General features: G+C 40.9%; 3 protein-coding genes across 10 annotated transcripts; 1 reads left to right on the top strand and 2 right to left on the bottom strand.

The window, feature by feature from the left end:
• Window positions 1-1179: 1179 nt before the first annotated feature.
• TLR6 (toll like receptor 6) lies at window positions 1180-46211 on the bottom strand. 4 transcript variants are annotated; one of them, XR_008717103.1, is made up of 5 exons: window positions 42047-42667; window positions 40429-40517; window positions 16708-16839; window positions 14033-14130; window positions 1180-7026 (listed from the first exon to the last, which is right to left on the bottom strand). XR_008717103.1 is itself a non-coding variant. In XM_055588268.1 (3 exons), the coding sequence occupies exon 3, from the start codon at window positions 28321-28323 to the stop codon at window positions 25933-25935; it is 2391 nt and encodes a 796-aa protein (XP_055444243.1). In that variant the 5' UTR covers window positions 28324-28391; window positions 40429-40517; window positions 42047-42667; the 3' UTR covers window positions 21886-25932. The 4 variants fall into 4 exon arrangements, 3 of the variants coding, with proteins under 3 accessions (XP_055444243.1, XP_055444245.1, XP_055444244.1); XM_055588268.1 differs by lacking the exons at window positions 1180-7026; window positions 14033-14130; window positions 16708-16839 and adding an exon at window positions 21886-28391; XM_055588270.1 differs by lacking the exons at window positions 1180-7026; window positions 14033-14130; window positions 16708-16839; window positions 40429-40517; window positions 42047-42667 and adding exons at window positions 21886-28391; window positions 46038-46211.
• Window positions 8898-11464, bottom strand: TLR1 (toll like receptor 1). Its single transcript, XM_055588271.1, has one exon. The coding sequence runs from the start codon at window positions 11357-11359 to the stop codon at window positions 8981-8983; it is 2379 nt and encodes a 792-aa protein (XP_055444246.1). The 5' UTR covers window positions 11360-11464; the 3' UTR covers window positions 8898-8980.
• A 3298-nt stretch (window positions 46212-49509) lies between the features above and the next one.
• On the top strand, window positions 49510-115780 carry FAM114A1 (family with sequence similarity 114 member A1). 5 transcript variants are annotated; one of them, XM_055588273.1, is made up of 15 exons: window positions 49581-49613; window positions 55067-55142; window positions 57821-58176; window positions 70177-70264; window positions 82243-82356; window positions 82478-82584; window positions 84953-85087; window positions 89754-89906; window positions 96430-96553; window positions 102121-102212; window positions 103939-104100; window positions 105467-105606; window positions 108277-108349; window positions 112027-112080; window positions 114221-115780. In XM_055588273.1, the coding sequence occupies exons 3-15, from the start codon at window positions 57829-57831 to the stop codon at window positions 114320-114322; spliced, it is 1692 nt and encodes a 563-aa protein (XP_055444248.1). In that variant the 5' UTR covers window positions 49581-49613; window positions 55067-55142; window positions 57821-57828; the 3' UTR covers window positions 114323-115780. The 5 variants fall into 5 exon arrangements, with proteins under 5 accessions (XP_055444247.1, XP_055444250.1, XP_055444248.1 ...); XM_055588272.1 differs by lacking the exon at window positions 55067-55142 and having other exon boundaries at window positions 49510-49613; XM_055588275.1 differs by lacking the exon at window positions 55067-55142 and having other exon boundaries at window positions 49510-49613; window positions 82481-82584.
• The last annotated feature ends 22470 nt before the right edge of the window (window positions 115781-138250 follow it).

Here is a 138250-nt window from a genome sequence, read left to right on the forward strand (position 1 = left end):
TAGAAAATTATTAGTATAAGTATAATGGGCTGATTAGAAATTGTATTGGTGAAGGGTTTTTTCATTTGTTGAGCCAATGTTTGTTGCTAAGTCTCCATATCCCCTGCCCTTACACACATTAATGAATATATAAAAGAAATAAGTATTAACCTTTGATATCAATCACGTTAGACCTTAGGCTAAGTAAATTCTTTCCTTAACTAAAACCCACTACACCCTCACCCTATAGGAATGTAACTTTATTTGGGTGGCGTCTGTTTTAAGAATAATCACCCCTGGAGAAATAAGTGTCCTGGTTGACTGACCGCTGTCACGAGGAGAGGGTCGTAAATTGTCAGCAGGCCCCCTGGCCAGAAGATGATGTAACACCCCTAAGACCTCTGTATACATTTGTATGAAGCACCTGACTTTGATAAAAGTCAGGACTGCTGACCCCGCGTGACTTTTGCATAACATCTCAGTGTATAAAAGTAGCCCATGGAAAATAAAGAATGGGGATCAGTCCCTCGAAAGACTGGTCTCCCCATGTCTCTCTCTCTCTCACTCTGGTTGAGTCTCCATCTGGAGCGCGGAACCCACCATGCTTACTAATTATGCCTGGGCTTCTAAGATCCGAACGGGGAGGCCTCAGTGTCTCCTCTCCTTCGGGAGAACGGAAGGACGCCTGTGGCCTACGTAAGTGGTGCAAGCTTCTTGTCTTGAAGTTTTATTGGTCCCCCGCGTAAACCAAGCTACTCAGCCTCTTTTCTCCACTGAATTTTCCTACTGAGCTATCCTCATTCTATTACTCTTTATATCCTTAATTAACATTTAATTAAGCAGTTGTTCCCTGACCCTCGCCTACGCCGTCTCTCCTTCGAATACCCTGGATCAGCTGGGGCTGGACCCCGGCAGGAGTGGATAGCCTTTCCCTTCTCCAGGGGCTCTTCCCAACCCAGGGGGCGAACCCAGGTCTCCTGTATTGCAGGCAGACTCTTTACCAGCTGAGCCACAAGAGAAGCCCAAGAATACTGGAGTGGGTAGCCTATCCCTTCTCCAGTGGATCTTCTCAACCCAGGAATTGAACTGGGGTCTCCTGCATTGCAGGTGTATTCTTTACCAACTGAGCTATCAGGGAAGCCAGAGCCACCAGGGAAGCCCCAAACAAATAAGTAGTGGAAGCCTAATAATTTTGCAGAGATTTGGTTCTTTATTACTAAGGACTAGAGAAGCATTGTCCAATAGAATACAGAAAGAAGGCAAGTCATATAAGTAACTTTATCTAGTAAACAAGTTTAAAAAGACAAAAAGAAATAGGTGAAATTAATTTTGATTATATATTTTGTTTACTCCACGACATCAAAATGTTCACATGTAATATAAAAAACTACTAACGTGACATTTTACATTCTTTGTTTCATAGAATAATGTGTATTTTACACTTAACATTTCAATTCAGATTCACCACATTTTAATAACTCAGTAGTGACACATGGTTAGTGGCTGCCATAGTGAACAAATAGGGTTAAAGTTTTAAGTTAATAAATGGCCATGCTACAATTAAACAACAAACTGGAACTCTAATTCACCACAAAATATTTCCCGATAACGCCAAATACTGCTGTTTCTCGTTTCCTCACCTCCCTGCTTCCAGCTTTGGCTCCCTTTCTCAGCTAACCCTGTTCACTCTACAAATGATCCTGTTGTAGAAACATCTATCAGAACCTGTGTCCTCAGAAATTTATCCTTAAGGCTTTAGGGGCAAGAAAGGGAAAAAAATCTCTACCTCTATCTATCTACATGTAGATAGAAATATGTGTCTATATATATAGACTATATATAGACAGCCCAGGACAATCTAGATGAACATGATGAGCAGCTCATCTCCAGTCCACATGTGGTGACATAAAATAATGAAGAGAACAATAACTGCAATAATAATGACATCCTCATAAGAGCTAACATTTATTGGCCTTTTGCTTTGGGCCAAGCACTGTTCTCTGACATTACACATATTAACTCATTTAATGCTCCTAACAACAGGATGAGACTATTTTACATCCAGGGCAACAAAGCAGAGAGGCATTACATAACCACTCAGGGTGGCTAGAAGGCGGTGGAAGAGGCAGAACCCAGGCTGCGGTAGCCTATCCCGGGAGTGTCCTCCTGCCCACTGTGCACCTCCAGCCCTAGAGTGAATAGCCAGACCCTGGCTTTCCACACATTATACCTCTGGTTTCTTAACAATCTTATAAGCGAGGTATGGTTTTTATGCCATTTTCCAGATGACGAAAAGGCAGCTGGAAGAGGTTGAAGAATTCATCCAAGAACACAGTTTATAGAGAAATTGAGCCAGGCTTTAATTCCAGGATGCATATGCACAGAACCCAGCTTCATAACACTTATTCTCTACTGCTTCCACCTCTAACAGAGACCTAGTTTTGTTCTCCTAAACCCCATTTCTTTTTTGTTGTTGTTGGTTGTAAAATTTTTAAGTACAGAAAAATGTAAAACCAGAAGCAAGCATCAACCACAGGCAAGTGCTGATAATGTTTTTGTATATTTTCATCGAGACTTTTTTTCTCTGCATGTTTTAAACATACTGAAACCATCCTGTACATACTACTTGGCATCCTATGTTTTTCATTTATGTTGTAATATAAGCATTCCCTTATGTTAATGAACAAACGTCCTCTACATATTTTTTTTAGGTTGTGATAAAAAAACACCTAACACAAAAGTTACCATCTTAACTGTATACAGTACTTTTAATAATTGCAAAATATGTCACTAAATGAACCCAGCACATCCTTCCACTGTTGGAAATTTGAAGTGTTTCAAATTTTTCACTGTTAACAATAACTCTGCAATTAACATGAAAGTGAAAGTCGCTCAGTCGTGTCCGACTCTTTGCGACCCCATGGACTACACAGTCCATGGAATTCTCCAGGCCAGAATACTGGAGTGGGTAGCCTTTCTCTTCTCCAGGGGATCTTCCCAACCCAGGGATCGAACCCAGGTCTCCTGTATTGCAGGCAGATTCTTTACAAGCTGAGCCACAAGGGAAGCCCAAGAATACTGGAGTGGGTAGCCTATCCCTTCTCCAGCAGATCTTCCCAATCCAGGAATCGAACTGGGGTCTCCAGCATTGCAGGCAGATCCTTTACCAACTGAGCTATGAGGGAAGTCTTGTGAAGAAATATTTGTTCACATTTCAACTATTTCCTCAGGATAGATTTCCAGAAGTGGAATTACAGGTCAAAGGCCGTGATTTTATACACACACAGACACATATATATAAAATCCAAATTACTTGGCCCTCCTATTATCATGGGCTGTAATCTATCAGGCTTTTCTGTCCATGGGATTCTCCAGGCAAAAATACTGGAGTGGGTCGCCATGCCCTCCTTCAGGGGATCTTCCTGGCCCAGGGATCAAACCTGCATCTTTTATGTCTCCTGCATTAGCAGATAGGTTCTTTACCACTACTGCCACCTAGGAAGCCCCACATTATCACTATAAAAACATGTCAAATTCCCTGCAGTCTTATTAATATAAGAAACTGATAAAAATGGAACTATTTTAATCTCCATTTGGTTGAGAACCCTGGAGTGAAGCGTGAGACTAGATAACTACAACCCTTCGCTGACTTCTAGTTAATAGAAGAGATTGGAGAATCTGAAAGAGTTAAGGATTGGAAGAGGGTTTTGGAGAGCACTTTTAGTATATTATGAATTCCCTCTTACCTCAATCCTAGGAAAAGGGGCTTCAACAGAACCACTTGGAAAGGTGGCCATGTGAACTCTGCTCTTAGGGGGACATATTGTAACTAATCTTTAATTCATAACTGGAAATCTAAAGGTCTTGGCTAGCCACTCTAAGGGTTGTTGTTGTTGTTCAGTCGCCCAGTCGTGTCTAAGTCTTTGCGACCCCATGGACTGCAGCATGTCAGGTCTCCCTGTCCCTCACCATCTCCCGGAGTTTGCCCAAGTTCATGTTCATTACATCGGTGATGCCATCCAGCCATGTCATCCTCTAACATGCTCTTCTCCTTCTGCCCTCAATCTTTTCCAGAATAGGGGACTTTTCCAATGAGTCATCTGTATGCATCAGATGACCAAAATACTTGAGCTCCAGCTTCAGCATCAGTCCTTCCAGTGAATATTCAGGGTTGATCTCCTTTAAGATTGACTGGTTTGATCTCCTTGCTGTCTAAGGGACTTTCAGGAGTCTTCTCCAGTACCGTAATTCAAAGGCATCCATTCTTTGGCGTTCTGCCTTCTCACAACCGTACATGACCATTGGGAAGACCATAGCCTTGACAGTACAGATTTTTCAAATAAAGAATTTAGGCTTGGAAAGATCAAGTAAATTATCCGGCGCCATTCACATATAAGTAATAGAGTCAGCATGACAACCCAGACATCGAGAAGCAGAGCTTACATTCACCCAATCTGCAACGTTTCTTCTCCTTTACATGTGACATCTTTCTTATTTGCCTTACTATTCATACATATTTGTTCACATTTTGAACTGATTCTTCATCTCCCAACTTGGAATTCTTCAGCAGGAGTTTCTACAAATACAGCTTCAAGCTCCTAGTAAACTCCTTAAGACCACTGACAAGATCAGTTATTTACATAAAGGATTGATCTAACTTCTCCAAGTCTTGAGTTTGTTAAATAAACTTTAACTGACTTTATGACTCCCTTTAAGGATTTTTTTTAGACTCACAAGAAGTAACCAGTTGAATTGTGTTCTCCAAAATTCTTCTGTTGACGTCCTAAACCCCAGTACCTCATAATGTCACTTTATTTGGAAACGTAGTCAGATAGTATATTAGCTCAGACTGGGTTGTCAGGATGGGCCATAATCCAATGTGATTGGTGTCCTTATAAAAAAGGGAAATTTGGACACAAAGAGGCATAGAGGGAAGACCATGTGAAGAAACACAGAGAGAGACAGTCATCTATAAGCCAAGGGGAAGGGGCCTGGAGCAGATCCTTCCCTCCCACCGCTCGAGGGAACCAACCCTGCTGGAAACTTGATATTGGACTTCTAACTTCCAGGACTGAGAGACGATACATTTCTGTTGTTTAGGCTACCCAGGCTTGGAGCCCTACCAAACTATTGCATGACTAGTACTAAGCAACTGAAACTTGGTTGTGAAATCTTAAAGTTCTATACAGGAAGGGCAATCATCCTAGAGAAAACAGGAAAATCCAGCTCTAATGACTGTTGCAACATCCCTTACAGAATGAGCGTGTTCATACATTTTTAGCATATATTTCATGGTTTTAATTTGCTTTCTACTATTAATGCTCATAGAAATATAAATGATAACTTTCATATAGCCCTATATTCTAGTCAAGACTAGACTAGTCAATCCCTAGACTTCTAGTCAAGTCTCCATAGCTTGACTCTCAAACCCCTGACAATATGATCTGTTTTTAATAATTAAATTTATTTATTTTTATTTGAAGGATAATTGCTTTTCAATATTGTTGGTTTCTGCCAAACATCAGCATCAATATGAATCAGCTATAGGTATACCAATGACAACGTGATCTTAATCTAACTTTGCGTACTTATATTTCACTGTTGCTTTTCATAAACTTCATGGTCCAGTCAAATTAAATTAAGACAACAGTCCCAGAATAGGCCTGGGTATTCCTGTCTCTTCTCTATACATCATTCTATTTAGAATGGCCTTTCCATTCTTCATCTACACATTGAAAAATCCAAATTTTAAGTCTTCTTTCAAGGCCCAGAGGGAAAACCATCACTTGTAAGAAGCTTTTTTTCACTCAATCTAAATGATCTCTGAACTTCCATTTATATTTTTGTCTCATTGACTTTTAATTATCTGGATACTTGTAACGTCCTATGATTGATTGTACGTTTTTTAGGGCAAGAAACAGCTAGTATATGTTTAAGTGTTACTTGGGTTTTTCCTCCCAAAAGTGAAGACTCAAACAAGAGCTTTGTGTGTAGGTCATTCATTTTGAAGAAGTAATCTCGGGGCTCCAGAATTAGGGGCCTGAGAAGAATGAAACAGGAAGAATAGGAAACATCCAAGAGTGAATTATTGACCTGGTTACTCCTGCTGCTGCTGCTGCTAAGTCACTTCAGTCGTGTCCGACTCTGTGCGACCCCATAGACAGCAGCTCACCAGACTCCACCGTTCCTGGGATTCTCCAGGCAAGAATGCTGGAGTGGATTGCCATTTCCTTCTCCAATGCAGGAAAGTGAAAAGTGAAAGTGAAGTCGCTCTGTGGCGTCCCACTCTTACAGACCCCATGGACTGCAGCCTGCCAGGCTCCTCCATCCATGGGATTTTCCAGGCAAGAGTACTGGAGTGGGGTGCCAGTGCCTTCTCCATGGTTACTCCTAGGAGTAAGTAAATTTCAATTCCACTGGGGATTCTGAGGAATGGTCTAGACCATGCCTCATTTAATGGCTCCCATCCCTTTAGAGATCAAGGATCTCTTCAAAGGCTACACATCCAGTACGTATAGTTTTGTACATATACTAGAGGGGCTAAGCAGGTTTCTATAACCATCGTGTAACAGCTCTACTAGTGACATTATAGGGCGTAAACTGAGAGGCAGGGTGCAGCCATGACAAGGTGCAGCCGTGACAAGTCAGTCCACACCTGTCTAGAACTGGCTGTCATACAGTGCGACTGATGAAGATAGAAAATAGCTGATAAAATAAAGCTGAGCAAAACATCTGATAAAGTCCATTCCTTGCACTGCTCCAATCTGTTCTTACCCTATTTAAGTGGTTTTCCAAAAGACAGGGATGCTGTGTGTAGAAGCGGGACACATTGGCTCCATTTCTTCTTATGATCAAAAGGGCAAATGTGCTTCTGCATTCCAGTTCAGATAACTAGGATCTCAGCAAGATCTCCGGCCACAGGAAACCAAACTCAAGTTCCATTTGGCTTGAAATGTAACATCCATGGTTTGGGACCCTGAGACAAGTAGGCAACTACAAGTAGTTTATTTCAGAGGTGATCTCGGAAACACCCTTGGAGGAATGAGACTATGAAACAAAAAGAGAAAGAAAGCCAATAAAGTCATTTCTACCATAGAAAATCAGAACTTTTCCATTCTACTGGGAGATTCGGGGAGAAGGTAAAGTAGACCCCAGGTTTGTCCCCCCAAAATGGGAGAGAAAGCTGGGTTATTTATCTGTCAATTCACTTTCCAACATTGGCTGAGGGAAGCTTCCAAGGACAACCTCCAGCATATCTGAATTGCCCTTCATGTGGACCAAGTGGCTTCTCATGGCCAAGAAGAAATTCCTTCAAGTGAAGAATCTCTAGCATTAACAATAAACAGCCTTCAACATGCAGAGAAAAATGCTGAATGGAAATGAGGAGGACACAATCGCTTTAGAAATCTGCTATAGAAACCCAAGCACAAGCTGTAAACAAGATTGCCAGGAGAAATATCAATAACCTCAGATATGCAGATGACACCACCCTTACAGCAGAAAGTGAAGAGGAACTAAACAGCCTCTTGATGAAGGGGAAAGAAGAGAGTGAAAAAGCTAGTTTAAAACTCAACATTCAGAAAATGAAGACCATGGAATCTGGTCCCATCACTTCATGGCTAATAGATAGGGAAACAATGGAAACAGTGACAGACTTTATTTTCCTGTGCTCCAAAATCACTGCAGATTGTGACGGCAGCCATGAAATTAAAAAACAATTGCTCCTTGAAAGAAAATCTATGACAAACTCAGAGAGCACATTAAAAAGCAGAGACATACTTTGCTGACAAAGGTCTGTCTAGTCAAAGCTATGGTTTTTCCAGTAGTCATGTATGGATGTGAGAGATGGACCATAAAGAAAGCTGAGCGCTGAAGAATTGATGGTTTTGAACTGTGGTGTTGGAGAAGACTCTTGATAGTCTCTTGGACTGCAAGGAGATCCAACCAGTCGATCCTAAAGGAGATCAGTCCTGAATATTCATTGGAAGGACTGATGCTGAAGCTAAAACTCCAATACTTTAGCCACCTGACACTGGAAAAATACTTTGGCCAAGAACTGACAGTGGAAAAAACCCTGATGCTGGGAAAGATTGAAGGCAGGAGGAGAAGGGGATGACAGAGGATGAGATGGTTGGATGGCATTACTGACTTGACAGACATGAATTTGAGCAAGCTCTGGGAGTTGGTGATGGATAGGGAAGCCTGGCATGCTGTAGTCCATGGGGTCGCAAAGAGTTGGCCACGACTGAGTAACTGAACTGAACTGATAGAAACCCAGCTACAGGTGCAAAAGGCATGCAGTTTTCTAACACTGACCCTGATTGGCACACAGGAACATATATCACCTGAAGTTGTTTGAACAGGTGCTTCTCTCGATTACATGATAAACTCACTAAATTCAGTCCTAGCAGAGAAATAGATGACTCCCTTTTGTGTTAGAAATTAACTGTTTCAATTGAAATTATATCATGAGGAACTGGGGCCTGAAAAGACATACACACTTTTAAAATTAATTATATATAATTATATAATTATTTTATTTTTGGCTGTTCTGGGTCTTGGTTGCTGTGTGGACTTTTCTCTAGTTGTGGTGAGCAGGGGCTATTCTCTAGTTGCAGTACGAGGGCTTCTCGCTGCAATGGCTTCTCTTTTTGCAAAGCATGGGCTCTAGGGCTCACAGGCTTCAGCAGTTGTGGCACTTGGGTGCCGTAGTTGCAGCTCCCGGGCTCTAGAGTGCAGGCTCAGTAGTTGTGGGGCGCGGGTTTAGTTGTTCTGCAGCATGTGGGATCCTCCCAGACCAGGGATCAAACCTGTCTCTCCTGCACTGGCAGGCAGATTCTTTACTGCTGAACCATGAGGGAAACCCCATATTTTTATCTACATCCTAAATTCAAAACCATGTTTATATCCATGTCGATGCAAAATAAGGTCATTGGTTAGAGCTTCCAAAATCAGCAACATTTTCCCAAACGCAGCAGGTGATAAATTTTAAATCTCCGTGTTAATGTATTTCTGCTGCTTTTCCCATCAGTTTAATATTAATGGATGCTCTTAGATTAGCCCAAAAAAGTCCGTGTTTACTCTTCTCCTTGGGCCATTCCAAATAAGTTCTCTGTGCCATGAGAGCTCTTAGCTTGTGGTAGCTGCTAGGAATGGAATACTGTGGAATGGGATCCAGCAAGATCAGGATTAAGTTATCAGATCCTTCATGGAAGAGATTGTGGTGGGCAAAGTAGAGTTCATAATGGCACCATTCGCTCTGGACAAAGTTGGGAGACAAGACAAAAATGGACTTGTAACTTTTCTCAATGCAGTTGATGATATTTTCCACGATGCTCTTGCCGGCAACAAAGTTTCTCTCATGGAGACAAATTCTTATATCTTCTTTTTCTAGGTTCGGTATTAATTCATTCTTCACCCAGGCAGAATCGTGCCCACTATATGAAATAAAAGCATGGAACTGGAGAGTTCTTTGGAGTTCTTCCAAGGGTACATTCCTGGCCCTGTGCCGGGTCTGGGTCCACTGACACACCATCCTGAGGTACCAGGGCAGATCCAGGTAGATACAGAGGACAGTCACGGCAACAGCCAGCACCAGCCCAGGGACCACAATGGTGACGATCAGCAGAGCTGTGTTGCAGGATAGCTCAGAAACGTGGAAGTCCTTTAGAAGGGTTCCCTTGTAGCTTTCCGGATAGTCACACTTGTAAGACTCAGGCCAGCCCTCTACCACTTCACTTGATACTTGGCCTACACTTTGGATAAAGTCTCTTAGCTCACAAGAACATTGGAATGGATTGTTCCCCGCTTTGAGGGACCTAATCTTCTGGTAGCTCTGGAAGAAATCAGCTGATGGATTTGAAATTGAATTATAGTCAATGATCAGTATGGAAAGGCTGCTAAAGATACCACATCCAGGAAGGTGGGCTAAAGAATTGGAAGCAAGGTTGAGTTCTTGCAAATTTTCTAGACCAGTGACATCTTTAGGGATGCTCCTTATTCTGTTATTGTGAAGATCAAGGACCTTGATCCAAGGAGGTAAACATCTGAAAACAGAGTCAGTAAGTATATTTGAAGACATATTTAAACTTAATAAATTTCTGGCCCAAGGGCAATTTCCTTCACTTTCATCATACATCAGGGAATTCTGGCTAACATCCAGTTGTTGTAGAGACTTCATTTCCTGGGTCATATGAACTATGTTTACAAGTTCTTTTAACTGATTCTTTTGTAAGATAAGGGTCTTCAAATTAGCCAAATTTGTACAGTTTTTGAAAACCGTGTCTGTTAAGAGATTATTGGAAAAATTCAAATACAGAAATGGGCTAATTTGGGATGGGCAGACCATGTGGACCATGTGCGCAGCAGACACTGTGAGATGTTGGATGTTCATATTTGACAATAGTTTATAGACATAACCTTGTGGAAGACTGAACACATCATGGACAACTTTGTGTATAGACAAGGCCTTCAGTGAAGTGTCAGAATAATCAAAATCTCTAGAGTCGAGGTAACCTTGTAGTTTCACATTTGAAATGGAGAAGTACTCAATGTTTGTACGCCAAACCAACTGGAGGATCGTAATGAAGGAATTCCAAGTTATTTCAATGTTGTTTAAAGTAAGATTTGATAACCTTGAGTTCTTTTGAAGTTTTGACAGAACATTTTCAAAATAAGGACACCCATTATCATCAAGCACACATTTGATATTAGACAGTTCCAGACTCACTGTGGTGCTGACTGACACATCCAAAATAAAATGGAATTCCTTTCCTGCAGGGAAAACAATGTGCAGACTCTGTGTCTTAAGGTCTTGAAGGCTCTTGGCATCTTCTCTTTCCCCATAAGTATCTCCTAAGACCAATAAAACCTTGCTGATGTGCAAACGAGTGATTGACTGCACACTGGATTTTTGTAACTGTGTGGCACTCAACCCCAGAAATTCTAGTTGAGACATGTTGCCAAACTCTTGGCATATGGGCAGGGCATCAAATGGATTAAATGAGAGGTCTAAGTGCTTGAGGTTCAGAGTAGGGTGGCAAGAAATCTTCTCCAAATTGTTGTGGGACAAATCCAAGTATTCCAGTTCCTGGTTGAATTTAAAAACACTCAAGTCAAGATACTGGATTCTATTATGAGAAATTATCAAAATCTTCAGCTTTGATAGTGAGAGGATGTCAGGCATCTGAAGCTCAGAAATATAGTTGTATGATATATCTAAGATGGTTGTTTCCAGGGATAAGTTTTTGGGAACATAGGTGAGACCTCTTTTTGACCTGTCAATTAAAAATTCACTTTCATCAGATAATTGAGTTCTGATCTCAAGTATTAATATAAAGATGACGGCAAAATGGAAGATGCTAGAATTTTTTTTAGTCATTTTGTAACAGTAGACATTCCTAAGGGTAGTTGCTATTCTTCAGAGCATCTGGATACAGTACAGATCCTAGGGGTAAAAAAGTCAGCATTAAATGACTATATTAAATTAAGCATGACTGACATTAAACATTTTTTTACTAGAGACTCATTAAATGAAAGCTACATTCTTGGGAGTCACACAACCTGAAACCAGGAAAATACACATATTCATAAACAGTTATACTGCTGCTACTGCTACTGCTGCTGCTAAGTTGCTTCAGTCGTGTCCGACTTCGTGCGACCCCATGGACAGCAGCCCACCAGGCTGCTCTGTCCACAGGATTCTCCAGGCAAGAATACTGGAGTGGGTTGCCATTTCCTTCTCCAACAGTTATACTACCTCTAATCAAATAACTTTTAATATGGATATGTAATGGATTGAATGGTGACCCTCCTCCCAAAAAAGATATGTCCACCTCCTAACCATGTCCTAATCTCCTAATTGAATATTACCTAATTTAGAAAAAGGGTATTTGTAGAGATAATTACATTAAGAGTCTTGAGAAGATCATCTTGGATTATCTAGGACTCGGTGATCCCCACATTTTGGGCACCAAGGATTGGTTTTGTGGAAGATAATTTTTCCTCAGATGGAGGTGGGGGTGGTTTTGGTTTTAATCTCTGTTCACCTCCTGCTGTGCCTCCCACGTCATAAAAGGTCATGGACCAGCACCAGTCCATGGCCCTGGGGTTGGGGACACCTAATCTAGGTAGTCCCTAAATCCAATGACAATTATCCCTATAAGAGAAAGAGGGAGTGTTATTTACAACAGCCAAGATGTGGAAACAAAACTAGGTGTTCATCAATAGATGAATGATAAAGATGTTGTGTGTATGTGTGTGTGTGTGTGTGTGTGTGTGTATACATACATATATATAATGGAATAGTAGTCATTAAAAAAATGAATTCTTGCCATTTGCAACATGAGTAGGTCTAGAAAGTATCATGCCAAGGGAAATAAGTCAGACAAAGACAAAAACCACATCATCTCACTTATATGTGGAATCTAAAAAACAAAACAAACAAAATGAAAACAGATTTACAGATACAGAAAATAAGTGTGTGCCAGCAGAAAGAGGAATGGAAGGTGGGAGAGTGAGGGGATTAAGAAGTACAAACCACCAGTACATAATTAATAAGTTATGGGGTTGTAATACACAGCATAAGGAATATGGTCAAGAGCTTATTATCTAGAGGAAAGACAGAACATAAACATATAATAATTTCATGTAGTAATACCCACTGTACAGAAAAATAAAGCAGGATAAATGAATCAAGAATAGTGGTAGGTATATAACAGTGGTTGGTGGTGGCTTTTTCAGATTGAATAGTCAGAGAGGGCCTTTCTGAGAATATATGTTGGAGTAGAAATCAGAATGAAGTGAATGAATCATCTATCAGAAGATCTAGGGGGGAAGCATTTTCTTCTGGCAAAGGAAAAGGCTAGTGCAAAGGTCCTGAGGTAGGATTGAGGTTGGCTTGTCTGAGGCACAGTAAGGAGGCCAATGTTAGCACGGAGTGAGGTGGGTGAGGGAAGTTCAGGCCAAGAACACAGGGGACAGATCATTGTAAGGAGTTGGGATTCTATCCTGAGAGTGATGAGGGGGTCAGTGACCACTGAAAGGTTTTAGATGGGAGCAGTTTCCTTCTCTCTCTTATTCAGAAAACTTTTCTTCATTCATTTGTTAGGGGAAACACTTACTGAAACCACTTGCCTTAGCCAAGCACCATGGTAACCACCTACAGGAGTTATCTTAAACAGGAAGTCCTTGGTAAGGAATGCAGAACTAACAAGCTACCACCAACTGGAAGATTTCAGGAAAGGTCAAAAGGAGAGAGAAGACACCAGTCCATGAGTCCTACTAACCTCCCAGAATCCTTCTCATTGGAACCCATGTTGGCCAAGTGATGCTCACACCACCAGGAAGGACCCTGAGTCAGAATGATTGGCAAGAGACAACCCGGAAACTAATTCCATCACTAATCCCGTAAAACTAATCCCAGTAAACCTGAGATTTTGAGTCATGTGGCAGAGCAGTCCTCCTGGGTTTCCTTACCTTGATGCTCTCCACCCAGGTGCCCCTTCCCAATAAAGTCTCTTGCTTTGTCAGCACGGGTGTCTCCTTGGACAATTCATTCGTGAGTGTTAGACAAGAGCCCGCTCTTGGACCCTAGACAGGGGTCCTCCTTTCTGCAACACATTCATTCATCAAATATGTATGTATTCCCTACGATACAGTACGTATTGTCCTGGGTTATGTCATTATACCGGCCCACCATTATTCAGACACTATTTTGTTATCAGCATTCCCATAGCATATGAGACAAGAGGGTCATGTTGGTATGAACCCTAGACAGTGAACCCTCTCACCAACAGAGACCCCCTCAGTTGGGGGGCTACATGGCTATGCAGATATTTTAAGGAACTTATTCAAAACCTCCTAGAACCACATTATATAAGCAGGCCATTAGTATCAGCAAAGAGTTAAATTCCTCTTCACATTTCCCCTCAGATCTCTCAAGGAGAGCTGAGGGACCCAAATAATTCATGTCCCAGAAACAATCGTGGGTTGTAAAAGTTCCCCAAGTGAGTCATGCAAATTTATCCAGTTGGGGGAATTTCTTGGACTTAACCCTTTCACAGAGATGCCCAATGATGCCTTGGTGATCCTGACCTCTTCAAACATCAAAGAGGGCCATGTATGCCCCCTTCATCACTGTTCATGAAGACCCTGCAGAGGGGAGGGGACAGAGACATTATAATGTATGTGAAAAGTACAGGTGGTATTTCTATGTCATTGACTGTATTTGGCTGAAAGACCCAGAAATGTCCCAAGTCTCTCTTCAGCTCCCTGAAAGAGCTACCCACACAAGGAGACATTTTTCAATGAGAATAAAAATAATACTCAGTTACTGCCTGGGCCAGTGCCTAATATCTCAAAACAGAACTATCCTGTAGAAGTTAAGTTGAAGCAAGAGCAGCTTGGGCTTAAGGCTCAAATGGGATTCTTTACTTATTCCTAAACCTGAATCCAAATCCAGGGATCTTTTAACCATCCAGCCAAACACCAGAGTTCAAGGAAGCAGTGGTCAGCACCCTCGGGTGTGATGCACAAAGTGGCCAGAGAGACAAGAGGCAGAGACGGACTCCGTGCTCAGACACTAGTGCTTAGCACACAGCGAACCCACCACAAGCAAGGGGAGAGTGGTAAGGACAGCTTGTTTCCTAAACAACAGCAACAACCACAAAAAACTACATTATAAAACTGAAATAGGCTGGAACCAGGGACCTTTTGCTGCCGTGCTATAGTGCTTGCATCTCGGCAAACATCTCCTCAAGCAACAAAAAACAAAGAAAACTACAAGGGACTAAAAATAACTGCATGCATGGGCAGTTGAGACAAAATTCAGGACAAAAGACACTAAAAGACCAAAAAAGCCCATCTGCTACCTCCAAAGAGCTTAGAGCAAAGACAGGGGGTCTGGAGCAAAAGCAGACTGTGTATGCCCTTGCACACAACACCAAAGGGGTCGGCAAACCACCTCAGCCACCCCTCCAGCCCCACCCCTGGACACACCTCTAGCCTCACCCCCATAGAAGGAACCAGCTCACCTGCCCCTCAGGCCAGTGAACAAAGGAGCCTGTTACTTGTTCTCACTCCCTCTGCTGCAGCAGGGGCCCCAGTGAAGCCTTGCCTGAATTTCTTGTCTGGCCTCTAGACAGTTTCCAATGACTGGGGAAGGCTGAGAACCCTGGTGGGTATCAAACTCCCTGTCTTCAAGCATTGAATGAAAGCATGGCTTCAGTTTTCTGCCTAGCTGAATTGGTTGACTCACATATCTTCTATTTGCTCAACTTCCATTTTGCCCTTTCACTTGCAGTCACTATTTGAAGCCCTCAGTTTATTAAATCATTTATATTTCTATAATTAAGAAGTCAAAGTGTTGCATATATGTGTTTAGTCACTTCAGTCATGTCTGACTCCTTGCGATCCCATGGACTGTAGCCCACTAGTTTCCTCTGTCCATGGAAATCCTCCAGGCAAGAATACTGGAGTGGGTTGCCATGCCCTTCTCCAGGGGATCTTCCCAACCCAGGGATCAAACCCAGGTCTCCTGCGTTGCATACGGATTCTTTATCACCTAAGACACCAGGTTTAGGCACTTAAAGGAGATATAAATTTTATATATCAAATTTGCTATATCAGTGAAAATCAATAGTTTTGTCAAGGTCCTAATGAACAGCACAGAATCTCATCTATAGTAGCAGCTCAAAATTACTTTACTGCCTGACAAAATTATTATTTGCAAAGTAAACTAGTAATAGATTGCTGTAATTTGATAGTATAAAAATATCTCCAGATGTGTTTAGGTCTATTTTCATGATTATGATAGGTTTAGCCTCACCTTTTATGATTCAGTGTATCAATAAATGTGAATTGCGTTTGCCTGAAGACTTTGGAGGCATGGAGTCAAGACTTTGACTTGTCTTAATAGCTAATACTCATATAATCAATCTGGCCCATTAAGTTCAGTCCCACAAATATTTATTGAGAGTTTTCTTTGCATGAGGGCAACTAGCTATACATGTAAACCACAGGCTGAAAGGATCAAAACCAGTTCAAGAGCTTTTCTGCTTCGTTTTCTATGTGGTTTTGTGAACTTTTGCTTTCTGTTGTAAAGGAAAAACTCACAACTCTTTGGATCCAATTGGGTGTAGCCTGGGAAACATTTTCAAAACCTGTAATTCCACCTCAATAGCTGCACCCTAGGACAGTTTCCGTAGTCTGAGAAAACAGGAAAAAAATATAAATTGTGGAAATTGCCCAGAGACAAAACTCAAATGCACCTGCCCATAAAAACAGGAGTCACTGGGCTGCATTGCCTCTAGGAGTGGTTTACCTACCACTCATTGTCCTCAGCATTTTCATTACAAAGAGATAAATGGAGGGAATAGGATAAAAAGAGCAGTGCCATCTGAATCAACCACTAGCAGCTCTTATCAGAAACCCGTGAGATGTTTGTGACCCAAATATTCATCTACTAACTCAAATCTCTTGAAAACAAATCGTGCCTGAGATGAGGTTCATTTAAAAAAAAAATCCACACAAACACAAAAACCCTTTCTCTGACTCAGAACAAGCAACTGATAAATAAATGCTAGCTCAAGTCACAGCAAGTACGTATCAGAAATAACACACTTAGAAAAACACCCAGGACTTAATCATAGAGATGTCTGAGATTTTGGGGTCTAATAACTAGTTACACCATTTATTTTATTTTACAGAATTTAAAAAGATGTTGCTTACCAAGTTGGCCTGTTCCTCTGTCCTGTTGGCAGTCTGTAGAAAAATTAAATACTTCCTCAAACATTTTATTTCGCTGGTTTGGTGTTTGTGGGCGGACTGGGGAAGCTCTTCTACGCCACCTACTGAATCCCACTGAAATTACACGACACAGTCAGTGTAAACCTATTTTCTCCTATTCATGTGTAGAAATGGTCTGTGAATCCACAGACCAGCAATTAGATAGAATCACCTCTCTGTGGCCCCCCTTCCCTACAATCAGTTCACTAGTGTCTACACTAACAAAGTGAAGGAGGCAGTATTAATAATCCACAGATGCTTTATTCAGTTCAGTTCAGTTCAGTCGCTCGGTCATGTCCGACTCTGCGACCCCAAGGACTGCAGCACGCCAGGCCTCCCTGTTCATCACCAACTCTCCGAGTTTACTCAAACTCACGTCCATTGAGTCGGTGATGCCTTATTTGCTGAATTCAAAATGCTTGTCACCATGCTGATGGACGTGGGGGTAGAGGTGTTTCGGGTGTTTTACTTCTAACCCTTCAATCAGGCCACTATTAAAAGTGACTGAAGGTGGAAAGAAGCAGCGGTCAAGGTCAAAGCTTTGTTAAAATTCATAAGGGGAAAAAAATCTCTCATGGGCTTTTACAGAATGGATGCTAATCATGTCTTTTCTGACAGATTGGGTTGCAGAGAAAATCTGGTGCTCAAATTTTTCAAGCTTTCTTCAAAAATTGATTTTTAAAATCTCTATGTGGAAAATAGGCTAGCTAACAATCTCTTTTCTCCAATAAAGCTTTACGTGGTTCCTTATTGTTGGCATGCTCAAGGAATCCAACCTGATAGCTCCACTCTGGTCTTTTAAAACAACAACAGTAACAAAATAACAAGTGGGCAAATAGAGCTGGGACATGCTAGCTTTCTTCCTCTGAACTTGTGCTCAGCTTGGTGCTACCAGATGTCCTCAACATCTTGAGGTTGCAAGCTGGTTGCAGTTCTTGCTGGAATCAGCTTTTCTACCACAGGGAACAAGGCCAGCTTCCCTAAACTGAGAACCTTGAGGTGCTTTTTAACTTGTACTATTCTGTCTCTCTCTCGGTTTCCTCCTGTCCCCTCACAATTTGCTCAAGAAGGGAGGTGTACCTATTAATATATTTCTGTGACTGAAGGAATGAACCTCCTTCTCCCTCCACTCTTACCATTACTTCTCCCAGACCTATAACTGGAGATAGGCGTGCTCTTTGATTAACAATTCAGTTTCTGGCTCCCCAAGATCCAACCAGTTCATTCTGAAGGAGATCAGCCCTGGGATTTCTTTGGAAGGAATGATGCTGAAGCTGAAACTCCAGTACTTTGGCCACCTCATGTGAAGAGTTGACTCACTGGAAAAGACTCTGATGCTGGGAGGGATTGGGGGCAGGAGGAGAAGGGGATAACAGAGGATGAGACGGCTGGATGGCATCACTGACTCGATGGACGTGCGTCTGGGTGAACTCCGGGAGTTGGTGATGGACAGGGAGGCCTGGCGTGCTGCAATTCATGGGGTCGCAAAGAGTCGGACATGACTGAGAGACTGAACTGAACTGAACTGAAAGACATTTGACATTGTGAACTAGATCAAGAAAGTGATACCCAGGAGAGAGGTCAGCAGGGCACTTTAGCACTCAAAAAGTCCTGTGTTTCCCTTCAAGCTCATCCCCCCTCTGAGTTGCTCACTCGCCTCTTTTTATTCTCCCTATTATCCAGTAGGTTTGTACTCATGCTAGTGCTCAGTCGTGTTTGACTCTACAGCACGTGGACTGTAGCCAGCCAGGCTCCTCTGTCCATGGGATCTCCCAGGCAAGAATATTGGAGTGGGCTGCCATTCCCTTCTTCAGGGGATCTTCCCCATCCAGAGATTGAACCCAAGTCTCTTTCGTCTCCTGTACTGGTAGGTGGAGTCTTCACCACTGCACCAGTTAGCAGTGGACAAACACACTTGTAAGCGTGTACACCCAGGCAGTGAAATATCCACCTCTTCTAAGGAATAACTTTAATTCTCAAAGAATATACCTCTTTTAAATTTTAAAAATATTTTATTTAACCCAAAATATCAAAAATATCATTTAAAATGCCACAATATAAAACATTATTAATATATATATTTTTCATTCCAAGTTTTAAAAATCCAGTGTGTATGGGACTTCCCTGGTGGTCCAGTGGGTAAGACTCAATGCTTTTAATGCAGAGGGCCTGGGTTCGATCCCTGGTCGGAGAACTAGATCCCACACGCCGCAACTAAGACTTGATACAGCCAAACTAATTAATCAACTAATTTTAAAAAACTCAGTGTGTGTTCTAAATTTACAGCACATCTCATCTGGACTACCTACATTTCAGGTGTTCCATGGTCACGTGTGGCTAGTGGCTTCCATACTGGATGGCTTGCGTCTAGGTGGATTTATCATAACCGTGCAACTAAGTACGAGCCTAAGTCGAGTCATCAGCAACTCAAAGAGCTAACTCAACATAGAGGTTTTGTATCTGAGACTCTAGGCACCTCTTTGCTTCTCTCAACAGCAGTTTTTGCCCACTCTTAATTCCATACCCAGGTGTTTCTTTCTGGATCCATGGCAATGTAAACATTGCCAATTAGATGTGACCTGTACTGTTGTTGTTGTTTTTTTTAACAAAAACTTTATTAAAATATAATTCATATACCATAAAAATTTCACCCATTTGAAGTGAACAATTCAATGACCTAAGGTAAAGTCAGAATTGTGCGACCATTACCACAACCAAACTTTTTCAACACCCTGCAAAGAGCCACACCCCTTAGCTGTCACTTTCCAATGCCCCATTTGCCTCAGATCTAGACAACCACTATAGATTGTATTAATGATCTCTATAGATTTGCCTGAGTATTTCATATAAATGGAATCATGTAAAATGTGGTTATTTGTGCTTTTTTCCACGTAGCTTAATGTTTTCAAGATTTGTCCATGTTGCAGCATGTATCGAGTTTCATTTTTTTGTTGCTAAATAACTTTTCATTGTATGGGTATACCACATTTTATTTATCCATTCGTCAGCGAATGGATATTTGTGTTGTTTACACTTATGGCTGTTACGAATATATAAAAATTCATGTACAAGTTTTGGGGACACATTCTCTCTTGGGTATATATTTAGATATTTAAGCATGAAATTCTACCTCGTATATAAATATGATTAGCCTTTTGAGGAGTTCCAGGCTAGCTGCATCATTTATCATTCCACCAACAGTGTATAAGAGCTCCAATTTCTCCACATTCTTGCTAACACTTGTTATCATCTGACTTTTACTATAGTCTTCTTATGAATGAATTGGTATCTCATTATGGTTTTAATTTGCATTTCCTTGATAACTAATGATGTTGAACATCTTTTCATGTGTAAATTAGCTGTTTGTATATCTTCTTTGCAATCTTGCTGAACTTGTTTATTAGTTCTACTAGTTTTCCAGCGGATTCCTAAGTAGTATTTTCTATAAATAAGATGATGTCACTTGCAGAATGTCATCTTCTTCCTTTCCAAGATGGATACTTTTTATAACACGTTCTTGTCTAACAGGATTCCCTGGTGACTCAGATGGTAAAGAATCCACCTGCAATGTGGGAGACCTGGGTTTGATCCCTGGGTTAGGAAGATTCCCCTGGAGAAGGGCATGGCTACCCACTCCAGTATTGTTGCTTGGTGAATTCCATGGACTGAGGAGCCTGGTGGGCTACAGTCCATGGGGTCACAAAGAATCGGACACGACTGAGTGACTTTCACTTTGACTTTTGTCTAACTGCCTTGGCTAGCACTCCCAGTACAATGTGGAACAGAAGTGATAAGAGAGATCTGATGCCGAGGTTCTGAACCTATTGAGAGCAGGTTCCGAATAGTAGGGAAGAGTTTCGAGAACCATTAAGTATGAGGTTAGCGATGAGTTTTCCATCTATGCTTTTATTTTTTTAAACACCAAAACCATTTTGTATTAGGGTACAGCCCACAAACAGTGTGGTAATAGTTTCTGGTGACCAGTGAAGGGACTCAGCCATACACATACATGTATCCATTCTCCCCCAAACCCCCCTTGCATTCAGGCTGGCACATAACATTGAGCAGAGTTCCATGTGCTATACAATAGGTTTTTGTTGGTTATCCATTTTAAATATAGCAGTGTGTACATGACCTTCCCAAATTCCTTAAATATTCCTTCCCCCCGCCCTCCACCACCACCCCGCCCCTCAACCCAGCCCTGGCAACCATGAGTTAATTTTCTAAGTCTGTAAGTCTCTTTCTGTTTTGTAAGTTCATTTGTATCATTCCTTATCAGATTGTGGAATTTCCCATCCATTTCTAGTTTGTGAGTACTTTTTTCAGGAAGAGGTAGAAAGTATGGTTTCTTTTTCTGTATTATTTTTTTAATTTATTTTTATTTTTATTAATTTATTATTATCTTGGTCTTCATTGCTGCAAGTGGGCTTTCTTGCGTTGCAGCCAGCAGACGCTACTCTCTGCATGGTATGCTTTGCAGTGCTTTCTCGTGTGGAGCACGGGCTCTAGAACACAGGCTCAGTAGTTGTGATGGGCGAGTTAGTTGCTCCGTGGCATGTGGAATCTTCCCACACCAGGGATCAAATGCATGTCTCTTGCATTGGCAGGTGGATTCCCACCAGGGAAATCTCCAGAGTATGGTCTCTCACTCAGCAAGGAAGAAAACTAGTTTGAGGGATGCCTCTCCCAGCAGAGTCAATACAGTTGACCCTGAACAAAACAGGTTTTGGAGTGCCTAGTCTGATTATAACTTTACACTTAGCCCTTTGTAACTGCAGTTCCTCATCCTTGGATTCAACCAACTGCAAATAGTGTGCTGCTACAGTACATTTTTTTTTTTTTTTGAAAAAAATCTGTAAGTGGACCAGTGCAGTTCAAACTTATCTTGTTCAAGGGTCAGCTGTACTCACAGCTGTGTTCCATTCCTTCCATCCCTCCCTCCATATTTTCCCAACAGAAAGCAAAATTCCTCTCTCCCACCTGACCTTAGATTTCAAATTGTGCCCCATAAAGCTGGCTGGGCATGAAAAATGGCATCAATTAGACATCTGGCATTGAATTAATTCCCCCTTAACTGGTTAAAATTTTCCAGAAATTTTTTTTTTTTTAAGTTGCCACCTGAGTAAATCTTAGACCAAAGCCAATCTGTCTCCAGCTACCGACCTGAGTGTTTGGTTTCATGAAATGTTGATAAGCACCTTTGTACGCAGTCTTGGTCCAACTGTTTTATTGTCATCTTAGGATAAATTCCTGGAAAGAGTGAGTAAATGCCTTGGGTGGCTTTTTATGTTTACTGACAGTTTCTGTCACTGTTGTGAATTACTTGTTCGCATCACTGCATATATCTATATCAGGTTTATGTTTCTCTACTTAATTACACATTCTCGTTTGTTACTGACACTCACCCTCTGTCAAACTTTTTGTAAACATCTTCCCTCATTTTTTATCTTTTTATCTCATGATCTTTCAAACCAACAAATATGTACCTTTTTATATAAACAAGTAAGTTGACTTTCTCTTGGCTATTACTCTCAGTTAGTTGTGTGCTGGTGAATCAGGTTGACTTCCCAGGTGGCTCAGTGGTAAAGAATCCATCTGCCAAGCAGGAGACATGAATTCAATCCCTGGGTTGGGCAGATTCCCTGGAAAAGGAAACAGCAACCCACTCCGGTATTCTTGCCTGGGAAATCCCATGGAGAGAGGAGCCTGGTAGGCTACAGCCCACAGGCTGCAAGAGTCGGGTGTGACTTGGTAACTAAGCAACAACAACCTAGGGTAAACCAGGCTACAAAAACCAAAAAGCCTCATTATTTCTTAGCACTTGCCAATACCTATGGTTCAAGTATTTCCACTATACCTGATTTCTAGCTACCAACTGACCTGCTTGCAAAATTCCTTAATATTTAACCACTGGTTCTCACAAGTCTTTATAATCAGCTCCATCAGACTACTGCTACATTTTGCTTTTAGGTTAAAAGAGTTCTTCATAACAAGGTCAGATAAATATATGTGTATGTGTTCTTCTCAAGGGCTTCCCAGGTGGCTGAGTGGTAAAGAATCTGCCTGTCAATGCAGGAGACACGGATTTGATCCTTGGATCAGGAAGATCCCCTGAAGGAGAAAATGGCAACCCACTCCAGCATTCTTGCCTGGGAAATCCCATGGACAGAGAAGCATGGCCGGCTGCAGTCCATGGAGTTGCAAGAGTCGGACGCGACTGAGCAACTAAGCATGCACGTGCATTCTTCTCAAAGGTCATTTTTTTAGTTAATGTTCCATTATCCAAGAAATGTGTTTATTGAAGAAAACTCAGGAAATACAAATAAATAAAGATAAAAATTCAAATCAAGAATAATCTTACCATATAGAGATATAATACATCACTATCATTTTTGTGGCAAACATGCAGACTTTTTAATATTTATATAAACATGCTTTAAGCTCTTGATGCCAGTAACTAAATTGCTAGGCAGTAAATTTGTGCAGTTTACACACATACACACACACATTCCTCAGATGGCATTGGACCAAGTATTCTGTTTTATAATCTCTTAATGTGGGAGACCTGGGTTAGATCCCTCTGTTAGGAAGATCCCCTGGAGAAGGGAAAGGCTACCCACTCCAGTATTCTGGCCTGGGGAATTCCAGTACTCTGGCCTGGGTCGAAAAGAGTCAGACACAACTGAGTGACTTTCACTTTCCTTTTTCTTAATTAAACCAGCTGGTTCTACAGAGTATGATGTAGGGTATAGACTAGAACTTTTCCTATGACTTGGGTCCAAAACAAGGGACTGGGAAGTGTAATTTACCCCCTATTCTAAGGAGAGCTGCCAACAACTGGGGCATGCACTTCCTGAAGCAGTTGAATCAGATAGTGCAAACCCCACTTCCTCGCCATCCTCACATTTTCCCCAGGCACACATGCATACAGGGGAGGCAGTGAGAGGGTCAGCAGCACTGAGCTATCTGTGATGTGAAGCTGCACCCTATGATATGGGGAAAGGAGATGAGCTTAAATGGAATTGGAGATTGAAAATGCTAAGCTACATTGCATTGTTAATACCTCAAAAGGACTGAAGAGGTCAGAAATCTGCTCACAAAAACTGCTTCATACTTAGACTTGACTGTTGAGATGCCTTGTAAACTAACTATAACTAGAAATCCCCAGAAAGTCCCTGGGCTTTAGAAATCCCTTGAAGTCCCTTTCACTGCCTATAATTTATTCTCATTCTCTTCTAATCAAACCAATCTCCAGAAATCTAGAAGAAATGGACTTCCGCTTTTCCCAGTGTGTGGGTTTTTCTTTTTTATTTACTATGTTCTCATTTTCATTAGGGCTTCCCTGCTGGCTCAGATGGTAAACAATCTGTCTGCAATGTGGGAGACCTGGGTTAAATCCCAGGGTTGGGAAGATCCGCTGCAAGACGGCATGGCAACAGACTCCAGTATTCCTGCCTAGAGAATCCCCATGGACAGAGGAGCCTGGCAGGTTGCAGTTCATGGGGTTGCAAAGAGTCAGACATGACTGGGTGTCAAAGCATTCTCCTTCATTTATATTGCAGTCATCCTAGTCATGTCTCTTAACCATGCTCTCACACCCCTCCATCCCATTCTCTCTGCCAATCTCTCCCTTTCCTGGACTTCAGAACTGTGAGAAATACATTACTGTTGTCTAAGCCACCCAGACTGTGGTGTGTGGCAGGGCAGTCCTAGCAGACACATACACCATTCCTCTCAACAATGGTCACGAGTCAGGCAGACCCCTCCCCTCCTTCATCCCGTTCCTCATCCCCATCCTCACAGCAGGTCCTGACAAGGGGCTCAACTTTTATTATAACTGCAAGGGGAGGTCATTAGAACTTTTTAAGCAGGGGGGTGGCTTAAAATAATTTCTATTTTAAGAACAATTTCTCTGATTGCTGTTTGGAGAATGTATGAGGCAAGAGTAAAAAGCAGGGAACCCGGTTAGGTTACTGTAGTCATACAGGTAAGAGATACTGGTGGCTTAGTCAAGACAGATGTCAGGAAGTCAAGAAGAAATCCAAAGCCATCTCCCTACAGGTCTAGAACCTCTACTTAACAACTCTTTAATCACCTTTTTGAATCCAAGCCTCTGAAGATGGGGAACATGAGTTGATAGTTACTGGCCTCTTTCTGCCATTTTTTAGCAGAACCTGGCTCTGTCTAATATCTATTTAAAATGTGGTGATATTTACCACCTCTGTGCAGTTTTGAGGCATTCACCAAAATTCTAACACAACCAGAAACTCCTATTCAATAATCAGTTATAAATAATTTTGGCTCTGAATTTCCTTGGCAAGCAGGAATCATGTCTTTGGCCTCAACAGCCTATAACATATATATATTTATATATAGTTGTTGTTTATTCACTCAGTCACGTCCAACTCTGTGATCCCATGGACTGTAGCCCACCAGGCTCCTCTATCCAGGTTTTCCAGGTAAGAAGACTGGAGCGGGTTGCCATTTCCTTCTCCAGGGGATCTTCCTAACCCAGGGATTGAACTTGCATATCTTGTTTGGCAGGCGGAATGTTAACCACTGAGGCACCTGGGAAGCCCCATATATGTGTGTGTGTAAAATGCCATAAGTTGCCACTGATTAATTCTGTATTTGTATAGCAAGGTCAAACATTTTGTAAAGTATTACTCAGATGTGAAGAAAAAAGGGTCTTTAATTTCTGTATCTGGTCTATTTTCTCCTAAAGTAGAGCAGGATGACAGAGCCGATGACCCCAAGGCTGATGCAGATCCACAGTACTCTCCAAGCACCACTGCATACAGTTCTGAGGCTGACTTTTTCCTTGTGGCCAGCAAGTTTCATAGCCTCCTGCTCACACAACATCCACTTGGGAAAGGAGAGAGAGAGGAAAGGTCCTTGAATGACTGAGCATTCATTCGACAGAGACTGTTTCAATTTGAAACAGAATGGTTAAACCAGAGAGACTGAGTTACCTGTAATCAGCAAGTCTGAGCACTAGCTCGGTCCCCAGCCTGGTTTCCAGTTCAGCTGAAACATGGTTTTCAGTAAGTCTTCCCTGCATTCATGGAAATAATGGAGGCAGCATCCAGAAATAACTTGAAAGCAGTATCCATCAGAATCCAAGTGAATGATGGTTTCTTAAATTGGATTTCAGATGTTTTATTTTTTTTAACCTTTCACATCATCATTTTCAGTGACTAGTCTTAATTTAATATTAAAAGCAGCTCTAATATTAGCCCAAAAGAGTCCATGCTTGCTCTTCTCCTTGGGCCATTCCAAATAAGTTCTCTGTGCCATGAGAGCTCTTAGCTTGTGATATCTATCAGGAATGGTGTTCTGTGGAATGGGTTCCAGCAAGATCAGTATTAAGTTATCAGATCCTTCATGGAAGAGATTGTGGTGGGCAAAGTAGAGTTCATAATGGCACCATTCGCTCTGGACAAAGTTGGGAGACAAAACGAAGATGGATTTGTAACTTTTCTCAATGCAGTTGATGATATTTTCCACGATGCTCTTGCCAGCAACAAAATTTCTCTCATGGAGACAAATTCTTATATCTTCTTTTTCTAGGTTCGGTATTAATTCATTCTTCACCCAGGCAGAGTCATGTTCACTGTATGAAATAAAAGCATGGAACTGGAGAGTTCTTTGGAGTTCTTCCAAGGGTACATTCCTGGCCCTGCGCCGGGTCTGGGTCCACTGACACACCATCCTGAGGTACCAGGGCAGATCCAGGTAGATACAGAGGACAGTCACGGCAACAGCCAGCACCAGCCCAGGGACCACAATGGTGACGATCAGCAGAGCTGTGTTGCAGGATAGCTCAGATACCTGGAAGTCCTTTAGAAGGGTTTCCTTGTAGCTTTCCGGATAGTCACACTTATAAGACTCAGGCCAGCCCTCTACCACATCACTTGATAATTGGCCTACGCTTTGGATAAAGTCTCTTAGCTCACAGGAACATTGGAATGGATTGTTCCCCGCTTTGAGGGACCTAATCTTCCGGCAGCTCTGGAAGAAATCAGCTGATGGATTGGAAATTGAATTATAGTCAATGATCAGTATGGAAAGGCTGCTAAAGATACCACACCCAGGAAGGTGGGCTAAAGAATTGGAAGCAAGGTTGAGTTCTTGCAAAGTTTCTAGACCAGTGACATCTTTAGGGATGCTCCTTATTCTGTTATTGTGAAGATCAAGAACCTTGATCCGAGGAGGTAAACATCTGAAAACAGAGTCAGTGAGTGCATTTGAAGATAAATTTAATACCACTATACTCCCAACCCAAGAGCAATTTCCATTACGTCTGTCATATTCCAAAGAATTCCAGCTAACATCCAGTGTTTCCAAAGAAAGCATATCCTTAGTCATGAGACTTGTTTTGAAAAGGTCTTTTAATTCATTCTTTTGTAAGATAAGTGTCTCCAATCTAGCTAAAGTGTCACAATTTTGAAAGACACTATCTGTGAAACTATTCTGGGTAAAGTTCAAAAACTTAAATGTGCTTGGTTCCTGAGGACAAAGCATGTGTATAAAGCGTGTGTCTGATATGGTTAACATCAGAATGTTCATCTCAGAAAACACTGTGTATAATGCTGTCTGTGAAAAAAGAAAAACTTTGTTTGTAATATGTTCTATTTTCAGTGCCTTCAATGTTGTTTTATAATAAGTAAAAACTTCTTCATCAATGCGTTCAACTATTGTTAAATTGTAAATATTGAGATATTCTACAGGTTTGGGCCAAAGGAACTGAAAAACTTTAACCAAACATTTCCAAGTTGTTTCCATATGGTTGAGGGTAAAATTTAGTAAGGTTGGTCCTCCAGTGAGTCCTGATAAAAATTTAAGTAAAACTTGACAATTGTAATCATTCAATTTAATATTAGTCAGTTGTAAGCACCCTAAACTATTCGCTGATATGTTCACTTGGACAGAGAAAAAGCTATTTGGGTGAAAAACAAGGTGAAGTTTCTTTGTATTCAGAATTTGAAGACTTTCTTTCTTATTTTCTTTCTTATAGTCTTCCAAATCCAGAAGGATACAATTTAGGTGCAAGTGAGCAATGGGTAGTAAATCTAATTGTTGTAACTTTGTAGCACTTAATCCTAAGAAATTCAGTTGGGTCAAGTTGCCAAATTCCTTACAGATGGGCAGGGCATCGAAGTCATTGAATGAGAGGTCTAAATGCTTGAGAGTCGTGGTGATTGGATGGCAGGATATCTTCTGCAACTGATTGTGAGATAAATCCAAATATTCCAAATCATGGTTGAACTTGAAAATACTAATATCAAGGCCCTGGATTCTATTATGGGAAAGTCTCAGAATTCTCAGCCCTGAGAGAAAGCTGATATCAGACAGGTGAAGCTCAGATATGTTGTTTTGAGACAAGTCTAAGACTTTGGTTTTTGGTGGCAGGTCTTTGGGAACATGAATAAGGCTTGTTTTTGACATGTCTACCACAAATTCACTTTCATCAGAGAACTGGATTATGGTTCCAAATACTAAGGCCACAATGTAAACAAAATGACAGCTTCTGATGGGAGATTCTTTGTCTTTGATCATGGCATTGAAGTGACTATCTCCCGGAGGGTTGCTGCTGTTCTTCAGAACATCCTGATGTGCATCCAATTCTAGAAATATAATATATGTTAAGATGTATAAAGATTGGCTGATTACTCTCAGTCCTCAGCTTACTAAACATGAAATCTCAACGAGTTCTTCATTTACTATCAGGATCATTTCTGATCCCATAATTTAATGTGCCATTTTTTTCCAGTTATGCAAGTTGCTGGTGCCAGGAAAGGCAATGAAGACCTTGTTATCAAAGAACTGTGGTTGTATGTTCTACTCAGGAGCCTGTCTTTGTTTACTCCAACTCAGAACTTTCTCAGGGCTGAAGCAGCCTCCTGGACAGTGTTTGGAAACCCTTAAAGGCATGTACACTACCCATAGCCACCTGGAGCCAGGGATAAGGGATGGCGCAGGCAGCACATATACCAAAACCAGAAAGAAAGAAGCTAGGAAAGAAGACACAGGGGAGAAAAAAAGGCTTCGGACAGCTCCATGTGCCAAGCAATCGAGAAGGCCTCATACATGCCCAGGTCTGGATGCACACTCAGAGAAGACCTGAAAAAGTCCTAAACTTCCACCTCTGGTTGACTTTTAAGCTCTGTGCAAGGGAAAAGAAGTAAAGGCTAAGTCCGAGTCGCAAACAGCCTGACAAGCCCTGAAGAAGTGTTTCAACACAGAGCCAATATGCAAAGATTAGGTGTTTTTTGTTTTGTTCTCTTTCCCCAGATGTTTAAGAAAACCTCTGCCAAATCACTGCTGCTGCTGCTGCTAAGTCGCTTCAGTCGTGTCCGACTCTGTGCGACCCCAGAGACAGAAGCCCACCAGGCCCACCCCCGTCCCTGGGATTCTCCAGGCAAGAACACTGGAGTGGGTTGCCATTTCCTTCTCCAATGCATGAAAATGAAAAGTGAAAGGGAAGTCGCTCAGTCATGTCCAACTCTTCATGACCCCATGGACTGCAGCCCACCAGGCTCCTCCGTCCGTGGGATTTTCCAGGCAAGAGTACTGGAGTGGGGTGCCATTGCCTTCTCCCTGCCAAATCACTAGCTGACCACTAAGCCAATGGAACAGAGAATTCAATGGCCACACACAAGAAGGAAAACAGTCTTTACAAAAATAATTTAGAAACATCACTAAACATGCTTCTTCCCTGGTGGTCCAGTGGTTAAGAATCCACCTGCCAATGCAGGGGACAGGAGTTTGATCCTTGGTCTGGGAAGGTCCCACATGCCTCGAGGCAGCTAAGCCGGTGTGCCACAACTACCGAGCCCGAGTGCCACTAAGCCAGTGCACCCTAGAGCCTGTGCTCCTCAACAAGAGAAACGTCCACAATAAGATGCCACAACTAGAGAGCCCATGTGCAGCAATAAGATCCAGCAGAGCCAAAAATAAATAAATAAAAATGTAAAAAAACCTCCAAAAAAGAGGGGGCATATAAATACATACAGCTGATTCACTTTGCTGTACAGCAGAAACCAATACAACGCTGGAAAGCAACTATACTCCAAGGAAAAAAAATTATTAAACAAACAAATACACCCCGCAGCAAGCAGCAACAACAAACCCTGGGAAAGAGGAAAATCTGACTTATCATATTCTAGTATTTCCAGGGTTACCACATTATAATATTCAAACTGTCTGGTTGAAGAAAACAAGCTTGAGGCATGCAGACAAAAAAGAAAGCACTGTCCATTCACAGGGAAAAAAATTAAAAGAACAAACTTAGAGAACTGACACTACCCAACTTCAAGTCTTACATAAAACTATAGCTATCAAGACAGTGTGGTACTGATAAAAGTCTCTTTAACAAACAGTAATGGAACCACTAGACATTCTACACGCAAAAAAGAAAAAAAATGATGCTCTAGCTCAAGATAGATGATAGAGATAAGTGTAAAATACAAAACTATAAAATTTCTATCAGATAATATAGGGTAAAATCTAGGTGACCATGAATTTGGCAATGACTTTTAGACACAACATCAAAAGCACAATCCATGAAAGAAAAAAATGTTAAATTGGACTTCATTAAAATTAAATTTTTCTGCTTTGCAAAGGACACTATTAAGAACATGAAAAGACAAGCCATAGACCGGGAGAAAATATTTGTAAAACACACATCTGATAAAGAACTTGTATCCAAAATAAATGAAGAAAAACTCAACAAAATATAAACAATGCAATTTAAAAATGGGCAAAAGATATTTCACCTAGGAAGATATACAAATGGCAAATAAGGACATGAAAAGATACTCAATACCATATATCATCAGGGAACTGAAAATTAAAACAGCAATAAGGAACTGCTGCTGCTGCTGCTGCTAAGTCGCTTCAGTAGTGTCCGACTCTGTGCGACCCCAGAGACGGCAGCCCACCAGGCTCCCCCGTCCCTGAGATTCTCCAAGCAAGAACACTGGAGTGGGTTGCCATTTCCTTCTCCAATGCATGAAAGTGAAAAGTGAAAGGAAGTCGCTCAGTCGTGTCCGACTCTTATTGACCCCATGGACTGCAGCCTACCAGGCTCCTCCGCCCATGGGATTTTCCAGGCAAGAGTACTGGAGTGGGTGCCATTGCCTTCTCCAATGAGGAACTACTACATACCTATTAGAATGGCCAAACAATCCTGAAACAGCACTAAATGTTGGTGCGGATATGGAGCAACAGGGACTTTCATTAACTGTTGAAATTTTAAAAGGCACAGATACTTTAGGAGACAGTCTGACAGTTTTTTTACTTAAAGCTAAACAGGGCCTCACCATATGATCCAGCAATCACACTCCTTGGTATTAACCCAAATGAACTGAAAAATCTATGTCCACACAAGATCCTGCAGATGGATGTTTACAGCTTAATTCATAACTGCCCCCAAACTGAAAGCAACAAGATGTCCTTCAACAAGTAAAAACAGTTAACAAGCTGTGGTACATCCATCCAATGGATTGTTATTCAGCAACAAAAAGAAATAACCTGTTGAGCCATGGAGGAACCAAAATTCAGATTGCTAAGTGAAGAAGTCAATCAGAAAAGGCTACCAACTGTATCATTCCAACTCTCTGATGTTCTGGAAAAGGCAAAACTAAAGAGGCATTAAGGATCAGTGGTTGACAAGAGTTAGAGGGAGGGATGAATAGGCAGAGCACATAGGATTTTTAGGGCACTGAAACCACGTCCATGTGATATTATAATGGTGGATATATGATCTTATGCATTTGTCAAAACCCATAGGACAATGCAACACAAAGAATGAATCCTAATGTAAAGTATCAGTTCAGTTCAGTCGCTCAGTCGTGTCCGACTCTTTGCAACCCCATGAATTGCAGCACGCCAGGCCTCCCTGTCCATCACCAACTCCCGGAGTTCACCCAAACTCACATGCGTTGAGTTGGTGATGCCATCCGGCCATCTCATCCACTGTTGTCCCCTTCTTCTCCTGTCCCCAATCCCCTCCAAGCATCAGGTTCTTTTCCAATGAGTCAACTCTTCACATGAGGTGGCCAAAGTACTGGAGTTTCAGCTTCAGCATCAGTCCTTCCAGTGAACACCCAGAACTGATCTCCTTTGGGATGGACTGGTTGGATCCCCTTGCAGTCCAAGGGACTCTCAAGAGTCTTCTCCAACACCACAGTTCAAAAGCATCAATTCTTAAGTGCTCAGCTTTCTTCACAGTCCAACTCTCACATCCATACATGACCACTGGAAAAACCATAGCCTTGACTAGACAGACCTTTGTTGGCAAAGTAATGTCTCTGCTTTTGAATATGCTATCTAGGTTGGTCATAACTTTCCTTCCAAGGAGTAAGTGTCTTTTAATTTCATGGCTGCAATCACCATCTGCAGTGATTTTGGAGCCCAAAAAATAAAGTCTGACACTGTTTCCACTGTTTCCCCATCTACTTCTCATGAAGTAATGGGACTGGATGCCATGATCTTAGTTTTCTGAATGTTCAGCTTTAAGCCAACTTTTTCACTCTCCTCTTTCACTTTCATCAAGAGGCTTTTTAGTTCCTCTTCACTTTCTGCCATAAGGGTGATGTCATCTGCATATTTGAGGTTATTGATATTTCTCCTGGAAATCTTGATTCCAGCTTGTGCTTCTTCCAGCCCAGCGTTGGGAAAACCACTAGACCATTCAGGTATGACCTAAATCAAATCCCTTATGATTATACAGTGGAAGTGAGAAATAGATTTAAGGGACTAGATCTGATAGACAGAGTGCCTGATGAACTATGGATGGAGGTTTGTGACATTGTACAGGAGACAGGGATCAAGACAATCCCCATGGAAAAGAAATGCAAAAAAGCAAAATGGCTGTCTGAGGAGGCCTTACAAATAGCTGTGAAAAGAAGAGAAGCGAAAAGCAAAGGAGAAGAGGAAAAATATTCCCATTTGAATGCAGAGTTCCAAAGGATAGCAAGGAGAGAGATAAGAAAGCCTTCCTCAGGGATCAATGCAAAGAAATAGAGGAAAACAACATAATGGGAAGGACTAGAGATCTCTTCAGGAAAATTAGAGATACCAAGGGAACATTTCACACAAAGATGGGCTCGATAAAGGACAGAAATGGTATGGACCTAACAGAAGCAGAAGATATTAAGAAGAGGTGGCAAGAATACACAGAAGAACTGTACAAAAAGATCTTCATGACCAAGATAATCACGATGGTGTGATCATTCACCTAGAGCCAGACATCCTGGAATGTGAAGTCAAGTGGGCCTTAAAAAGCATCACTACGGACAAAGTGGAGGTGATGGAATTCCAGTTGAGCTCTTTCAAATCCTGAAAGATGATGCTGTGAAAGTGCTGCACTCAATATGCCAGCAAATTTGGAAAACTCAGCAGTGGCCACAGGACTGGAAAAGGTCAGTTTTCATTCCAATCCCAAAGAAAGGCAATGCCAAAGAATGCTCAAACTACCACACAATTGCACTCATCTCACATGTTAGTAAAGTAATGCTCAAATATAAAGTATCAGTTCAGTTCAGTCGCTCAATCATGTCCGACTCTTTGCATCCCCATGAATCACAGCACACCAGGCCTCCCTGTCCATCACCAACTCCCGGAGTTCACTCAGACTCGCGTCCATGGAGTCAGTCATGCCATCCAGCCATCTCATCCTCTGTCGTCCCCTTCTCCTCCTGCCCCCAATCCCTCCCAGCATCAGAGTCTTTTCCAATGAGTCAACTCTTCACATGAGGTGGCCAGAGTATTGGAGTTTCAGCTTTAGCATTAGTCCTTCCAATGAACACCCAGGACTGATCTCCTTTGGGATGGACTGGTTGGATCTCCTTGCAGTCCAAGGGACTCTCAAGAGTCTTCTTCAACACCACAGTTCAAAAGCATCGATTCTTCAGCACTCAGCTTTCTTCACAGTCCAACTCTCACATCCAAACATGACCACCGGAAAAACCATAGCCTTGACTAGACGGACCTTTGTTGACAAAGTAATGTCTCTGCTTTTTAATATGCTATCTAGGTTATAGATGTTAATAATATATCAATATCAGTTCATCAATTATAATAAATAGACCACTAATGAAAAATGTTATAATAGGGAAAATTGTGTCGAGTGAAAAAAGGGACATTTGGGAGTTGTCTAACCTATTTACTCAAATTTTCTATAAACCAAAAACTGCTCTAAAAAATAAAGTCCATTAATTTAAAAAAAAAAAAAAAGAGAGAGAAGAAAAGAAGTCAATAGAAACTGTCCCCGAAGAAGCATATGCACTGATTTGCTTGACAAAGACTTTAAATCAATTGTCTTAAAAGTTAACTGCATGACCATGGTCTCTTTTCACTGGACTCAGAATACTTTTTTTCTCTTTCAAAGGACAGGCCTCTTCTCCCCTCAAAATGTTTTACTGGTCAGTTTAATCATCTAAAATTATTCAAAAGGGTAAACAAGGAGCTACTGCCAGAAACTACAGACGTTCTTGAGTCTACATCAGTATTCAATTTGGTACCGCTTCAGCCATCTGCTGCAACCAGAGATACCACCCCACCATGGGTGAGGGGTTAACAAATCCATTTCTCTCCTTATTCATGGACTAATCTGATCTCTTTTCTGAAAACCTGAAACATGGGGAATGTCAGCTGGGTTCTCAGAAAAAAAGCACTTCTGGTAAAGATGACTATTTAAGGGACTCCCCTGGTGGTCCAGGGTATAAAACCCTATACTCCCAATGCAGGGGGCACAGGTTCAATCCCTGGTCATGGAACTAAGATCCCACAAAGCACAACTGATGTGCCACAACAAAGACCCAGCAAGGCCAATGCAAGTAATTTAAAAAATATGACCACTGAATAGTAAGTAGCACCCAGGCTGAAAGAACTGTGTTGGAAACCTGAGCTCTATTTCCTCTCCTGTATCTTTCTTAGTAAAGTGGGACCAACTGTGGCCTGGGCTTCCCAGGAGGCACTACTGGTTAAGAACCCACCTGCCAATGCAGGAGATGTAAGAGATACAGGTTGCATCCCTGGGTGTGGTAGATGCCCTGGAGAAGGAAATGGCAACCCATTCCAGTATTCTTGCCTAGAAAATCCCATGGACAGAGAAGCCTGAAGGGTTACAGTCCATAAGGTCACAAAGAGTTGGACATGACTGAATCGATGGAGCACGCACGCAAGTGTGACCTATTGGAGTCTGTGCATCTGAATTTTGAGATGAGCCTGAGAGGTCCTCCAGGTGAGTGTTGCAGATCCATGCCAACAGTGGGCTAGATCTTCAGATGCTCAACTCAGTTTACCTAAAGCAATATGAAGTGAAAAGGATGGGGAGGAAGGTGGTTGACAAGTCCCTGAGGCCTGATTGGAAGGCCCATCCACCAGCAGCTTGACCCCTAAATGTCTATGGCATATGACCGGGGGTGAATCCTTTTATGAGGGTAGATGAAAATGTGAGAAATCAGAGTTGGACCATAAAGAAGACTGAGCGCTGAAGAATTGATGCTTTCTAATTGTGGTGGTGGAGAAGACTCTTGAAAGTCCCTTGGACTTTAAGGAGATCAAACCAGTCAATCATAAAGGAAATCAACCCTGAATAGTCATTGGAACAATTTATGCTGAAGCTGAAGCTCCAATACTTTGACCACCTGATGCAAAGAGCTGACTCACTGGAAAAGACCCTAATGCTGGGAAAGATTGAAGGCAAGAAGAGAAGGAGGTGACAAAGGATGAGATGGTTAGATAGCATCACCAACTCATGGGATGTGAATTTGAACAAATTCCAAGAGATAGTGGAGGACAGAAGAGCCTGGTGTACTGAAGTCTATGACGTCCCCAAGAGTCAGACATGACTTAGTGACTGAACAACAACAGATGAAGATAAGAATGAGGCCACATTTATGTTACCAGAAAGAACTACTTACACTAACTCCGTAAACTGGACTTCACCAAAACCAGCTGTAGCTGGCCTGGCAGAGATAATGCTATGCTGTGTGGAGCCATTTGAGAAGATACAGTTAATACAGGCCAACCTGGCATTGATGACTAGCTGAGGGGTGGAGGCAGACACACCAGCCCACAGACCCCCTGACTGTGACTGAGACAGAGGGGTAACTAAAGTTAGGCCAAAGGTCAAGCAAGAAGCCAATCCTAGCAATTCAGACACACTCATGAGTCTGTGCCACTCCAGCTCTGATCTGCACAGAAAAACACCTATGGGCACCCACAGGGAACAAGAGTTGGCCAGGACAGACCAGGCCCCACAGCCACCTACCTCCCACAGCAGCGTCCTGAGAGCAGCGGTGGCAGTTGTGATGGCCACAGAGCAGCCTCCTCCAGCTACACCAGAATGCCCACACCACAGCTGCCTGGAACCACCTACAGGCAGAGGTTAGCGGTGCCTTCCCAGACCCACAAGGGGCAGCTGACACAACACACACACTCTGCTCTTCCCATTCACAGGAACATGTTTTTAGTTATAGGATCTTATTTTCAGACATAATTCCCATACAAATGGGTATGGGTTTTTCCAACTCACATTAGACCAGAAGCACCAAATGCAGAGAGGCAGGATTTGGCACTTGATAATCTGGGATCATCAAATTCCTACAGTTGACATGCTGATAAAACAGGAGATGATAGAGAAATATTAAAAAGTATATTGAAGGAATCAGAAGGCACGTCAGAATAAAGTGGGTGCATATAAAAGAGAACAGTCTTCCCAGAGCCCAGAAAGTCTCACCCTTCTACAGTGGATGACAGACATTGCCTCTCATGACAACGATGCAGAGTGAATGAGAAAAGATGACCTGGTTGAGAAGAGGCAGGTGTATGACCCCATGGACTCAATATTTGCTACCAGGACAAAGGGCTAGAACTGCAAAGCTTCCTCAATCCCATTTAGGGTCTGATCTCCACACAAAAAGCATCTAGGGGGCCCCAGGGGACCAGAGCAGACAACCACATTTCTTAAATAGGATCCTGTGTAGCTAGTATAACTGAGAACAGATTTTGACCACTTGTCATTCAGTTTTATTAACAGAAAGACCTACTGTTCATTACTGGAGGGTATACTGGACATTGCAAAATGGTTAAGAGATGAGTAGTTTCAATAAATCATACTTTGGAAGAGTAAAAACTCTTCCTGGTTGGGGAAATTTCATTACAAACTGGCACATAGCAGTGAAAAGTCCCTCCCTGCTGCTTCAACACAGCATTTCCCAACTGCCCATAGTACAGTCATATTTCTGTCTACAAAATAAATTTTTAAAGTCACTTTTAAAAATGTTCTAAATAATCTCTGGATCAAGAAAACCACATTTTCAACTATAAACATTAAAAATGGTGAGAGTCAACAGGGTGATGGGCACTTGCTCTAGCCACCATCTCTTGCCCTAAATCCCCAAAACGATGAAATACACACAGATATAAAATCAGAAAGGGAAGTGTTTAGGGGAACTGAAACCAAGAGAAGTCTCTGAAATCCACAAGCAGATCTAACTATGACAGACAATACCAGCCTTCCAGAGATGTCTACTTCCTAATCCCAGGATTTGTAAATATGCTGTTACATGGAAAGGGGGATTTAAAGCTGCAGGTAGCATTAAGGTTGCTAATCAGTAGATCTTAAAATTTACACGAGTGGGCCCAATGCAATCACAAGTATCTTTAGAAGTGGAAGACGGAGGCAGAAGAGGTCAGAGTGATGTGATATGAGAAGGACATGACCTTCCTTGAGGAAGGGGGCCATGAATCAAAGTATGCAGGCAGCCTCTAGAAGCTCAAAAGGCAAGTAAGTGGATTCTCCCCCAGAGCCTCCAGAAGCAATGCAGACTTGCCAACACCTTAACTTAAACCCAACAAGACCAGTGTTGGACTGCTAGCCTACAGAACTGTAAAATGATAAAGTGTGCTTTTTAAGCTACTAAGCTTGTGGTAATTTGTTACAGCAGCAAAATGAAATTAATACAGACTAGCTTGGTCCACCCCTCCAACAAGCAGGCTGTGAAAACAGATCAACAAGCAGTTATACATAAGCATCCCTGGTGGCTCAGATGGTAAAGAATCCGCCTGCGATGCAGGAGACCCAGGTTCAACCCCTAAGTCAGGAAGATCCCCTGGAGAAAGGAATGGCTACCTTTCCTTGCCTGGAGAATCCCATGGTCAGAGGAGCCTGGAAGGCTACAGTCCATGGGGTCACAAAGAGTCGGACTGAGGACTATTATCTAACTATCATTCACAATTTGGGTTGCACAAACAAGAAGCATGACACTTTCACCAGTAAACACTGTGACAGAAAGGAACCAAACACAAACTATGAGAGACATTAACACCCAAGGAGACAGAGATAAAAGAGAAAAACAGGCATCTGTAACAGACAGGTGTCCTCAGAGAGAGAAAACTCTAAAAAGGAATGGAGTAGGAATCATGAACATTAAAAACTTAATAACTGAAATGGAAGACTTACTGGGTGAGTTGAACTGCAGAGTGGCACTGCTAATGTAAGAATGAGTGAGAGAGAAGACCAAGGAGAGGCATTTTCCCAAAATACAGTCCAAGAAGCCAAAGAGATTAAATATACGAAAGAAATGCTAAAAAAATGTGGAAGACAGACCCACCGTATTACTAAAGGATAGACTCTATGCTCTGAAAAAGAAACTGACTCGAATAAATTGGGAATCAAAAAGGAGCACTTTGAAAAGAAAGTACAAAGTGTATTGCTAAGTCCTAATACAGATTGAAGGGCATTTTACTAACAATCTGAAATTTAAATTGCCAGTGTTAACAAGGGGTTAGTGGATGGTGGAGGGAGAGGGAGAAAGTGGACCAAAAGCATGTTACAATCCTTGCCTGACTAAGAAGAAGCTATATATACCAAGTAACTCAATATTCTGTTAGAAAAATATATGTTTAAGTATGTATATTATAAAATTAAGAGTAATTATTATAAAATACAAATAAAAAAGATACACTCCAACTATTTGGTAGCAGGGAAAAGATCAGATATGAGAAACTCTATTCAATCTCGCTCTGTGCTGAAGAAATAACACACGATGATTAATTCAGATGTTTTGGGTTTGTAACCATGACTTATTATTAGCAAATCCATGACAATTACACAGCAATGGATTAAAGGAAAAAAAGACGAGCATCTCCATAGACATTAAAAATTCACTTGATAAAATTCAGCATTCATCTTTGACTAAAAACATGTTAATTAAAGTATACATGCAAAAGATACTTCTAAAACTTGATAAAGACTATATCAAGTATCTGACTTAAACCAATATCCTACTCCCAAAGCATTTCCATGAAGGTCAATGTATCTGACTTAAACCAATATCCTACTCCCAAAGCATTTCCATGAAGGTCAATGTCAAGGATGCCCACTATTTCTTAAAACTGTTTATTTACTTCTCTGTCTGCACTGGGTCTTAGTTGCCGCATGCAGGATCTTTAGTTGTGGCACGTGAACTCTTCAGTTGCCGAATGAAGAGGCTGAAGTCTCAGTCACTGGACCACCAGGGAAGTCCCTCAAGGATCCCCACTATTATTTAACACTGTTCTATAAGTTCTAGCCATTGTAATGAAGCAGGTGGGGGATGAGAGACAGGAATATTGGAGTGGAGGAAATAAAATTATCATTATTTTTAATTATATGATTGTCACTGTAGAAAATCCAAGAGAAGTAGTTGAAAACCTGTTAGAACCAGTAAAAGAGAACAATACAGGGGCCAGTACAAAATAAATTATTTTTTAAAAATCTGTCCAAAAGTAGCAAGCAGATTGTCAAATAAATTATGGTATCTCCATACAATTAAATACCACTGTGTGGCCTTTAAAAATAATGAAAATCTAACTCCATGGAAAACTGCTCACTATATATATGTGACAAAAGTAGTTTACTTATAAAATGTACAGCAGTTAATACGTACATACATATGGAAAAATACAAGATACATATCAAGATATTAACAGTGGTGATTTCTTCATTGTAAAATTTTAAGGGGGGTTTATTTTCCTTTTAGTCGTTCCCTGTATCTTTCAAATTTTGGACGTTTAAAATTAAGAAGAGCACATTATTTGCTCAGAAAATTTACCTCTTCAAAATCAACAGTGAATAATATGACTAATGTCCAATTTCACAACAATTAAAAATCATATTAAATAAAAAAATATATAACATCTAAATGAAACTTGTGATATTAGACTGAATCTTATTTTAGACAGATCTGCTGTAAAAGTTACCTGAGTAACAAGTGGAGAGAGGATTTTAAGAGGCACCAGGCATTAGAGTCTGTTAAGATAAAAATGCTAACTTTTATAATGTTATATGGATACATTAGGAAAATGTACTTCTTTTAGAGATACAGAATGAAGCCTTTAGAGATGAAACATTAGCATGCCTATAATTTATGATATTTAAGTATGAAAAGATACAGTGAATCAAATGGGATTTTTTTCTTAAATATTTTTTTTAAAGGCATGATTATTTTCACCTACCAAATTGGGGAAATTCAAAAATATAATACCCAAGGTTGGCAGGTGGGACTAAAATGAGAACTCTCATTTAATTCTGGCAGGAATGAAAAATTAGTACAACTTTTCTGAAAAGCAACTTGGTCACATAGATAAATTCCTTAAAAATATGCTTACCTTTATTTTAGCAATTCTACTTCTCAAAATTTCTTCTAAAGAAATACACATAAAAATACTACTATGAGGATGCTCATCAGGATGAAAAACTGAAAAAAAAAATCATAATGACTAAAAGTATAGAAAATTGTTTAATCAGTTATGTACACCCATACTATGGAACAATATATGCAGCCATAAATACTGCACTTTGTGGGGGAAAGTCTATAAAATAATGTTAAATGAATAAAAGAATACAAAATTCTGTGCATAGTAGGACTCTAGTATTGTTGAATATGATTAAAATCTAACATATACACAACGCCTGGGGGAGAAAAGAATGGAAAGAAATAAACAAAATGCTAATAGCGATTATCTCTAGATCTCTTAAATCATAGATGAATTTAATTTTTTCTTGTAACTTTTGTATATTTCCAAAATTTCTAATTTTGAACATCTTTTATAACTTGAAAGACTTGTCTGAAAATATAGCTAATATTAAAGAAACACACTTGTATTATTTGTGTGGGAAAAGAGAGAGAGAGGGAGAATTTCTTCCTCCTGATAGATAATTGACATCTCTGAATGAAAACCCACTGAAAGGTCTCTGGATGGTGTCTGTGTTCAGGGAACTGAAACACAGCCACTATGTGGGAAAGTTGATCAGCTTCCCTTATATTACCCTGCCTCCAAAACACAAAGATTCCTCCCAGATCATTTATACCCTAATGTGGTTCCTAGTGTTTACATTTAAGCCAAGAGTTTGTCTGAAAAAGAAGGGGGGAAAAAGTGAGACAAAAGAACAGAAGATTAGAGAGCTCACAGGTTTTTTTTTTTTTTTTAAGGAAGTGAAAGAGACAAAAAGTTAAAAAAAATTTTTTTTCTTTAATGCATCAAATGAAAGATGGGGGGAGACAGATGCAAGACGCTCTGTATCAAGAAAAAAAAGTAGATAAGATCTATGAAAATCAAAACTATGAAAAATGAAAGACCAGAAAAACTTGAGATTCCATAATCAAATCAACAAATATGCAAGAGAAATATTGTTTTATTTGTCAAAGTTTGGGTGAGAAAGTTGAAAAAGGCAAGTTCTGGGCCGGTCACTGCCACTTCCTTCATTTAATAACTGTTTATTCTGAGTGTAGTACGTGCCAGCCCTGCCCCAGACCGTCAATGCTGGGGCGTATAAATACGAATAGCACAAGTTAAATCCCTGCTTTCAAATGCTTATAAATAAGTGGCAGACACAAATAAATGATTCCAGACCGTGTTACAGCGAGAATCAAACACTCATGTCTAGTATAAAAACATATAACATGCGATAGGATAGTTGTCATGGAACCAGGAAAACGTGAAAAGACAGAATGTAGTAGACAAAAACGGAAGAAAGCAATAACGTCAGTTAGCTTTTTTTCCCTTAAATATGACAAGTGCTAGTTATTTCTGTGTCTTTCAAGATAGCCATATCTTCGTCTTTCTTGTATAACAGAAAGAACGTTTGCAACATTAAAAAAAAAAATCACCTTAAAAGCATTTTGCAAAAACTTGACCTATTTCCTATACAACCGCTAGCATTTTCTTGTTTATTTGAAGTAATTATGCCATAATTTGTAAAAGCCACAAAAGCCTTCTTACTTACCAAGATTTCTTTCTCAGAAGGAGAGAAAAGAACTTCTAAAGGTACGGAAAAAGAGCTTGACAAAATGCAAGTCCTTAGTCTAAGTAAAGCAGTATCATAGAAACGGTTTTGCGCCATCTGTCGGACTTTACTGTAATTACTCCTGCACACGTATTTCCCTTCTAAGGTCCTGAGCAAAGCACATGGATCAGTAGGTTTTTCTGAGCTACAGACTTAAACAGTAATCAAAATTTTAAATTTATATCATCACCCATCTGATAACAATGTCAATGTGAAGAAAAATGTTTTTCTAAGAGAATATTTATCTGTAAGAGTTTGCAACCTGAGTGTTAAATTGTCACCACAGTGGAAAGTTATTCAACTTAGCCTGTTTTATCATCATATTTAATATTTCCAAAATAATTGCAACTACCATGATTAAGCAATTTTGGAGCATTATTTTAGCGACCTGGGAGACTAAAATAAAATAAGCTTAGTTTCCAGAACTGTTTTTTTAAAAATCAGCTTTTAAGAAAGTTTAATAGTTAGCACACCTGGGGGAAATTGCATTCTGTTTCTCCATGTTCTGACCAACATTTGGTATGGCTAGATGTTTTCATTTTTAATTCTAGAAAAATAAATAATAGTGAGATCCTGCAAGACTAATTAAAAATTAATTTTCTAAAGGCCATTTAAAAAAAATAAAAATAAAAAATAAAGGCCATTTAGAATAATTTAGAGCAATATAAAAAAAGGTTGATGATACAAAAAGAGGATGTCTAGTTAACAAGATACTTCAGGCATCCAGGATACCTTATTTCCAAGACGCTCCCTTAAATGAGGTTCTGTAAGGAACTGAACACATGAGTTAAATAGTTATTCTATAATTAATCCCAGTCTTTGGCATTATTTCCCATCATTAAAAAAATAAGTTAAGACCCTACTGTCTGATCCACAACAAAGTTGGACATCAGGATAAGAATCACTTCTGCTTTCAGCAGGAAAGGAAAGGCCAGCTTCTCGAGATTCATTCTTACTCATCAAACATAAAGGGAAGCCTTTGCAGGCCGGGGGAGGATCAGCAAGGAGTGGCTGGGTCTCTGCTAAATGAGCAGAAGAGATGGCTAGAGAGGAGTGGGTCTCTGACCCTTGGAAACCAGCTTTGTGAAACAGAGGAGAAAGGAACCAGCTATGGGTTTGAGGGAATTTCAAAGAACATGGGTCTTTAAGAAATACGCACACACACATCACTGCTGATGTGGCCGCATCACATGGTGACAAAATGTTTGTAAGGTTTGGTCACAAATGCTCCTTAGGGCATTGCATAATAACACCGGTTTCTGGGAACAAGGAGACTATTCTTGTGAGGCTATTATGATTCTGAGAAATGTCTTTAAGGAGATGACAAAACCCACAAAATTCAGGTGATATGGAAGATGGCATGACAGTGGAACAAACAGGCAATGCTGGGCAGAAGTCCTCCCAAGGCTGTGCCCTAGCTGTGTGGCCCTGGGCAAATGACTTAACCCCAAAGACTCCATTTGTTCATTCATAAGATGGGAGTGCTTATGAGTTTTTCAGACTTTCCTGGTGGCTCAGCCATTAAAGAATCAGCCTGCAATGAGGGAGAACTGAGTTCGATGCCTGGGTTGGGAAGATCCCTGGGAAGAGGGAATGGCAACCCATTCCAGTATTCTTGCCTAAGAACCCCACGGACAGAGAAGCCTGGCGGCCATGGTCCATGGGGTCACGAAGAGTTGGACACGACTGAGCGACTAACACTTAAAAGTTTTAGGCAAGACAATAATAAAAAGTGGCTGAAATAGTGATTGTCCAAGAAGACAAGTCATTATAGTAAAGAGTTTTGGAATTTTATGCAAGTCTTACATTTTTTATGCTGAGGTGGAAAGACTTCAGGATATACTGTTAAATGAAGAAAAGCAAAGAAAAGAAGAATAGGAGAGCATGACAGCATTTATATAAAATCTGGTCCCTCAGACACCTGCATAGGTTATCTTTTTGCCAGGAGCAAGACATACACAAAGGACACACACACACACACACACACACACACACACACACACACAGAAAAGGAACAGACCAGGTGAAAACAGAGGCAGAGATTAGAAGTCTGCGGCCACAGCCAAGGAATGCCCGGAACCACCAGAAGCTAGCAGCCCTGTCAGCACCTTGATTTTGGATTTCAAGCATCAAAAAGTGTGAAAGAATCAATTTCTCTTGTTTTAAACCACCAATTTGTGGGAATATTTTACGGCAGCCACAGGCATCTAACACAAGGGTCAACATAGTTATGCTGACATCTGCATAAAAATCTTTTTTTTCTGCTGCTGCTGCTAAGTCGCTTCAGTCGTGTCCGACTCTGCGCAACCCCATAGATGGCAGCCCACCAGGCTCCCCCGTCCCTGGGATTCTCCAGGCAAGAACACTGGAGTGGGTTGCCATTTCCTTCTCCAATGCATGAAAGTGAAAAGTGAAAGTGAAGTCGCTCAGATGGGTCCGACTCCTTGAGACCCCATGGACTGTAGCCCACCAGGCTCCTCTGTCCATGGGATTGTCCAGGCAAGAGTACCAAAGTGGGTTGCCATTTCCTTTTTTTCTGAGGGGATATTTAAAAAGCTGTTACCTTTGAGCAGAAGAACCAAGGGAGGGAGATATTTTTACTCATTCTTTTACACTCTTTTGTCCTGTTTTAGTGTCTTTGCTATGTACATGCATTACTTTTATTTTTAAAAAACAAAATAGCATTATAGCAGGATAAGTAAAATAGTCTAAAGCCAGCAAATATACTGTCCGCATACAGAAGCAAAGCACTACTTTAGTGATTCTTGCTCTTTAAAAAAACTTTCTCTAAAATCAATAAATAAATCACCTACCAACAGCTTGGAAATAAATTATATGAAAATGATCTATATCATAAAATATACAAACCACTTGAAATAAAACTGATAATTCAAATATTAATATTAAAACCAAAATCTGCTGAATTTTTTTTAAAGCCACATTCCAAGAGAAACATGCAACACAAAAAGGTTACTTTTAGAAATATATAAAAAGTTCCCATAAATCCATATTAAAATGACTAACAAACCCAATCAGGGGTGGTGGAATTGCAAAGGATATAAACAAATGGATAACCTTCAGACAACTGAGAGACACCATTTACACCCCTTTGAGGGAAAAAATTAAAATATCTATAATATCCCCTTCGAACTGTGTGGTGTTGGAGAAGAGTCTTGAGAGTCCCTTGGACAGCAAGGAGATCAAACCAGTCAATTCTACAGGAAATCAATTCTGAGTATTCATTGGAAGGACTGATGCTGAAGATGAAGTTTCAATATTTTGGCCACCTGATGCAAAGAGCAGACTCATTGGAAGAGACCCAGATGCTGAGAAAGACTGAGGGCAGGAGGAGAAGGGGATGACAGAAGACGAGATGGTTGGATGGCATCCCCGACTCAATGGACATGAGTTTGAGCAAACTCCAAGAGATAATAAAGGACAGGGAACCCCGGTGTGCTGCAGTCCATGAGGTCACAAAGAGTCGGACACAACTGAGCGACTGAACAACAACAAACATAATACCCCCAATGTTGGTCAGAATGTGAGGAAACAGGAGCTCTCACATATGTCCAGAGATCCTGACTTAAACAGTCTGGGATGGAGTCGGCCATCAGTACTACTTTGAAAATTCTTCAGGTGATTCTACTCCAACCCAGTGAGGATCGGAGACCCTGAGATCTAAATGCCAGACTCTGCTCTTCTTTACACCAGAAATCCTTGAAAGAGTTGTTTCACTCACTGTCTCTAATTATTCTCCTCCCATTCTCTCAAACCCACTCAATGCAAGTATCCTTCCCTTCAGCTCCAGAGAAACAACCCTTGTGAAGGTCACCAATGACCACACTGCCAAATCCAAAGGTCAAGTCTCAACTTTCATCGTAACTACCAGCAGCATTTAACACAGTTAGAGGGATATGAAAAGTTTTCTTACTTGATTGCTGGAGGAATCAGGCATCCTGACTTCAGACTATACACAAAGCCACAGTAATCAAAATGGTATGATACTGGCACAAAAACAGAAATAGAAATCAATGGGACAGAATAGAAAGCCCATAAATAAACTGACACACCTATGGTCAATTAATCTATGACAAAGGAGGCAAAACTATACAATGGAAAAAACCAATCTCTTCAATAAATGGTGCTGGATAAACTGAACAGCTATATGTAAGGAATAGGAAATTAGAATATTCTTTAACACCATACACAAAAATAAACTCAAAATGGATTAAAAACCTATATGTAAGACCAGATACTATAAAACTCTTAGAAGAAAACATAAGCAGAACACTCTTTACATAAATAGAGGCAATATCTTTTTCAAGCTGTCTCCTAGAGTGATGGAAATAAAAACAAAAACAAATGGGACCTAATTAAACTCAAAAGTGTTTACACAGCAAAGGAAACCATAAACAAAATGAAATGACAACATACAGAATGGGAGAAAATATTTGCAACCAACAAGGGATTAGTCTCTAAAATTTACAAACAACTAATGAGGCTCACTGTGAAAAAACCTGAGCGCCGAAGAATTGATGCTTTTGAACTGTGGTGTTGGAGAAGACTCTTGAGAGTCCCTTGGACTGCAAGGAGATCCAACCAGTCCATCCTAAAAGAGATCAGTCCTGGATGTTCATTGGAAGGACTGATGCTGAAGCTGAAGCTCCAGTACTTTGGCCACCTGCTGTGAAGAGTTGACTCATTGGAAAAGACTCTGATGCTGGGAGGGATTGGGGGCAGGAGGAGAAGGGGACGACAGAGGATGAGATGGCTGGATGGCATCACTGACTCGATGGACGTGAGTTTGAGTAAACTCTGGGAGTTGGTGCTGGACAGGGAGGCCTGGCGTGCTGCAATTCATGGGGTTGCAAAGAGTCAGACACGACTGAGCGACTGAACTGAACTGAACTGAATGAGGCTCAATTAAAATAAATAAATAAGAAGACCTAAACAGACATTCTTCCAAAGAAGACATATAGCTGACCAAGAGATACATGAAAAGACATTCAACATTGCTAATTATTAGAGAAATGCAAATCAAAACTATAACTAGATGTCATCTCACATCAGTCAGTATGCTGCTGCTGCTGCTAAGTCGCTTCAGTCGTGTCCGACTCTGTGCGACCCCAGAGACGGCAGCCCACCAGGCTCCCCCGTCCCTGGGATTCTCCAGGCAAGAACACTGGAGTGGGTTGCCATTTCCTTCTCCAATGCATGAAAGTGAAAAGTGAAAGTGAAGTCGTTCAGTCGTGTCCGATTCTTAGCGACCCCATGGACTGCCGCCTACCAGGCCCCTCAGTCCATGGGATTTTCCAGGCAAGAGTACTGGAGTGGGTTGCCATTGCCTTCTCCCAATAGCCATCATCAAAAAATCTACAAAGAATAAATGCTGGAGGAGGTGTGGAGAAAAGGGAACCCTCCTACACTGTTAGTAGGAATGTAAATTGGTACAGTCACTATGGAGAACTATAGGGACGTTCCTTAAAAAACTAAAAATAAAACTTAAAAACTAAAACTAGAACTATCATAGATCCAACAATCCCACTCCTGGACATGTATCTGGAGAAAAACATGGTTTGAAAGGCTACATGCACCCCAGTGTTCATTGCAACCTTGTTTACAATAGTCCAGACATGGAAGCAACCTAAATGTCTACAGATGACTGGATAAAGAAAAGGTGGTACATATACAATGGAATATTACTCAGCCATTAAAAAGAATGAAATAATGCTATTTGCAGCAACATAGATGGACCTAGACATCATCATACTAAGTGAAGTCAGACAAAGAAAGACAAATATAGTGGTGCTTATATGTAAAATCTTTTAAAAATTGTACAAATGAACTTTTTTTTTACAAAACAGAAAGATTCACAGACTTTGAGAACAAGCTTATTGTTGTGGGGGGGGAGGGGGATAGATTAGGAGTTTGGGATTGATCTATATAAAATAGATAACCAACGAGGAATTATTGTATAGCACAGGGAACTGTGCTCAGTATTCTGTAATAACCTGAATGGGAAAGAATTTGAAAAAGAATAGATACATGAATGTGTATAACTGAATCCCTTTGCTATACACTTGAAACTAACCTGACATTGTTAACTGACTATACTCCAATATAAAATAAAAATAAAAATTAAAATTAAAAAAACGGGTGGGGGGGTGGAATGCCTGATTGGGCTGTTGCCTTTCAGCAGGGTAGAGAGGGGCAGGTTTGGCAAAGGAACTTGCTGTGCCCTGTGCTAAGTCGCTTCAGTTGCCTCCGACTCTTTGCGACCCTGTGGACTACAGCCTGCCAGGCTCCTCTGTCCATGGAACTTTCCAGGCAAGAATACTGGAGTGGGTCCGGTTGCCATGCCCTCCTCCAGGGCATTTTCCGGACCCAAGGACCCAACCGGTATCTCTAATGTCTCCTGCATCAGCAGGTGGGTTCTTTGACCCAAGGCACACGTAAGTCACAGTCGTGGTGTCTGTGGTATACCAAAACACACCTGGAATACAATCTGCTAACACCACTGAAGAACTCAGAAAAAAATAACTGCTTTCAAAATTAAGATCTCCTTTTTATATAAAAATATACTATATATTCACAAGAATAGGTTTATACTGTACATGCGCTGTTCTAAGTTTCCCCTGCCCTCTCTTAATATTCGGCTACGGCCCGCCTTCCTTCCATATCAACAAACTGGACTTAGAGTTGTAATTTCTAACGACCACAGCATACCTGGTCGTTTCAAGTTACTAAAAATTACTTCACCAATCTTTTGTTGGGAGGACAGTTTATTTCCGGGTTGTTTTCTCTGGCATAAACAATCACAGTCAACATCCTTGGACATACATGTGTGCACATTTGACTGTTTATTTAGTACACATTCGCAGACGTGGAATTCCTGGGCCAATGCTAACACATTTGAATTTTGATCCACGTTTCCAAACTGGCCTTCTAGAAAGTGTTTTTATTCGGTTGACTGGTTTTAAATCAGATGACACTCTCACAAACAGGGTAAGGGAAAGCTATTTAAAGCACCATGGCCGGAGGGTGGGGGGGTGGGCGCCGGTGGCGGAGGAGTGGGATCGAAAACTCTTACTGAACTTGAGCAACCCTTTCCTGGTTTAACTGCGCAGTTTCCTGGGCGCTTTTAAAGGAAGCAAAGGCAACAGGAGAGCCCCAAGATCCGCCCCGGGCGGGGGTGGCCGCCCCTCCAGCTCACCAGGCGGCACGAAGTTCGGAAAAACCAAGTTTCCGATGGTTGGTCGGAAGTGCGGCCGGGACCCCCCTCCTCGAACCCAGCAGCCTGGGTGAGGGGGTGCCCGGACCTCCGCCGCGCTCCGGGCCGGGATGGGGCCACGGGGGCGGGGCCCTGGTGGGGCCGCGGGGCGGGGCAGCTCGGCCAGCCCGCCCTGTCCCCCTCCCAGCCCGCCCTCCGGCCGCGTCCCCGCCAGCCCTGCCGACGTGGCGGGGCGGGACCCGGAGGCGCTCCCGCGCGCACTCGGCCGCCTGAGCGGTAAGAGCCCCGGGCACCTCTCGCCTTCACCCCCTTCCCCGGGCGGGCGCGGGGGCGGGGAGATGCGGGGACAGCTGCCGCGGGGTGATGGGGAGACCCTGCCATCTCTGTTTATCCCGTTCGGTTCCCCGAGTCGGCAGGGGCTGGGCACCGGGCACAGGATCGGAGGGAACGGCCCTGGAGGTGAAGGTCCGGGCAGGCGCGGGCGGCGCGGCCGAGGGCCCCGCGTGGGTGCGGGCGTGTGAGTGTGTGTGTGTGAGTGTGTGTCGCTCCAGGTCCACGCTCATGCACACACCCACACGCCCGCACTCCTGCTCTGCCCCCTCGGCCCGCGTGAACCTCTGCGGAGCCTGTCTTGTGCTCCTGAAGTATTCGGTCCCAGCGCAAAGCAAGTCTGAAAAAGTTTCCCCCAGGTCCCAGGTCCCAGGTCCCAGTGAGAGGCAGGCTGCGGTGTCTCCGCAGCTGCGGGCACAGGCGAAGCAAGCCCCATCCCGGGGTTCGCCAGCCCTTGGCCTGGAAAAGCCGAGCTCCGGCCTTGCCCTCCCACCCAAGCTCATCATCCATCATCTCTCCCGCTGCAGACGCCGGCACTGCCGGCGCTTCCACCCCAGCTAGCACCCTGAGCCAGCAGCACCTCTATTCACAGCCCCCAGGTTGAGCCCCACCCCCCACCTCAACACCCCCACCCGCCGGCCCAGTCGCTCGTCTTCTTTCCTGGAACCAGGCTTTTCTAACCATCTCAGATCAGGCGCCTGAACTTCACTGCCCTTTCCTGGAGTAGGAAGAACTCTCTGCATGAACTGTCAGGGTGATCTCTCTGTCCTTCGATGCCATCAGTTCTCATCCTAAACGTCTTGAGAGGGTCAAGCGGGTGGCTTTTAAAATCAATGTCTCGAACTCCAGAAGACCTCGTCCACCCTGAGAAAACTAAGTAGGCAGGCTTTCTCCTCAGAGCCTTCTCTGCCCTCGTTTCCTCCCTTGCCCCTTCCCCACCTCACCTGTGTCCATTCCCTGTCTTTCCTTCCTTTGCTAAGCTCAGGAAAAAATCTGATAAACTCCTTAGGGCATAAGTTCTAAGCAAAAGAAGGGAACTTTGAGGGTGGGATCTGAGGCTCCTTGGAGCCAGTGCAGAAGGAATTTGAGGGTGGGAAGGAGCCTTGCTGATTCTCACAGATTCAGACATTATTAGACCAGGCTTACATCACACATTGTTTCTCTTTAATCAATATCAAACAATATATTTCAGTTTAGTAAATACTAGAGTGTCGGAAAACAATCTAGGTGCTTGTTGGTCACAGTTCTGGAGGAGAGACAAATAAATGTCTATTTTTAAAAAATGATACAGAAATAAATACTCCTTAAAAATGTCATAGAAGTCTATGCAATGTATCTTCTAAAACATTGGAAGGAGAGGGGCAAATTTGGGAAAATTTCAAAGTAGAAAGTAACATTGTTGTTCAGCTGCTGAGTCATGTTAGACTCTGCCATCCCATAAACTACAGTGCACCAGGCTTCCCTGTCCTTTACTATCTCCTGCAGTTTGCTCAAACTCATGTCCATTGAGTTGATGAAAGTGATTCTAGACACTGAGAAAACAAAAACAAAAACAGGACTTTGCCAGGCAGTTGGAGGCAGGGCATCCTGGTCAGAAAACCCAGCATAAGCAAAGGTGGAGATATTTATGAGCTGCCTGGGCAGTGATGGAAAATGTGCTGTCTGGTGAGTTGAGAGTTCCAGGAGGCTTACAGAGAAAGTGGAGCTGGACTATGAGGGGCCCCAGATGCCGTGCAAAGGTGTTTAAACCTCATGTTTTTTAAACAGGGGAGCAAAAAGATCCTTATTCGTGTTTCATAAAATTACCTGGCAGACATGTGGAAGCCAAACTGGAGGAAAAAGAGTCTGGGCTCTGGGTACACATACTTGTCAAGTACCATTGGAACTCTTGCAACCTGGTTAAGATGCTGTCATCCACAGTTTTTGTTCCTGGTCTTCACTGACTGACACTTTTTAAATTTGGAGGCAGTGATCTCACACAGGGTATTTATTGTATTACCAACTTCTTATTTTGCCAAGTGAGACCATTTAACAAATCCATGCACTCCAATACTATTTCATAAAATGAAAGATGTTTTAATACCAAGAAAAGCATGAAGGTTAAACTTGCAAGATGAAGGCAGTCCTTTACGTTGAATAAATTTAGACTGATGAAACACTATCTTGTCCTCACTTTTCTCTGTCATCACAGGCCGGTCCCAGTCCTGCAGTCTGTTATTGGGGAACAAAGTATGCAGATCGTTATGTCCACCCTTACTTTCCAGAGGAGGAAGTGAGGAAGCCCAACGAGAATGAGTGGGCTGTACACCCGCAGAGAGATAGAGAGATCAGAGCACAATTCTTTCCACCTCAGCATCCATCCCTCCCATCCCTTGATATTCCTCCATGTGGCTGTTGGCCCAGCCACATAGCATCCGTTCTGCATGTCTAGATTCATTCCTAGCACATACTCTTTTCCCATCATGCCTTAATAACTGTCAAAGCCTCTTTCCAGGTTCTCCCTTGTATGAGATCAGTCTAGTTCAGGCACTTCTTTACCTGCTGTGATGTGCTGTTTACATCATCATTTAACCATTTCGTGTTAGAGGCAGTAGTTTCCTGGACCTTCACTGACCAGGAATCAGATGGAAACAGATTATTCGTTTTCTGAAGGATGTCTTCCGTTTTAAACTTATTTTTGGAGCCATGAAATTGTTGCTCCAATACCTAGCATAGTTCTGGGAGCATTTTAGGTGATGAATGAATTGACTCATGAAAAACTAACTTATATTCCCAGCCCACAAAGGCTTCTTTATATGCCACTCTTCCTCTTCTTGGAGTTTACTGAAGAAACTTCCTTGTTTCTGTGGCTTGAGGCTCCCTAGCATCAAAGCCGCAGGACACGGCTGTAATGGTCAACATTCCAAACCATAAATCAGGGCAAGTTTAAATCCGACTGCTTCAGGCAGAGATGGGGGCCAACCCAGGACGCACAGCGTGCATCCCGGCCACCAACAGTCCCTACATAGGAACAGCTGTGTCTTAGAACACACAGTTTGTAATGACTTCAGGTGGAAGGGCACTGTTTTAAAAATGACTACCTCTCTCCTGTCATAACATCCAGAGTAGACCAAGGTCTACCAGAATAAAAAAGATCTGGACGAAGCTTTCTTTTTTTGGTTTAGATTCAGGGAAAATATGGACTTGTAACAGAAAAGTTCACATACAATGAGAAGCTAAAGTAGGGCTGACCATTTTGATTATTTGAAAAGATGTAAAAATATAGTCTTCCTGAAATAAATTGTCCATAAATGTCTCCTAACAGTATTGGTTCAACTCCTTACAGCTGAATGTCACGTGTATTTCTGAAGGAATGGCTTCATGTTGATAATTGGATACAGAGTAGCCACAGGGAAGACAGGTTTTGTTGCAGTCATTTTTCCACAGTTGAGGTGACCTGACCTAAGGCAGTTTGGCCATCAGAGATGGGTGAAAGTGGTAGGCTCCTCTGTGCAACTGTAGAACCACAATCCACTCTCAGGAGTTCTGCCACACACTCCCATTTATGTTAGCAACCAGGCTCAAATATACAGCTTGTTCTTGTCAGTTCTAGCTGACAAGAACAAGCTGTATATTTGAAGTTCTAGCTCTCTGTCTTTTTAGTCCTTGGGTGAGGACGGCCCTGGAGGCAGGACTCAGCTAACCCTGTAATCAGGCTTTGACGTATTCCTGCAATGAGCAGAGAACTAGAAAAACTCTAGGGCAAAGCTCAGTAGCTCCTGGATTCAGTATAATCTTTGCCCTGGAAATGGAAGAGCAGAAAGTACCTGTACAGAATTTCTTGCCAATCCAGTTTAAGCACCATTTCCATTTTATCAGTGAAAAATACTTTTAATAGTGTATTGTGTTAGTTGCTCAGTCATGTCCACCTCTTTGTGACCCCATGGATTGTAGCCCCCCCATGGTCCTCTGTCCATGGATCCTCCAGGCAAGAAACCTGGAGTGGGTAGGCATTCCCTTCTCCAGGGAATCTTCCCAACCCAGGGTTTGAACCTGGGTCTCCTGCATTGCAGGCAGATTCTTTGCCATCTGAGCCACTGGGGAAGCTTTTAATAGTACCCCCTGATAAATAGTGTTCAGAGAGAGGGATGTTTGAATCCTCTCACGAGGTGAACAGTCCATTACAGAATCTGAAATGGTAACTAAAGACCTTGAAAAGTATATTCCTTAATAGGACATTTAAAATGTTAACCAGCCACCCCCAGAGCATAAAATAAAACTAATCCATGTAGATGTTCCATGGTATGTGCTGAAATATTTTAGCACTAGGAACAGTATCACAACAATTTAAGGTGAAGCAGATATAAAATGTTTCTAATGCTTTTTATTCACCCATAAATGTTTATTATAACCAGGTTTATTCTCATGTTCCTGCTGATAGAGAAGTGAAATAGTTTGGAACTTCTTAATAATCCAGATTAATAGTAAGGTTTTTCAAATTATCTTACAAAGAAATTAAAATATCAGTGCCTTTGACTAAATGTTGATGAACACAAAAAGGGGAATATAAGTGATGTCCAAGTATGTGCTCAATCTCCTTATGTTCGTACTCCTAGGACCCAGGTGAGGATAAGGGTAAATTAGGAGAACTCTAGGCCATGGCAGTGAAGGAATGTCCTAGACCATGGGTCAGCAAACAGTTTTTATACAGGGCCAGATAGTAACTATTTTAGGCTTTGCAATTTTGGGGGCCATGTGGTCTCTCTCACCACTCTTCACCTCTGCTGTTGTACTCGAGAACCCACAGACGTTATATAAACAAGGGAGCATGTCTGTGTGCCAATAAAACTTTATTTACCAAAACAGAGGGAAGGCAAATTTAGGCACCTGGCTGTAGTTTGCCAACCTCTGTCCAGGCCAGTCCTGACTGGTTTTCACAAAAATTTTATAAGCTTCCACATGACAATAGCTTTTCAATTACCCTCCCTCAATCTCATCCCTCTCCCATAAACCACAGTAACAATCCCTTTTCTGCAGGGTAGCCAGAATCACTCTTTACTCCTTTAACTAGGCATTGACCATACTTACTGACACACCATCTCCAACCTTGAATAGCTGAAACTTAACGTATCCGCCAAAGGGGAGGATGCATTCTTTGCCTTTCCCATCTGCAGACTTGTTTATAGTTGTGTTATCAGAGAATTCAAGTATTTTTGTTTAAAAAGAGACATTCAGAGGGATGGAATGGAGAGGGAGGAGGGAGGAGGGTTCAGGATGGGGAACACATGTAAACCTGTGGCGGATTCATTTTGATATTTGGCAAATCTAATACAGTTATGTAAAGTTTAAAAATAAAATAAAATTAAAAAAAAAAAACAAAAAAAAACAAAAAGAGACATTCTAACCCAGTTATCTTGTAGGTGAAGGAACAGAGGAAAGACAATATGGGTCATTTGAAACCACTTGCTGTAAGATAGCTCCTGAGTAGCGAATGAGGTAAAGGCATTTGCTGCTTACTTTCATTTCAAATTACACTCTAATTTTAAATCTTCCCCAAAATATTAATATAACTCAATACACATGTTTGTTGAGTTTCCTACAGTGTTCAAGAAACCATGTTAAGTGCTGTATAAAATATGAAGACAAAATAAGGAAGACTCTTGTCTTCATATAGTATTTACAACATATTAGGATAACACTCAAACGACTCTAATCAAAGATGATTGTAACCATCCGAACTGAGATAGATGCAAAGCGCTCTGAGAGTTCAGAGGAAGAAAAATTATATCCAGTTAGGAGGAACAAAATATAGAGGAGACAGTTACTCTAAATGGGCCTTAAATTTGTTAAAACAACATATTGAACCAACAGCCACCTGACAGTCTTTTGTGAATGTAATATATTCACAGAATTGTATAGCCATTACCACTATTCAGTTTTAGGACATTTTGGTCACCCACAAAAGAAATCCACATTCATTAGCAGTCATTACTCATCCCCTCTCCTTTCAGCCACTGAAAGTGAAAGTGAAGTCGCTCAGTCGTGTCCGACTCTTTGTGACCCTGTGGACTGTAGCCCACCAGGCTCCTCTGTCCATGAGATTCTCCAGGCAAGAATCCTGGAGTGGGTTGCCATTTCCTTCTCCAGGGGATCTTCCCAACCCAGGGATCGAACCCAGGTCTCCCGCATTGCAGACAGCCACTAGAAGCCACTAATTTACTTTTTGTCTTTGTGGAATGGAGGTAGGTATTGGAGAGTCCCAACATAGAAGTGTGAGAAAGGAACAAGATTCACCAAGGGAGAGATAAAAGAAAATAGCTAGATGATTTAAGGAACAACTGTTTGAAGGGTCAAGAAGGTTGGCAGGTGCCTGTGAATTGTAAGTTGACCGCCGTCATCACGTGGCCAGGATGTGAAATGGCTTCCCACATACTGTGGTTTTAACAGTGACCAGAGATTTGACCAGTTGGTAAACACCGAGGTCAACAAAAATACCCACTGATTAGCCTGCAACTTGGTTTCCTATATAGTGAGGTCATTATCTCTTTTTTAGACTACTGAAATTATCAGGCTTCCCAGGTGGTTCAATGATAAAAGAATCTGCCTACAATGCAAGAGACGTGAGTTCAACTCCTGGTCAGGAAGATCCCCAGGAGGAAGGCATGACAACCCACTCCACTATTCTTGCCTGTAGAATCCCATGGACAGAGGAGCATGGTAGGCTGTAGTCCATAGGGTTGCAAAGAGTTGACATGACTGATTCGATTGAACATAGACACACACACGCAAACACACACAAGGAAATTACACACGCAAACACACACAAGGAAATTATCATCTTGAACTATCTTCTGAATATATGTTATCCAATAAGGTAGCCACTAGCCACACATGTCTATATAAATTTAAGTTAAAATTATTTAAAATTAAATTTAAAAATTAGTTCCTCCGTTGCACCAGCCACATTTCAAGTATCTGATAGCTATATGTGACTATTAGCTACCACATTTGCCATCATAAATACAGAACATTTCATCATCACTGAAAGTTCCATTGACCTGCACTGTTGTACATGGTAGCAATAACTCACAAGCTTCATAAAGAGGTTTCTGTTTTGTGTCTTATTTTGTAATGGCTCCATTCCTCATTTGGCTTAACATGTCACTTTTTTATTCCATTTCATCCTTGTGTTTCCCCATCTAAACTATTGACCAAAGAAAGCTCAGACCTTCATGGGCTGTACCCAACAAGGCACACTTCTGTGTATGTATGTTTTTTTCAATTTGAATTTCTGACCAAATTGCAATACTAAATGTCAAGCATTTTTAAATAAGCCCTCAGGTATTTTCCATGCTTATTCTTATGGCTACAAATATAATTAAGTCATATGAAATAAATACTTTCATAGATACAGATAATACTCTTAGTTCCTATATGCATATTTCCTCATGCCAGGTGAAAGATCCATGAAAGTTTAAAGATAGCACTGTAGGTCTGTATTAGTTCCTACTGCTACTGCAACAAAGTACAACCAACATAGTGATTTATAGCAATACAAATGTATTCTCTTACAGTTCTAGAGTCTGAAGGGAGAATGTTTTCCTGGACTTTCCAACATCTAGTGGCCACCTGTGTTCCTTGTGGTCTGTGGTCTGTTCCTTCATCTTCCGAGTGCATCGCTCCAATCTGCTTCTGTCATCACATTACCTTTTCCTCTTTGCAGTCAGATCTCCCTCTGCCTTGCTCTGATAAGGACACTTGTGATTTCAATTAAGACCCATGCAGGTAATCCAAGATTCTTAATTGAATCATATCTTCAAAGTCCTTTTGGCCATATAAAGTGACATTCACAAGGTGAACATGGATGGAACCTGTGTCTCCTGCATCTCCTGCATTGCAGGCAGATTCTTGACCACTGAGCCACCTGGGAAGCCTGATAATTTCATTAGTCTAAAATAAAGATATAAGGACCTCACTGCATAGGAAGCCAAGTCACATTCCAAGGATTATGACATGGATATTTTGGGGGGCCATTATTCGGCCAACACAGAGGTTGCATAAAGTTTCTTCTTGGTAGAAAAAAGCTTACCTCCACCAGATTTAATTATTCAGGGCTTCAAATTAAAATTTAATAATTCAGATAAAGAGTAAGTTGTTTGTAATCCTGTTAACAGATATTAAAATGTCTGACAATGGCAATGACACGTTAGCCTCTGGAGACAAAGAAGAAATTACCAACAAGCCCAACAGTGATACTTTACCCAAAGATGCAGAAGTGCACTGTGATTCAGCTGCAATTTCAAATGAGCTAACGCCAGCGAATCCCAGAAGAGATGTGCATGAAAATGAGGCTGTTCAGGGTGCAGAGACTGCTGACACTGGACTTGCTGAGGAGCCCAAAGACCGTGGCACCACGGAGCCACCCCTCAACGGAGAAGTGACTGAGGATGCCCTCACTGAGTGTGTTGATGCCGTGAGCCTCGAGGCAGAACCTGGATCCGAAATACCCCTGAAAGAACAGAGTGATCCGGTAGGAGTGGTTCATTTGACCGAGTTCTTACTGATACCTACCATGGGCATAGATTTGTGCCAAGCCGTGAGGTTAGGAATTGGGAATTCAGTATACACTATGACATTACCTCTATCATCAGAGATGTATTGTTTGGTGAGAAAAGGTGTATATGAGAATAATTGGTCATTTTAATATTTTCATTTTGTTGATTGTATTTTTATTAACAATAACCACCACCAAATTATTGGACACAACAGGCACTCTCCTAACTACTCTATATGTTAAGTAATTCACTCCATACAACAGTTCCTTGAGGTTCTAAGCTGGATATTATTAACCCCAAGTTATAGATGAGGCAATCAGGCTCAGAGATCTTAAGCAACCCAGTAAGATATTAAGCTACTCAGTAAGTGAGCTCAGAAGGGAGCTACTCAGTAAGTGAGCGATATTGTAATATTGAATATAACGAGTCCAGATTATTAATGAACCTAATTCCACCCTAAACAAGTTAATGCTTCTTTAACATCACTTAAATTTTGCTGCATATTTACAAACCCACTCTGAAGATCTGAAACCTGCAGATTCCCCTTTTATCATCACATACCACCTTCTGGAGACCACAGCAGAACACCCTTGTGCTTCACTTTAGCGCCTGCACCTGACTCTCTGGGGGATGGTAGGCCAGTATCTCCATGTCACTACCTCATTCCACATCAGTATGACCAAGCTGGGTTTTCCTGACACCTTTTCCTCCATCCACGTGGGGACCGGAAGGGGTGGGGAGGCACTCTGCAGGACTTGAGGAGATGGGCCACTCTCCTCCAAACCTGCCTTCTAGAAGGATGCTACAGTGTAGGGGGATGGGCCCTGCTCTCCTGAGATGTGCCCCACACGTCCCCTCCTTGAGGTGACTCTGCTGTATGCAGGGAGGGAGGCAGGCTAAGTGGGGAGTTGGGCGGCTGGGCTTCCATCCCCCATCTATCATTAACTCTCTTAGTTTGGGCAGGACACCAAATTTCTCTGTGCTTCAGTTTTTCCTCTGTAAAATGAAGAATTTGCCCATGAAGACCACGAGGTATCCTTCTGACTAATGTTTTGTGATTCTTTTACTCAAAAGCAGACTTCTTGGGCCTCAGTTTCCTCAAATTGACTCTCAGAACTATTCTAAGATGAGATGAAAGGAAGGGTTTTCCCATCACTGGAGATGTTTAAACAAAAACAAATGATCATTCTGCTGAATGTCATGGAAAGGATCTGAGGACCAGCTGGGAGTTTGGATCAGTTATGTAAATATACATGCAAAATTTTGTTTATGAGTTCCATGATATCACAGATACTTTAAAGCCATCCATGGACCCCCTGAGGGATTATGAATTCCTAGATCGAGGAGTCTCAGCTCTAGCTGAGCATTTCAACCACTGAGAGAGCTTTGAGAAATAATTGGGAGTGGGGAAGAAAGAATGATGACAGGGTGGATATTAGTCTGAATTCTCCAGAGAAATGTAACCAATAGAATACGCCCTCTACCTGTACTTACCTGTGTGCCTGACTTTGGAACCTGTGTTCCTTCCATGCTGTCTTTCTACTGGGGCGCATTGGTTCCCAGTTGTTATTGTAACTGCTACTATTAATATATGCTTTTGTACATTAAAAAATATATATCTTAACCATGACATTCTGACCGAAGATGATTCAAAGAAGCTATAAAAGCTTCATTGAGTCATGATATGTGTGCTCATGAAGGCTAGATTATACATGCCAGTTTCAGACTTCTAAAAGTTATAACAAGTTTGCTAATAAAGATAGCAAAATAAAAAGTCAGGATGCTCCTACACATCCATCTTCTTACATTTTGAGCCAATTGAATGAATTCTGCGTTTGAGAGCACTTTGTAAACCTCCTTAATGCTACAGAGAGAGAGAGAGAGCTAACTGGCAGACATTCCCCTCCCGGTACCTCCCCTCCCCTACTGATAGCTTTGAAAAGAGGAGCATTTCCTTATCATGAAGCTTCACAAAGTATCTGAATGGAAGTTCAGAAACTGGCCACAGAGTTACAGCCGTGGCTCTGCTTGTGTGTGTGTTGGGGGGGGTGGCGCGTGGGGTGGGGAGCGTTGCATCAGGAGCTCAGATAGAAGCAGGATGTGGGAGGAATTCCTGTGAGCATGTTGGTTCTAAAAAGACAGAAAGCTAATACAGGTGGCTGGAAGGGCCTTGAGAGGAAAGCATATCTCTTTCACCCAGGTTACATTTAAACCTTCTAACTAGGTATAGATATAGTCTCTTCTTAATAATTACTTGAAAAGGGGATTCTACTCTCTCTCTTGGCAATTTATCCTTTTGTCTTAAGTTGATATTAGAAGAATTCAGTTGGGTGCTTCATCTTCAAGCATTGTTCATTTGCTCTATTTTATTGGTTCTTCATTGCACACTTACAGGAAGTTCTTTTGCGGTGATGAAAACAACCATTATTCTGTTGATCCAGAAGAGAATAAATTCTGCAAAAAATCTTGAATCAAAAGTTCATTTGTACATTGGTTGATTGGATCTTGAACACAGGTCTGCTGAGGAATGACAGGTCCTTCAGGAAAAGTTCAAAAGCCTGTCTGGTCCTAGATGTATTTGAGTTTAAGAGAATCTCATCACCTCTTAAAAAAAAGTTTCTAAGGGAAAATGCCTGTTTTTTTTAAAAACCTGGCAGAATAGTCATTGAGGGAGTCGTTTCTTCTAGGACACACTAAATTTTTGTGATAATGGGTTTAAATGTATATGTTTTTTCTATAAGTGGTATCTAGTTACTTTGGGTCTTGGTGCCCTTAAAATTCACCTTATGAGCTTCCCCTTTGCCTGAGTCAGCATGGCAGCTATCACTTGGCAGGCAGGACGGTGTGACCAGGAGGCACTCTGGGGCCAGTGGTTCTGCCAGCTACTCAGCTGGCACGTCTTCTTTGAAGGGTCACACCATCACAGTTGATGCACTCAGAGAAGCTATCTCTGTCTTTAGGGCCCCTTCTCTTTGTCATCCATTCTGATGTACAGACTCAGAAACCATTGAGTTAAGGCTTCTTTCAGGAATCCACACCACGACATCCATTAAGAGATGGTCCCCAGACCCCCTTGAACTTTGGAGGTTGGACTAGAGTCTAAATCTTCACCAGCCCCATGACACCATGTATTATGCTCCAGAAGCTGGGTAGTGTAACTATCTTCAGGATGCCTCCCATCTAGTTGGGGAAGGAAGTGTTATATGAAAGCAATTATAGTATGTCTTGGACTTCCCTGTAGCTCAAACAGTAAAGAATCTGCCGGCAATGCAGGAGACCCAGGTTCTATCCCTGGGTCGGAAAAATCCTCTGGAGAAGCAATCCACTCCAGTACTCTTGCCTGGAGAATCACATGGACAGAGAAACCTAGTGGGCTACAGTTCGTGGGGTCACAAAGATTTGGACACAACTGAGCAACTAACACTTCACTTCATAGTATGTCTTAGTGTACTAGATATATACTAGATGGGCCAGGCACAAGGAAGCCTGAGATGGAGCACCCAGATCAATCTTAAGGAGTTGGTGAAGTCTTCATCCTCAGTTCAGAGATGTTTGTCGTGGGTGCTAGGTTGGAATGAAATTTATTCCCAGAAATCTTGTGGGACCTTATTATGTACTAGTCTCTCCCTCTCTCTCAAAGTCACTCAGTCATGTCTGACTCTTTGCAACCCCATGGATTATAGCCTGCCAAGCTCCTCTGTCCATGGAGTTTCCTGGCAAGAATACTGGAGTAGGTAGCCATTCCCTTCTCCAGGGAATCTTCCTGACACGGGAATCAAAGCCAGGTCTCCCGCATTGCAGACAGATTCTTTACCCTCCGAGCTACGAGGGACGCCCATGTGCTAGTCTATCAGCCCCTAAAAGATCTAATCTAGTTCAAATTTCCCTAAATTCTTAGCATTAAGAAATATTACCCAGACTAAAAAAGTTTCATCCCTACTGTCCTATATCAATGCATTAAAAAGCCAATCATGAAGAAGGTAAAGAATGCAATGTTACCACTCAAAGTACTCAAAGAAAAACACAGACTACCACTCACTAGTTCTCTCCCTAGAAAAGGAAAAGCAGGGTGCTTAAGAACAGTAAAATTGCTATCAACAGAGACAAAAATGAGAGAACATAGGCCAAGATCTGCTGATGACAGATTTTTGCCTCTTAAATGAGTGAGTAGAGTTTGCTCCAGTTCGGTTGGAGTGTTTCTTTTTTATGACTCTCCACGTGAAGACATCTGATTTTTCACTTGAGCAACCAGATGGTAGCTGTTACATTTTGCTTGTATTGGACGTGCATATGCATGCTTCGGAGAAGGTGATGGCACCCCACTCCAGTACTCTTGCCTGGAAAATCCCATGGATGGAGGAGCCTTGTAAGCTGCAGTCCATGGGGTCACAAAGAGTCGGACACGACTGAACGACTTCACTTTCATTTTTCACTTTCATGCATTGGAGAAGGAAATGGCAACCCACCCCAGTGTTCTTGCCTGGAGAATCCCAGGGACAGGGGAGCCTGGTGGGCTGCCCTCTGTGGGGTCGCACAGAGTTGGACACGACTGAAGCAACTTAGCAGCAGCAGCAGCATTCGTGCTTAGTCTCTCAGTCATGTCCGACTCTGCAACCCCATGGACTGTATCAGGCTTCTCTGTCCATGGGATTTCCCAGGCAAGAATACTGGAGTGGGGTGCCATTTCCTCCTTCAGGGGATCTTCCTGACCCAGGGATCAAACCTGTGGTTCCTGCACTGGCAGACAGATTCTTTACCACTGTGCCACCTCGGAAGCTCAGTTGCATTGGACAGTGCTTCATAAATCTGGTGGTGTGTTATAATCACTGGGGAAGTTTGTTAGAAGTTTGGATTCCTGGGATCTACCCTGAAAGGTTCTTATTCTTTAAAAGATCACAGTGGAAGCTAAGACACTGTATTTTTGGTAAGTTCCCCCAGGTAATACTCTTAGTGTCAGACTGTGGACCAGTGTTTGGGAATCACTAATATTGGTACACAGAAGAACTAGTTGAGGATTCAGGTGAGATTGAGAACATGGTGAGCTCAGTATGGGACATACCATGAGACATCCTTGTGAAGATATTTTGTGGATAGTTGATTATAGTGGTCTGGAGCCCAGGGGAGGTGGTGGGGAGAGATTTGGAGGACATTAGCCATTGGGTGTTAATGGGAGTGGGTCAGATTGCCCAGGTGTTATATATAAATAAAATCAGAGGCCGGGGACCTGGCCCTGAAGTCTATGTTTCTAAGTCAATTTGGTCATCGACAGCTCTTAGAGTCTGTTTGATAGGTTGTGGTTGCCAGTAAAGTTCATTCTATAAATTAAATTTCAAATCATGTTATACCACACTGACATTTTTTAATTAAACATTAATTAACAAAAATGTTTAAAATAGTTCATGAAATCTTATGTAGACTTGAGAATGTTCCGTTGATCTGACCTTTTACATGCCTTGACCACTACTCCAAGTGAAAGGTTCATTCAAGGCAAATGCCTAGAAATCTAGGAGCAGAGATTTCGTCCTTTATACTTGGCATTGAGAAACCAGAATTCTCCAGAGTTCAGAGATGAATAGAAGACCACTTAGAAAGGGTAAAATCCTTTCTTTTACCCTCTTCATGTAAAGGTAGGAAAAGGCTCTAAAATATATTTAATCACCAACTAGTGTTGAATACCTTTAATTTCACAATCTAGATAGAACCCCTTTCAGATATTCAAAATGCTAGTTACCAGTCTACCATGTTTACCAGTTAAAGCCCATGTCTGTAATTCAGTATGCTAATTTGCAAAGCCTCAGATGTTAATAGAGATGTGAATAATAGAAGTGCTCATTATAGCTGCCTCTGGAGTATGGCTTTCCTGATTAGGATACCAGCTGACCACCTGGACTATGTGTACTTTATTGGAATGCTTGAAGCAGTTGGGTTGCAACTTAAGGAGCTCCCACAATATGTGTGGAAACTGAAATCATCATAATAAGGGATAGATAAAAAAAGCAAGAGTAAGAAGATAGGGCATGGGAGCCAGGTCACGAGAACAGAATCTTTTAAGGATTGAAAAGTGGTTAAGCTTCTGGTGCTACTGAGAGGTCAAGAAATAAAGTGACTATAATGAATCCATAGCTCTGACCATGAGGGAGCCCTTGTGATCTTGATAAGGATGGTTTCATGAAACAGTGACCATGGAAGAGTCACTGTGGTGGGTGGAGGGAGTGGATTCAGAAGGTAGGCACCTTTTTTAAGAGGTAAAGAAGAAAGAAAGACATGGAACAGAAACCAGACAAGTTGGAAAAAAAAAAAATTTTGTCATCATGATTTTCATTTGCTTATTTTAAGATGGAGGATGGTGCACATAATTAAATGTGGGAAGCAGCCAGTAGAGAAAGGTTGAAAAGCCAGAAGAAAAGGGAAACCAACCTTCCCAGGCCCAGAGGAGATCAGATGGCGGTGATAATTACAACCAAGAGGAAGATACCACTTCCATTATGATAGAAGGGAAAGAAGTAATTGTGAGTGGGGGATACAGTAAAGTTAGACTTGTGTTGAAATGGGGTTTTGATATAGGCCAGTGTTTTGTCCATAAAAAAACACTACTCAGACTTTCAACTTGGTTTGAACAATTAGTATTCAATTTATTAAGGTTATAGAATCAAAATGTCAATTCTCCATAGTATTCATCTCACAAATCTTACTCTATTTAGAAGTCTAGCATAATTGAACACTCATGTTCAAGGGGCTTTTGACTAATGCTTGGTCCTTTATGCCAACTTAAACATGGTCAAATATTTTTTATCTACATCTATAAATTTAATATACTCTATCTACTTTTTAAGTACCTCATTTACCTACTTAAACAAGATCTTGCTGAGTACTTAAGAATTGTTGTAAATCTTAAATTTATAGAGTGGACTGAATGACCCCTTAGGTTCCATCAGTTCAGTTCAGTCACTCAGTCGTGTCCAACTCTTTGCAGCCTCATGGACTGCAGCACGCCAGGCTTTCCTGTCCATCACCAACTCCTAGAGCTTAACACAAACTCATGTCCATCGAGTCAGTGATACCATCCAACCATCTCTACATCTGTCGTCCCCTTCTCCTCCTGCCTTCAATCTTTCCCAGCATCAGGGTCTTTTCCAATGAGTCAGTTCTTCGCATCAGGTGGCCAAAATATTGGAGTTTCAGCTTCAACATCAGTCCTTCTAGTGAATATTCAGGACTGATTTCTTTTAGGATGGACTGGTTGGATCTCGTTGCAGTCCAAGGGACTCTCAAAAGTCTTCTCGAACACCACAGTTCAAAAGCATCAATTCTTTGGCTCTCAGCTTTCTTTATGATCCAACTCTCACGTCCATACAGGACTACTGGAAAAACCATAGCTTTGACTAGACAAACCTTTGTTGGCAAATTAATGTCTCTGCTTTTTAATATGCTGTCTAGGTTGGTCATAGTTTTTCTTCCAAAGAGCAAGCATCTTTTAATTTCATGGCTTGCAATCACCATCTGCAGTGATTTTGGAGCCCCAAAAAATAAAGCCTATCACTGTTTCCATTATTTCCCCATCTATTTCCCATGAAGTGATGGGACCGCATGCTATGATCTTAGTTTTCTGAATGCTGAGTTTTAAGACAACTTTTTCACTCTCCTCTTTCACTTTGATTAAGAGGCTCTTTAGTTCTTCTTCACTTTCTGCCGTAAGGGTGGTGTCATCTGCATATCTGAGGTTATTGATATTTCTCCTGGCAATCTTGTGTTTCATCCAGCCCCACACTTCTCATAATGTACTCTGCATATAAGTTAAATAAGCAGGGTGTCAATTGCAGCCTTGACATACTCCTTTTCTGGTTTGGAACCAGTCTGTTGTTCCATGTCCAATTTTAACTGTTGCTTCTTGACCTGCATATAGATTTTTCAGGAGGCAAGTAAGGTGGTCTGGTATTCCCATCTCTTTAAGAATTTTCCACAGTTTGTTGTGATCCACACAGGCAAAGGCTTTGGCATAGTCAATAAAGCAGAAGTAGATGTTTTTCTGGAACTCTCTTGCTTTTTCGATGATCAGCAGATGTTGGCAATTTGATCTCTGGTTCCTCTGCCTTTTCTAAAACCAGCTTGAACATCTGGAAGTTCACAGTTCACATACTGTTGAAACCTGGCTTGGAGAATTTTGAGCATTACTTCGCTAGCATGTGAGATGAGTGTAGTTGTGCAGTAGTTTGAACATTCTTTGGCATTGACTTTCTTTGGGATTGGAATACAAACTGACCTTTTCCAGTCCTGTGACCACTGCCGAGTTTTCCAAATTTGCTGGCATATTGAGTGCAGCACTTTCACAGCATCACCGTTTAGGATTTGAAATAGCTCAACTGGAATTCTATCACCTCCACTAGCTTTGTTCATAGTGATGCTTCCTAAGGCCCACTTGACTTCAAACATTATGCATAAATTTAGGTACATTTCAACTTAAAAATCAGAAGTCTGATAATTCAATTATTCATTTTTAATTGATTTTCAAAACATTGTCACTCTAATCATTCAAATTCCTTTAAGCATCAGTAGTACAAAAAAGAAGAAATATGCACAAAATGATTAATTGTATGACTTTCATGCTTTAAAACCTTTCGATACTTAATTTGAAATCTCCCTGGAGTTGAATGATGCATACTAACCAAGAAAGAAAATTCCTTGGGAACAACTGAGGCCATTTTTTAGCAAATATTTTAACAGAGGTGCTGGCATCTGAGCAATTTACATCCTCCCAAATGTCACACTGAGCCCCTCCTTAGAACAGCTGTGTCATGAGTTACAAAACTTAAAGAGGGTTTGGTCTCACAACTTCTTCTGTCCATATCCCAAGACCAAAGCTATATACATAGTCTCTAAATCTTAATCTAGTAAAGGAAATAGGACTATCAGGTTGGTCTTTATCTTTTAAAAGAGGTACATATATTTTCTATCTTAAGTGCTGAAAACCTTTGAATTTAATGGAATTCTAAGATGTATACATATTTTTCTACTTGATAACTTAAAAATAAATAAATGAATTTTCTATTTAACGATAAAGACCTTTAAATGGAATACCCGATATCTAAATGTCTTTTCTATTTAAAGAACTTGGAACTTGGTAGAATCTTGCACTCTTTCATCTTCTTAGGTGCACACAACACTTATAGATGTATCAGTGATCTCCAGTTGAGTTTTGGAGATCCCTCCTGATCAAGCCAAGTCTGATTTGCTGTTACAATATGACTCTTATTCTTCTGAGAGTTTAGGGGGAGGGGGCAGGAAGTTGACAGAGTTCTTATCAGATGGCTTCTATTTTCTCTATGGATTAGGATATAAAGTCGTCTGTTAAAGGAGGTGGGAGTTACATGGGTGAGGATGAGGAGAAAACTTTAAATTTTTCATATATGAAAATGGGATACCTGAGTAGATCCATGCTGCCTACTTTATAGTCTCATAAGCATGTGACATTAAAGCCACTTAAAGTGGAGACAGTACTCCACTGGATATATTTACAATCCATGTCAAACAGTTTATATGGCTTTTATGTTAAATGTACACATTTTGTTATTTGAGTATTTGCCATTCTTTGTAGCTGATCAAGAAGTCACAGCTCAATGTCAAAGAAGCTTTATTAATAAAGCAATTGAAGTAGTCACTTATACTGCAAAAAGTTCTAGACTCATTTAACATTTATTTCCATTTGCTAGTCAATTACCAGCTGTCAGAACATATTAAGTATTGTAAATTTGAGTCAGAAGCTGTCACCCCTAAGTGTATTAACTTTCCCTAATCACATAGGTAGTGATTTATCCCATGAAAGAATTATATTAATCACCAACTTACATCTGTCTTCATCATGGTATAAAATTGCCACTGGCTTCATTGCTCAAGTGAAGTAAATCAATGTAGACTCCAAAAATGAAAGCAGACTGTCATGAATCTTGAGTATTTCCATTCACGTTAACAAGCTTCTCATTGTTTCCAAACAGAAAAAAAAATGTCAGCCAACTTTCATAGCTTTTTGCTTCTTAGTGTTAAAACTGTAGTTAATTATTATTAACAGTTAACATTTCTAGAGTATTTATTATGTGTTAGCACTATGCTCACAGCTTTATGTGAATTATTTTTATTTTCACAATAAACCTATGAGGTTATTGGTTCTTATACTCATGGCTGCATTTTGTAATGTCGATGATGACTTTAAAAGACTTGAGTAATTTACTCGTCCAAAATGGTAGAGCCTAGAGTCAAACCCAAGCAATTTAATTGCATAATGTTTACACTTAACCAGTAGTCTACACTGATGGATGGTGTTTGATATTAATTAAGTGAATCAGTTAGGAATAGCATTTGGGATCGAATCTGCATTGCAGGCAGATTCTTTACCATCTGAGCCATCAGGAAAGCTCAACTAAAATTTAACATATAATGGCTTACAAAATAGTGATTTTTTTTTAAATTTCTCATTTAACAGAATGGCGATAAGCAATAACTCATTTGTTTAGTAGCCCACCAGGGCCAGAACTAGTGTGATTCCCTGGCCTGTCCCTTAAGGCAGCAAAAATGGCTGCTTCAGTTTTGAGCACTGGGTTAAAAGGAGAGGGGAGAGTTGCCACCAGCTGTAACTGTATAATTTATCATGACAGTGAACCCTTTCTCATTTATATCTCATTGGTCAAAGCTGTTTCACATGGCTGCTCTTATCTGAAAGGGTGGAAGACTGCGGGGGGAAAGTAGTTGGGGAGGATGATGGACCAGCCTTGGGTCAAAAGTTGTAGAATCTACAAACTCTGTAGGAATTTTTCACTTCCTCCTTAACTTCTTCCTTTCTTTTCTTGGAATGAAATCTCTGTAATTCTCTACCACCTAATGTATTTTTGCCTCATTTTGTAAAATGTATTCCTGGATATTAAGGGAGAGGGGTGATTCTTTTTTTTTTTTTGAGTCAGGATGCATTGGTCACAAGTTACAGAAACTATTACACACCTGAGAAAATCGATGAATTTCAGTCATTTATTCAACAGCTAAATTTAGCTGTTGAATAAATAAATAAGCACTCATTTACACCATGACCTCTTCTATGCTCTGTGGATATATCAGTGAACAAAAATATTGAGAGAAAGAGAGAAACACTGTGCTGGAATCACATAGAACCCAAAGGTAGGAAAGCCACAGAGCTTTGAAGACAGACAGGAACCAGGGGTTGAGAAACTACCTGGAATCCAGACAGCTTCCCTGAGCTTATCTCCTTCATTCTGCTCACTCTGCTTTCTCTTAATTCTTGGTCTGCATGGTGGATCTTCTATTCAAGCTGAACAAGAATCTGTGTCCCAATCCAAATATGTAGGAAAAAGAATTTGAATCAACTGTGCCCACCGACAGTGAGAGATACAGTTCCAGGGGTCATTGTGAGTGGGGTGGACACCTTGTAAGTTGTCTCCCTCAAAAGGCTTCCTGTTGCTGCTCCACATCTTCAAGTTTACTGATGCTTTTGTAGACAGCTTGCTTGCTACCATCCATGCCAAAGCTCCTCCTACCACCCTAAAGATTTGAAAGTTAACTCTATCTACCTTGAAGAGCACATTTTTTTCTAGTTCTGGGGAAAAAATTGCATGAGTCAAGGTTGTTTTGGAGTTTTTCAAGTCACTCTGTGCCCAAAGGTATTAAATCTTCCCCTCCCCTCCACAGCCCTGTCACTGTCTTCCAGATAATGGGAGATTTGGGTCTTGGTTGACATCAAATTCCCTTCTCACTTTAAGCCCTCAGATGCCAACACCACTACACATAAGTTTGATTCCAAAGTACACATTGCAGCGTGGATTGGTTTATTTTTTTATGGTCCTTATAAACTATAATCCAGTGAGATATGGCTGTTGGTGATTTGTTTAACCTTCTCTGTGTTTCAAACGAATGGATATTTTCCCATCCAGGGATAAACGAATTGCTGACCTTGTGGCTAATCTGGTTTTTTACAGGCTGTGGATTCCTCTCCACGTGGAGGGGGATGGGCAGGCTGGGGCTCCTGGGGCAAATCTCTGCTCTCGTCAGCATCTGCCACAGTGGGTAAGCATTATACATTGCGTTTGAATGGATAAAGTTCAGGGGCCAAATAGGATATGACGTTTTGATCATATCATGTACTGATAGAGTTTAACATTACCTCATGAGATATTTGGGATTCCCAGGTGGTGCAGTGATAAAGAATCCGCCTGCCAATTCAGGACACACAGGAGACGTGGGTTCAATCCCTGGGTTGGGAAGATGCCCTGGAGGAGGAAATGGCAACCCACTCCTGTATTCTTGCCTGGAAAATTCTATGGACAGAAGAGCCTGGCAGGCTGCAGAGAGATGGACATAACTGAGGGACTAAGCACACACACACACACACACACATGAGATAATAAGAGAAAATTGTTTTTAGTGTTTACCAAGTGCTTCCTGTATATTGATACATTTATTCTTCAAAATAACCCTATTAGGAGGTACTCTTATTTCCTCCATTTTAGAGATAAGGAAGCTGAATCACAAAGAGGTTAAACTTTATCCAAAATCAAGAGTAGCTGAATTGGGCTTTGAACCGCACAGTATGGCTTTTAACTATTTTATTATATTGCATCTTAGAATATAAGATTTGGGCTTTTATAATATGTTCTTAAAGCTTTGTTTATCATCCATTTGAACGTTTTAAAATATACAAATAGGCTACTCTCTAAAAAGGCATTCATCACAGCATATTGAAACACAAATAGAAAAGATGCAGGTAGGAAGAAGATACTTATCAAGGCTAATAGAGTTACTATAATTGAACATTGACCTTAACTCTGAGATTCTTGCCTGCCAGTAGATTATCTTTCTCACTGAATGATAAAACAAGACTTACGTTATTTAGGGGCTTCCCGGGTAACACAGCTGGTAAAGAATCTGCTGCAATGAGGGAGACCCCAGTTCAACTCCTGGGTCAGGGAATTCCCTCGGTAGAAGAGACAGGCTACCCACTCCAGTATTCTTGTGCTTCCCTGGTGGCTCAGATGGTAACGAGTCCACCTGCAATGCAGGAGACCTGGGTTCAAACCCTGTGTTGGGAAGATTCCCCTGGAGGAGGGCATGGCAACACACTCTAGTATTCTTGCCTGGAGAATCCCCATGGACAGAGGAGCCTCGCGGGCTACAGTCCATGGGGTTGCAAAGAGTTGGATATGATGAGCGACTCAGCACAGCACAGCACAGCTTATTTAGATAACTTTATTTTGGCTGCCAGTAGAGTGTCTTTCTCATTGAATGATAAAACAAGACAGCATATTTACATAACTTTATTTTCTTTGTATGAAATTTTTGAAGAAATGTCCTGCATTGGCTCTTATACTAAGAGAAAACATAATGACTGTGTCCTCATGAGTGAAGATTTGTCACAGTTATTCTTCATGTGACCATTTCTCGTGTATACTCTTCATGAACACTGAAGACATAGCATAAACATGTCTAAGATGACCTAGCCTCGACATTTCATCTTGAGGGTGGAGACTGACAGGCAGAACATAGGAAGCCACAGGTAACACCGCTTGCAGATCATCTAACTCAGGTGTTCTCATATAGTCTGTGGCATGAGGCTCTTGTGATGGGCCATGAATTGGTCCAATTCACTGTTACTCCTAAGTCAGTAGTCTCTGGCCCTACTCCAATGAACCGTGGTCACAGACAGCTGAAGGGGCAGGTATCTAATTTGATAGAATTTAGATGCCTGGAAGAATGGATTCATTGCATTCTCCTAATTCCATGCCTGTCAAGTATCAGGAGAGCTGTGGCAAGGAGTAGATGGTGATCAAATAAACATTGCTCTCTGCTGAGAGCCTGAAAAGCAGATTTTTTTTTTTTTCTTTTGCTAATTGAAGGGCCAGGTATACTGTGGATACTTTGGGTTGGCCAAAGACACAAACGAACTTTTTGGCCAACCCAATACATATGCAGATGGAAAAAATGAGTCAGATTAAAGTCGAGGAGCCTGTTTTGTTTTCTGAACAGGGCAGAGTCTCTTATTAGAGTGAGGACAGGCACTGCAAGCATCTTGCTTTCTAGCGAAAATGTTTGAGCTTTCAGTGACTCCCAAATGGATCTTGCCACTGACAGTACTCAGGACTGGCATGCTTTCTGAACCAAAACTAAAAATTTGGAGTCTAAAAGTTTCTGAAATTGTGATGTCATGGAACAGTGTATTACTTGATCACCAAGTTATACCACTCTCTTCATGCTTTATGTCATAAAACAGTATAATGTTTTGGGTGCTTCCAGTTACAATGGTGTCCAGAACTTCCTGACCCAGGGATTGAACTGACAACTCCTGCAGCTACTGCGCTGGCAGTCCATGGGGGTCACAAAGAGTCGCACCCGACTGAGCGACTGAATTGAACTGAATTATGGGAGTGAATCCCATCATATTCACAATCCTGTTCACTCTCAAAGACTCTTGTTCTCTAGAAGGAAAACTATGACAAACCTAGACAGCATATTAAAAAGTAGAGATATCGCTTTGCCAATGAAGGTCAGTATACTCAAAGCTATGGTTTTTCCAGTGCTGATGCTGAGTTGCTTCAGTTGTGTCCAATTCTTTGCAACCGTATGGACTGTAGCCCACCAGTCCTCTGTCCATGGGATTCTCCAGGCAAGAATACTGGAATGGGTTGCAATTTCTTTTTCGAATGGGAGAGTTGGATCATAAAGAAGACTGGGCGCTGAAGAACTAATGCTTTCAAATTGTGCTGGAGAAGACTCTTGAGAGTCCCTTGGACAGCAAGATCAAACCAGTCAATCATAAAGGAAATCAACCCTGAATATTAATTTAAAGGACCAGTGCTGAAGCTGAAGCTGTAATATTTTGGCTTCCTGATACAAAGAGCCGATTCATTGGAAAAGACCCTGATGCTGGGAGAGATTGAAGGCAAAAGGAGAAGAGGGTGGCAGAGGATGAGATGGTTGGATGGTATCACTGACTCAGTGGACATGAATTTGAGAAAACTCTGGGAGATAGTGGAGGACAGAGGAGCCTAGAGTTCATGGGGTTGCAAAGAATCAGATATGACTCAGTGACTGAACGACAACCACCACCCTCAAATTGGTGGTCGTGGGGAGACATGGGTGTATATGCCAGGGGTGAGAATCTTGGAAGTGATCTCTCAGTTCTACCTACCACACCTCCCTTTTCTGGTTGAAATTCTTAACAGTTACACCACCAATTCCAGAATCTTAATATTTTTTTAATGGCTCTAGCTACATGCTAGAATTTTGAAAAGCATTTTAATCTTGGCGTTTTCCTCTTGTTTATACCCACAACAACCAAAGGGCATATGAGGGAGAGCAAATAAATTTTGAAATATCGATACTCTAAAGGTCCCATTGGACAAACTGGAGCCATCTTTAGAGAAGTAGAGACTGTGTTCATCATCACTGGTCATCACAACCCGAATGAATGCAGTAGCAAGATAGTTGAATACCATCCCTAACTCATTCACAAGGTGTATTTTGGGGATTTCTGATTAAGATGGACTGTAACTTTACAAAGGAATAGTGGCTAAAATGATAGCAATGCATACTTTAAGATAAATATTTTTGTGGACCTGGTGGAGAACTAAAACTTGTAGCATGAGGGAAGGCTGAAGTCATAGGTTCCCAAGGCTGGAAACAAGCAGTGGAGGTGATTGGTGATTTGATTCCCCAAAGGTAACAGGGATCATGTGTCCCACAAGTGGAGAAGTGTAAGTTTATTATCACAGGGCAAAGAAACTTACTGGAAAACAGAGCACTCGCAACAGCCGACAAGCTCTTGAAGGTTTATAAATTGCCTGTGGAAAATAAAGGAAGAAAATAACCACACCTTCTATTGCAATTGATTGCTACTCAGAAACCTCATGTTACCCTCAGGGTAATTCCAGTAGCAGCTAAAACTGTACAAGACACAAAGTCCCTAATGAAATTCAGAGCTGTCGATTGAGCATTACAAATAGAAACCAGTACTGTTACAGTTGTTGAAAAACTGCAGGCACAATTGTTAGAGCTGTTTAAGAGTCGGCAAGAGAGTAATTAAAGAATGGAAAGATTTAGAGGTGGTTCTTTCTTGGAAAATTCATTGTATCAAGACTCATAAAACCTGAGAGCCCTGATCCCGACTGCCACTAACTTGTGATCACAAATAAGTGTCACTAACTAGCTTCACTATGCACTGAGCCTCTATAGGCTCAGCTTCCTTACTTGGAAAAGTATGTGTGGAACGACTTGAGAAATTCTAAGATTCCCTCCAACTTGTGAAATATAATGATTCCATAGACTGGTTCCATGTAGCAAGAGAAAGATATTTGTAACCACTGTGCTGAGTAGAAAAATATAGAAAATTGACTTTTTCTACACTGTATTTTTATACTTTATCTTTTGACTCAGTACTTTGACCCCCAAGATTACGAGGAAATGAAAAAGCAACCTTCCCAATGCTTATATAAAATCAGACATCTCTCAGCCAACAATTGTTTTTGGAGAGGCCATAACTCCTGTGTTGGTTTCATTTACAGCCACACTATTAATCACATTCTAAGAAGACTTGATCAGCTGCCACCCATGCCTTTGGATGAATTCATAAAATGCAATGAAAATGGTTATTATTTAAGATCCAGGCAGAAAACAGAGGCAGAAGGAAAATGTAAGGAAAAAAAAAAGAAGAAAAAGATTTTATGATAATTTCAAAGTACTATTGTGAGAAATAGATATGATTTTCCACAAGCACCATAGAGACTTGATTTATGTGTAGAATATATTGCTAAGTGATAGACTAGTAACCAAAATGAAAGTCGACAATGCTGAGACATATACAAATATGCCAAGGTAAAAATTCTGTAGTAGAATAGAGCAACTTATTTCCAGATACTACAAAAGGCCGACCTGTTTATTTAAAATTGTAGTTTTGACAGTTTTATGAGTCTCAACACCTTTATGCTAGGGTACCTGAGAAGGGCAAGGGAGAGCTGATCTGTATGTTTACCTTTTCAAAGTTATCATTGTTCTCCTTCCCTATCCACTCGTGAGGTACGTGGCGTTTTCCTTCTGCACGTTTTAATGAACACCTTCTACCAGCACTGTCAGAAGTAATGACAGTGTTTATCACAGAGAACGGCAAACTTGTCAGAATGACGCTACAGTAAGAACCCTTTGCCAGGTATTTCACTCTCCGTATCACATGGATTTGTTTTAAAGGTGATATTGCTGATGATGTGACAGTTCTCAAATATCAATACAAAAGATCATAGGATTAATGCTTGGAGTTTGTTCACAATCCTTTCAAACTATGAATAGGGCCCAGGGATTAATGAATTCCTGTGTGGTGGCAAAGCAAACACTGTGAGTTCAGAAACTCTTTTTGTAGATTTTGATCCCAAAGAGAAGTGAATACGTGATTACAGACTGGACATCAACCAGCATAATGGAGAGAGAAGACTTTCCCGAAAGGAAGGTTGACAGGCTCCACTTTTTCTGCCATGAAGTTTACTGCCATGAAGTTTGCTTCATGTTGAGTGCAGCAACACCATCTGTGTGTTTTTCTAAACAGCTACTTCTCACAACTGTTTATAATATCTTGAATTCATTGATAGTAGAGTCTGAAAGGCAGTTAATACTTTTAAATTGTTCTATTTCCAAAATTCACCTGAAGAAGAGTAGAAATTGGTGTAACCCTCAGAAGAGCAATTAGCACTACAGATGAAATCCTAAATTCATGAGCCTTCTATCCAGCAGCCCCGGTGTTGACTCTTTACAAACGTTTATTAAGATAAATGTGTAAAGATGTTCAATATGGAATATACTCATCAAATAGTTACCATGCCAGGCACTATTCTAGACACTTGAGATAAAGTAGTGAGCAAGTAAGAGAAGACCCTGTAGTAGAGCTTACAGACTAGTGGAAGGATGTGGACAATAAGCAATGCACATGCTGAGTAGGAAAATTATACAGAGGGTTATAGAGTGGGAAGTCTTTGAAAAATATAAAGTCAGGAGTACAGGTTAAAGAGTGGTGAGGGGTAGATCTTAATGAGGTGATATTTGAGCGAAGACCTGAAAAAATAAGGGATTCCATCAAGAATATAAGAAAAACCAGAAACTACTCGTGTATCCATCCGTACAGAATGTGAAACATGACAGAGTCATTCTGTGAAATGTTCTACATAACCATTAAAGAGAATGAGATAGGTCAGTGTCCCCAGTTGGATGCTCAGGGGAGAGACTGAGGCAAGAATGAGTGTACTGGAGTTTTACTGGGAAGGGCTCTCAGGAGCAAGCCTTGCAAAGACAGTGAAGGACTGGGAAAGCAGAACTGGGCTTTGGGGGCTTCCCTGGTGGCTCCTGCCAATGCAGGAGACAAGAGTTCGATCCCTGATCTGGGAAGATCCTACATACCATGGAGCAACTAAACCTGTGCGCCACAACCGTTGAGCTTGTGCCCCAGAGCCCGCAAGCCACAGCTACTGAGCCTGTGTGCCTCAGAGCCCATGCTCTGCCACGAGAGAAGCCACCACAATGAGAAGCCTGAGCACTGCAACTAGAGAGCAGGTCCCACTTGCCACAACTAGAGAAAAGCCCTTGCAGCAACAAAGACCCAGCACAACCAAAAATAATAAATAAATAAAAAGAAAAGTTTCTTTTTTAAAAAAAATGAAAAAGAACAGGGCTTCGGGAGAAGATGAACAATGATGCAGTTGCAGCCCATCCCATAGGAAGCTTGAGGGTTGGGGTGACTCTTCAGAGATGTCCTCTATTAATGCACAGGGCCAGGATTTTATATCACCAGCTCCCTCACTGACTAGTCCCTATAGTATAGTCTTGAGGGAGCCAGTGCCCTCTGGCAAAGGGCATTGCAAAGCAAGGTGTTGAGCCAAGGACCATCAGCAGGAGAGAACAAACACCAGAATCCCAGCAGCACACACAGCCTCCACCACCATCTGCTGAGCTGAGACCCCAGTGTCTATGGTGAAGCCAGGTCTGGGACACTTATATATAAGAATGTGCCTTTAAAAACTTGTTGCTGAAAGGAATCAGCAAAAAACAAATTGGACTTGTTATCTTTAAAAGGGAACAGGGTCTGGGGGTAAGGTTAAGGAAGACAGGGCCACTTACTTTAAGTTTTTAAGAGCCCCTGGCACTCCTCCTTGGAAGTCCCTCTCATATCACAATAATAAAACACATCCACACCCTTCATTAAATATATAATGTATATATAACTACAGAAGAGTTAAATTTACTTGAACTGTAGTTGACCAGTTGACTAATATTCCATTTTTTAATACATGTAAGTAAACATTATTTAATTTTTAATTTATAAATTTTCTTCATTGTCTTTTAGGACCAATACTTTTTCAGGTCTTAAATTCTTTCACATGTACTAAGTTGCTTCAGTCGCATCCAACTCTTTGCAACGCTATGGTCTACAGCCCACCAGGCTCCTCTGTCTGTGGGATTCTCTGGGCAAGAATACTGGAGTGGGTTGCCATGCCCTCCTCCAAAATCATTTCATAGGCATTTGTAAGTTCATAGACTCTATTACCTGTTAGGTCAATGGATGTTGTCTAGGGAAAAAGAGGCTAGCCCACCTTCTATTGTCTGTGTTTTTATAATCTGATTTTGCTAACATTATAAGTATCTATTTTTTAAAAAATCAACCAGAAATCTTAAAGGAATGAGATTATGGCATTTTTTATAGATTTTTTTTTTTTTACACATTCACCTTTTAAAAGAAAAAGAAAAAAATAAAATGAAAAAGAAGGAAATGTTATGTTAGAATTATAGCAATCTAAAAGGCGAGAGCCTTCTGAACAAGTTAGCTGCTGCCCTCGCTGGGGACCCTTTATCATGTGGGACCAGTGGAAGTACTCTCAGGGCCACCCAGTTATCCAGGGTGCTGGCATGAAACTGCTGTTGCTCCCCTAACTTACCACTTGGTCAGAGAGACCCTCCCACCAACAACAAATTATTTTCATCTTTCAGAAAGAGGGGAGACTTCCCTTCAAAGGGGTTTGATCTTGGTGGAAATCATAAGAAGTGAGACTGGCAAAAATTTTTGAGAAAAAAATTAAACTGAAGGTGGAAGACAGCACCATACAGTGTCTTGGGATCCATGCCTGAACAGAAATGATCCTAAGAGCATCAGGCTGTATCACCCCAAGGCATGGCTGGACAGGGCAGGGTTAGAGGAAGGTGTCACTGCAGGGTGACCTTCACCTTGCTCTTTGGTCAAAGTAAAATAACTCAAGCTAATTTTAGTGTAAACCAATGTTCTAATGGGCTTCCCTGGTGGCTCAGATGGTAAAGAATCTGCCCACAATGCAGGAGACCTGGGTTTGATCCCTGGGTTAGGAAGACCCCCTGGAGAAGGGAATGGCCTTTCACTCCAGTATTCTTGCCTGGAAAATCCCATGGACAGAGGAGCCTGGCAGGCTACAGTCCATAGGGTCACAAAGAGTTGGACACGACTGAGCGACTAACACGTGCAATGTTTTAAGAATGAGGATGCTCCTGATTAAGTGTCTGATTTGCAAGGAGTTATAGAAATAGGACTAAAATGACATTTAATCAGCTACAAATAGCATGTAAGACTTTATTAATATAACATTGTGATGGAGCATGTGAGAGTTAGAGTCAGAAAGATTGGTTTCAGATCCTGCCTCTGCCACTTCTTGGCTTTGGGATCTTAGGCAAGTGTTTTCACGTCACCAGGTATCAGTTTCCTCAATCATGAAACGAGTAGAATAATATTCCTTACTTTATCATGGAAAGATTATATGAGACAATTTACTATACTGAAAATAGGTTCCAGTGCCTGGGACATTGTGCTCAATAATGTGGACCCAGTACCAAGGGTTTCACATATTTCTCCTCAGTAACCTAACAAAACCCTGGGAGGTAGATGTTATCACCCTCCTTTCAGGAAAGATGCAGCAGCAGAGACTCAGCAAAGTCACCAAATCCACATGGCTAATAACTGATGGAACCAAAATTCCTCCACAAGACTCCTGACTCCTACGTTTAGGGCATTTTCCACTAGAGTATAGATGATAAGTTAAATACCAGACAATCATTTAGCATTTGTTTCTAATGATGCAGTATCACAGCATTATTATCTTACCTTTTTTGCTTTATGCACCTTCTTTTTACTGCAGTAAGTCAAAGGGTAGAGGATATTCATCTTTCGAATCATGGAATTTGGACGGGTTCACTTCTGGGGGGTTCATGATGTCATGTGAAGAATTCATGAGCTATACCCTAGACTATTACTCATGCTGGTTGTTTTTCTCTGTTATTGATAGACCCAAATCAGTATCTTTGAGAATAATTACTCTGTTAAAAGGCAACAATGACTCCATCTTATTCCTTGTTCTGGTCACTAGATGTCACACTAAGTAAAGTTTTAGAAGTTATTCTTCAAAGTAGGGTGTGGCATAGAGCCTAAACCTTAGCTATAAAAAACCATAGATTTATATTTCTAGTAGAATGTTGTAAAGACATACTTCACTAACAAAAGAATTCAGAAAAAAAGAATTGTTAGTTAGAAAATATAATTGGAGGAAATTTTAAGTATGTGCAAATCTATGTATCGATTACACCTAAATAGAGCTGTGTGTGTGTGTGTGTGTGCATGGTTGAAGTAGCAGCCTATTGTCATGTCCGTTCAACAAACACATTCTTATTATGCACATAGAATGGTATTTCCTTGCTGAAACAAAGAGGCAGGTGGTGTATATATATCCATGATTGTTTGTGTTCTGAGATGGTGAGAAGCAGTTCTTCCCCAGGCAAAGATTCAGACATGGTCCTAACCTGCAAGAGGTGGAGAAGGTGAAAGAGAAGGTAATCACAGTGAGGTTCGTAAACTGTGTATGATCTCGGGGAAGGATGTGAAGTCATCTCTCTTGAATGATTTCCACAAAGAAGATGTAGCAGTTGCCTCCTAGCCTTCTGAAATTTATTTATTCCTTGGTTTTAGCTCCCAGAAATCTAAATGAGAATCATGGATTGAGATTTGAATGTATGTTATTTCCTTTGGAATATATATGTGTTATATACATATATATATATATATATATATATATATATATATATATATGTTTTTAAAGGATGTCAAGGAATATGGTTTCAGTATATAAATGTTAGATAATTATATCCTGTGGGCTTTCCAAGTGGCTCAGTGGTTAAAAAATCCACCCACCAGTGCAGGAGATGTGGGTTTGATCCCTGGGTCGGGAATATCTCCTGGAGGAGGGCCTGGCAAATCACTCCAGTATTCTTGTCTGGAGAACCCCATGGACAGAGGAACCTAGCAGGCTACACTCCATAGGGTTCCAAAGAGTCAGACACGACTTAATGACTAAACAACAACAAAATTATATCCTGTAACTTAAATGTGTTACTGAAACTCCAATAAGTTTTCACTGAAATGCTTTAAACTAATTGAAATCAATTCAAGTCTTAGTTTTGGCAGTTATAGTGCATCTTTTTAAAAAGTAACAATAATGAATTCAAACTGTGTCTAATGATCTACACATGAGTATAGTTACATATTTCTGTATGTAATTAATGTTGTAAGCATTGTAAATAGTGTTTCCTAAGTTTCAGTGGTTTCTAGATAGTGTATAATACCAGGTGATTTCCACTGGATATAATTAATCCTATATCAGTTTGGTAAATTTCAGTGCTGTGATTAAGATTCCTCTATAAATAAGGTTAAAATTGATAAAATATGATTCTTTGGGTTTGAGGTTCATCCGTATCTTTCTCTCACTCAGGAGATGACAGTCGGTCATTTCAACAGTGTCCTCTATGACTAGACAGTTCTCTTTGGCTCTCAAATCATGTTGTGACTTGGGATTTCCCCGCCCCCCCCACCCCCCACCGCCCATGTATTATTATTGCTGCTGTCTTGGGTTTCAACAACCTGAGGTTGCCCAGGTCCCGAGTGACATTTTCCATTTTCTCCCCAGGCCCTGGGGGAGGTGAGTGCTGTGACGATGGCAGCCCAGGCTGCTTCTCCTTCAAGAGCTCAAAATAGCCACTTAAGACATCACTAGACGATCAGGGCTTTTTTTGTTTGTTTGGTTTGAGAATCATGGGATCCTCTAAAGAGAAAAAAATATTGTGCCAAAATAAAATGTAGATAAAACTATTTTTCTATCAAGCCAAGCAGTGTGTGTGTGTGTGTGTGTGTGTGTGTGTGTATTAGTGGGAGGGTAGATGGGAAGGTCAGCTCTGTATTCACTAAACTGTTATTGATTACCCACTGTGCTGAGCTCCAGGAAATACAGGCATTGTCCCCACAAAGATGGAGTAAGATCAGTGCCCCTCATCCTGACTATTCTTGTGTTTGGACTGTTACTGCTAAAGACAAATGTCAGGGCAACTGCAGTGTGCCCTTCCTGGTTTTCCCACCGGCCTGCCTTTGGATCTCGACATATCTCCAGACCGGGTTGTCACACACAGAGACTGTACTAAACAGATGACTAGAGCTTTGAAAGAGCTTGTTAAGGCGCAACTGATTTCAGTTCAACAGTAATTGAGCACCTACAATGGGATAGGCATGCAAAAAATCAAAACATAAATGATGCATACTCACCCTGAGAGACTTAGAAAAGAAGAAAGAGGGTAAGACAGGAATACCGTTCACAGATAATATCTTGGGCTGGGAACCCCAGGTTGCTCATTGGATAGTGTGAGAAATAAGAGGAAAAAATAAACGCTTTACATGTGTTTATCATATTTGCTCCTCACAACAGCGTAGTGGAGAAACTGAGTCACAGAGAGGTTGAGAACTTCTCAAAAGTCCCCCAGCTAGGCAGACATGAAGCTGAGCTCAGACTGGAGCCCATGCCCGAGGGCTCGCAAAGTCTATGCTGTTAACCACCACATTCTCCCACAACTGGGATATTCTCCTCCAGCTTACAGGAGCTCTGGGACATGAGTTATGGAACCTGCAGACCGTGGGCTTCTATTGTATCTATGAGTCGTATTTTCTTTCCTGACAGGTCATGGATTGACAGCAGTGAAGGAAAAGGCAGGAGCCACCCTCCGGATTCACAGTGTGAACTCTGGCTCTTCCGAAGGGGCCCAACCTCATGATGAAAATGAAGTCTCTCAAAGTGAGTGGTGCGTTTATTTGGGTGTTTCTTGGACTTGGGCTATATTATACCATGTGCGCAAATATAGATTTCCAAGTTCAGATCAGCAAAACAAACTCTAAAAGGGTGTTTTTCTCTTTAGTAGCCGATGCAGCCGCAGATCAGAGCCCCGCAGAAAGCCCACCCACTTCTCCTTCCTCGGGGTCTCGGGGCATGCTATCAGCCATTACCAATGCCGTTCAGAACACAGTGAGTCATTAGCTGCTTCCTCTGTTTTCCCTGAGGTCTGCCTGTGCCTTCTTTTGATATTTCTATTTACCAGTGACCTAGATACATCAGAGAAAAGATGGCCTTGCTCAAAACTTTTGATTATGGTTTTGTTATGCTTTCTCTGACAGAGTAGGCATAACCTTGGAACCAAGATGATAAGAACAAAAAGAAATATACTTTATGTTTAAAAGAAAAGAGCTGCTTAGAAAGAATATTTTTCAGTCTGATGTAACATTGCCCTTTCCAACAGCTGCAAGGACAGTCTCTGTTTACCAGGGAGGGAGGGCTCTTTCTTAGAGCTGGGACAGTTATTTTTCTGAAATGTTCTGTGTCTCTTAACCTTCAATCTGAAAAATTATGAAGTAATTCTAAGTATGTATATACACATACCAGTAAAGAATCAGGAGCATCCCCAAGATGTTTCTAATGTGTTTCCAGATAATAAGACCAACATTCTTCCTCCATCCCTACCTCCCAGTTCCCACTCCTCTCTTTCCTTGAATAGCAGGCTCCTTCCCTGGCCCCTTCCTCTTACAGAAGCTTAAAAAGCTTTTTACTGACAAGACACTGATGAATAATGAAAAAAAGAAGGACACACCCCAGCTGAAACGAAGCAGCTAACTAGTCTTCAGGATCAGAAGAAGAGATTTACTTTCTGCTTTGTAAAATCAAACAGCTAGTTTTTCATAAACTATGGCTCATTTCCAATTTATTCATTCATTCACTTTTTTAAAAAAGGTAGTTAGCTCTCATTATATACCAAGAGCTATGCTATATGCTGGGCATAAGCTGACAGACAGGAGGGCATAATAACATCCTGGAAGATGAAGGCAACTCAACAGTTATCAGATGCAAAGGCATATGAGATGAGGGGGCTATGGACACATATGGAGGCGTCTTACTCAGACTTCATGTCAGGGCTTGCCAGAAATAGGAAATGGCTGTTCCTCTCCTTGCTACTTGAAGTACTCTAGACTAAACAGGGAGAAGCAGGTAGCTAATATGTTTTAGGAGTCAGCTAATATACTTTGGGAGTACAAGTTCAGTATGTCCACGGCAGACGTGCAGAGAGGATTGTAGAGCTGGGAGTTGAGTGGAACGCTTTCATTATCTCTGGTACAAGGAGTGAATTCATGGTCTCTCTGAGCTACGACCCAGGCCCTCTGAGTCTGTCCTCGGCTTCCTCACATTCCTTTCCGTGTGCTCTCCAACTTTCCAGTTCTCCTTTTTCCCAAGCTCCAGCACCCCACCCCCACCAAATCTGCCAAAGTCCCTCCATCCTCCAGTTTTATTCTCCACTGAAGTAAGCCTCAGGATGTCAGGAGAAAATAAATTTTAAATTATGCCAAAGTGTAATTGCTATTATCTCCTAGTCTTCCCAAAATATGTGCATTTAAAAAATTGTTTTCTAGTGTGATTATTGATTGGCTCCCAAATCTGAAAACAAAGTCTAAGTGTCCAAAACAGAGAAGACTAATAAAGTATATTAATCAGTGAAATAGAATATTGCTATTGAAGTGATAATTTTGAAAAATGGATAATGTATATAAATAATAAAATAGTAATATTAAAATATAATTTATGCAAACTCATGTAAGGTGAGAAAACACAGATATATGCAGATTGTAATTGTAGTTGTGTAGTTGGGGTATAGACAAGGTGTTGCAAAGAAATGTACGCAGTTCTATTTGTTATGTACAGTTCATCTAAGTTAATCTTGGTTGTTTTACTCTTTTTTAAAAAGGGAAACAGTGGCTGGCAAAGCGATTTGCAGAGGATAACTATATAATAGAATAATTTCTAGAGCCCAGAAGCATGTAGAAATTAACCTGTCTTATTCCATGAATATACTAATTATAGGCAGTTATTGCTAGTTTCTGAAAGTATGCAAGAGCCATGGAAGCAGCCTGAGGGTCCTACACTCTAGGGCCCTAGATTAAAAAATTCCCTAAATTGGCACGACTATTTGACATTTTTATAGACTGCTCCAAATAATTCTGTTACTTGGGTTAAAATTGTTTCAAACAAAATCAGGAACTGGCTCATCTATTAATTTTTTGTCTTAGAAGCATACCTATTCACGCACACCAATAAAATTAATCCTTAAAATGTTTTGGTTTTCTTAAGCACCTTTTAAAAATAACATTGTATGTCCTACAAATTATATGATATATGCTCTTCCAAGGAAAAGAAAATAGGATTAAATCAATGATAAATCTCCTGATGAGAAAAAATTGTGACTTCATATTGCTTTTAATATTTGAAGATAGTGCATTCTAGGAGGTATTGACTGCCTCGAAACAGCAAAACGTAAAAACCTAATCTCATGCAATTACCTCACTGGCAGGGTAAAAGCGTCTTAACTGGTGGTCTTGATGCTTTGGAATTCATCGGCAAGAAAACCATGAATGTCCTTGCAGAAAGTGACCCAGGTTTTAAGCGGACCAAGACACTCATGGAGAGAACTGTTTCTTTATCTCAGGTGGGATTATGTACTTTTGTGATTTGTTCTTTCAGTCAATAAAGTAAATAAAATTTTATTTATCTTCTTTAATAGATATTTTAAAGCACATGTCAAATTCAAAGACATGAAATAGCAGGGAGTAAAAATTGAAATTTTAATATGCTACTTTCCCCAGCCACTCTTCATGGGATACAACCATTGTTAACCATTGTTAACAGCTTCTTACAGATTCTATCAGAGACATATAGACAGGTTTAGATATAGATATGGCTGTATAGGTAAATATAGCTAAATATATATATATGTATATGCACATGTATACATACAAATTTTTCAACCAAATGCTAGCATACTAACCAACTCTTTTGTATCTTGCTTTATTAAATATAAATTATACATACTTAATAATTTCTTAAAGATAATTCCATTGATACCATTTGTCTAAGTCCATTCAGCTGCTATAGGAGAATACCATAGACTGAGGGGTTTATAAACAACGAACATTTATTTCTCAAAATTCTGGAGTCTGGCAAGTTGAAGGTCAGAACAGCAGCAGATTGAATATCTGGTTAAGGGCCTGCTTTATGATTCAGAGGCTGATGTTCTCCCAGCTTCTTCACATGGTGGAAGAAGGTGGAGGAGCTCTCTGGGTTTCTTTTATAAGGACCTGAATCCTGTTCATGAGGGGTCCACCCTTGTGATCTAATCACCTCCTGAAGGCCTCACCTCCTAATGCCATCACACCAGGGATTATGTTTCAACAAAAGAATTTTGGGGAAACACAAACATTCAGTTTGCAGTACCATCATATTCTGGCTCTACCAGGTTCTAGCTCCATGACCTTGAGCAGATGACTTGACCTTGAGCAGATGACTTAACCCTTCTGTGCTTCAGATTACTCTTCTGCACACTGGGACCATCAATGCCTATTAATAGCTTTGTTGTGAGGATTACATGAGTTAGAAGAGAACCTGACTCATAGTTTGCACCCAAGAATGTTAGTTCTTATCATTGCCTTTTTTATGTGTCACGATGATAGGTAAACATGCTATGTCAATGGAATCTTAGTTTACATTTCTCTTACTATATGCAAGGTTGGACTTCTCCTGTCACACTTCCAGCTGTAAAGTTTTCCTCCTTGAGAAGTATGATATGAAGAATTTAATTTATGTTTTGCTTTACTTACAGTAGTCAATTAAATTAAAAGTAATATTTATCTTATTTTCTAAATACAAAACTCTAATATTGAACTTGCTCCTTCATACAGCACATGCCCAGCTCAGACCCCTAGTGTCAGTCATGCCCCTATACCTCTTCCCCCTTAAGAGTCTGACACACCAGGTCTCTCTATGTCTTACCAAAATCAAAAGCAGCAGATGCAGGATTTTATAAATTTCACAGGCAGGACAGACACGTCTTCCCATGACTCAGTGCTAGAAAGCCACAAAGGAGATATCACTGAAAACAGGTGATATCAGCTGTGGCAGCTCCTAAAAAATTTGATTTCTAGGTGATTTCTTCTTGGCTCTTCCACTGTAGGGGCTTCTCCGGTGGCTCAGGTGATAGGAAATCTGCCTGCAGTGCAGGAGACCCAGGTTCAATCCCTGGATCAGGATGATCTCCTGGAGAAAGGAATGGCTACCCACTCCAGTTTTTTGCCTAGAGAATCCCATGGACAGAGGAGCCTGGTGGGCTACAGACCATGGGGTCACAAAGAGTCAGACATGACTGAGCAACTAACACACACTTCCATAATAGCCCACATGTAAGCACTCTGATATTATAGTCCTGGTAGAGACTTGGCAGAGTCAGCTAGACCATTAACCTCTTGATCCTTATAGAATAAAATAGATTTTGTAGTAATCAGGCCATTAACATTAGATGCTGTAAAAATGCAAAATAAAACAAAACCAATAATAGTAATAATAACCCAACTATCAATGTGGCTTAGAATGAAAAGGGTTTATCTTTCATTCCTACAGTGTGAGCATTCCTGGGCAGCCCAGGGTCAAGAAGATCCCCTGGAGAAGTAAATGGCTACCCACTCCAGTATTCTTGCCTGGAAAATTCCATGAACAGAGGAGCCTAGTAGCCTACAGTCCATGGGGTTGCAAAGAGTCAGACATGACTGAGTGACTTTCACTTTTCCTATATGTATAAATTGATACCCTTATATATTCAACATATATAGAAATAAAATATATCTGTATATTAATGTATATAATATATATAGACTTGTAGTTACATATAAACATGTTATATATGTATACATAAATGTGTATATATATATATATATATATATATATATATAAATTCGATTATAGTCAGGAAGGAGGCAGTGTGGGAGGGAAATGTGACCAAGTTCAGAAACCAAGTCTGTGACTCTCTGGCCTAAATTGACACTCCTGCAAAGTGAAGAACTGGACCTGGTCCAGTTCCCAGGTTACCATAGCTTTTGTGCCACCATCACAATTTTTTGTCACCTCTGCGTTCCGTGTACTTACTAAAAAAGTAAGTAGCACTGCTCATAGAAATGTGTCACCCAAGAATACACACTTGCCATCTGCATTTGTTTGTAATTACACATCTAAAAGTGAGAGGGAAAGTCACTCAGTCGTGTCCAATCCTTTACGACCCATGGACTATACAGTCTATGGAATTCTCCAGGCCAGAATACTGGAGTAGATACCCATTCTCTTCTCTAGGGGATCTTCCCAGCCCAGGGATCAAACCCAGGTCTCCCACATTGCAGGCAGATTCTTTACCAGCTGAGCCACCAGGGAGCACTCTGGGATACATCTCAGCATTGCACCCATGATTCACATGGCCAGTTTACACTGGATGGCCACATTACCCCCTTCAGCTTCCTTCCAAACAGTAATTATTCATGCATTCAATCATTCCACAAATGCATTTTGAATGTCCACCATGTGCTATATACACTGTTCTAAGCATTTGAGACCATCACTGGTTAAAATTGGAGATTTTGTTCTAGTGAGGAGGGACAAAAAACAATACACATCATCTCATATTTTAGAAGATGATGAGTGCTGTTAAAAAAAAGAAAGAAAAAATGGACCAGAAAGAGGGTAAAGAATAATACCAGCTCAGTCATGTCCAACGCTTTGTGACCCCATGGACTGTAGCCCACCAGACTCCTCTCTCTGTCCATGGGATTTCCCAGGCAAGAATACTGGAGTGGGTTGCCATTTTCTTCTCCAGGGGATCTTCCTGACCCGGGGATTGAACCCACGTCTCTTGCATCTCCTGCACTGGCAGGTGGACTCTTGGCCACTAGCACCACCTGGGAAGCCTGGAAAGAGGGCAATCAGGAAGCAATTTCAGTGTCACTTTGTTACTTTACTTCACCACAACCAAGCCAGTGAGATCAGTGAGGGTAGTTGGCTTTTATTGTGTAAGTGTTAAAAATTCCCAGAGGTGGTTTTGAAAATTTTAAAATTCAAACCTTGTACTTATTCAGTCTTGAAAACAGACGGGACGGTGAATTCTTTCTGTAGCCTATTGGATTGTGGGCTAACAACCTCAGGAACTGAAAAGGAGAATGAGGCTGATTGTTTTATTGACACCTAATCAAAACCAAAATCTATTCTTTTATGATCTTCCCCTCGTGACCTTGCAGTGGCCAGTGCATTTATGGTGCTCTTCACAGATGTTAAAGAACCCTATAAACAGTGTCACAGTGACCTTGATGAGGAATCGAACAAAAGGTGCTTAGAATCAAAGAAAGGAAGTGCAGGAAATTATGAGTAACTGGTCAACTTGTGTTTACTGTCTTATTATTTAATCAATAGAAACATAACTGGAGAAAAATGATCAACCTGAAGAGGAAGTCAGTTCACAGTCATTTTTCTCAAAACCAATCTAAGAATTGATAAGCTAACATTTATTTATATTAATATTTACATTTATATTAGGTATCTGGTGAGGAATATACTATGAGCTTATATTTTATTATTTTTTTAATTGAAGATGTTTAATTGCCACACACACAAAATTTTTAAATAATTCAAATAAAATGAGATAAACTTATTTTTTCTTTGAAGTCTGCCTAGGTGTACAAGTTGCAATTAATCCTTGCAATTGCAATTAATCAATGCAATTGCAATTAATCAATGCAATTAATAGATTCAGCTTTCCCAGTGTACATTAAATTTGCTCATATAGAAAATCTGGACATTAAAAAAAATAAGATTAATCACACACACAGAAAACACTTCAGTGGAAACCACTGTTTTGCTTTCCTTCTTTTCAATCCTATTCCTGGGAGTAGAATTTTTCCTTTGTTTTGTTGTATACATATGAACATGAAGAATCCAAAGTGGAATATTATGTGGAAAACTGTGGGTAAAATTAATCCAAAAAGTCATTATAGGAGAATGTGAGGACAGTACAATGGTTAGGGCTCCATGCTTCCATTGCAGGGAGAATGAGTTTGGTCCCTGGTCAGGGAACTAAGATTCTGCAAGCTGTGTGATATGGTCAAAAAATAAAGAAATAAAAACTCCCCTACCTTTTTTTTTTTTAAAAGTCATTTTTGCAGAAATTCCAAAGTGACTAAAACCCACTCTTAACTACTACCAAGTCAGTGTTCATCTCCCCCTACATCTTGCAGTAAAAGGGGCTTTTAAGCATACATCTAGTGTACAAATGTGTATTTGTGCAGATGTTACGGGAGGCCAAAGAGAAGGAGAAGCAGAGGCTGGCACAGCAGCTTACGGCCGAGAGGACTGCACACTATGGGATGCTGTTCGATGAGTATCAAGGTTTGTCACACCTGGAAGCCCTGGAAATTCTGTCCAATGAAAGCGAAAGCAAGGTATGTCTGTCCTGTCATTGGAAGTAGCGTGTTCATGAATCTGTTTTCTTAAACGTGAAAGAAAATCTGTTATTAAAATACCTCATTTTTAGAGCCTCGTTTCTGTGCTGAGGTCACAATCACTTATGGCCCGATGAGCTGCTCAGGCTCCATATTATTTCCTCTCTGTTCCTTGCCAAGCTGTTCCCTGTCACAGTCCCAAGAGGGCCATCATGATGCGAATCATCACTACCCCCACCTCTCTGCGCAAAGGGCGTGCAGAAACCTGATTGTCGGCACCTGGCCTGTGCCTCTCTTTGGTGCCGTGGTACCCAGATCAGAGGTACTGGCCATGTCCTCATTTCTACCCGGTGGAAACAAAGCAGCTGATGTTTCTACCAGACTGCAGGGTTTATTACACTTAGTTTCATGGGTGGTATGGTTATTTATTCACTCATTTGTTAGAATGCATGGGCCGTGAAGGGCAGGACTGTCTTACTGGGCATTAAAGCTCTGTTTAGGGATGCTCCTGAACAAAACTCTGGGAAATTACCTCACAGCCCTGCACATTCACACCCTCGCACTGTGATCCCAGAGAAACAAAATATGAAGAGTGGAAGTCAGCAGAGCTTGTGATTTCTTTTTTCTTTTTTAAAAAAGGATTTATGCGGTATGCGTGTCCATATCCAAATGTGTTTTTACTTAATACTTACATGGCATTTATATAATGACTAATCTGAGCACTTCAAAACTATTGACTCATTTAATTGTGTATAGAACTCTTTTGTGTGCACCTCAGGTTGACTGTGCTCTGGGGTGTTTTTCCAATGGAGGCCACAGGGCAGTATCCTCTGGACCTCCTATGAGAAGCCCAGTAACATTCCCTGGGGAGAGGCAGGGCCTCAGACAGGAAACTGAACTTCGAAGGAAGTTCAAGTTCCTTCCAAGTAAAGGAAGAAGGAAAAAGTGATATTTGACTCTCTCTAGGCCTTGTCTTCTTACATGTGGAATTTGGGGGGTTGAGACATTCATGAGACTCACTTTATCAGGGAAAGATGACCTCTGCCATATAACAGGCAACCAAGAACCAAACAGGATGGACACCACCCCACCCTCCATACACACCCAAGATTTTACAGTTACAAGTTACAATGTGTTTATTTCCTTTTTAGTTATCCATCAGCCATCACTGACAGTCTTGTGGTTAAACTGTTAACAGATAATTTTTTTTTAAAGCAAAATCATGACTCATGAAGATACCTACCAAATGAACACAAATTAAAGAATTTATTTAGCTCATTAATTAAATGAAAGAACCAGTCAGATGTTATAACCGGTTCAAAGGAAGAGCCAAATAAGTACAAATTCATATAAAATAAAGCAATTTTGAAATGAATATGCAAATGGATACAAATCTGGTTTTCCATAGGAGGGGAGCTTGTGCCTCCACTGGACACAATTTGTTCCCATGTCTATAGACAAATTATTTTGCACTGCTATCAGGTATCTACAATTTACAGAGTTATAAAACTGCTCCAATGGAATCAGAATCTGATAATCTGCTAAACTGATCTAGAAAATGCCATTTTCCACTGAAACACCAACTTTTCCCTACAAAAGCAAGGTTTGAGGTCAGACAGTATGTGATCAAATGCCACTTAGTAGCTGTAGTATGATTTTGGACCTATCTTACCTCAATCTCCTTATCTATGAAATGGGAATGATAATAATCTGCTTCATAAAAGTATTAAAAAAATTAAATGAGATAATCCATGTGAAGCTAGCTGCAACTTGCCTAGTACGTAATAAGCAGTCAATGAATGTTAGCTGCCATTTTATGCATATATATGAATATGCATATATAATATCAATGACATTTTATTTTTTATCCATTCTTACATATTTATTTGTTATTATTATTGAAAACATTACAAGGAAGCACATCGCCTCAAAGCTATCATGGTAGAAGAAAGACATAAGCTGCTCCCACTGTAGGTCAGGCTACGAAAGAGCCCTGGGGTCCAAACAGCCCCAAAGGACTAATGTTGCCAGGAAGGAGGTTTAGTGCCTGGAGGGGGGCATTGCCCTCTTTTTGCAGACTGCTCCCACATGCTTATCTCTCTTTCCCTAGCCTGGAGATTTTCATAGTTTTTCATTATGAGAAATGCAGAGCTTTTCTTGTCTTAGTAATAATACCTGTTGTTGTTATTGTTGTTTAGTTGCTAAGTCCTGCCCGCCAGGCTCCTCTGTCCATGGGATTTCCCAGGCAAGAATACTGGAGTGTGTTGCCATTTCCTTCTCCAGGGTATCTTCCCGACCCAGGGATCAAACCTGAATCTCCTCCATTGCAGGTGGATTCTTTATGGCTGAGCCACCAGGGAAGCCCTTAATAGTACTTACTGGATGTTATAATTAATCGTTCTAAAAAATATGGGTCAAAAACTATAGAGATCCCCACCCTCTTGAACCTATATTGCAAAGCAATTATCCTCCAATTAAAACTTTTTTAAAAAGCTATAGGGTTTCTCCAAGGTATGAGTGTCTGGTCAGCAGGCAGCTTTCCGGCATTTAAGGATCCATAAACCAGGCTCTGTCCATCTTCTGGCTCCACTAGTTCCGTCCTAATGTTCGCAGACTTCTGGCAAGAATACAAATGGAGACCCTCCTGGGGTTGTCAGATTTAGCAAATAAAAATCAAGATGACTAATTAAATTTTAACTTTAGATAAACAATTAGTACTTTTTTAGTACAAACATGTCCTGTGTAATATTTAAGATAGACACTCATACCAAGAAAACATTCATTGTTTATCTGGAATTCAATTAGACATCTTACACTTCATCACGTAACCCAACACGTACCACATATTTAAAAGTTAAAGAGCTTTTGGAAACAAACTGTTAAAGAAAATATTTTCTGGGACTTCCCTGGGGGTTCAGTGGTTAACAGCCATCTTTGTCCATTCCTTGGGCTTAGGGGTATATCGCCTGGTAGATGGTCCCTCCGTAGGGAGCACAGCGTGGGGAAGAGGTCCATACAGACTTCAGAAGGAAACCTGCAGTCACCTGGAGAGTGATCTAGACGAGAGAGTGCGGGCTTTGGGCAGTCACATACTTTTGCCTCTGTGGCTTCCCCTATGTCCAAGTCTAATGTGTTAGATTTCATTCTTCTCTAGGAACTCATTGTCTTCTTCATCCCATCAGCATGAGGAGAGAGAATATAGAGGAGAGTCCTCAGTTTTTAAAAGCTTTAACCCGGAAATGATACACATTTCCTCTGCTAACATGCCGTTGGCTAAAACTTAGACAGGGCGTACAGAATGATAAGGCATCTTACTACGTACAAGACTGATACAAGGATGGCAATAGGCATGCAGTGTGGTGTACTATGAATCTTAAGGGAAAACTAATATTTTTATGGTATTTTATATACCCAATAGTTAACCAAAAGAGTAAACAAGAATCCTCAAAATGACACCCCCACACCAGACTTTCTACCCTTGTGTCCCCGACAGCACTTAGGCATGGGTGCCAAGCATATAGTCAGCATTCCATGAATATTTATTGAGGAGTGCATAGTTATTTATTATTTATTATTGGATTGAAGTAAAGATTTAATGCACATCATCTTGGCATAATGGAATGATCTAGGAGGAAGCAAGAGAGATGCTGTAATAGAAAGATGCTGACCAAAGAGTCCTTTACTAAAAAGAACCCTTCCTGGGAGATACCCAAAGCATAAAACCCCAATGCATTCACTCCTGGGGGATGGCTACCCTCAGAATACGTGGAGAAACCAAGAGGTCCCGCATGTGCATATGCATTTCCACTCAGCATTGTACTTTATTACCCATTTTTCTTTACTCTGAGAAAAATGCTATTTAGAAAATATGCTGTTTAAAAAAAAAAAAAAAGAATCCACCTTGCAATGCAAGAGACACTGATTCCATCCCCGGTTGGGAAGATCCCACACACCGTGGGGCAGCTGAGCTCACGTGCCACAATTAATAAGCCCATGCTCTGGAACCCTCAAGCCACAACTACTGAGCCCATGTGCAGCAGCTGCTGAAGCTCGCGTACTTCAGGGCCTGTGCTCTGCAACAAGAGAAGCCAACACAATGAGAAGCCCATGTACCTCAACTAGAGAGTAGCCCCGCTGGCTGCAACTAGAGAAAGCCCTCACACAGCACCAGCTTCCCTAGTGGCTCAGACTGTAAAGAATCTGCATGCAGTGCTGCAGTGCAGGAGACCCCGGTTTGATCCTTGGGTTGGGAAGATCCCCTGGAGGAGGGCATGGCAACCCACTCCAGTATTCTTGCCTGGAGAATCCCCATGGACAGAGGAGCCTGGCGGACTGCAGTCCATGGGGTGGCAAAGAGTCGGGCACAACTGAGCACAGCATAGCACTCACACAGCACAACCAAAAATAAAGTAAATTTTAAAAATCCACAACCCAAAGACTATGGCAGCTTCTTTGCTGGCTCTCCTTCCAGAGCAAGTGTTAACCTACAGAATGAGAAATTTAAAACCTTCCTACTTTATAGTCAGACTTTACTTTTTGTATGGTTCTCCATTCACTGTGACCATTTTGGAATTTCACATCGGTCTCTGGATTCACAGAGGTTGCCTGGCCATCTATCCAGGTGATTTCTAAGAGTTTCTGAAGGACGGTTGCAAAAGAGGAGTTCTGAAGAACAGTGAGCGGGGAGCGTGTCAGTTCAAGCAAGATCCTCTGTGCAGTGTCCCTGCCCACCCTCTCGCTTCCCCAAAGGGCACTGCAGCCCCTCCTTGGGAGCACCTACCCCATTACTGCATTCACACTTGGTATGGCTGTTGTCGGTTCATGTGGGCCTCCCTCCTTCAGACTGCAAGATCTCTGAGAAGAAAGATATGTCTTGTTACATTTTTGTAACTCCTATACAATAAAACATCTAGCAAGTGTATTTGTATGTATATCTGTGATATACATATGTCTATTTGTTTATGTATTTGTTTACATACCCATTTTTATTGAATTATAGTTGCTTTACAATCTTCTGTTAGTTTCAGGAATACAGCAAAGTTATTCAGTTATTCTTTCGGATTATATTCCATTATAGGTTATAACAGGATATTGAATACAACTCCCTGTGCTATGTAGTAAATCTCTGTTGTGCATCTATTTTATGTGTGGTCATTTGTATCTATTAATGACACATTCCTAATTTGTTCCTCCCTCTCTCCTTCTCCCCTTTGGTAACCATAAGTTTGTTTTCTGTTTTACATATATCTTTATTTTCATTACATATATAATTTATTGACCACCACAATAACTACTCTTGAGTACATCATTTAACCTTCAAAACAATCTTATGTGGTTGATGCTATTTATTCTCACTTAGAGATAAGAGGACTGAGTCATAGAAAGGTTAAGTAAATTACCCAAAGTCACATGATTAGTAAGAATAAGAATTAGTAAGATATCAGAATCCAGGGTTGACACTGAGGTGTGTTTTTAGCCTCTTTGATGGAGCTACCACCACCATTTACTTAGCATCTGCTATGTGCGTTTGTACAATGTTCTTCACATTCATTATTTCCTTATCCTGCAAAGGATCACAGTGAAGTGCGGATCTCACTTTAAAACAGAAAACTTCCTTTGGGTGTATACCCAGAGGTAGAATTGCTGGATCATATTATAGATGTATTTTTAATTTTTTGAGGAAGCCAGAAACAATACGTCCAAGAGATACCAGCACTCCCATGTTCATTGCAGCTCTGTTCACTATAACCAAGACACAGAAACATCCTAAATGCCCATAAACAAATAAATGGATTAAAAAGGGTGTAATATATATACACAATGGGACATTATTCAGCCATGAGAAAGAAGAACACCCTCCCAATTATGACAACATGAGTGGACCTTGGGCTCCTTATGCTATGTGAGATAACTCAGAAAGAGGAAGACAAATGTTGTATGTTATTACTTATATGTGGAATCTAAAAAGGTCAAACTCATAAAAAGCAATAAAATGGTTAGCCCAGGATAGGCGGGAGGATACGACTGATATTGTTTAAGGGTACAAACTTGCACAAGTAGTAACTTAGCCGTAGAGAACTAATGTGCCGTATTAGGAATGCAGACAGCAATTTGGCACTATAATCACCAAGCTTGCTAAGAGACTAAAATTTTCATTGTCTCAATGACGAAAAACAAAAGATAACTATGTAATGCAATAGAGGCACGAAATATAGCTACAATGGCAATCATATTACATTATACACATCTATCAAATTAACATGTTGTACATCTTAAATTTATCTTTGACATTTGACAATGTTATCCGTCAAATACATTCAATTAAAAAATGAGAAAACTGAGGCCCAAGGGAGTTTATGTAACGTACCCGAAGTTACACAATTAGTAGGCAGTAAATCTAACATTCAACCCAGTGTTACCTCCCACACCACAAATCACCTGGGAGAAGTGGGCACAACTGTATGTAAACATCATTAATGAGAAGAAAAGATGACAGTTATGCTGACCTATTTCTTTTTTTCAGGTTCAGTCATTTTTAGCATCACTTGATGGAGAGAAGCTGGAGGTCTTAAAAAATGACCTAATTTCCATTAAAGACATCTTTGCAGCCAAAGCATTCGAGAATGAAGAGAATCAAGAAGTGCAAGGTAAAGAAAAATAACCAGATAAAATAGCAAGACAAACTGTTGGTGTCATGCTTATGAAGCTGCTGTTAATAAGCACAGCCCTTTAAACAGGGCAGAGGCACTAATTCAGCACTCCTCTAACTGAGCACTCCTGCTCACTTCCCAACTCTGTGCCCCTGCTCTTGTCACAGGAGCTGCTCACACTGACCTGCAACCCTCCCTTCCTCTGGGTGGGAGCGCCTGAGTCAGGCACCTTTACTTCTCTGATGTCCGGCATGTCACAGGCACACAGCAAATGCATCTGGTCGAATGATCAAAGAGCACAGTGCACTCAACAGGGGCCCTGATGGCTAGAGTTTATGCTGCAATGTCGAATTTTTTGTCTGCACGTGGAAGTCGTTGAATGTGGTTGGCATTGATGGTGGGCAGTCTTTGAGACTTCTTTTCATATTTTTCTTCTTCCTTTTAACTTCTGGGTGTAGGAGTTAGGGTGTATTTGTAAGTGGCCTACCCTTCCCCCCGAAAGTACAGTTCTGACAAAAGCACACAGAACACCAGGGCCTGGAGGGTCAGGTTGTCAGTCACTGCAGTGAGCCAGATGCACCCTCCCACGATACGCTTCCAGCCAGATGATGACATGACCCAAGGAGACTAGAAGCGATCTTGTGAGAGGCGAGGCTTCCTTGAGAGGGGCCAAGATGTTCTCCAGGTTGGATGTGCTTAATGATTAGGTTGTCCATTTGGGAGCAGAATCTAGTAAAGCATTTGCTATGTACATGGAGAGTGATTGATGCCATCACCATGCACTGCACTGCCATCGTTTTGTGTAGGTCATGCTGAGAATTTAAGCAACCAGGGACACACAAGGCTGGCTTCTCTAGGATCCTCTGAAGGGTCTTACATGCAACAGTTTTACTACTTACTTGCTACTTGGCCTTGAACAAGGTATATAACCTTTCTGAAACTCAGTATTTTACCTATACAATGGAGACAGTGATACCTATTCCCAAGGGCTATTGTAAGGATCAAAGTAGATAATATATGTAAAAATGTATATTACAGTGCCTGGCACATGGAACTGCTCAAAGTGTTAGCTGTTCTAATTATCAGACATGCTAATACAATGCCAGGAAAATAGCAAAGATGCAATAAGCTATAGCTTTTATTTACAATTGTACTTATGATAATGTACATTCATATCATCCAGTCTCTGGAAGTATTTTGTGCCCAGACATGATACATACCTTTAAAAAGAAAGTCACTCAGTCTGTCCGACTCTTTGTGACCCCGTGGACTATACAGTCCATAGAATTCTCCAGGTCAGAATACTGGAGTGGGTAGGCTTTCCCTTCTCCAGGGGATCTTCCCAACCCGGGGATCAAACCCAGATCTCCCACATTGCAGGCGGATTCTTTACCAGCTGAGCCACAAGGGAAGCCTAAGAATACTGGAATGGATAACCTATCCCTTCTCCAGGGGATCTTCCCAACACAGGAATCATACCGGGGTTTCCTCCATTACAGGCAGATTCTTTACCACCTGAGCTATGAGGGAAGCCCGATACATACCTTTAATCAAAGCTTAGACATAGGTGCTCAAATGCTTCAGCCTAGATGTTCAGGGCAGTATCATCCTAAGCATTTGCAAACTGTCATTTAAAAAATATCTCCCCCCTTATTCCCACATACTGACCTTATGTGCCTTCAGTTTAATGAGATTTATGCTCATTGCATCAAGATAGAAGAATCAATTACACTGCAGCATAGAAAAAGGTCAGTATCAAAGAGACAGTTGGAGAACAACGTTTCTGAGCATTTGCGTGTTGCTATAAAGTCACAAAGGATGACAGCCTTGTCTTTGCTTTAATAATGAAGAAACTAAGACACTAGCTGTCAAAGATCCTATGGTTTGTATTATGGACCCAAGATGAACTAATATAGATGCCTCTTTTCCAGAGCAACAATCACCAAAAAATTCAGGCTGTTTTTCTTCAGCCTCTGTCCTACGGGGGGCGTCATTCAGAACAGATAAAAAGAGAATCCCTAACTTCAAAGAAATATTATTGCCTGTGTAAGTTAAGGCAGCATTGCATCCCCAACAAGTACTATTTCTTGGAGAGGACACTTGATTCAAACTGTTAAACAGAAAATGTTACTCCATGTGTTGTGTTCCAGTCTTAATACAGAGCTTCAATAAATGGAGATTTTTGAATATGACCAAAAAGCAAATTTCAGTCTTGAACAGCTTGCTTAGGAAATGGTAGATTCGTCTCTCTTTAAGTGATGGAACCCTGTTACCTCCCATAATACAATATGTTCATTTTCCTAAAGGAAATCTCCAGATTATCAAAACACTACTAATTTTAATTAATTTAATAAATAGATGTCATTTAAATGCCTAAAGAAGAACAGGAGAGAAGAATAGCAGGGTTGTCATTAAATCAATCCAGGTATGATGGAGTGTTACAAACTCCAGAAAGGTGAGGGATTAACTAAAAGCTGTCAAGAACAATCTCGTCAGTGAGAGCAAGTAAACAATCCAGGAGCCAAATTCTAGGAGAAACCAGAGCGTTTTCATCATATTTTTTCTTGTAAGCACTTATATTTCTATAATACCTCTAACACCTAAATAATTTATTTGATCATCTCAGAAAATGTAATAAACTGTAATTTTTAGATAAATTTAATATTGGGCTCCTCTGTTTTTAATAATGTTAGCTAATGATTTGCATGTTTGTCTTTCCAGCAACATGTAATTTTATTACACTGCCATGGGTCTCTAATTTGGTTTTCCACTGTTGTAAAGAGATTTTTAAAAGCTATTTCCTCTTTTCACTGTCTTGGCGAAAAACTTCTCAGCAACATGTACAGACCAAGAATTGTAGTAATAGGTCTTCTTTGTTGCAACACTCTTTATCTTCTGTGTTTTTATCTACTTTCATTTTTCTCTGTGATGATTTTCCTAAAATGTTTGCTCGAAGTTATTGGTATATTTCTCTGTTTTATGAAACAAATGTACATTTAAAAACTGGAGATACACAGAGTACATATATCCTAATTTAGTATGGATTACTTTCAAATATTTTTAATCTCCCTATGTTTATATCTTTGTAGCATATAACAATATCATTATATAAAACTTTAGTGTTTACAAAATACTTACACATTTGTTTTATTTGGTCCTTACAATAACACTAAAAAGAAGATGGGTGGGTTTTCTTATCCTAAATTTACAGAAGAGGAAGTGGAAGCTAAGAAGCCTTGTGACTGGCCCCAGTCACAGAGCCACTAACTGCAGGAGCTAGGGAAGAACTCCAGCCTCAAGTCAGGCTCTTTCTGCCCACACAGATGAGAAGGAGCACGCAGTTGGGGAATGAGAACCTGTGGGAACTGCCCTTCTAACTTTGCCCACTTAGAGAGGGTGAGACCAAGACCTCTGACCAGCACAGATCTCAATTTTTGATGGAATCCCATTCACTTTCTCTCTAATTCTCTCTTTGTAGGCCTCCAACTCTCCCTTTTTCTGCTTGTGACTAATGCCTTTCTCATCCTGGAAGGCTAGGTTCAAGCATCACCTCCTTCTGGAAGCTTTCTTAATACCCACGATCAAGCTTTGCAACAGCCTGCTCTATCTGAGCATTCGCCTTACGGATTTTTATGATTTGCTTATATCACTTCACCATGAACAAAGACAGCCATCTCTCGACCCCAGGGCACATGCCTCCCTCTGCCGGCCACAGCTACCCTGGCCCCCATCCATGTGACTCACTCCCCTCCTCCTCTGGGCTCTTACTCAAAAGTCACTGTCTCAGATGCTCTCCACTGGAGATTCTTAACCCCCAGCTGTCCCTATTCCTCTTCCTTGGTTTCTTCTTCTCCATAAAGCTTCTTACCTGGCTTATATGCTTTCCATCTCTAGTATCTTTATTGATCTGCTCCCCGGTGAGAATAAGTATATAAATTCTAGGGGATGATAAACTGATACAGGCCTGGCTATCTTGACAAGCTGCTGATTAACCATTTTGTCTCTAAAACAGAAACAAAGACAGGCGGACAAGTGTTAGCTACAGAATTTCTCACACAGCTCAGGCCTCTCTGAAGCTGCCATCTTCACCCACTAGCATAAGCCAGGTATTTCCTCCTCAGGGGCTTTTGAGATCATGTAGTCAGGCCAGACAAATGATGCTTTTATACTGTACCCCCTCCTCACCCCAGACTAGTGATACAACCCACAGTGGAATCAATTCTTTTATTGATTTATTTTTTATTAAGGTATAGTTGAATTACAGTGTTGTGTTAATTGCTGCTATACAGCAAAGTGACTCAGTTATATATACATTCTTTTTCGTATTATTTTGTGTTATGGTTTATCACGGGATACGGAATGTCATTCCCTGTGCTGTGCAGTAGGACCTTGTTGTTAATCCATTCTATTCATATATATACCAATTTGCATCTGCTAACCGCAAACTCCCACTCCTACCCTCTCCCACCCACCTCCACCTTGGCAACCAGTCTATTCTCTATGTCCTTGATTTTGTTTCCGTTTCACGGGTAGATTCATTTGTGTCATATTTTAGATTCCACAATAAGTGATATCATATGGTGTTTGTCTTTCTCTTTCTGACTTACTTCACTTAGTACAATAATCTCTAGTTGCATGAAATCAATTCTTTAGCACTAATCAGAAACTTTAAAAATGGCCTCAACTTGTAGATTCAAATGAGAGATAGAAGATGGTAACTTTTAAAGCTCTCTCCTTTTTATTGCCCATCAATGAGATTAATTTTATTTCATGTATATGACATGCTATATAATCAATATATTAGTAAATATGGTACAACTGATTAGTAAATTATTTTTCAATAAATATTCATTTTATCACCTGTTATGTTCCAGGCACTGTGTTAGATTCTCTGGATTCAAGAATGAGCAAAACAAATACCATCTGTACTCTTAGGTAGCTTCCAATCTGGAGGGAAGACATACCATTATGAAATATTGTATGACCAGGCAGGTCCTAGGAAACCATGAGAAGTTTCTCCAGAGATATGTTGTTATAGGTATTAAGATAAAAGTAGATGATCCATGGAGACTAATTCTGCTTGCTCAGCACTGTGGCTCTGTGGACACAAAAGGGCGCCCTGGGGTATCATTAAGGGTTGCAATGCTAAGCATAACAATACTATAAGCCTTAAATACAGTGTTGTCCCAGGGCTCTCAGGCCTGAGAAACGTCATTAATTTGTTTATGCAGTCATTCAACAAATTGCTGCTGACCATCTATACCTGTTATGGTATACATGGTCCCTTCCCTGCCTTCATGTGCCCTTCAGTCCAGCCCAGGGGCGCCCCAGCTAGAGCTGTGAGCAGCAGGGCTTTACCAGCCCCCCACCCAGCTGCAGCCTGCTACCTCGCCACTGTGCTTGAATATCCAGGCACGGCTCATCTTCGCCCGGCAGCTGGAGGGCGGGCTGCTGCCACCCCCTACTTGTACTCTGACCGCAGGCTGTAAGTTTGGGGGAGCTGCCACATTCTGCAGGATGAAAAATAAATCATGCTTCTTACTTCTGTCATTCTCTATTTCCAGGCATAGAAGAAAACAAAGAAGAGTTTGCTAGCATGCTTACAGAGCTTCTCTTTGAATTACATGTTGCAGCCACACCTGACAAACTCAATAAGGTCAGCCCCATCTGAGTCTGAGTGTTTGTTTGTTTGTTTGTTTAAAAAGGTCTTGGTTGTAAAATTCCAGAGATTCACCTGAAATAGAAAAAACCCCAAGCCCCAAATGGCACGTGGTGGGAGAGGAGTCCCAGGCCAGAAATTAAGATTTGATAAGGCAACATCAGGAAATGTAACTGTTAAGAACATATTAGGCTGTGTGATGAGACCTGCATTTTAGTTGCAGCTTCACTGGTGTGATCTTGAACAAGTCACTTCTCCACAAAATAGGATTTTATTCAAAGCAGGATTATCTCCAGCCTACAGGAGGAAAGAGGCTGAATTGCCAAAAGGCTTTTGCAAGTTCCATGTCCTTTTGCCTCAAAAGTGACATGCCAGAATCAGGCAGAGAAAGCACACCAGCCAGAGCCAGGTCACCCGCATGACCCTTCCCACTGGAAAGCTGGTGCCTCGTCCTGTCTAAGATCTAAGGCCATCCGGGCTTTCACGGTCTGGCTTCCTCCGATAGTAACACAGGATGTTTTGCAAGTTCGTACAGGTCTTGCTATAGCATTTCTTAATGAGGTCACTGAGCATTAATTACTTAAAACAGTATCATTTCCCCCCTTCTCTCTCTCTTTCTTTTTCTTCTTTTTAACAATGAGTGATTGACACAGATCCTCACTCATCAAGGTGAGTGAGGAAAGGGCAGACTGAGGCAGGGAGGTGCAGAGATGAGTAATTCTTTATCTCTGATAGAGGTCACCAGTTCTGGCAGGTCAGTGACTTGAACACAGTGGGGAAATTGCTTCATTCATCTCCATGCAGCAGCTGCCACTGCTCAGACAGTGTGTGTGTGGTGCCTCCAAGGTCTCACTGGTTTACTTACATAGTCAGGTAAACCTTTGTCCCTAAAAGAGGACACACCAAGGATAGTTTTGTTGGATTTTGTCTCCCCTAATCTTCTCCCTGTTAACTTTCCATCAACACTCTGTGTTAAACTTTGACGTGCAAGCTTTCAAATGAGAAGTCAGCTTCACACAAGCTCAGATAAAACTTAAGCAAACAGCTTAAACTGCAATGCAAAAGCTAGTGATCTGCCCTTTGAAAATCCAGGGAATAATACATAGGGAAGGTGGTTTCTGCTTGGTCAATAACTTTAAAGGCCACATGTTGCTCACATTGCACTCGTGTGAAATGCAATTAATCATAGTTCTCTCCTCCCCCACCACCACCCTGAGGTCAGAAGACCTGGCTTGGCTAGAGAGGAGCAGAGCCATCCTTCATCTTCCCAGTGTGATACATGGTTAGGTTCATGAAACACTGAGGTCATGAAACATGGCAGAAGAAGAAATTTGCTTTAGCAATGACCCTGGCTAAATTTCATTTATTTGTATGTATATATTCTATCATGCTTTTATAGTTGGTCAGGAAAAGTGAAAAGTATACTACGGCTTTTCCACAGTGACTATCTGAATATCATTTTAGAATGCTTTCCAAAAATTGCTCTGGCCCTGAGGTATTCTCTCCATGCATTCTTTCTATTATGTCCCTTTTCTTACTGTATTTTACCAGAAAGCAACAACAAGGTGTTTTTAAGGAGGTTGAATAATTGCCCCACCACTTTAAACGTACCGAAAACCACCCTTAATGGATTAGGATTTGATCCAAGTCATGGGATTGGCTTTTGTGTCTCTGTATTTGTACAATAGACATATTGCTTTGGTTGCGGGGGGGTCATTTGCAGGCCATGAAAAAAGCTCATGACTGGGTGGAAGAGGATCAAACTATGGTATCAGTAGATGTGGCTGAAGAGTCAGAAGACAAAACTGAGAAGGAAGAAAAGGAAGAGAAACCTGAAAACCCTGAAGAAGACAAGATGAAAGAAAAGACAAATAAGACAGTCGAGGTAAATATGTTACAGATCATCCACCTAAAGATCAGTAATACGTTTCAATGCCATTCTCCCAAACATGTAAAATATCATGTATGAAATGAGTTGCCAGTCCAGGTTCGGTGCACGATGCTGGATGCTTGGGGCTGGTGCACTGGGACGACCCAGGGGGATGGAATGGGGAGGGAGGAGGGAGGAGGGTTCAGGATGGGGAACACATGTATACCTGTGGCGGATTCATTTTGATATTTGGCAAAACTAATACAGTTATGTAAAGTTTAAAAATAAAATAAAATTAAAAAAAAAAAAAGATCAGTAATAGGTACATTTTATTAGCAGCTTAATTGTAAGTGAGGCAAAGCCATTTCATTTTCATTTGTACCCTATTCCACATTAATATGAGTATTAATGTAATAAACACTAAAATCCCTCTATGCCAAGACATTTCATGACTTAGCACAGATATTGTAGCCTTCCTCCATAGCTTTATGATTATAATTTAAAGGAAAAAAGATCTTTAAGAACATAGTTGATTTATTCTTTAGGGTAAAATTCCATCCTGTATGCAAATTTGTAACCATAAAATGTCTTTATGCCCTTTAACTAATGAGGTAATTGAAGCTTTTTTGAAAAAATTTCATTTCCATAGTTTTTATTCTGTAGTTTAATAAATTTATATGTGCATAATTTAGAAGCTGCCTGTGTTAAAAAAAATGCATTTGCAATAACTTTTACATTGAATTTTAGATAAAATGCATTTGCAATAACTTTTACATTGAATTTTAGATAAAGAAACTTACAATTTAGATCACTCTAAAGAAAAGTATATACTGAGGTCTATTCATTCAGCCATCCTTCTACACGCTTTCTTGCATATCTGCCTGTTATGTGCCCAGCATCACACTCAGAACTGGGGCGTGTACATGTGTGTGCTCAGTTGTTCAGTTGTGTCTGACTCTTTGTGACTCCATGAGCCTAACCTGCCAGACTCCTCTGTCCATGGAATCTTCCAGGCAAGAAAACTGGAATGGGTTGCCATTTCCTTCTCCAGGAGATCTTACCTACCCAGGGATCGAACCCGTGTATTTTGCATCTCCTGCATTGGCGGGCGGATTCTTTACCAGTTGGGCCATCAGGGAAGCCCGAGAACTGGGGACCCGGCTATAAAGAAGGATTGTCATGTCCCTGGGGCCTGGTGACACTTCTCTTTTATGGCAGCATTTCCATTTAGAATAGTCTACCCATTAAACTTTGGGTAATTTTTTTTCAGGTCATATTTGTTTGGTTTTCTTCCCAAGAATTAATTTTTTTAATGTCACAAGATCTTTTAGAAAGTATCTGCTCAGTGAATAACTTTCTGACGTATACTTTTTGCTTTCAGGAAGTATACATGCTGTCCATTGAAAGCCTGGCAGAAGTAACAGCTCGCTGTATTGAGCAGCTTCATAAAGTAGCAGAATTAATTCTTCATGGACAAGAAGAAGAAAAATCAGCTCAGGACCAAGCAAAAGTTCTGATAAAGTAAATGTTACTTTTAATTCTTATTCCTCAAATTTTATGTACTTGTGTCATTCAAACGCACACACAGACCCATGTACACCTTAGGCTACTAAAGATTCCAGCTTCATGTCAACTAGTTCCATTGTTCTGTGGTCATCTTGAGAAATAAGGACTCTCTTAAGAAATGAACATGCTAGGGAGAATAGTAATAGTTAGCTAGACATTCCAAGAATTATTTTTGCAGAGATTTAAGGAAAGACACCCTAAATCATTCAGAGCTAAGTATTTGTTTTAGTAGGTCAGGGTCTTGGAAGTACAAACCTTTGAAGATAATTACATTTTCAACATGCCACACAAATAGAGAAAAGACACCTTAATGGACTTCTCAGTTAGTTTCATAGAAATATACAAACCACCCCCACTGTTCCTAGGGACGTACACCAGCTCTGCATATTCTGAATCTGGCAATGATGGTCACTATTGTCAGCCAGGTCACTGTGGATTGCTTGTGTGTGCATATTTGCTGTAATATGTTTGTTCTTCAATAAGCTACTGTTATTAGTTTATCTAGTGAAATAAAAATGTGTATATATGTAATGTTATATACATGAAAATAGCTGGTATCAAGTGTTCATTAAAATAGTTGATTATGGAAGTGAAGAATAAGCCATTAACTTTTAGGCACATGACTATATGCTGTGATATAGAGAACTAACACAGATCCAAATGCCCTCTCATTATTATAAATATATAGACACAGCAGCCAAAATAAAGAGCCTCCTAAAATATATGGGTGCACGCGCACGTGCACCCACACACACATCTGAACACTTTCACTCAACTAGTCTTCTCTTATTACTAAATTCAGCAATGTAGGTTGGGGAGAAAATTTTTAGTGGAAAGACCTTCCCAAAACTCATTCTTAGTGCCTTCGGTGGCATTTTTCCTCACTTGTCCAGATTTGGCATCTAGTTTAGATTTTCATATCTAAATATGTGGAAATCAAAGATATTATAAGCCCTGCACAATCCTGCCCATAAAATGTGTACAAAGAATATGTACTTGTCTCAGTGTAGAGGGAAAAGGAAACAGTAAATAGGAAAAGTTTAAAGTATTGAGGAAAAATCTGAGTACTATTTACGTTGCTGATTTGAAAGAGGAGGGCTGAAGTCAGAGGTTTCTGAGTATGGAAAGCAGAGCCGTACCCTTAGCTCCTTTCCTATTCCCAGCCCCTGACTGTCCCAACCTTACCAAGCTGCTCCAAAAAAAACGTAGTAAGGCCTCATATATGTCTGTATAATAAGTGCCTTACCATCCATGTGCCCAAGAACATAGGCAGAACTACTCTTTGCCATCTCCAGCCTTACTCCTGACCCTTTTTTGCAGATAAGTCTTGGATGGGTGGATGGGTGGAAGAGGGGATAGATGGATATAAGGCAACATACCTGAATACATAGTTTGGACACAACCCCTTATTTATCAGAATGAAACTTACTCCCACTGACATCTCTAAATCTTTTAATGTGTAAGATTCTTAACCTGGAGTTATTGTTTTGCTAATAGTATTTTAATCACTGTTCATGTAAGTATATATACTTGTTAAAAGCGGGGGGGATGATTTGGGAGAATGGCATTGAAACATGTGTAATATCATATAAGAAACAAATCGCCCAGTCCAGGTTTGATGCAGGATACAGGATGCTTAGGGCTGGTGCATTGGGATGACCCAGAGGGATGGTATGGGGAGGGAGGTGGGAGGGGGCTTCAGGATTGGGAACACATGTACACCCGTGGCGGATTCATGTTGATGTATGGCAAAACCAATACAATATTGTAAAGTAAAAAAAAATTGCAGTCATGGGCTTTCCCTTAGGGATTCTGTTGTATAGCATTTTGTTTATTAGGGAAACAGTAGCTACTATAAAAAATAAATCCTTAAATTTTAGTGGCTTAAAAAAAAATTGGGCAATATGCACATTGTTAGGTAATTAGGTTTTCAGTTTTTGTCATCATCCTCTATATTATGACAAATACTGCTTTGTTAAATATTTGTATCTACCTTGTGTTATTTTCTTGGGGTAAAGTCCTACACATAGAAAGGCTGGAATAAACACAGAGTTTTGATGTAAGTCTTAAAAAACATATTCTACAGTATCTTTGATCTGAGGCGTCTCATAAAAACATAATCAAGATATAAAGAGACATCTGAGTTTGAATTCCAGCTCTATGATATTCTTGTCCTAAGCAAGTTACTTAACCTTCTTAAATGTCAATTTCTTCATTTATAAAATGGGAATAATCACAGACCCTAATGAAGCCACTGTGAGGATTTAATGTGATTATGCATACAAACGCACTTAACATGGTACCTCAGTGACTGTTCATTATTATTTTCAAATGACCAAAATGCTGGTCCCTTGGCAATAGTCTTAAACCCCTACACATGTGGAACTCAAGCCTGCTAATTTCCTGCATATGTTTTTGCTTCTAAAAAGAGGTAGGGTGAGAATTAGATTCAACTGTGACTGCGAGTCATGGAAGAATACTGAAGGAAATTTCTACAGAGCATCTTCAAACTTGTGTGCCCTTCTTTTAAAGGAAATGCTGTATTAGTATCAATAATTGCATTAACAATCCAATTATTTTCCTTTACTAAAAATCCCCAAATATCTTTTTTTTTCCTTCTTTCAGATTAACTACTGCAATGTGCAAAGAAGTGGCCTCCTTATCAGAGAAGTTTACAAATTCTTTAACCACTGTTGGGGTAAGACTGTAATACGGGCTCTTTTTTTTCACCTTTTTTAAGGGAAGGTCTGTTAGGGGCTGTGAGATGAAGTAGAGGACGGAATGCCTTCTTTGATAGCTCCACAAGCAGAAGTGCAGCCAAGACATTTACTAAAATGAGGCTTGAGCGTCTTCTTTGGCAACAGGTGGCTCGAGGCTCTCATCCGATTGAGTTCTAGACACAACCATATCAGTTATACAAGATATTGGGTGGATTTTCAAAACCTCTCTGGGTCTCATTTCCTTCATTTGTTAAAGAAAAAATATCAAATGAAGATTCCTTCTATTACTTAATATCTGTGATATATAATACCAAAATCTCTATTAAAATAATTCATTCTTAATATTCACATTCACTTGTCCTCAAAGCCTATTTTATAAGCCACACAAGCTTTATTGTTACATTTCAACTTTAACCAAAAGAAAAAAATATTATCAACCAATCTGTAGAAGTGTTTCTGTTCTCAAAGTAACAAATTTGGGAGGTTTGGCATTCCTTGGAGATGTGGCTTCTGGTTATTGAGAAATCAGTCATGTTACATAACTCAACCTAGTGGGACTGGAGGAGACGGTGGAAGTTATTCCTTTTCAAGCTTTCCACTTCTCCTTTAGGGCCCTGGATGCAAGGGCAGATGGTTCTTTACATGAGAAACAGCAAGTTTTGCTTCCTGTCTTAGCTAGGGTGTTTGGATAATAAATGTATTAGTGTCCTAGGGCTGCCTTGACAAGTACCACACACTAGGTGACCAGCACAACCTCAACTAATTAAATCTGTAAAGCCCTATCTCCAAATAAGGTCACATTCTGATATACTGGAGGTAAGGGCTTAAACATATCTCTTTGGGGGCCACAATTCAATCCATGACAGGCAGTAAAGGAACTTTGTTAAAGGTGGTGGAGATGTATGAGCAGCTGTGGGGACTCCTCAGCAGAGCTCATGTACCTTCTCTCTGGAGCGTTGCTATTAATATTAATGCGACTCAACTTCAGCAGTTCCCAGTTCTCTCCCTTCAAATTCCAGGATCCTGGGTGAGAAGGTTTGAAAGGCTCAATGGCATGCCTCAGATATCCATCTGGTGTCACCAGTAGTGACTGAGGACAGAGTCATTTGCATGTAGACCTACCTGGCTGCTGCAACACACCTCCCCTCACCCCAGGAGAAGGGCAGTTCTCAAAAAAAACAAAGCAGAAATGATTGTGGACTGACTCTCAGGAGATGTATGCCTCCCACACTTCTGTAAATGGCTTAGTTAATAAAGGATGAGCTACATACCAATGATTCATTCTGCTCTCAGAGAATATGGTCTGCCTCTCCTGTTTTACAAAACACCAGCTTTTAATATTTGTCTGATTTTAAGCCTTCAGCAGCAGAGCTTCACTGTAAGCAGGTAGAGTGAAGGGGGGCTGCAGGTAGAAGCTTATTCATAGAATAGGCTTGATAAAATGCATTTATGTGCTCAGCATTGCCTAGGTTAACTGATGCTTGTGGACCTTGGTGTTACTGCTAGATTTACAGAGAGGTGTGAAGTCTTAATCAGAATGGAATGACCTTGGCGACTTGGCTTCCTACGGCTCTACTGTATCTTCTTCTCACTCTTTCCACTTTTTTCCAGTTTACTACCTGAGACACTGAGTCCCGGAGGGGTGAGCTAATTCACCCAGACTTCTCAGTTAGTCTCTCAACTCCCAGTTGGCTGCCCATCAGACTCAGGAGGCAGACAGATCCTAGTGACGAGGATATATATGTCTTTGTGTATATGTGCTATATGTTTTTTATGATTCATGTTAAACATGAATTTATTTTTTAAATTTATTTATTTTTAATTGAAGGATAATTGCTTTACAGTATTGCATTGGTTTCTATCAAACATCAACATGAAACAGCTATGGGTATACCTATGTTAAACATTAATTTATTTACATTGATTGGTAATATTCATGGTATTGCTTTCCATTCTCTTTAAGGTAGTGTATTCCAACACAATGCTTCTCAAACCTTAATGTGCAAGCAAATAACCTAGAGATCTTATTAAATGCAGATTTTGATTCAGTGGATCTTGGATGAGCACTGAGATTCTGCATTTCTAATAAGCTCCCAGGTGGTAGCAGCGCTCCTGATTCATATCCTACTTTTTGAGTAGCAAAGTTCTAGCAGATAAGTATGTGTACTCGAATGAATATACACACAAAAATGAATGAATATACACATATATACACATAAAATACACACACACGTGTGTCCAAATGTTTGTATATACAAAATCAGGAATACACAAATTATCATTTTGAAGAAGGAAAAAACCAGATCTAAAGATAGTTTATGAAATGCCATCTCACCACAACAGTACCTCTCGTCTTGTGCTGTAATAAATCATTCACATCAAGTCATTGTTTCTGTTCTCTAAAAGAGCCATTATTCATAACTTGAAGTTAATGAGTGTATATTGCTCTCCAGACTCTATTTAAATTGGTGCACATCTCATTGATTCTGAAAGCCAATGTCATTTTATTGCCCTCATTTTGATTATATTTTAGAGGTTTATTGATAATCAAATAAACATGAAAGCAAACCATAATGGATTTTCTGGTTACTTACTAAAATGACTAGGTTTTTAAAGGGTTTTTTCCCAAGACTCCATTATGCTTTCCCCAGTAAGACATTACTTAGCCCTCAGTAGAGTAATGTCAATGAAAGTGGGCTGCTCTGGGAAGATAGACTTCATTTATATCCTTTTGTTTACCACAATAACATTTTTCAAGTACCGTGAGAGAAAACAGCCTATTAAGATTGCCGTCTCTCTTTCTAGTCCCTTTAATTATTTATTGTCTAAGAGTAAATTGAACATTTTAGATAGAGAAGACTGTTGATTAATGGACCAATAGCAGACATAATAATAATGGTTACATGGACACTAACACTTTTTGAACACCTGCTTAACACCAAACTCTGTATTCTGCACTTTACGTATATTCATGTTTTGCAAACTGGAATCTGCCAACCTGTTTGCAAGTTATATTCAAGAGTATTTTAACTTTGCTGCCAACCTAGAAGACATACCCTAAAACCAAGTACCTGTGTTTGCATTTAAAAGAAAAACAGACAGGCTGGGACCAGGGAGGCAAGTAAAGGTACTTAACCTGTCTACCAAATTTAAGGGGACCATCTCTCAAAAAGAGACAAAGAGACAACCTCAGTCATCTAGATAGATGCAATATTTTAAAATCAAAATGAACACCAGAAGTCATGATGAACAAAATATAAAAATTTTAAGTAAAGACTGAAGCTGACTCTGTCCAACTCAATCTCACTCATCTCCCCCTAATCCCAGACCTGTTACAAGATTTGAATGGTTTAAAAGGTCTGAGTTTAAATTTCTAGCTACATGACCTTAAATAACTTGCTCAACCTTCCTGATTCATATTTTCTCATCTGTGAATCAGAGTTATCGTGGTCCCTGCCTACCCCCTAAGATTTCTGTGGAAATTAAATGAGATCGTGTAGGGGAAGCACCAAGTATGAAGCCTTTATGTATAGTAAGCATCCCACTTCTCCCCTTCTTCTCTAAGAGATCCCTCATAAAGCCAGCGTCTTAACACTTTGACAAGCCTTGGAGTATGAGCGCCTAATCTGTCAATTTCATACTTTTGATTCCACAGAGCAACCAGAAGGCCGAGGTCCTTAACCCCATGATCAATAGTGTATTGTTAGAGGTAAGTGGCTGCCCAGAGAGAAAATGCTTCTGAATTAAACCAAATGTTAGAGCTACACGTTTTGTCTTTCTCCCAGGCAGCAAGTATTACTGCAATTCTAAATTTTATCATCTACAGTCTTTTCTGAGTACATTTGTATAGTTCAACCAGCTGTAAACCCTCGAGTGAAACAACAATACCTAATTTTCAAGAATTCCTGATTATAAAGAGAAATGCTAAGCTTGCACATTATTTCTGTCGCTGTTTCCTCTGGCAGAAGCACATTTCTGCTGCCAAGTTTGACACCAGATTTAACACTGTGATTATTGGCTGCAACGAGGGATTCTTGCTCAATGGTGATTTTTTGTAAAACTGGGAACTTCCCTCCATTCACAATAAACTTGGGTTTAGCCGGGTCTAAGCTCCAGACTGGCAACAAATGACAGGTAAATATTTAGCATCTGCCCATTCACTAACCAGAGGCAAGATCCTCTGTGACCACTCACTCCATGGCCTGCCCACCCACCAGGACATTGTAACATGGACATGCAGCTGCCCCACACAGCTGTGGCTCTGCCAGAAGCAACGATGTAAAATAAAAGAAAAGGGACCTAGGACGCCTCATTCTTGATCCGTAGGCGCTGTGGTTCATCTGTGGCTAGTGGAGGAAATGCTTCTATTACGGATCAGCCATAAGTAACTGGCATTTCTGTAGCCCCACGGCACCCAACTGAAGCTGCAAGGTGTTGACAAGTTAAGTCTGAATATAAGCAGTGTATGTACAGTGGTTTCTTGCTCTCTGAAGTACCTGTCAAATGCAAAATTTGGAAATTACAAAAGTGAGGGAGGGCTACATATAAATATATAGCAATGCACTTAGGAATTGGGTCTTACCTTTAAGGAAAACTACCAGGGTACAGGAGTAACGGTGGTGACCCTAAGTGTTATTGCTTAAGACACAGCCTCGCAGAGGGATGGAGTTGACATGCAGGGAAGATTCTGGAGGATAGAGCTAAAGGAAATCCAGGCAATCAGAGGCAGAACATGGAACCTGAAAACCTTTTCCTTGGCCACCCAAAAGGCCTTAGCAGATGAATTACTGTTGGTCATGAAGAGTATGAAGTCAAATCGTTTATTCATTCCTTTGGTGGAAGTTTTCTCCTGTTTTAATTACCTGAAACTTTAAGTGGTTGCTTGTGGAATACTGTCTGTTAGAGCACCCATGAACATGAATAGCAATGTCAAATATCCAAACCAAGTGGAGGGTACCAACATGAATGGGAAGATGACAGCATTCAAGGATTTGCCATGAATAATTGCACAATATCTCCAGTAACCCATTATTGTTTATTCATCTATACGTGTTAGTCACTCAGTCGCGTCTGACGCTTTGCCATCCCGTGAACTGTAGCCCACCAGGCTACTCTGTCCATGGGATTTTCCTGGCAAGAATACTGGAGTGGGTTGCCATTTCCTTCTCCAGGGGATCATCCCAACCCAGAGATCAAATTCAGGTCTCCTGCATTGCAGGCAAATCCTTTACCATCTTAGCCACGAGGGAAGCCCTTCTTCATCTATAGGTTAGGACAAACTACAGCCTCTTTCATGCTGTGCTTTTGTATTATTTCAGGGCAGTGGGATTGATCTGGAAAAAGGATAAGTAAGACTGGACATAATGGGTATTGACTATACACACATAATATACCCTAAAGTGTAAGTGTTAGTCACTCAGTCATGTCCAACACTTTGCATCCCCATGGACTCTGTTCATGGGATTCTCCAGGCAAGAATACTGCAGTGGGTTTCCATTTCCTTTTCCAGGGATCTTCCTGACACCAGGGATCAAACCCGGGTCTGCTGCATTGCAGGCAGATTCTTTACCATGTGAGCTAAAGGAAATATACCCTAATATACCCTAAAAGCCTATGGAAATGGCTTGCCTCATTATAAGTGAATTCTTCTCTCTGTTAGTGTAGATAATTCAAAGCTGGTTGCAAGCCATCCAACAAAATGTGTTTATATCTGCTTTAATCAACAGCATTAAAAGAAAAATATTCTAAAATAGTGTGGGGTTTGAGGAGAAGAACATTATCAAATGGGAAGAATTGTCAAGCTGGAACTCTGACAGTAACCCTTCAATGACAGTTTTCTCCATTCCCAGGGCTGCAATAGCACCACATATATACAGGATGCCTTCCAGCTGCTGCTGCCTGTCCTGCAGGTTTCACACATCCAGACCAGCTGTTCCAAAGCACAGCCATGACCTGGCCAGACTTCATCGTGTTAAAGGAAACAGTGGGCCCTGTTGCTCCGATGTGCATTTCATGGAAGTTTTCCATGCATCCAGCCACAGACGCCTGTTTGGAAACACTACAAGCAATTTTGCACAGACAGTATTGAAAATGCAAGTTTAAAGACAGTATCATTTCTCTTAATGTATATGGTTGTTTTTACAAATAATTATGTTTCTTTTATGTTAATTTAAACTTTCACAGCTTTGTATTGATAATTTCCTTTAATCTAGAGTTCACTCACAAATATTCATTTCCATTTTCCTGGTTAAGCATGTTATCTTTGGCAAGTCATGAGCGGACCCTAGACTTTAAATTTCCACTTTAAATTTTCCCATTCTTATAGTATGACTTTAAATCAGTTCTTATAGTGGACTTAGTTTTATTATATAAATGCCATGGGCAGAGATAACACTACTTATAGATTTTTACCTATTATAGTGAAAGGGGAATATAGGTGTCTCTTTATAGTCATTCATTCTTCAAACAAGCGTATATTGAGCTCCTACTGTGTGCTCACAGTAGAAGAACATGATCTCACCCTGGTAGAAACAGATATTCTGAAAGAGGACTTCCAATCATTCTGAAAATGCTTTACAATACTAATAACTTTTCTAAACCTTAAAAAGTTTGATGAACAAGGTAAATAAGTATTTTTTAAAATGTTCTACCCCTCAGCAGATTGGATTTTTTCACATTCCTTTAACTTTTTATACATATGGGATGAAAATATATATGATAAGGGATACTAAAGAATATTTTGTTTAAAACTGACTTCTTATGACCATAAATACATAATGGCATAATCATAGAACTTGAAAGTATTTAGATAGAATATTAGAGGGATTACAACACAGTAGACCCCCAGGACTGCACTTTAAAATCTACTAAAGTTGAGTCAAGCTATTCCATGAATACACAGATCACACTCCCTGGTGGCAAATGCCATCATTGCTTCTAAAGACAGGAAATATTGATGTGTGGATAAGTAAATGGTATTACAATCCAAGAGGCTGCACCGGAGACCCTGCAGCCAGGAGAGGCATTGTCAATGTGCAGTTCTGCCCTCCAGCCCCAGTGTTCACTCTGGGTAGGGGTTTCATACAACATTCTTGTCTGGGAGCCCCAGTGACATCCCTCCCAGGTACTATCACCAGGTGTCTTACTCAGTGGCTCTCTTCTGGTGAAACAAAGCCTGTACGTTAGCCTCATTCATATTTGCTTTTATTCCCCTGGTAGAATAGACCAACTTTTGTTCCATATAGGTAAAGTAGGGATCTTTTCATATCATCCTATTCTTAGCAACTTATTTTCCAATATCCTGCATTTCATTTGTGTATCTCCTGAAACAGCCAAATGGAAAATATAAGAAGTTATTTATAATCTGGAAAAAAATTCTCTGTGGAATCAATTAAAGGTGGTTTTCCCTACTTGCTTTTTGATTGCCTGAAATGTTTCTGCTGTTAAATCTAGAGAACAATTAACTGATGAAAATGTTGCATTTGCCTCTTCATAAATTTTAGACTTTTTATGTATAGAGCAGAGGAAAGGGTTGAGATTTACAATTTCCTCATATCAGAGTTTTTTTTAGCATCAGATGAACTTATAGATGTTAACAGGAAATGTAAAAGAAACAGTTGCAAAGGAGCTAGAAATAAGACTTTAAGCCTTCACTCATTTAGTGCATAGCAAAATTGTTAATCATGAAATGAAATATAAATCTACAAAAGAATAAGAGAATTCTTTTTTAAGTGGTGACATTATTTGTATTGCACTTATATATCTTTTAATGATAGGATGTGAGGATTGCCAAGTGAAAACACAGGCTGAAGAGATGATTCCTGGGGCCTAGCTCCATGGCCTGTGAATTACATTATTTAAGAGACAATCATCATTTAAAATATATCCACTCTCCAGGATTGCTCTCTTTCAATACTGTTTTTCACCATCACTTTTAAATAATTTCTTCTTTGCTTTGCTTTAAAAGCTAGCAAAGCACATGATCCAGATCTGAGCAAATATCAATCAGTTACTGAATGAATGATTTAACAGACTTACTCTGGAAGTTTTATATTCCTTCAATAATCCTTTACAGAAATTGGGTTCATTTCAATCTATGCAATTACCCTGAACATGCATGCCAGCCTTTTTTTTTTCCTTACATCAAGTGCAAAAGAAGTTCTAGTCTAAATAATGAATGTAGTCTTGTGCCTATGCTTGTGCCTTATTAAATAAAAAGCTTCAAAAGCATATTTCAAATTCAAAGCAAAAATGCATCCAAGAAAATTGCTTTGGGGTATTGATACATGCAGCTCTAAAGGGCAAAATCCCAACTCTTAGAGGAAAGTATTTAATCCTGAACTTCAGACAGAAGCCTCCCTTTCCTCCGGGTCTCACACTGGGCTGTACATCAAGCCCATGGTTAAATGAGCTGTGTGGCTGGCTGGGCAAAACCAGGGATGAGCCGCTTCAGCTGCACCCACCAAGGGGTGGACCATGGACCTCAGCTGCAGAACTCCAAGGGGAAGAAGCACCTTGGACAGATTATGTGCAGATTACGTGAGAGAAATCTGAACCCAGAAATAAGTGTCTCCTGTGCTTTGTATTAATAGAAGTCAGCTGCCCCAAGGTGATCCCATATCTGGAAAGTTAAATTCTGCCCAGGCCGCCAGGCTGTGCTGAAGTTAGAAACAAAAGCAGGCAAATTCCAGTCACAGCCATCCCAGAGCTCTAGGACATAACGTCTTAGGAAGTAATTCAGCAAAAATGTGAAATAAGCATGTTTCCCTTCTTTCCTAAAAAAAAAATGTATACATTTGTAGTATGTATGTATGCTGAACAGATGGGGTGGATCATACACATGACTTTAATTCATATTTAATTTTATAAAAGCAGTTTTTTATAAAAGCAGTTATTCTTCAGGGTCAAGCTAGTTTTTTATAATGTCAAAATTGCCCTTTCATCTTCCTCTTAAGTGTGCCCTACATTCTGATATTCAGATCCAGGCTTCAACTTCGTTTCTCAAACTGTTGGTTTGTAAAATCACATCAGAAGAAATCATAATGAAAATTCATTTCAGAACTGCAATTTTGCTTTGATTTTGTAGTTGATTAAGATTCAAAAAGCCATCAGAGTGGATTCAGACCAGCCATTCTTCACATTGAAAAAAAAATCATGTAGTTAACCATTTGTTGTATTTTTCTAGCTATCTCATAACTTATTCAGGGTTATGTTCATTTTCTGTGTATTTAAAACACTTCCCTGGTGGCTCAGACAGTAAAGTATCTGCCTACAACGCGGGAGACCTGTGTTCAATCCTGGATCGGGAAGATTCCCCTGGAGAAGGAAATGGCAATCCACTCCAGTACTCTCACCTGGAAAATCTCATGGATGGAAGAGCCTGGTAGGCTACAGTCCATGGGATTGCAAAGTCGGACATGACTGAACAACTTCACTTCTGTATATTTGCCTATAACAGATGCTCCACTGCAATGTCTGCTGTTAAACAAATCTGAGTTCTTTTGTGTGTATATGCGCTTAGCTCCTGAAAATAATCTGAGCTAGTCTACCCTTTGGGCATTTTACTTTTAGCAATGATTAGCTTATTACAGCCCAATAGTAAGAAATTGATGGTGTTTCTGATATTTCTGGTGTCTAGAGCCATCATAGACTGGGAATAGAACCTGATTTTGTAGGATAAGAATTTTGTGTTGGAATTGAAGCTGTTACCTTTGTCTGGATCAGAGTGTTTTTTCTCTGCATGAGCTGTCAGCCAAAAAGCAATAGGATTATGTCTGTCTGTGGTCACTGCTGACTCACTTGAAGGCCTGTCTCTTCTATTAGTCTCAAAGAAATTCCATACTGCAAAAGAATAGTATGTACATTTCGTATATGACTCCCCTGAGAACAAAAGTTTAGGGTGATTCCGAAATGGTCTGTCTCCCTGCCCTGGGTTTCACCACTAGGTTTCTAGAGCTGCCATTTGGCGGGAAAAGTCAGCATAGAAGCCAAGAGCAGATGGATGAAACCTTGGCAAAAAAGCAAAACTAATTCTCTGCCTTTGAGTCCCTGCCACCTTTATCCTTTTTCTCTCTCAGGACCTTCTTGACAGTCATTAAGTGCCTCTCTTCTAAGATAAGCTTTTCACATCCTGACTCTCTTTTTCATGTCTCCTCTTCTTCCCTTTCTCCTTCTCTACATTTATATTCTCCTTCCCCATTTACCTCACCAGAAAACAACCCAGCCAAAAATCTTCAATAATAATCATTAATGTGTATTTACTGTGTGCTGGACACTGTGCGGATTGTTTTGTATGTATCATCCCATTTACTCTCCATAAGTACCCTAATGAGTAGATACTACAATTTCTGCTGCCCAAATGAGAACATTTAGATGCAAGGAATTTTAGAACTCATCTAATCTTACACAAGTGGTAAAACAGAGCCAGGATTCAAACCCATGTCATTTTGGCCTAACCAGTTAGTATTATAAACTCTTCTGTAGAGCCTCTCAACAAAAGAGAAAACTAACATGTTCTTTTTAGAGATAGCTGAATACTTATGTGTTTAGCTCTCTTTATACCGTGAGGTGGATTAGTAGCTGAAAGATTTGGTCATCTGCTGTGGTTGTTTCCATGCAACTGAGAACACACCGGGGCCAGAGAGACACAGAATGAAGCCATGCGAGGTTATTGGGCCCCTGGGTGCTTCTCACTGCAGGCCTCGGCACCTCTTCACAGACATTTACATCAAGCAGCTCCCTGGTCAGCATCAGCACTGCAGCCTGTTTCACAGGTGCCTTTGATTGTCCTAAAATGGCTCCATTTCCTCCTCCTCCCCCGTCACTGATGCCAAGGAATCCCATTTGTAAATCACCACCCTTCCTGGAAATCCTTAACCCTCTACTATCTACTTGGAGCTTGCAGTGGTTTTATGCTTCCCTTGCCTTGAAGATGACCAATTTTAGGCAGCCTCTCTGTTGAATCTTTAGTACCATGGGCTGCGAGATACTGATAGGTATTTTAAAGATGCACTCGGTAATGCCTGCTTGTCCTTGAACTTGGTGCTGTTCCCTGTTAAGCCCAAGAAATGGTGGTGGTGGTGGTGGTGGTGATAGAGATGACGATGGTGGTGTTGCCACTGATGATGCTGGTGATGCTGGTGATGGTGGTTGTAATGATGCTGATGGTTTTGGTGGTGGTGATAAAGATGGTAGTAGTTATGGTGATGATAATGATGCTGGTGGTGACAATGTCTTTATTCACTAACTACTTAACTATGTTACAGACACTTTACCTCCATGGTCTCAATTTAATTCCCAATATCATCCTTATGAGATAGCGACTATTATCATACTTATTTTCCACATGAAAAGCAAACCTCAGAGAGATTAAATAATCTGCCGTAGGTTATCCAAATGATCATCAGAAGAGATAGGATTTATATCGAGGGAGTATATAAAATGCTAGCCAGAGCCCCCAGACAAGCAGATACCTGGTCATAAAAAAAGTTGCTCATTTTCACTTGGGTTGAGTTCTTCTCTTCCAGCTAATACCTGGGCTCTTTCTCTAGCCAGTGGCCTCAGGCAGAGACAGATTGCTCCACAAATCTCCCTGTCAAAAGCCTAACCACATTTTTCCTGCCAATGCCTCCCAAGAGAAAGTGGGTAGCCTATGTGTCCCATTCTCCCTCATGTTATAAATCTCATGCTGAGCGATCCATTTATCACTGAAAACTGTGATCGCCTCTTAACACTTCTGCAAGAAAACTCTAGTCTGCTATCCTTGGGGAAAAAAATCTGCTGCTAAGAAATGTGATAAAGGACGAGAAACCAATGATGAACTGCAGGACAAAAAGACTGGCCATTTCTGTCAGAAAGAATTATTTGGTCCTAGAGGGCATCTTAGTCAGAGGACATAGGGCATCTTAGTCAGAGGATATAGGGCATCTTATATATAGAGGATAATTTTCTTCTAGACAGCTTCACACATCCCTTCTTCACTTCTTTGGGCTTCTTAATCAAAAGCCTCCTTCTTGATGAGGTATCTCCAGGTCAAATTTCAATCCTCCTAATATTCCATTTCCCTGCTTTGTTTTTTTCTCCTTAGGGTATATCACTGTCTACTGTCGTTTATATCTTACTGCTACTGAACCAAGGTCCAACTGCTCACCACTCAAAAGCTATTAAAGAAGCTGGATTGGTGGAAAGGAAAGCTTGATTTTGAATGCTAGTAAGGGAGGAAGAGGGTAGACGCCAACTTCTCCCCAGCAATTGGAGTAAGAGCTTTCATAGACAGACAGAGAGGGCTACATGCAGAAAGGGCACAGTCAGCTCTGACAGTCATCTTGAGATTGGTCATCTGTGGTTTGACCAGTGTCATCGTGATTGTGTTAAGTACAGCTAATCTTCAGTTCTGGGGTCAGTGTGTTCCCACTTCCTTGAGGCCAGTTCTCAGAACTGTGGCTGCTATGTCATGGCTATAGTCTGGGCATCATGTGGTTAACTTCTCCACTTGGTGGGGGTGTCAGCATCTATAACACAGCTGACAGGATATAGCTCAGAATATTATCTGCAGCCCTTGAGGAGGAACGAAAGGTCTTTGATTATGCTTAGTGACATCATTATTATTATTTGGTCTCCTCTGACTGCTTTCCTTCGTTTCTGCATTTTCTCACTTCTCTGGTTAAACTTATTCTAAAGTTTTTCCACAGACAAAAGGCAGGCTGAGAACATGGCTGGGGGGAAGGACCAAAAGGTCTTGCTCTATTTCATTACTTATCTGTTACTTGTCTGTTGTGTTAGGATTTAATTTCCACGAGACAGGAATTTTTTGTTTGTTAATATATTCCCAGCATGCAAAACAGTGTTTGACTCATAATAGGGGCTCAGTAGTGATTTGTTCAATGAATAAATACATCAAAGTCTTAAGTGTTCAATCTGTAAACACTGAAAGAATGGAAACAGGTGTATGATAGGGTAATTAATGATGGAGAATATCTGGCCAAGTTAATATTAACTATAGAAGTCCTTGTGTCCATGTTAATGTTATATGGTGTTGTAGCATAAATGAGCATGATTTAGGTACTTAGAAGTACATAAACTTTTTTTTTTCATTAAATGGAATTTACACTTTTCTACTTAGAAGAATTCACTCTATAATGGATTTTTCAAGACTCTTCATCAGGTGGGGTAGCCTATAGTGAGAAATTAGAACCACCTATTTAGTAACCACCCTTATTTGTTAACTATGGCCTACCAATACTATGAGATATTATGCAATGGTTAAAAAAGACTAGAAAGAATGCGTCTTAATCTGTTTGGGCTGCTGTTATAAATATACCATAGACTAGATGGCTTAAACAATAAACATTTATTTCTCTGGATAAGATCAAGGTACTGGCAGATCTGGTGCCTGGTGAGAGCCCACTTCTGGCTTTGCAGATGGCTGTCTTCTCATTGCATCTTTACATGGCAGAGAATGAAGAGACAGAGGAAGCAAGCTCTCTTATGTCTCTTCCTATAAGGGCACTAATCTCATTCATGAGGTCTCCACCCTTACTTGTAACCTAATTACTTCCCCAAAGCCATCCTCCAAATATAACCACATTGGCTTCAACATATAATTTTGGGAGGATATAAACATTCAATCCATAACAAGATGGAACAGCTGTCTGTACTAACAGAGCTCCAGAATCACTGCATGAAAAAAGAAACCTGTGGCATGGTACTTATAGTATATTTATCTCAAATAACATGTGCATACACAAAAATATACTACACACACACACACACACACACACACACACATTCCTGGAAGAAAGTCTGGAGAGATACACACAAAACTATTAATGATGCTTGTGACCAAAGATGGATAGGGTTGTAGTAGGATTGGGAGAACTTCAGAATTTGACATAATAATCAAAGGGAACTCCAGTGTTATTTGTAATATTTTTATAATGAAAATGTACTAATGGATGGCTTATGTAGTGAAATTTTTAAAGGTCAAAACAAGAAGCAAAAGAAAATAGCTTCTGTTGAAGAAGATAAGAGGATAGGGTCCTGCCAGGGACTTAAAGTGTAAAATACAAAGGTTATTTTTCAACAGAAGGGCCATAACTGTGAGTGAGAGCATCTTAATGATTTGGATTTCTTTGTCATCAATGTGCCTATAAAGCTCTAAGACAATTTAAAGGATTATACAGATCTCTCCTTGTTTTCTCAGAAAAGCCCAAATCAAGTATTCCAAGTGCATAGTTTGTAAAGATTGTGATGATATAAACAGAAAAAAATTGTCATTTCAATCTCACTGGAAAAAGCCAACTTCCTTAGCCAGATAGTGTAGTGTGTCTAATCTTCCTGCTAAACCTGAACAATTCTAGGTCTATGTAATGACTACAGAAGCAATTTCAGAAACTTCTGGAGGGAAACACCACACAAATGAATGAGTCTGTGGTTCCCGGTTATTAGCTTGATGCCCAAATGCTTATCATATTTGCAAGAGGCAGTTTACAATCTGCTCATCTTGACAAATGTAGCCCAAGGGGATTTAAATCCCTGCATTTGCAATTTCTATCTCTTCCTCTCCAAATTTATGGAGAAATGGTAGACACGAATAATGTGTCAGGGATGAATGAACTGAGGTCTCTGTTCCGCTCCTGCAGCTCTATTTCACTCAAAGGAGAGTAATAAATGGAAAACAAAGAAAAGTCTCAGCAGATAATGAATCTGAGTCCTAATGACCTTCCCAAACTACAGAAATGGATTGTAACTTACTTGGCATTGCCCAAACTGTTTGATGCCTGTAGAGAAGTATGAAAATATTTTTGACTGTTTAGGGCCACAGCTGGGCATTTTAAGTATGTCCTCTATGATTCATGAAGAGTCAAAACTACTCTTCCACAAAAAGGTGAAAGTCATCCATCAGTGGTAATGGAAGACTTGCTTCCAACCTGCCCTGTCTATTGCCTTGATGGTGGTGTGATTGATTATTAAGGAGTCTTGGACTATTCTGCAGCCCCCAAGGACCATAGTATGGCCATTTATATAACATATGGGTGTCACAATCCAATGCCTGATATCCTACATCTCTCTTGTAAAACCACTTGATTTCTGGCCAGGTATGTAGAGTGAAAACTCACATTTACTCAAAGGAAGTCATGTGTGAAATAACAGGCTTGCTTGCTGAAAGTAACAAGTCTGTCACTTGACTGGTCATCTCCATCTGGATTGCTGCGAAGGCAGCAGCTGGTCAGTCACTGCTAGGGCATCGATACCTAATGGGAATAATATACATCAATGGTCTGAAATCACTTGGCTTAAAAGCAAAAGGCTCATTGATTTTTAAGTGCAGGAATAAAGTCCTCCATGTGTTGCATCCAAACAATCCACCCGCTGTTGCCTTTTGTCTCTTTGAGATAGTCATATTTTTTTCTTGTTTCCGGAGCTAAAACTAAAACAAATCATGAAATAAAGTAAAAGAGGGAAACATCTATTGATTTATAATGAACCTCTACCCTTTATTCATTCAATCATCCATTCATCCATATATTCATCCAACCAGTTCACAACATTATGGCAACTGTCGTGCACTCTACCGAATAGGGTTCAACTTGAAATTCACTTTGCAGGTCTCTCATCCAAAACCATATAAATCAGTTTGAAAGACAAATATACTAATCCACTAGGTATATCCACAGTTTCTGCTTGTTGTTGTTATTGTTTAGTCACTAAATTGTGCCTGACTCTTTGTGACCCCATGAACTGCAGCCTGCCAGACTCCTCTGTCCATAGGATTTCCCAGGCGAAAATACTGGAGTAGGTTGCCACTCCCTTTTCCAGGGGATCTTCCCAACCCCAGGATCCAACACACATCTCCTGCATTGGAAAGTGGATTCTTAACTTCTGAGCCACCAGGGAAGCATCCACCTATATGTTGATAACATGCAAATTTCTACCTGGAGCCCTAACATCACTCCTGGATTCCAACCATAGAGTCAGCTTCCTATCAGACATCTGTATATCAGTGTTTGGGTGTTCCACTAAACTTAATCTGAACATGTCTGAATTGAATTGATCACCTTTCCCCCCTCCTCCTATTGGATGCATAGTGTTACTTCTGCCAGAAGCCTAGCTGTCACCCTCGGCTCCTACTTTTTCCTCACCCTCAGTGCCCAATCAGCTAGCGGCTATTTCTTTGTATATCTTCCTGGATCCCATTGCCTCCGTCTTGTTTCCCTTTCTTCTCATCATTCTGAACTGGCATAATAGATACTGAAGGACGGCAGCATATGCCACTCCAATATATGACTGTAGGGGTTCAGGACATGCCATCCCCAAATATGCAGCTTTGGTATGTTGATTACTGTTGAGCTGTAGGCTCTTGAAAAACAGCAAATACAGGGAGAGGCTTTGAACTTCCCTTACCTTCCTGAAGACAGATACTCCATAAGGGACTCAGTTGTCATAGATTCCTAAACTGGGAGTTTCAACAACCAGGGAAAATTGCCTCAATACAGAAGAGGAGACTAGCAGTCAACACCACTTCCAGACAGACTTTATCACAAACCATCATATTTCCCATCTATTCTTCTAAGGGTCCACTCATCTTTCCAAAAAATCATTTGCTCTACCCTAAGTATTTTGGCCACCTCATGCGAAGAGTTGACTCATTGGAGAAGACTCTGATGCTGGGAGGGATTGGGGACAGGAGGAGAAGGGGACGACAGAGGATGAGATGGCTGGATGGCATCACTGACTCGATGGACATGAGTCTGAGTGAACTCCGGGAGTTGGTGATGGACAGGGAGGCCTGGCGTGCTACGATTCATGGGGTCACAAAGAGTCAGACACAACTGAGCGACTGAACTGAACTGAATTTAAGAGGCTGACATCTCCTGCCCCCTTCCCTATTTAGAATTCAGGATTTAAGTCTGAATTCTAAGCTACCTCTTTGAGTTACTCATTTTTCCCTGGGTATCACCCTTGTATACATGAGATTGCTGCTGCTGCTAAGTTGCTTCAATCATGTCCAACTCTGTGCAACCCCATAGACGGCAGCCCACCAGGCTCCCCCTCCCTGGGATTCTCCAGGCAAGAACACTGGAGTGGGTTGCCATTTCCTTCTCCAATGCATGAAAGTGAAAAATGAAAGTGAAGTCTTTCAGTCGTGTCCAACTCTTAGCAACCCCATGGACTGCAACCTACCAGGCTCCTCTGTCCATGGGATTTTCCAGGCAAGAGTACTGGAGTCGGGTGCCATTGCCTTCTCCGATACATGAGATTACATGTTAGTAAATTTCTGATTGTTTTTCTCTTGTCAATCTGCCTTTTACTACAGGGGTCTCAGTTAAGAACTCAGAATCAGTTCAGTTCAGTTCAGTCGCTCAGTCGTGTCCGACTCTTTGCGACCCCATGAATTGCAGCACGCCAGGCCTCCCTGTACATCACTAACTCCCGGAATTCACCCAAACTCATGTCCATCAAGTCGGTGATGCCATCCAGCCATCTCATCCTCTGTCGTCCCCTTCTCCTCCTGCCCCCAATCCCTCCCAGCATCAGAGTCTTTTCCAATGAGTCAACTCTTCTCATGAGGTGGCCAAAGTATTGGAGTTTCAGCTTTAGCATCAGTCCTTCCAAAGAAGACCCAGGACTGATCTCCTTTAGAATGGACTGGTTGGATCTCCTTGCAGTCCAAGGGACTCTCAAGAGTCTTCTCCAACACCACAGTTCAAAAGCATCAATTCTTTGACGCTCAGCTTTCTTCACAGTCCAACTTTCACATCCATACATGACTACTGGAAAAAGAATAGCTTTGACTAGATGGACCTTTGTTGGCAAAGTAATGTCTCTGCTTTTCAATATGCTATCTAGGTTGGTCATAGCTTTCCTTCCAAGGAGTAAGTGTCTTTTAATTTCACAGCTGCAATCACCATCTGCAGTGATTTTGGAGCCCAAAAATATAAAGTCTGACACTGTTTCCACTGTTTCCCCATCTACTTCCCATGAAGTGATGGGACCAGATGCCATGATCTTCGTTTTCTGAATGTTGAGCTTTAAGCCCACTTTTTCACTCTCCACTTTCACTTTCATCAAGAGGCTTTTGAGTTCCTCTTCACTTTCTGCCATAAGGGTGGTGTCATCTGCATATCTGAGGTTATTGATATGTCTCCCAGCAATCTTGATTCCAGCTTGTGCCTCTTCCAGCCCGGGGTTTCTCATGATGTACTCTGCATATAAGTTAAATAAGCAGGGTGACAATATACAGCCTTGACGAACTCCTTTTCCTATTTGGAACCAGTCTGTTGTTCCATGTCCAGTTGCTTCCTGACCTGCAGATAGGTTTCTCAAGAGGACTCAGAATGGTAGGGGGTAATTATTTTTCCTCCCCTATGATACCAATCTGGTGTCAGTGCAGGTATTAGTTCCCCTCTAATCACTCATTGTGGTAGTATCAGCGTAGATTCCCTAAGAGTGCAAATCTGGTTATTCCTTTAATTGAAACCTTCATTGGCTGAACCCCAGCATCTGGGAGAATACCCAAACAAAGTCCTTTATTGTCTGGTCCCTCCTACCTTTTAGGGCACCTTCATCAATTCCTCATCAACTCAAGGGCAAAACCCACAGAGATCCTTGTATATGGCCCCTTGCACCACGCTCCCTCTCAGCTCTGTGTAGTGGCAGTTTAACTTATGCAGGTGCTACCATCCGTTGATTGGAGCCCATCAGCGGCCCGTATGAACTAGAAATTCGACGTTATTGATAATGTCAGAACAGTGCATTCCTAAAATCAGCATAGCATCATTAGCACAAATTGTGCTTTAATGAAATTGATCTTAGACTGGATTTTTAAAAATCTGGCTATAATATAACCCCCAAAGAGGGATGAGATTTCCTCCAGTGTCTCAATCTTTTCTCACTGCAGTGATTCAAAAATGTACTCAGTGATAATTGGGAAGGAAAAAAAAAGAACTTTCCTGAGAAGTGGGTTAACCATTAATAAACCTTTTTTTTTTTTAACCCTAAGGACTTCCTAAATGTTTTAGTGTACTATTGTGCACTGGAACTCTCCAAAAGGGGGCTTGAAGGTGCAGCCTCTCTCTAGTTAAGCAGGGAAGCCTATATCTGGAGCAAAAATTAACAGCCACCTTCAGTGGTGTTGCTCTGAATACAGTCTGGCTTCCCTCTCTTCCAATAACTCTGTGTGTAATAAATTATTCTTTCAGTTGTGCAGTAGTATTTAAGGGCTGTCGGCTTAAACTTTAATTGGTTAAGCAGTTACAAGCTCAAATGATAGAGTATGAAAAATATCACAATAGATCACAGTATTGTCAATTTTCCCCTGCAGAACCCTGACATTCTCAAGTTTAACAAAGCCCGTCCCTCTCCCACGTTAATTACCACAGTGTCCTTGAAACAGAATAGCATGGTTATTACTATGTCAAAGAGAGCATGCTTCCATCTCCTGCATGTCAGAAGCCCGTGTGTGTGTGTGTGTGTGTGTGTGTGTTGGAGGACACATAGATCTTAAAGTAAACCCCTCTTTTCTGTACACAACTGCCCAAGTGCCTTCATATATGTTCTTTCCACTCTGTCCAACTTCTCCTTTAAGTCTCAGATTGTGTCCCTTCCTCCAGAAAGTCTTCTCTCATTTCTTCCTCCTTGATTTCAGCGCCCTTGTCTGGGCTCCAATAACATTCCATTCATTAAGTCCACAAACACTTAACTGGGTAATTTCTACATCAGATACCAGTACTTGTTAACGGTGCTCAGATACTAGCTTGTTTGGGGCACAGGTAGGCCAACCTGGTCCTCAGGGAGGGGGCGCTATACACCCAGGGCTCTTAGCACCAGTTCCCAAGAGAGGCAAGAAGCCTCCTCCCACCTCATTCTCCCTACTGCTCCTCCAGCACCGCCCATCCATGCAAACCAGCAAATTCTCAGGAACACAGCCTGTGTGAATTCTGCCACTAAAACATGCCATTTAAAGAGATTCTTTTTTGCTCACATTGATCAAATTATTCTATTAAAAAAGCAACAACTACTACTGAATAATGAACTTTTCTTCTAGCATTAGTCTGTAATTAAAAGAGCTTGAATAAAATAGACAATTTTTAAACACCCTTTTTTTCTACTGAATTTTTCACTCTGAATAAAGAATAATGTCCAAAAAAATCTTACTGTGATGTAAGCATTAAGCACTGTCAATTTGTTTTGACATAGTGGAACTTTGTTTTGATAAATTGCTTAAAAATAAAACTTACTTTGTCTGTTTGCCAAAATAGGGTGGGGAATGGAGATGATTTCCTGTTTCTCTGTAACAAATTTCAAGCAGAAAAATGTGTTTTAAATCCAGTAAGCAGAAAAGGACTTTCTGGGCACTTAGTTCCTAGCATTTTCTAATCAATATTTCGCTGTTTTTGCATTGTAATTAGTACCTTTCACCACAGGGGATCTTGAGATGAGTTCAAAGAATTTAACTCTTAAATAATCTATTAAATGATTCACTTTTGATCCTATTTGATGAGCATCTAGAGCAAAAAGCTTCCCTCTGTGCAATTCATCTCATAACTACCAAGTAATCAAGTTCTTTAGATGTATTTGGCTGCATGGGTAGAGACAAGAAAAACATCTGTTGTGTAGGAGTACTTGCAGTTCAATGGTGTTCATAAGTGTATGCTCCAAGCATCACTGGGGCACAAGACAGTCATGCTACAGAACCTCCCCCACCTTGCCAGAAGTGTGTACAAAAAGGTATTGGACAATCTTCTTTTCCTAAGAAAATGAATCTACTTTTATCTCCATAGCGAGAGTTAATAATTAAGATATAACAGAGTGTTAAGGGCATGGACTTTGAACTGAGACCACCTGGTTCAAATCTCAGCTCTGCCACTTAAATCTGTGTATCCTTAAGCAAGTTACTTAACCTCTCTGTGCCTTACTTTCTTCATCTGTAAATTGGGATCCTGATAAGAGTACTTATTTTCAGATATTGTGAGATAAACAAATTAACCAGTACATTTTTAGTGCCTAAAGTCGTGGTGGCGATAGTTTAGTTGCTAAGGTCTTGTCCGACTCTTTGCAACCCCATGGACTGTATAGCCCACCAGGCTCCTCTGTCCATGGGATTTCCCAGGCAAGAATACTGGAGTGGGTTGCCATTTCCTTCTCCAGGAGATCTTCCCCTCCCAAGTATTGAACCTGGGTCTCCTGCATTACAGATGGATTCTTTATCAACTGAGCCACCAGGGGAAAACCTCTTCCCAATTCCTACCCTAACATTGGGCTGTTTTGGCAGCAGTTGTCTAAGCTATGATTCCCTAAGGTGACTGAAAAAATAGAGCAGATATATATCTTTTAGTGGGAATCGAGGAAGACTTTCTCCAAATGCACACAGCTAGAAACTAAAGTCAAAAATGGGAGATAATCACTTTCAGAACCCTAACCCATATGTTTCCCTAGAGCAAACCACTTCCTTTCCAAACATGAATTTCTTTATAGATTGTTGAAAATAGTTAAGGCGCCATATAAGGATATAAACTGATGCCTGTCTTTACCAGATGCCAAATCTCTGAAAGGACTATCTCCGAAACAAAAATTTTAACTCCTCAAAGCAAATTATGAATTTAGGGGAGAAATGAAAATTTTAAGGTCACCATTCTGTATTAAGTATGAGAGAAAGAGGAGTAAAGCAGGCTGTGGTTTATAATAAAAAAGAATGAAAATAAAAAGCAGGCTGCACTACCCTGGACAAAGGAGACCCTGTCTATTTCTAGTTCTGTCACGGACAAGCTCTGTGATGTGACCTTGAGAGAAACCCTCAACCTCTGGGAGATTCAGTTTCGTCAGCTGTAAAATGAGGGCACTGACCAGATGATTTCTAAGATTTCTTACAGCTCAAACATCCTATGGTTTTATGAAATAAAATAGATGTTAGAGGTTGTATATAGCAGGCTACTGAAGCAGGAAATGATCTTTTTGCAAGGATGTTACTGGTAGCTCATGGAATCGAAGGGAAGGCTGGAGAACCAAACTCAGGATCAAGGCAGTTTGGAGGGGGTGGGTGGATCCTAGGGGGTCTAAAAGCAGGAATGACGCAACTTAACTGCCAGAATGAAGAACTCAAATAATATTTTCCATTCTCATGTCACTATAAATTCAAAGTCCTGAGAAAGTGGGTCAGATTGATCTAGTTCAGGTCACATGTCACCCCTTGGCTGATGGGCAAGAAACCTCGATTTACATACAGCCTTGCCAAGACATCGTTCAATGGACGAGACATAATTCCTAAGAGGAAAGTGGCATAAGATCACAAAAGAAAGATAATGACAACCATTCAACTCTTCACTACAAACACTGTGCCTGCCTTTGTACTATCACACACTGAAAATCACCTTTCTATGTAGAAATAGTTGGGCTATTTTCACAGTCCATCTGAAAATAGACATATCTTTGGAGGAAATGATGGCCCTATGACAACCCTGTGGACACCCATCATGAAATGCTGGACGAGGACACACGCTGATGAAGAGCCTTGCTGCTGCTAAGTCACTTCAGTCGTGTCTGACTCTGTGCGACCCCATAGACGGCAGCCCATCAGGCTCCCTCGTCCCTGGGATTCTCCAGGCAAGAACACTGGAGTGGGTTGCCATTTCCTTCTCCAATGCATGAGCCTTAGTGTGCCTCAAAAGGTTGTCCCGAGGGGGAAGCCTGTGTTTTGTTTTCAATCAGTTTCTCTTTGCACATCTCCTTAGGATGAGGAGCATTCTAGGAGGCACTCATCAGTCATTTCCTCTTCTTCCATGTTTACAGAGACCTGTTTTCATTCTGACAGTCAATTTCTCTCCCTGCTTAAGGAACCAGGCCAATCTGAGTTCTTCTAGACCCTGGTACTCAGCTGGTAAAGAATCTGCCTGCAATGCAGGTGACCCTGGTTCGATTCTTGGGTCAGGAAGAAGCTCTGGAGAAGGGAACAGCTACTCACTCCAGTATTTTTGGGCTTCCCCAGTGGCTCAGCAGTAAAGAATCCGCCTGCAATGCAGGAGGCCTGGGTTTGATCCCTGGGTTGGGAAGATCCCCTGGAGAAGGGAACGGCTGCCCACTCCAGTATTCTGGCCTGGAGAATTCCATGGACTGTAGTCTAGGGTCGCAAAGAGTCAGACACGACTGAGTGACTTTCACTTTCACTTTCAAACCGGTCATAATGGTCTTGATCCCCCTGTGCTGTCATCGTTGGGTTTAAGGGTAGGTCTGTGACCCAATTGCCACCTGGCCTGGAAAAACTATGACTTAGCACACACACTTGTGACCCAACTCTAGATGCTCTGACATGAGGAGAAATCTTTCCAGAAGGGGGCTTCCTTCTTTTCCCTTTTAAAAAGAACAGAGTGGTGGAAGAACATGCTGTGGGACCACCATTTAGTACAAACTGTCCTTGAAACCATGAGAGGGGAGCCTGAAGACAATGCCAACAAGTAGAAGGCAGCAGAGAGGAAAAGGAGGAAGAACAGGTGCTCAGTGAGCTGAGTTCTTGAGTTCACCAGCTTGGGAAACACCCTACTCAGAATTCTGTTGGGTGAGACAATGCATCTTCTTATAATTTATGTCACTTCAACTTGGGCCTGCTATTATTTGCAGATAAAAGTATCTCAAATGATAACCTAAATATTATATTCTTTCAATAAGCAATAAATTTATCTCCATATTTCCCTCTGGTAACAGCCTTAACTCTCAGGGTTGGGGAGGGAATAACTCATCCAGAAGACTTTGTGAAGTATTATTTTTGCCAAAATGGACTGTTTTTGCCCCACGCCCTTTCATGCACACTTCATCTTGTCCTTCAAATTAAAGAAGCTTCTAGTCCACTCTATCTTTACTAAGGTAATGATTCCTAGTTCATAGAGGATTTTAAAATGCATCCGTTTGTTGTCATGCCTCTCCATTAATCAATAACATACCTATTTAGATTTTTCAAATGTAAGAACTTCCTTTCACCCATTATCCTAAGATTGCCACCCATCAGAATAGCACCAATAGTTGGAAATGGTTAATAAAGATGTAGGGACTTCCCTGGCGGTCCGGTGGCTAAGACTGCACTCCCGGAAGTGCAGGGGGCCCGGTTTGATCCTTGGTCAGGGAACTAGATCCCACATGCTGCAACTAAGAGTTTGTGTGCCACAACTGAGAGTTCACACGCTGCAACTAAAGATCCCACAAGTTGCAATTAAGACCTGGTACAGCAGTGTCCACAGGACTGGAAAAGATCAGTTTTCATTCCAATCCCAATGAAAGGCAATGCCAAAGAATGTTCAAACTACTGCACAATTGCACTCATCTCATACACTAGCAAAGTAGTGCTCAAAATTCTCCAAGCTGGATTTAGAAAAGGCAGAGGAACCAGAGATCAAATTGCCAAAATCCGTTGGATCGTAGAAAAAGCAAGAAAGTTTCAGAAAAACGTCTACTTCTGCTTTATTGACTATACCAAAGCCTTTAACTATGTGGATCACAACAAACTGGAAAATTCTTTATGAAATGGAAATACCAGACCACCATACCTGCCTCCTGAGAAATCTGTATGCAGGCCAAGAAGCAACAGTTAGAACTGGACATGGGACAACAGACTGGTTCCAAACCGGGAAAGGATTATGTCAAGGCTGTATATTGTCACCCTGCTTATTTAACTTATGTGCAGAGTACATCATGAGAAATGCTGGGCTTGATGAAACACAAGCTAGAATCAAGATTGCCAGGAGAAATATCAATAACATCAGATATGCAGATGATACCACTGTTATGGTAGAAAGTGAAGAAGAACTAAAGTGCCTTTTGATGAAACTGAAAGAGGAGAGTGAAAAAGTTGGCTAAAAACTCAACATTCAGAAAACGAAGATCATGGCATCTGGTCCCTCACTTCACGTAAAATAGATGGAGAATCAATAGAAACAGTGACAGGCTTTATTTTTTTGGGCTCCAAAATCACTGCAGATGGTGACTGCAGCCATGAAATTAAAAGACGCTTGCTCCTTGGAAGAAAAGTTATGACCAACCTAGACAGCATATTAAAAAGCAGAGACATTACTTTGCCACAAACGTCCTTCTAGTCAAAGGTATGGTTTTTCCAGTGGTCATGTATGGGTGTGAGAGTTGGACTAGAAAGAAAGCTGAGCACCAAAGAACTGATGCTTTTGAACTGTGGTGTTGGAGAAGACTCTTGAGAGTCCTTTGGACTGCAAGGAGATCCCACCAGTCCATCCTAAAGGAAACCAGTCCTAAATATTCATTGGAAGGACTGATGCCGAAGCTGAAACTCCCAATACCTTGGCCACCTTTTGCGAAGAACTGACTCACTGGTAAAGACCCTGATGCTGGGAAAGATTGAAGGCAGGAGAAGAAGGTGACGACAGAGGATGAGATGGTGGGATGGCATCACCAACTTGATGAACATGAGTTTGAGTAGACTCCGGGAGTTGGTGATGGACAGGGAGGCCTGGCATGCTGCAGTCCATGGGGTCACAAAGAGTTGGACATGACTGAGTGACTGAACTGAACAGCCAAATAAATAATTTTTTTTACAAAAAGAAAGATATAGACAGAAAAGAGAAGTAAAATAAAAATAGAGAAGGAAGTAAACAAAATCAAATCACGAGAATCAACTGTCAGAAAAATGAGTCTGAGTCTTTATTCTAGCATGTTTTATATGAAGGAAAAGAAATATAATTGGGAGAAAGATAGAGCTGTCTTCTGACAGAAGGAGAAAGGATGATGCAATTTATACAATATTTATCTCTTTTAAAATTTGATTTTATTAAATTTCAAGTGGGTACAAAAGTGTATTTTAAAATATATGTAAGCTACATAGAATCACAACACAATGACTCCCATATATCCACTACCAAGTATACAAGAGAACATGGCAATGTGTTAGATGTCCCTGGCATGTAGATCCCCAGCCCCACTCCCTTCCACATGACTTCGAGGTTAACACTGTGCCAAATTTATAACCAATATCTGTCAAAATCCATTGATGAGTATTGCAAAGGAGGAGCAGGTAGGGAGAAGTGAGTACCTGTCACTAGGGACTCGGAAGCTGGAAAAGATGTAATTCCCAGTCTCCTCCCAGTCTGGTGGGGAAACAGACATGAGTACAATGGTTGTGGAGTGAGGCAGGATGTGAGAAGGACTTTGATAAGAGGACTAAGCCCTAGGGAAGCACAGAAAAGAGACATTATTCCAACTGGCATCAGCAGGGGCTGCTCCATGGACATGGTAGCCCATCTGCCTTTGAGGGGTGGAGAGGATTTCTGCAGATGGAAGGAAAGGGAACAGTCGGAAAGGAAGCTGGAGGAACAAGGTGGTCTGAAGAATGACTGCTCCATCCAGGATGACTAAGTATGCAGGGTGCATGGAGAAGCAGAGCTTGAAACTCGGATGAAAGTAAAGCTTGAAGGGAATCTTATGGAAAATGAAAATTCTGGAAACCAAAGGCGGTAGCTGTAAGTTTGGGCAATACTGTTTTCCACATAGAGATCTGGAGGGATGCCCTCTGCCTCTCTTCTCTCACCTTCCCCTGCTGCACCCTCAGGCCACACCTGCATCAAATCATTGCCAAGTGCCACCAATTCTCCCCTGACACCCTCTCCTCTGGCCATCCCTCTTTCTTCCATGCTAATCCCACCATGTCTGCTCAGTGTCTCAGCAACGTAGCCAGCCTTCCGCCTGGTGCCATGGTTCCCTGCCCACTCCAGTTGACACCTGAATTCCTCTGGACGGAGAGCTGGGGTCCCCCCTACTCAGCAGGACACAGAGATCAAGGAGATAAGTGTGGAGCACAGCTGGGAAGGGTCGCCTGCTGTGAGAACCACAGACACACAGAGGATGAAGCTATAAGTCATACGGAGGGGGTATGAGATGGGTCAAGGTCAGAAGTGGAACCAGTGGAAAAGTGAAGTGTGCTAACAGTCAGGCTCAGTGGTGTAGATTGGAAGCCTGGAGTCACACCAGACACCCAGGAACACGGGTTCATTTTTTTTGGAGCCAAGTGCGCAGGGAGCGGAGCAGAACTGGCTGGCTGAAGGAGAGACAGGCAGGACCAACAAGCCCAGGGACATTCCATCAGAAGACTCCTTCAAGGTCAGGTTTACCCAGGCTCCTCTTACTCCCAGGAGAGAGGACACTGGAGCTCTGGGTGGGAGCCGTTTTCTCAGGCACCCCCAAGTGTCTTGTGCCCTTCATTCCATCTTGACCCTGCAGTGTGAATCCTGGGGGCAGCTCCAGCTTTGCAGCCCACCAGACCTCAACTGGAGCTAGATATTAGTCCAGAAATGACACGCTAACTGGTTAGCTTCCTGGAGGTAATGACACCTTGAGAGCTATTGTGAGGAGGAAATGAGTGTACATGGCATGTGCCTGGTGTATAAGAAAGCTCAAGAAATAGTTCTTCATCCAACAAATATTTATTAAGCACCTACTTGTGAGCCGAGCGTTCTACCAGCTGCCAGGGATAGTATGGTGAACAGAACCAGTCTAGGCAGGGAGACAGATCTTAATTAATAATCATGAAAATAATTGTAAATGACAGATATGAAAAGGGCATGAGGGCTGAGCAAGCATAGATTTACTGAGGGATTAGGAAAACTCATCTTTCAGACGCTGCTCAGAAGTGGGCTTCTGGAGAAGCCTACCAAATCACCCTCAACTGGCAATGATTCTATCGGCCTGTGAATTCTCAGCAGGAAGCATGCAGCCTATTAATGACACATCTGACCATGGCACCTAGTATTATAATTAGTGGCATGCATCTCCTGTCTCCTTCACATCATAGCCTGTGGGCAGACAGCAGGCCATCTACATCTTTCAGTGCTTCACAGTTTCAGTTAAAGTCTATTATTTTAATAAATAAGTGAAATCAGCTTTTAAAAGCTGCCACAATGTAACACAATTCGAAGCTTGATTTATGCTTTTTGTATGCAAGTTCCCATTGATTTCCAAGTCATTTGTCAGAATATAGTAGGTGATATGCAAGGAAACAATAATTTGGCTTCTCAGAAATGATATAATGTCCATACCTCAGAGAGTGTGACACCCCTAAATTCCTGCTGAAGTATTCCAGATCTGAGCCTGACTCACCTATTAATCAGGGAAATACAAGCAAGAAAAAGTATGATTAGTAGAATTCCATTTGCCAAATCCTCAATCTCTAAATTTTACAATTAGAACCTCAGTTTGTGAGCTAACAACAACAACAAAATATAGAGTACAAACAACAAAAAAAAACCTTTATGTGCTGAAACATTCATTCCTGTTAGATTGCTTAATCAGATTCTGCAGTTAAACTCTGAAAATCTACTCAGATAAGCAATTTTAGCCATATATTGACATTAAGAGATTAAGTTCCACCTTAACTCTCTGAAGATATGTTTCTTTCCTACATTCTTTTTTATTTCCTTTCCATTATCGTTCGTTTATCTCACGATACTGAGTGTAGTTGACTGAACTACCCAGTAGGACCTTATTGCTTATCCATTCTATATGTAATAGTTTGCACCTACTAACTCCAACCAACCAGTCCATCCTAAAGGAGATAGTCCTGGGTGTTCATTGGAAGGACTGATGCTGAAGTTGAAACTCCAGTACTTTGGCCACCTCATGCGAAGAGTTTACTCATTGGAAAAGACTGATGCAGGGAGAGATTGGGGGCAGGAGGAGAAGGGGATGACAGACGATGAGATGGCTGGTTGGCATCACTGACTCGATGGACGTGAGTTTGGGTAAACTCTGAGAGTTGGTGATGGACAGGGAGGCCTGGTGTGCTGCAGTTCATGGGGTCACAAAGAGTTGGACACGACTGAGCGACTGAACTGAACTAACTCCAAACTCCCAGCCCATCCCTCCCTACTCCCTCCACTTTGTCACTCACAAGTCTGTTCTCTCTGTCTCTTTTTGTTTTGCAGATAAATTCATTTGTGTCATATTTTAGATTCCACATATTATTGCTGTTGTTCAGTTGCTAAGTTGTTTCCAACTCATGGACAGCAGCATGTCAGGCTTCCCTGTCGTTCACCATCTCCTGGAGTTTGCTCAAACTCGTGTACATTGAGTTGATGGTGCCATCCAACCTTCTCATCCTCTGTTGTCCCCTTTTCCTCTTGCTTTCAATCTTTCCCAGCATCAGGGTCTTTCCCAATGAGTTGGCTCTTTGCATCAAATGGCCAAAATATTGGAGCTTCAGCTTCAGTATCAGTCCTTCCAAGGAATATTCAGAGTTGATTTCCTTTAGGATTGACTGGCTTGATTTCCTTGCTAACCAAGGGACTCTCAAGAGTCTTCAGCACCACAGTTCCAAAGTAAGGATGATATATGATATTTGTCTTTCTCTGACTTCACTTAGTATGATAATCTCCAGGCCCATCCATGTTTCTGCAAATGGCAATATTTCATTCTTTCTTATGGCTGAGTAGAATTCTATTGTATATATACAGCACATCTTCTTTATCCATTCATCTGTTGATGGACATTTTGGTTGTTTCCATGTCCTGGCAATTGTGAGTAGAGCTGCTATGAACATTGGGGGTGCATGTATCATTTTGAATTGTAGTTTTGTCTGGGTATATGCCCAGGAGTGGAATTTCTGGGTCATATGGGTAGTTCTATTTTTAGTGATTTGAGGACTCTCCATACTGTTTTCCACAGTGGCTGCACCAATTTACATTCTTACCAACACTGTAGGAGGCTTCCTTTTTCTCTACACCCTCTCCAGCCTTTATGGTTTGTAGACTTTTTAATTATGGCCATTCTGACTAGTGTGAGGAGATACCTCATTGTAGTTTTTATTTACATTTCTCTAATAATTAGAAATGTTGAGCATCTTTTCGTGTGCTGCTGAAGAATTGATGCTTTTGAAGTGT

Source organism: Bubalus kerabau, chromosome 7 (genome assembly GCF_029407905.1).
Source record: "Bubalus kerabau isolate K-KA32 ecotype Philippines breed swamp buffalo chromosome 7, PCC_UOA_SB_1v2, whole genome shotgun sequence".
Classification (NCBI taxonomy): Eukaryota; Metazoa; Chordata; class Mammalia; order Artiodactyla; family Bovidae; genus Bubalus; species Bubalus kerabau.

Excerpts from the sequence above, each read along its gene's own strand:
- FAM114A1 (XM_055588272.1), top strand. The coding sequence starts at position 57,829 with ATGTCTGACAATGGCAATGACACGTTAGCCTCTGGAGACAAAGAAGAA. Across the intron at positions 96,554-102,120 it reads AGAGAATCAAGAAGTGCAAG|GCATAGAAGAAAACAAAGAA; the intron begins GTAAAGAAAAAT and ends CTCTATTTCCAG. Across the intron at positions 102,213-103,938 it reads CACCTGACAAACTCAATAAG|GCCATGAAAAAAGCTCATGA; the intron begins GTCAGCCCCATC and ends GGTCATTTGCAG.
- TLR1 (XM_055588271.1), bottom strand. The coding sequence starts at position 11,359 with ATGACTAAAAAAAATTCTAGCATCTTCCATTTTGCCGTCATCTTTATA.
- TLR6 (XM_055588270.1), bottom strand. The coding sequence starts at position 28,323 with ATGATCAAAGACAAAGAATCTCCCATCAGAAGCTGTCATTTTGTTTAC.